This window comes from Oncorhynchus nerka, linkage group LG21 (assembly GCF_034236695.1).
Source record: "Oncorhynchus nerka isolate Pitt River linkage group LG21, Oner_Uvic_2.0, whole genome shotgun sequence".
NCBI classification, from domain to species: domain Eukaryota; kingdom Metazoa; phylum Chordata; class Actinopteri; order Salmoniformes; family Salmonidae; genus Oncorhynchus; species Oncorhynchus nerka.
In genome coordinates this window covers 12,744,910-12,889,088 of record NC_088416.1, presented here as the reverse complement: position 1 = coordinate 12,889,088, position 144,179 = coordinate 12,744,910, and the positions used below count along the sequence as shown (strand labels likewise).

At 42.4% G+C, this 144,179-nt stretch overlaps 1 pseudogene; it reads right to left on the bottom strand.

The window, feature by feature from the left end:
* Nucleotides 1–25,630: 25,630 nt before the first annotated feature.
* LOC115103938 (spectrin beta chain, non-erythrocytic 1-like) lies at nt 25,631–141,282 on the bottom strand (annotated as a pseudogene).
* Between the last annotated feature and the right edge of the window lie 2,897 nt (nt 141,283–144,179).

The window sequence follows — 144,179 nt, the reverse complement described above, 5'->3', positions numbered from 1 at the left end:
ATCATGCGTCTCTCCTCTCTCCAACTCCTGCAGTTCCCACACTCTGCCCCAGACTGAGTCATACAGTATGTACATGCACAAGCGCGCACACATACTTGCGCACATGAATCCATGCACATGCACACAACTGTGTTTTCATAACACAGACTGCTCTATGAGGGGTGTGGTTGTGGTAGTTGTTGTTGTGTGTGTGTGTATCTTTCTGAGTAGGCATTTTCCCTCAACAACTTTAAGCCCACTCTTTTCTCAGTCAAAGTATTGCTAAGAAGTGACTTAATTTGATGTCCTGATCAAAATGTAAGGAGCTAATTTATCGTCAAGCCAGTCATGACGAGCATCTTAACATCTTTTCTCATGTAATTGAGTATACCAGAGTCAGGTTTCTGTGACGGATTAAAGTAATGTAATGTCAGCCTGGTCTCATAGACTTAACGTAGTAAAAGCAAATCCGGGACACTTAAAATAGTATGATTTGTTAGGTATGGTTACATAAGACAAAACGAAAGTAGGGTGGTTGGTCGGGGTTGAGGGTTAGGCGTATAACTCAAAGTTTGTGAGTTCAAATCTCATCAAGGACAACTTCAGCATTTTAGCAACTTTTCAACTACCTATTACTTTTTTTGCAATTTACATGTTCGCTAACACATCCCCAACCTTAACCCTTTTAGCTAACCCTTCCCCTAACCTAAACCTAAACCTAACTCCTAAACTTAACCCTAACCCTTCGCCTAGCTAACCTTAATCAGTTAGCTAACGTTATCCACCTAGCTAGAATTCGTAATATATCATACGTTTTGCGAATTGTAATTCGTTACATATTATATGGGCAATGGACATCCACAAATGATTACATACAATACAGAACATATCATACTATATGGAGAGCTCCGGATTTACATACAGAATAATCCGAAATGCTCTGAGACCAGGTTGGTAATATAGCCACAACAGCATTTGCTTCTCACAGAGGGTAACCCACCGAGGTAAAGTAGGTTTTGTTTCAGACATTCAACAGACCAGACATTCAACTGAAATTCGTCGTTAACCTATTTAAATGTTGACAACAATTTCCATTCCTCTCTGATTACTACAAAGGATCTTTCACGAGCCAATTTTTTCTGATAGGGGCCGGGCATTTTTTTTTAAATAAGTGAAAGTGCAATCGCTATAAGGGCACTTAAGGCAGTGATTACGCTGCAGTTCTGTTGAGGGTCTGGTTTGAATTTGAATAATTTGAAATTTACTTTGATGTTTCTGACCAATCCATGAAAAGGTTATTGCTGATAAGAGATTTAAATGTAATTTTATAGGACTTGATTATTTCTATAAAATCAACAACTAACTTTTTATACAAATCAAAGGTTGTAAATGTAGGCCAGGCTTTTTGTTTATCAATTTTATTTTATTTGAGGTTTTTGTAGTTAAAAGATTAATAAAAAATACAAATAAAATGGAATTAACCACATCACTAACCACATTTCCATCTACAGTTTTTATGCAAGTAAAGACATAACGTATAAAACAGCTGTGATGGAAACAGGAAGTTTAGGTACAATTTTATAAATGCTGACAGATCTCCGCCACGGCACAACCCAAGGAGGGACGTCAACCCAGACAGGAAGATCACGTCTGTGACTCAACCAACTCAAGTGATGTACCCCTCCTAGGGACGGCATGGAAGAGCACCAGTAAGCCAGTGACTTAGCCCCCCCTTGGGTTGTGCCGTGGCGGCGATCTTTGTGGGCTATACTCAGCCTTGTCTCAGGATGGTAAGTTGGTCGAAGATATCCCTCTAGTGGTGGGGGGGCTGTGCTTTGGCAAAGTGGGTAGGGTTATATCCTTCCTGTTTGGCCCTGTCCGGGGGTGTCATCGGATGGGGCCACAGTGTCTCCTGACCCCTCCTGTCTCAGCCTCCAGTATTTATGCTGCAGTAGTTTATGTGTCGGGGGGCTAGGGTCAGTATTTTATATCTGGAGTACTTCCCCTGTCCTATCCGGTGTCCTGTGTGAATTTAAGTATGCTCTCTCTAATTCTCTCTTTCTCTCTTTCTTTCTCTCTCTCAGAGGACCTGAGCCCTAGGATCATGCCTCAGGACTACCTGGCATGATGACTCCTTGCTGTCCCCAGTCCACCTGGCCGTGCTGCTGCTCCAGTTTCAACTGTTCTGCCTGTGATTATTATTATTTGACCATGCTGGTCATTTATGAACATTTGAACATCTTGGCCATGTTCTATTATAATCTCCACCCGGCACAGCCAGAAGAGGACTGGCCACCCCACATAGCCTGGTTCCTCTCTAGGTTTCTTCCTAGGTTTGGGCCTTTCTAGGGAGTTTTTCCTAGCCACCGTGCTTCTACACCTGCATTGCTTGCTGTTTGGGGTTTTAGGCTGGGTTTCTGTACAGCACTTTCAGATATCAGCTGATGTAAGAAGGGCTATATAAATACATTAGATTTGATTTGATTAATAGGGTTTGAGGCAGAGAATCCCAGTGGAAAGAGGGGAACCGGCCAGGCAGAAACAGCAAGGGCGGTTCGTTGCTCCAGTGCCTTTCCATTCACCTTCACATTCCTGGGCCAGACTACACTCAATCATAGGACCTACTGAAGAGATGAGTCTTCAATAAAGACTTAAAGGTTGAGACCAAGTCTGCGTCTCTCAAATGGGTAGGCAGGCCATTCCTGCCTCCAGCTGTTTGCTTAGAAATTCTAGGGAGAGTTAGGAGGCCTGCGTCTTGTGACCGTAGCGAACGTGTAGGTATGGACGGCAGGACCAAATCGGAAAGATAGGTAGGAGCAAGTCAATGTAATGCTTTGTAGCTTAGTAGTAAAACCTTAATCAGTCCTTGCCTTAACAGGAAGCCAGTGTAGAGACACTAGCTCTGGAATAATATGATCACATTTTGGGGTTCTAGTCAAGATGTGTTTAGCACTAACTGAAATTTATTTAGTGCCTTATCCGGGTAGCTGGAAAGTAGAGCATTGCAGTAGTCTAACCTAGAAGTGTCAAAAGCATGGATTAATTGTTCTGCGTCATTTTTGGACAGAAAGCTTCTGATTTTTGCAATGTTACGTAGATGGAAAAAAGCTGTCCTTGAAACAGTCTTGATATGTTCGCCAAAAGAGAGATCAGTGTCCAGAGTAACGGCAAGGTCCTTTACAGTTTTATTTGAGACGACTGTACAACCATCAAGATTAATTGTTAGATTCAACAGAAGATCTCTTTGTTTCTTGGGACCTAGAACAAGCATCTCTGTTTTGTCCGAGTTTAAAAGTAGAACATTTGCAGCCATCCACTTCCTTATGTCTGAAACACAGGCTTCCAGCGAGGCCAATTTTGGGGCTTCACCACGTTTCATTGAAATGTACAGCTGTGTGTCATCCGCAAAGCAGTGAAAGTTAACATTATGTTTTCGATTGACATCACCAAGAGGTAAAATATATAGTGAAAACAATAGTGGTCCTAAAACGGAACCTTGAGGAACACCAACATTTACAGTTGATTTGTCAGAGGACAAACCATCCACAGAGACAAACCGATATCTTTCCGACAGAAAATATTTAAACCAGGCCAGAACTTGTCCATGTAGACCAATTTGGGTTTCCAATATCTCCAAAAGAATGTGGTGATCGATGGTATCAAAAGCATGGTATCAAAAGCAAGATCTAGGAGCACGAGGACAGATGCAGAGCCTCGGTCTGACGCCATTAAAAGGTCATTTACCACCTACACAAGTGCAGTCTCAGTGCTATGATGGGGTCTAAAACCAAAGCAGGAAGTACCAGTGACTTGTTCAATACGGAAGTGGTCAGATGACGCAGATGCTAAGCTAAAGGACTGTTTTGCTAGCACAGACTGGAATAGGTTCCGGGATGCAACCGATGGCATGGAGGAGTATACCACATCAGTTGCCGGCTCATCAGTAGGTGCATTAATGACGTTGTCCCCCACAGTGACCGTACATGCCCCAACCAGAAACCATGGATTACAGACAACATCCTCACTGAGCTAAAAGGTAGAGCTGCCACTTTCCAGGAGCGGGACTCTAACCCGGATGCTTAAAATAAATCCTGCTATGTCCTCGGACAAACCATAAAACAGGCAAAGTGTAAATACAGGACTAAGATTGAATCCTACTACACTGGCTCCGATGCTTGTCGGATGTGGCAGGGTTTGCAAACTACTACGGACAAAGGGAAGCCCAGCAGCGAGCTGCCCAATGACAACCAGACAAGCTAAATTACTTCTATGCACGCTTCGAGGCAAGCAACACTGAAGCATGCATGAGAGCACCAGCTGTTCAGGACGACTGTGTGATCATGCTCGCCATAGTCAAAGTCCTTTAAACAGGTCAACATTCACAAGGCTACAGGGCCAGACGGATTACCAGGACTTGTACTCCGAGCATGAGCTGACCAACAGGCAAGTGTCTCCACTGACATTTTCAACCTCTCCTTGGCCCGAGTCTGTAATACCAACATGTTTCAAGCAGACCACCATAGTCCCTGTGATCAAGAATACTAAGGTAACCTGCCTAAATTACTACAGACCCATAGCACTCACATCTGTAGCCATGAAGGGCTTTGAAAGGCTGGTCATGGCTCACATCAACACCATCAATCCCATAAACCTTACACCCACCCAAATTTGCATACCGCCCATACAGATCTACAGATTACACAATCTCTATTGCACTCAACACTGCCCATTCCCATGTGGACAAAAGGAACACCTACGCGAGTATGCTGTTCATTAACTAAACCTCAGCGTTCAACACCATAGTGCCCTCGAAGCCCATCACTAAGCTAAGGACCTTGGGACTAAACACCTCACTCTGAAATTGGACTTCCTGACGGGCCGCCCCCAGGTGGTAAGGGTAGGCAACATCACATCTGCCACCCTGATCCTGAACACGGGGGCCCCCAGGGGTATGTGCTTAGTCCCCTCCTGTAATCGCTGTTCACCCATGACTGCGTGGCCAAGCACGACTCTAACACCATCATTAAGTTTGCCGACGACACAACGGTGGTCGGTCTGATCACCGACAATGATGAGACAACCTGTAGGGAGGAGGTCAGAGACCTGTAAGTGTGGTGCCAGTACAACAACCTCTCCCTCAACGTGATCAAATGAGATGATCGTGGACTACGGGAAAAGGAGGGATGAGCATGATTCCTCCATTCTCATCGACGGGCTGTAGTTGTGCAGGTTGAGACCGTTAAGTTCCTTGGTGTCCACATCACCAACAAACTATCATGGTCCAAAATTGAAGAGGGAATGACAACCCCTATTCCCCCTCAGGAGACTAAAAATATTTGGCATGGGTCCTCAGATCCTCAAAAAGTTCTACAGCTGAACCATTGAGGGCATCACTGCCTGTTATAGCAACTGCTTGGCCTCCGACTGCAAGGCGCTACAGAGGCTAGTGCGCACGGCCCAGCTTGGGGCCAAACTTTCTGCCATCCAGGACCAGGCAGTGTCAGAGGAAGGCCCTAAACATTGTCAAAGACTCCAGCCACCATAGTCATAGACTGTTCTCTCTGCTACCGCACGGCAAGCGGTACTGGAGCGCCAAATTTAGGTCCAAAAGGCTTCTGAACAGCTTCTACCACCAAGCCATAAGACTGCTGAACAAACCTACATGTACATATTACCTCAATTAACCTGTGACCCCGCGCATTGAATCAGTGGTATATAGCCTTATTATTGTTATTTTTGCTCTTATTTTTTATAAATTTTTATTTAATTAGGGATGATGCAAATTTTTGCAGCTTTTTGTAAAAAATCGCGCAACATTTCAACGTCCTGCTACTCATGCCAGGAATATAGTATATGCATATGATAAGTATGTGTATAGAAAACACTCTGAAGTCTCTAAAACTGGTTAAATCGTGTCTGTGGCTATAACAGAACGTGTTTAGGAGTAAAAATCCCAGGGAAAACTGTTCACCAAAAACACAAAAAAAATATTCATCCGCCAGTCAATGTATTGTCGACAGAAAATAAATGAGGTTCCCATTACAATGCCTACAGCTTCCACACGATGTCACCAGTACTGGCATTTCATGGCTGCCTTATCCTTGGTGAGATGACGTATAGGCACCTCCTGTCTTGGGGCGCACCGCAGGATGTTATGAAAGTGAAAACATGGACGATGATTTCAAGACTTGCTGCTATCGAATACAGATAGCCCCGTGATCAATTTGATAGATTATTAACGTTTATTAATACCTAAAGTTGGTTTAGAAAAGTAGTTTGAAGTGATTTGTAAAAGTTTATAGGCAACTTTTGTAATTTTAAAAAGTGACGTGGCGTCTTGTAAAGGGGAATTTTCCTCGATCAAACCGGCCTTCATAAAATGACATTTTGGCTATACAATGACGGATTTAATCGGGAAAAAGACCCAATTGTGATGTTTATGGGATATATAGGAGTGTCAACAAAGAAGCTCATCAAAGGTAATGAATGTTTTATATTTTATTTCTGCGTTTTGTGTAGCGCCGGCTACCGCAAAATCTGTTGTTTAGGTGTCGTTCAGGTATTTTGGGGGGGTGCATGCTATCAGATAATAGCTTCTCATGCTTTCGCCGAAAAGCATTTTACAAATCTGACATGTTGGCTAGATTCACAACGAGTGTAGCTTTAATTTAGTATCTTGCATGTGTGTTTTAATGAAAGTTTGAGTTTTATCGAAAACTATAGGTGGCGCTCTAAAATTTCCGCTGATTTGGTTCCTGCACAGGAACACCCATCCATAAGAAGTTCCTCTTAAGGCTGCATCCCTTGTTCTCAATTTCCGCCTGAAGACATACCCTAATCTAACTGCCTATAGCTCAGCCCCAGAGGCAAGGATATGCATATTCTTGGTATCATTTGAATGGAAACATTCTGAAGTTTGTGGAAAAGTTAATTGAATGTAGGAGAATATAACACAGTAGATCTGGTGGAAGAAAAGAGAAAGAAAGAGCATACGTTTTCTGTTTTTTATTGTTGTAGCATCATCTTTCACATGTACTAGAATAGCCACACAGTCAGATAGAATGCTCGTGTGGTGTGTAAAGTTTCAGACTGATAACTTCAGGAATGGGTGAGCTACATGACATTAACCTGTTGCTTCTACTCGGAACGCTTGCGTCCCAACTAGAGCTCTGGAAATGCAAATGCGCTACGCTAAATGCTAATAGTATTAGTTAAAACTCAAAAGTTCATTAAAATACACATGCAGTGTATCGAATTAAAGCTACACTCGTTGTGAATCCAGGCAACAAGTCAGATTTTTAAAATGCTTTTCGGCGAAAGCATGAGAAGCTATTATCTGATAGCATGCAACACCCCAAAAGACCCACAGGGGACGTAAACAAAATAATTAGCATTTCGGCGTTACACAAACCGCACAATAAAATAGAAAACATTCATTACCTTTCACCATCTTCTTTGTTGGCACTCCTAGATGTCCCATAAACACTATTTGGGTCTTTATTTCGATTAAATCGGTCCATATAAAGCCTAGATATCGTTATATGTAGACTGTGTGATAAACGAAAAAAACATTGTTTCAAAACGTAACGTCATTTTTTAAAATTCAAAAAGTCGAAGATAAACTTTCACAAAACACTTCGAAATACGTTTGTAATGCAACTTTAGGTATTAGTAAACGTTAATAAGCGATAAAATTCATCAGGAGGCGATGTAAAGATCATTAGCTGTCCGTCTGGAAAAATGTCCGGCTAGAAACTCAACGAAAATATCCGGTCCTAGACCGGAGGAGATACGGTGTCCTGTATGTGTTTGACCAAGAAAAAACTCGAAGGGAAATGACAAGACTCTAGACACCGTGTGGAAGCTGTAGGTACTGCAACCTCAGTCAATTAATTGTGGTTCACGTTTATCAATGGGTTCAAGTAGCGCATGGATATATTTTCCCATTTTCAGTGATCAGTTTTTCCTGTGCTTTTCGATGTAAATGCCGTTCTGGTAAAGCCACAGCAGTGATTTAACCAGTTTTTTAAACGTCTGAGTGTTTTCTATCCACACAGACTAAGCAAATGCATATACTATATTTCTGGCATGAGTAGCAGGGCGCTGAAATGTTGCACGATTTTTAACAGAATGTTCAAAAAAGTAGAGGGTCGACTTAAGAGGTTAAGCATGAAGTCACCCAGGTGTCCCACACAAGTTGCCCAAATGTACCCAAGTGACCGAATTGGTGAAATGACCTATAACTATATACAACAGTGCAAATAACTATACACAACATATCAAAAAGCAATTCTAACACACAAAAAAATATATAAAAATGTTTTAAAAAATATAAGAAAACAAATATTTTTTTAAACAGTAGACCCTTTGGAAGTCCTCTACACAATATTTTGCTGCCTGTGCCATGTCCCATAACAGTTTCTTTCTGATGTAAAGCAGAGGCAAACTGAACAAGTGGTGCAGGTCATGCAACACAGAACACAACAACGCCTCCATGCTGTGCCCTTTTGGCCCTGAGGCACAGTCATGCCTGCAGTAATGAACTGTGGCATATGAACACCACTGGAGGCAGGAGTAGAGGGGGCAGAGGTAGAGCGGGCAGCTTGGCACCGGGGGCTCCCAGTCGAAGTCGCTATCACTGTGAAAGAAAACATGTAAAAAAATATTTGTATTGTATGAGCCTTTTATCATCACATAAAATAAACAGATATGTATTGTATAGAGCAGAGGGAACAGTCACTAAGGTGAAGTGCTGTTCCATTCAACTCCGGCCATTGTTGTGGGCCTGCCCTCCCCCGAAAAGCACCCAATGGCTATTTCATATGGAAATGGTGAGGAGTAGCAGGCGCAGTGGCCATGTGTGTGTTTGCTGTTCTACTCCATTCCATTTGAATAAAAAAATGGAAAATATATATATCCAACATGGAATATATATATATATATACACACATACATATGTACACACACACACCAAAACAAAACAACAAACACACACCCAAACAAGCCACACATTTCATCACACATTTCATTGCAAATTGCAAATTAATTTTTTTTGCAAAATAATGTAAATATATTTATATTTCATAAAACGGCATTAGGACGTCCTGTCCTTGCAGAAACAACAAAAAATCTATCTCAGTTTCCCGATCAATCTCTTCTATAATCTGGTGCAAATCTGTATACTTAGACTTGCACTTCGCTTTTCCTGATTTATTCGCCATGATGTCTTCAATGAAATCGTTGAAAATACTACTTTCCAAAATACTGCTGTGCGTAACAAGCGTCACTGCAACTCCTCTGATAGTCAAGGCGAGAATGGAGTGCGTTACGCGTGCGTTTACAAACAAAGAATGGTGGTCCAACCCATAACCATCACATACTGGCGTTTACCTCAGCTCATTGGCTATCTACCCAGCTATATTTCAAGAAGATCAGTGGTCATTGGGCAGAAAAACAGTCAATCAACGAAGCTTCGCTAAAATAATTGGTGCGCAATGAAGTCATTGCTCGTTGTCTTCAAAGCAGTTCACTTCGGTCAATACTCCCCGCAAAAAAAACAATAATGTTTGGCTGTGTTGCAAACATCCAGAGGAATGCACTGAAACCAACCATGACTAGATAAACTATTGTCTACTGTGTGTAATTATGTTGAATGCTCCGTAAAAAATTGATAGAGATGGAATTCACGGCACAAACGGTTTACAAAATGTTTCGATTTAGGCTATAAAAATGGATTTTATCAAAGAAAACAGCACTTCATTTGATCACTGGAACCCTCAGGAAGAGAAATAAGAGAAAGACATCAGAATGTAAGTCATCATTTTACCTTCAGATGTGAATGTGTAAAAACTGTCATGGCGGAAAATGTTTTTGTTGTTGATTGCTCTTCTCAAACAAAAGCATGGTATTTGTTCTCTGTAATAGCTATTTTAAATCGGAAAACGTAGTTTAATTACCAAGATTCTAATCTTTTGAAGGATGTAAGACACTTGCATTTTCAAGAATGTTTAATGTTACGACGTTGTATTTTTAGTTGTCACTCTGAAATGTCCCCTGATGTTGATCCCTGTACGGGGATCGCAGCCATAAGAGGTCAATGCAGGCAAACATAAATCAGTTTGACCAAATATATACAGTATATATTTTTTGTCACATGTGCAACTAGAGGATTTTCTTTTTTTAAACTCTAGACCACCTTTACTCCACACACACAGAGATGCATACAAAGCTCTCTCCCGCCCTCCATTTGGCAAATCCGACCATATTTCTATCCTTCTGATTCCGGCTTACAAGCAAAAACCAAAGCAGGAAGTACCAGTGACTCGCTCAATACGAAAGTGGTCAGATGGCGTGGATGCTACGCTACAGAACTGTTTTGCTAGCACAGACAGGAATATGTTCCGGGATTCATCAAATGGCATTGAGGAGTATACCACCTCAGTCATCAGCTTCATCAATAAGTGCATCGACGACGTCATCCCCACAGTGACCGTTCGTACATATCCCAACCAGAAGCCATGGATTACAGGCAACATCGGCATCGAGCTAAAGGTTATAGCTGTCGCTTTTAAGGAGCAGGACACTAATCCGGACGCCTTTAAGAAATCCCTGTTACGGATACAAGTATCCTGTGTGTGTATCCTGTGTGTGTGTTTCTTTTCTCTCCTTCTCCCCTCAAAGGTGAAAATCATCATTCCCCAATCAGTCACCAATCATCAATCAGAAGACACACCTCCTGCTGTTTCCTACCCAATCACCGTTCCTTTCCCTTTGTTTAAAAACCCTGTCAGTTGTTTGTTGTGGAGCACAATCTCTCTTTAAATGCCATGTCTGTAGGTCTCTCTGTTTCACTCTCTCTTTATGTATTGACCTCTCTTTTGTTTGAGCACCTCCATATCACTTTGTCCTCACCTGTGAGTATTGTTTTTGGTTATGGTGTTTGTTTGCTGGTGGGAAAAGGGGGAAACAAGACAAGTCGCCCATGGGCATACACTACCCGTAGGTATACTTAGTTAAATACACTAGTTAGAACTGGGCGGACCACCCACTGTATGTTTTGGTTAGTTAGTTAGCTGTTGTTGAAATAGGCTAGTCTAGCTTAGGGGTGTTTTTGAATACTTATTATTTCTTTCCTTGGGTCCAGCTCAGCCCCTTTTCCTGCTCCCCCCATTACCGTGTGTTTTCCAATAAACCCCGAGTTTGACGGTAGATTTCAGTTGTTGTGGTTATTTCGTTCTCACTTTTACTTTTTCACTATTATAATTTGCATGAGTTATGTTATGGGTCTCGTTACCATCTCCCCTAGACTGTCGGGCCAAAGGGGATTCGTAACAATCCCGCTATGCCCTCAGACGAACCATCAAACAAGCAAAGCGTAAATACAGGATTAAGATTGAATCCTACTACACCGGCTCTGACGCTCATCAGATGTGGCAGGGCTTGAAAACTATTACGGACTACAAAGGGAAACCCAGATGCGAGCTGCCCAGTGACGCAAGCCTACCAGATGAGCTAAATGCCTTACATGCTCGCTTCGAGGTAAGCAACACTGAAGCATGCACTAGAGCACCAGCTGTTCTGGATGACAGTGTGACAACGCTCTCGGTAGCCGATGTGAGCAAGACCTTTAAAAAGGTCAACATTCACAAAACCGCGGGGAAGATGGATTACCAGGACGTGTACTCAAAGCATGCACGGACCAACTGGCAAGTGTCTTCACTGACATTTTCAACCTCTCCCTGACTGAGTCTGTTTTACCTACAGGTTTCAAGCAGACCACCATAGTCCCTGTGCCCAAGGAAGCAAAGGTAACTTGCTTCCTTGATCCTGGACTTCCTGACGGGCTGTCCCCAGGTGGTAAGGCAACAACACGTTTGCCATGCTGATCCTCAACACTGGTTCCCCTCAGGGGTGTGTACTTAGTCCCCTCCTGTACTCCCTGTTCACCCATGACTGCCTGGCCAAGTACGACTCCAACACCATCATTAAGTTTGCTGACGACACAACAGTGGTAGTACACCTGATCAACGACAACGATGCCTATAGGGCAGAGGTCAGAGAACTGGCAGTGTTGTGCCAGTACAACAACCTCTCCCTCAATGTGAGCAAGACAAAGGAGCTGATCGTGGACTACAGGAAAAGGCTGGCCGAACAGGCCCCTATTAACATCAATGGGGCTGTAGTGGAGCGGGTCGAGAGTTTCAAGTTCCTTGGTGTCCACATCACCAACAACCAGTCATGGTCCAAACACACCAAGACAGTCGTGAAGAGGGCATGACAAAACATTTTCCCCCTCAAGAGACTGAAAATATTTGGCATGGGTCCCCAGATCCTCAAAAAGTTCTACAGATGCACCTGAGAGAATCCTGACCAGTTCCATCACCGCCTGGTATGGCAACTGCTTGGCATCTGAACGTAAGGCGCTACAGAGGGTAGTGTGTATGACCCAGTACATCACTTGAGCCAAGCTTCCTGCAATCCAGGACCTATATAATTGAAACTCTGGGGGTGGTATTTCATTTTTGGATAAAAAACGTTCTTGTTTTAAACGGGATATTTTGTCACGACAAGATGCTCGACTATGCATATAATTGACAGCTTTGGATAGAAAACACTCTAACGTTTCCAAAACTGCAAAGATATTGTCTGTGAGTATAACAGAACTGATGTTACAGGCGAAACCCAGATAAAAATCCAATCAGGAAGTGCCCCATATTTTGAAAGCGCTGCATGCCAATGACTCCTTATATGGCTGTGAATGGGCTACGAATGAGCTTACGCTTTCTACGTATTCCCCAAGGTGTCTACAGCACTGTGACGTATTTTTACGCATTTATGTTGAAGAAAAGCCGTAAGGGACCACAATGAGCAAGTGGTCACATGATGGCTCCCGCAGAAAATCTTGCGTAAAGTACAGAGGTAGCCATTATTCCAATCACTTCTAATGAGAAACCCATTGTCCCGGTGGATATATTATCGAATAGATATGTGAAAAACACCTTGAGGATTGATTCTAAACAACGTTTGCTATGTTTCTGTCGATATTATGGAGCTAATTTGGAAAAAAGTTCGGCGTTGTAGTGACCGCATTTTCCGGTCGATTTCTCAGCCAAACGTGAAGAACATTTGCTATCTAACCGGGAGTCTCGTGAGTGAAAACATCCAAAGTTCTTCAAAGGTAAATTATTTCATTTGATTGCTTTTCTTATTTTTGTGAAAATGTTGCCTGCTGCTAGCAGGGCATAATGCTATGCTAGGCTATGATAAACTTACACAATTGCTTGTCTAGCGTTGGCTGTAAAGCATATTTTGAAAATCTGAGATGACAGTGTGATTAATAAAAGGCTAAGCTGTGTCTCAATATATTTCATTTGTGATTTTCATGAATAGGTATATTTTCCAGGGATATTTATGTCCACTGCGTTATGCTAATTAGTTTCAGGCGATGATTACGCTCCCGGATCCGGGATGGGTAGTATCAAGAGGATAATAGGCGGTGTCAGAGGAAAGCCCATAAAATTGTCAGTAGTCTCCAGTCACCCAAGTCAGACTGTTTTCTCTACTACCACACGGCAAGCAGTACCTAGGACCAAAAAGCTCTTTAACAGATTCTACACCCAAGCCATAAGACTGCTGAACCATTAATCAAATGGCCACCGGAGTATTACATTGACAAACCCCCCCATTTGTTTTGTACACTGCTGTTACTCGCTGTTTTTTTTATTTTTATTATTATTATTTTTTTTACATTTATTTAACCAGGTAGGCTGGGTTGAGAACAAGTTCTCATTTGCAACTGCGACCTGGCCAAGATAAAGCGTAGCAATTCGACACATACAACAACACAGAGTTACACATGTAAGAAACAAAACATACAGTCAATAATACAGTAGAACAAAAGAAAACAAAAAGTCTATATACAGTGAGTGCAAATGAGGTAAGTTAAGGAAATAAATAGGCCATGATGGCGAAGTAATTACAATATAGCAATTAAACACTGGAATGGTAGATCGGCAGAAGTTGAATGTGCGGGATGAGGTAGGTAGATAGATGGGGTGTTTACAGATGGGCTATATACAGGTGCAGTGATGAGGGAGATGTGAGTCTCCAGCTTCAGAGATTTTTGCAATTTGTTCCAGTCATGGGCAGCAGAGAACTAGAAGGAAAGACGACCAAAGAAGGAATTGGCTTTGGGGGTGACCAGTGAGATATACAGTGCCTTGCGAAAGTATTCGGCCCCCTTGAACTTTGCAACCTTTTGCCACATTTCAGGCTTCAAAAATAAAGATATAAAACTGTATTTATTTGTGAAGAATCAACAACAAGTGGGACACAATCATGAAGTGGAACGACATTTATTGGATATTTCAAACTTTTTTAACAAATCAAAAACTGAAAAATTGGGCATGCAAAATTATTCAGCCCCTTTACTTTCAGTGCAGCAAACTCTCTCCAGAAGTTCAGTGAGGATCTCTGAATGATCCAATGTTGACCTAAATGACTAATGATGATAAATACAATCCACCTGTGTGTAATCAAGTCTCCGTATAAATGCACCTGCACTGTGATAGTCTCAGAGGTCCGTTAAAAGCGCAGAGAGCATCATGAAGAACAAGGAACACACCAGGCAGGTCCGAGATACTGTTGTGAAGAAATTTAAAGCCGGATTTGGATACAAAAAGATTTCCCAAGCTTTAAACATCCCAAGGAGCACTGTGCAAGCGATAATATTGAAATTGAAGGAGTATCAGACCACTGCAAATCTACCAAGACCTGGCCGTCCCTCTAAACTTTCAGCTCATACAAGGAGAAGACTGATCAGAGATGCAGCCAAGAGGCCCATGATCACTCTGGATGAACTGCAGAGATCTACAACTGAGGTGGGAGACTCTGTCCATAGGACAACAATCAGTCGTATATTGCACAAATCTGGCCTTTATGGAAGAGTGGCAAGAAGAAAGCCATTTCTTAAAGATATCCATAAAAAGTGTCGTTTAAAGTTTGCCACAAGCCACCTGGGAGACACACCAAACATGTGGAAGAAGGTGCTCTGGTCAGATGAAACCAAAATTGAACTTTTTGGCAACAATGCAAAACGTTATGTTTGGCGTAAAAAGCAACACAGCTCATCACCCTGAACACACCATCCCCACTGTCAAACATGGTGGTGGCAGCATCATGGTTTGGGCCTGCTTTTCTTCAGCAGGGACAGGGAATATGGTTAAAATTGATGGGAAGATGGATGGAGCCAAATACAGGACCATTCTGGAAGAAAACCTGATGGAGTCTGCAAAAGACCTGAGACTGGGACGGAGATTTGTCTTCCAACAAGACAATGATCCAAAACATAAAGCAAAATCTACAATGGAATGGTTCAAAAATAAACATATCCAGGTGTTAGAATGGCCAAGTCAAAGTCCAGACCTGAATCCAATCGAGAATCTGTGGAAAGAACTGAAAACTGCTGTTCACAAATGCTCTCCATCCAACCTCACTGAGCTCGAGCTGTTTTGCAAGGAGGAATGGGAAAAAATTTCAGTCTCTCGATGTGCAAAACTGATAGAGACATACCCCAAGCGACTTACAGCTGTAATCGCAGCAAAAGGTGGCGCTACAAAGTATTAACTTAAGGGGGCTGAATAATTTTGCGCGCCCAATTTTTCAGTTTGAAAAAAGTTTGAAATATCCAATAAATGTCGTTCCACTTCATGATTGTGTCCCACTTGTTGTTGATTCTTCACAAAAAAATACAGTTTTATATCTTTATGTTTGAAGCCTGAAATGTGGCAAAAGGTCGCAAAGTTCAAGGGGGCCGAATACTTTCGCAAGGCACTGTACCTGCTGGAGCATGTGCTACGAGTGGGTGCTGCTATGGTGACCAGTGAGCTGTGATAAGGCGGGGCTTTACCTAGCAGAGACTTGTAGATAACCTGTAGCCAGTGGGTTTGGCGACGAGTATGAAGCGAGGGCCAACCAACGAGAGTGTACAGGTCGCAATGGTGGGTAGTGTATGGGGCTTTGGTGACAAAACGGATGGCACTGTGATAGACTGCATCCAGTTTTTTGAGTAGAGTGTTGGATGCTATTTTATAGATGACATCACCGAAGTCGAGGATCGGTAGGATGGTCAGTTTTACGAGGGTATGTTTGGCAGCATGAGTGAAGGATGCTTTGTTGTGATATAGGAAGCCAAATCTAGATTTAATTTTGGATTGGAGATGCTTAATGTGAGTCTGGAAGGAGAGTTTACAGTCTAACCAGACACCCAGGTATTTGTAGTTGTCCACGTATTCTAAGTCAGAGCCGTCCAGAGTAGTGATGTTGGAGTTGGAGGCCACGGAAGGAGAGTTGTATGGCATTGAAGCTCGTCTGGAGGTTAGTTAACACAGTGTCCAAGGAGGGGCCAGAAGTATACAGAATGGTATTGTCTGCGTAGAGGTGGATCAGAGAATCACCAGGAGCAAGAGCAACATCATTGATGTATACAGAAAAGAGAGTCGGCCCGAGAATTGAACCCTGTGGCACACCCATAGAGACTGTCAGAGGTCCGGACAACAGGCCCTCCGATTTGACACACTGAACTCTATCAGAGAAGTAGTTGAACCAGGCGAGAAACCAAGGCTGTCGAGTCTGCCAATAAGAATGTTGTGATTGACAGAGTCGAAAGCCTTGGCCAGGTCGATGAATACGGCTGCACAGTAATGTCTCTTATCGATGGCGGTTATGATGTCATTTAGAACCTTGAGCGTGGCTGGGGTGCACCCATGACCAGCTCTGAAACCAGATTGCATAGCGGAGGAGGTATGGTGGGATTTGAAATGGTCAGTAATCTGTTTGTTAACTTGGCTTTTGAAGACCTTAGAAAGACAGGGTAGGGTAGATATTCTGTAGCAGTTTGGGTCTAGAGTGTCACCCCCTTTGAAGAGGGGGATGACCGCGGCAGCTTTCCAATCTTTGGGAATCTCAGACGATGCGAAAGAGAGGTTGAACAGGCTAGTAATAGGAGTTGCAACAATTTCGGCAGATAATTTTAGAAAGAGAGGGTCCAGATTGTCTAGCCTGGCTGATTTGTAGGGGTCCAGATTTTGCAGCTCTTTCAGAACATCAGCTATCTGGATTTGGGTAAAAGGGAAATGGTGGGGGCTTTGGCGGGTTGCTGTGGAGGGTGCCGGGCAGTTGACCGGGGCAGGAGTAGCCATGTAGAAAGCATGGCCAGCCGTAGAGAAATGCTTATTGAAATTCTCAATTATAGTGGATTTATCGGTGGTGACAGTGTTTCCTAGCCTCAGTGCAGTGGGCAGCTGGGAGGAGGTGCTCTTATTCTCCATGGACTTTACAGTGTCCCAGAACTTTTTTGAGTTAGTACTACAGGATGCAAATTTCTGTTTGAAAAAGTTTGCCTTAGCTTTTCTAACTGCCTGTGTATGTATATTTTTTCCTAACTTCCCTGAAAAGTTGCATATCACGGGGGCTATTCGATGCTAATGCAGAATGCCATAGGATTTTTTTGTGCCGGTCAAAGTGCAGACAGGTCTGGAGTGAACCAAGGACTATATCTATTCCTAGTTCTACATTTGAGAGGGGCATGCTTATTTAAGATGGTGAGGAATGCACTTTTAAAGAATAGCCAGGCATCCTCTACTGACAGGATGAGGTCAATGTCATTCCAGGATACCCCGGCCAGGTCGATTAGAAACGCCTGCTCGCAGAAGTGTTTCAGGGAGCATTTGACAGTGATGAGGGGTGGTCGTTTGGTCGCAGACCCATTACGGATGCAGGCAATGAGGCAGTGATCGCTGAGATCTTGATTGAAAACAGCAGAGGTGTATTTGGAGGGCGAATTAGTTAGGATGACATCTATGAGGGTGCCCGTGTTTACTGATTTTGGGGTTGTACCTGGTAGGTTCATTGATTTGTGTGAGATTGAGGGCATCGAGCTTAGTTTGTAGGATGGCCGGGGTGTTAAGCATGTCCCAGTTTAGGTCACCTAGTAGCACGAGCTCAGAAGATAGATGGGGGGCAATCAATTCACATATGGTATCGAGGGCACAGCTGGGGGCAGAGGGAAGTCTATAGCAAGCGGCAACAGTGACTTGTTTCTGTAAAGGTGAATTTTTAGAAATAGAAGCTCAAATTGTTTGGGTACAGACTTAGTTAGCCTGCAGAGTTCTGTATTACTATCTTTGTAGTAGATTGCATCACCACCCCCTTTGGCAATTCTATTTTGGCCGAAAACGTTATAGTTAGCAATGGAGATTTCAGGGTTTTTGATGGTTTTCCTAAGCCAGGATTCAGACACGGCTAAGATATCTGGGTTGGCAGAGTGTGCTAAAGCAGTGAGTAAAACAAACTTAGGGAGTAGGCTTCTAATGTTAACATGCATGAAACCAAGGCTTTTACGTTTACAGAAGTCAACAAATGAGAGCACCTGTGGGGTGGGAGTGGAGCTAGGCACTGCAGGACCTGGATTAATCTCCACATCACCAGAGGAACAGAGGAGAAGTAGGATAAGGGTACGGCTAAAGACTATACGAACTGGCCGTCTAGCACGTTCAGAACAGAGAGTAAAAGGAGCAGGTTTCTGGGCAAGATAGCATAGATTCAAGGCATAGTGTACAGACAAAGGTAAGGTAGGATGTGAGTACATTGGAGGTAAACCTAGGCATTGAGTAATGAAGAGAGAGATATAGTCTCGAGATGTTTAAACCAGGTGATGTCATCGCATATGTAGGAGGTGGAACAACATGGTTGGTTAAGGCATATTGGAGCAGGGCTAGAGGCTCTACAGTGAAATAAGACAGTAATCACTAACCAGGACAGTAATGGACAAGGCATATTGATATTAGAGAGAGGCATGCGTAGCCAGGTGAACATATGGGTCATATAACATATGAGTGGTTGGGCTGGCTGGGGACACGGCGATTCAGACAGTTAGTAGGCTAACAAGCTAACAGTTAGTAGGCTGGGGCTAAACAAGCTAGCATCTAGTAGACCGGGGCAAGCTAGCAGTTAGCAGGCCGGGTTAGCAAGCAAGCAGTTAGCATGGGTTAGCAGTTACAGACTGGGCAGGTAAGGTAGCAGTTAGCAGGCCGGCAGCTAGCAGTTAGTAGACCGGGGCAAGCTAGCAGTTAGCAGGCCGTGTTAGCAAGCAGTTAGCAGGGGCTGGCAGTTAGCAGACCGGGTTAGCAAGCAAGCAGTTAGCAAGGGCTAGAAGTTAGCAGACCGGGCCCGGCAAGCTAGCAGTTAGCTGACCGGGTTAGCAAGCAAGCAGATAGCAGGGGCTAGAAAGTTAGCCTTTGGGGGACGTCGCGATGGGGGTAAGTCTGTTTTTGCCTCTTTGTGCGCTGACGTCGATAGACCAGTCATGGAATTAGTAGGGTTCCAAGTAGCTCTACGTAGCTAGCAGGCCTAGCTGGTTAGCAGAATGGGCCTTCAGCGGGCATCGCGCCTGAGGGGCCTGTTGGAGTCCTCGGCCAGATTATGTCGGTATTCCAGTCGTAGGGGATCTGTGGGGTTCCATGCCCGTACCGGCTGTAGAAGGGGTCCGGGTATTGTAACCCAGGAGTATACTTTGGTGGTAGCACAGGAGCCCTGGCCGGCCTAGCTTCAAGCTAATTGGTGCTTCCTCTGGGATGGAAACGCTAGCCAGGAGTCGTCATCCGGGATTGCGGTTAGCTAGTTGTGAAGATCCAGATGAAAATGTTCAGTTTGCGGTAGGAATCCGGGGATAAAAATAACAGGTCCGTTATGCTCTGGTTAGAGTCACGTTGTTCGAACTGACGAGAGCTTTCCGAGCTGAAGGTTAGCTGATGACCGCTGGCAATGGTTTGCTGACTGATAGCTGGTAGTTAGCTGGCTAGCTTCAGTTGAGGCATTCTGGATCCGAAGTAAATATAAATACTTTAGGGAAAAAAAGCAGATCCACGCCACATTGGGTGAGGCGGGTTGCAGGGGAGTATTTAGATGTTGAGGTTTAGCAAAATATTTTAAAGGATATGCGACGAAAAAGATGTACAACGATATATACAATGGAAACGACAGGACAAAGACGTCTGACTGCTACGCCATCTTGGAAATGTTTAGATATACATTTTTATTATCTATGCATAGTCACTTCACCTGGCTACATGTACAAATTACCTCTAACCTGTCTCAGTACCAGTATATAGTCCCTGCATGTAGCCTCGTTATTGTTATCTTATTGTGTTACTTTTTATTATTTTTTACTTTAGTTTATTTGGTAAATATTTTCTTAACTCTTTCACAGTAAGGTCCACACTTGTTGTATTCAGTGCATGTGACAAATAAAGTTTGATTTAATTTGATTAGATTATATTGGCCATATACCACATGCCCTCGGGTCTTATTGCTTAAATAAACATATTTTCATGCAGTGAATTAGACCATTTTAATATGATTCAGTCGTATGATTCAGATTATAAAACCTGTTCTAAAAGTTTCATTTTCTACTGGATGTGAAATCAAAGGACATTTAGAAAAAAACTATAAAATAATATATGTCTTCACCATAGAAGGTATTACAGCTAAATCAACAGAAAGAAGGGGAAAATACATCAGGCAGTCATGGCTCATAAGGTCTCTTTCAAGTGAAAATGGGATCTTTGGTTACGGAGATGAGAATCTACACGCGACATCAAAGCTACAGACTTCTGAGAAAATCTTAAATATTTGTTTTTAAAGTATTATACAGCTAGGGGGGCCAGTGACAATAAGGTCTATGCTCAGATTTACAGTATACAGAGTTTAGTCCTGGAGTTTCAAAGGAGAATCTCCACTGCTTTTTAGACCAATATTTGTGTTTATCTGTGTCCAGGAAACCAGCAGATATTGCTATGAGCAAGATGTAAGACTTCGCTCACACACGGTTACACACAGTATCTGCACATGTGCACGGGTTCTCTTTACACTTTTACAATGTGGTGGCCACACGGGCAGTGGTGGAAAAAGTACTCAAGATAACTTAATAGAAAATGACTGAAGTAAAATATAAATCAATAAAATAGTAAAATACAGATACCCTAAAAAAAAACAACTTAAAGATGCACTCCCGAACTTTTGTATAATTTCAGCCAGTAGTTTTGAAAGTGGTGTTCACCAGCCAAAACTGGTCCCCGTTTTCTGTGTACTATGTCATCCAATTGTGTACTACATCATCCATTTCGTGATATGTTACGAATTTTGCAATTTGTATAATATCATATGAATTTTCCAATACGTATGACATATCATATGAATTTTGCAATTAGTGTGATATGTTACAAATCCAATGTGTGAGAATTTGTTGTGCTTAAGATCCCGGAGTGTTTCTTTTAAGTATTTTTTACTTAAGTCATTTAGACCACGGGATAAAAACAGCAGAGAAGTTGAGTTTCGCGCTTTAACGCTCCTCCTAGTTGTTGTGGAAATTGACCAACTATACTGTTTACCTACTGCAGCTACGTCATATAGCTGACTCTACCTTTAAATGTGCTTGACACTTAAATAGTCAGGAACTAACTATCTAAATGACTTAAATGTCTTATTTGTGATTCCTATCGCTTTCCTATCGCTGTGTGAGGCCTGTTGTTGTTTGTCATTAATGTATTTGTGGAGTGCAATATCAGCAACACGTGGGATAATAACCCATTATTAGTGTCTCTGGCAACTACATACCTGCCATAGGTGGATAAGTTAAGTCTTGTCTTTGGTCATTGATTGAGTGTTTTTCTCTTAGATGTTAAGTCCCTTATTTGGGAGACTTTGAGAGTTTCTGGACCGGTTCCGACTGACATTTTGGCGCTCTGTGAATGTTGTAGGGTGCAGTGCCTTATAGTGCCAAAGAAGCCCCATGCCTCTGCTCTCCACTCTCACTCTCTCAGCGGAAATGACTTGAAGTGTCAGGTTTCAGACAAAGATTTGCATAGGGTGTGATGTGTCAAAGGAACTATTTCCCATGCCTGTGAAACTCACAGCTGTCCTGGGTACTACGGGAGAGTCCATCAGATGCATGCAGCAATAGTAGTTTAATCTCGCTGTGATATTCTCCGCCGAATTTAGAGCTCTCAACATGAAAAAATACAAAATAATTTTATAGAATTGGAACAACAGTCCTGCAAAAAAAAATGATTGCAGAGTGCATCAAATATGATTTAGACCTTGTTTATGGAAAAGTGTTTATTTCTGTATTTCAAGGTTGCAACTTGCTGAACATTGTCCACAGTGCTCCTATCAACTAGTTTAAACAGTACTGCACATTTTTTTACTTAGAGTGCATCAAACATGATTTAGAGCTAATTTATTGAAAAGTGGTTATTTCTGCATTTCAATGTTGCAACTTGCTGAAAATTGTCCACAGTGTTCATATCATCTCGAATATGCAGAACATTTTTTTTTTTACATCCAGAGTGCATCAAACATGATTTAGACCTTGTTTATTGGAAAAGTGGTTATTTCTGCATTTCAACATGCTGAAAATTGTCCACAGTGCTCCAATCATCTTGTTTAAACAGTACTGCAAAAAAAATTGCTGACAGAGTGCATCAAACATGATTTAGAGCTTGTTTATGGAAAAGTGGTTATTTCTGCATTTCAACGTTGCAACTTGCTGAAATTGTCCACAGTGTTCCAATCATCTTATTTAAACAGTACTGCAAAAAAATTGCTTACATAGTGCATCAAACATGATTTAGACCGTGTTTATGGAAAAGTGTTTATTTCAACACTGCATCTTGCTAAAAATTGCCCACAGTCTATATAGTTTAAACATTACTTCAAAAGTTAACTTACAGAGTGCATCAAACATGATTTAGACCATGTTTAATGGAAAAGTGTTTATTTCTCTGTATTTCAACGTTGCAACTTGCTGAAAATTGTCCAGTGTTCCTTTCATATCTTGTTTAAACAGTACTGCAAAAAATAAATGCTTAGCGAGTGCTTCAAACGTGATTTAGACTTTGTTGATGGAAAAGTGTTTAGGTCTGTATTTCAACTTTGCAACTTACTAAAAATTGTCCACAGTGTTCCTATCAACTTGTTTAAACAGTCTTCCAAAGAAATAGCTTACAGAGTGCATCAAACATGATTTAGACCTTTTTTATGGAAAACTATTTATTTCTGTATTTCAAGGTTGCAATTTGCTGAAAAAATGTCCACAGTGTTCCTATCATCTAGTTTAAACAGTACTGTTTACTAAAATGTTAAAATGTTTACTTACAGAGTACATTAAACATGATTTAGACCTTGTTGGGGGTTGCATCATGTTATGGGTATGCTTGTCTTTGGCAAGGACTATTCCGTTTATTTGTATCCTAAAAAAATTCCAGAGAGCTATGCTCAGGCAAGTTGCTTACGAGAGTAGTTACAGTTTTGACTTAAATCGTCTTGAAAATACAGTTGAAGTTTACATACACTTAGGTTGGAGTCATTAAAACTCGTTTTTCAACCACTCCACAAATGTCTTGTTAACAAATTATAGTTTTGGCAAGTCAGTTAGGACATGTACTTTGTAATTGTTCCAACAATTGTTTACAGACAGATTATTTAACTTATAACTCACTGTATCACAATTCCAGTGGGTCAGAAGTTTACACTAAGTTGACTGTGCCTTTAAACAGCTTGGAAAAGTCCAGAAAATTATGTCATGGCTTTAGTAGCTTTTGATAAGCGAATTGACATCATTTGAGTCAATTGGGGTGTACCTGTGGATGTATTTCAAGGCCTACCTTCAAACTCAGTGCCTCTTTGCTTGACATCATGGGGAAATCTTAAGAAATCAGCCAAGACCTCAGACAAAAAATTGTAGTCTGGTCTGGTTCATCCTTGGGAGCAATTTCCAAACGCCTGAAGGTACCACGTTGTACAAACAATAGTACGCAAATATAAACACCATGGGACCAAGCAGCCGTCAGGAGGGAGACGCGTTCCGTCTCCTAGAGATGAACATACTTTGGTGCAAAAAGTGCAAATCAATCCCAGAACAACAGCAAAGGACCTTGTGAAGATGCTGGAGGAAACAGGTACAAAAGTATCTATATCCACAGTAAAACGAGTCCTATATCGACATAATCTGAAAGGCCGCTCAGCAAGGAAGAAGCCACTGCTCCAAAACAGCCATAAAAAAGCCAGAGTACGGTTTTCAACTGCACATGGGGACAAAGATGGTACTTTTTGGAGAAATATCTTCTGGTCTGATGAAACAAAAATAGAACTGTTTGGCCATAATGACCATTGTTATGTTTGGAGGAAAAAGGGGGATGCTTGCAAGCCGAAGAACACCATCCCAAACGTGAAGCACGTGGGTGGCAGCATCATGTTGTGGGGGTGCTTTGCTGCAGGAGGGACTGGTGGACTTCACAAAATAGATTGCAATCATGAGGGAGGAAAATTGTGGATATATTGAAGCAACATCTCAAGACATCAGTCAGGAAGTTAAAGCTTGGTCACAAATGGATCTTCCAAAGGGACAATGACCCAAAGCATACTTCCAAAGTATGGGAAGCTACCCAAAACTTTGACCCAAGTTAAACAATTTAAAGGCAATGCTACCAAATACTAATTGAGTGTACTTCTGATGATATAAATAAAGTTGAAATAAATCTCTACTATTATTCTGACATTTCACATTCTTAAAATAAAGTGATCCTAATTTTTACTCTGATTAAATGTCAGGAATTATGAAAAACTGAGTTAAAATGTATTTGGCTAAGGTGTATGTAAACTTCCGACTTCAACTGTACATGGCAAGACTTGAAATTGACTGTCTAGTAATGATCAACAACCAACTTGACAGAGTTTGACATTTTCAAAAGTAATAATTGGGAACTATTGTACAATCCAGGTGTGCAAAGTTCTTAGAGACTTACCCAGAAATACTCACAGCTTTAGTCTCTGCCAAAGGTGATTCTAACATGTATTGAATCAGAGAGCTGAATACTATACAACAACTATATTTCAGTTATTTAATTTGCATTAACATAAAACATATTTTTTTAATACTTATCTAATCCAGATATAATAGTATTTTATTTTCCATAATAAAAATAAAATGTTAGAATTTTTCTTCCACTTTGACATTAACAGAGTACTTTGTGTAGACTTTGACAAAATGACAATTGCATCCACTTGAATCCCACTTTGTAAGACAACAAAATGTGGAAAAGGTCAAAGGGTAACGATGACTTTCTGAAGGCCCTGTATGACAGAAGATAAGCTGCATGTAGCTAATTATAGACAAGTTGACGAACAACTAGCCTATCAAAATGTTGGAAATTATAAGAAACAAAGGCCTAGTGGCGGTAAAAAAAAATATCCTGCACCCCGTCAAAACATTTTCCCAGCATCTCTACAGTGCATTTTCTGTGTTTGTGGGTTAGGGTGCGGTGTGGGCCTCAGATTTTCACATATAGTAGGGCAGTTGCAGATGGGTTATTAGGAATTTTGGGCTGTTGTGCGTTAACAAAAATATGACCAGCACATCACAATAAGGTGCTCTGTACTGAAGTTATAGACTAGGGCATTTGAACTTTGAATGTGTATTTACAGTTACATTGATTGCACAGAGTAGACTTAAAGTACTCATTAGATTACAGCAAGGTTCAACATTTTCAAGCAGACGAGCTCCACTTTTCCAAAACCATAGGTAGCAAACAAACTATAATGTTTAATAGCATTTTAATGACATCGCACATATTTGAGAGAGAGAGAGAGAGAAGTCTACAGGTGCAGTTTCATACATCAGAAATCCAGGTCAATATTCCATATATGCCCAAAGACCCAGGCATTGCAAAGCATTTCATTCCTATTACATAATTTCTGATTGTGTTTTTTTCTCTCAATACAATAGATACAGTGACAAAGAAATGCACACTATGTATCAAATAACAGGATAACATAGCAAAAATTATAATGTGCAGTGCTAGAGCCAACAAGCAAGCAACCTTTTTTTGCAGTAAATGCTGAATTTCCACATTTCAATTTAACATCAATGCTTTAAAGTGTTTGTTATACATACTGATTTTATAATCTGTAGCCAACTAGTATTATTTGGAAACATATATTATGATGCAACTCAAGAGGGACAAAAGTAAACAAAGGAAAAAAATTACTGGTTTATGATATATATAAAACATTACACCATGAGGGAAGAATTTAAAGATATTCATCTTGTTTCAATTAAAGGTGTATTATTAGGCTTATCTTGACCAAAAAAGAAATGCGCTTATTCATAATGCTGGCTAGCTATGCCCTTGTGGAGCCTGATATTTTCTCGAGGTTGTTTGTTTTCAAGTAAGAATCATAGTAAATTATGTTGAAAAGTTTCGTTAAATTCTTTATTCAATATGTGTATGTCCAGTCAGTAATGTATGTCCAGTTTTGAAGTAATGTTGTCTCCCTTTTCAGCAGAAAAAAAATGTAGGCCTGCCTCTTGAAGACACCCTCACAAAATTGAGGAAATGTTTAAACACTCAGACCCATTATGACAAAAAGCACAAAAACACATTTTTACAAGTAAATAATTAAGGTTAAAAAATTAAATGGTCCTCATGATATTACCAAATCTATTTCACGATGGAACCTGCCAGATACACCTTGACACTAACAAAGTTCAAATGTTTCATTTACATTTGTATTTCATGTCTCATCAACCGTTTTACCCAATTCCAGGAACATTAAACACAGCATGTGGTGTAGTTGAGCAGGAATATCATTGTGGCTGGACAGACAAAAATGAAAAAGAAGTAAAGAAAAAACAATGCTGCACTAATAAAAAACAGAATGTCTTCATTGCTGAGAAACTTTATAGTTTTTTCTTGCCAAAGAGGCTGAATCGCTTCTCCTTGTCCTTTTCTTTGTCTTTCTCCCGCTTGCCCGGGCTGGATTCGGTGGTGAGGGTGACAGTGGCGGGCAGGGTCTGGGCTCGGCTCGACGCCGGAGTGCTCTGGTTGCTGGGCGTAATCGATACCTTGTCAGGTGTCCCCGCGTTCAGAATGGCCTGGATCCATGTGCTCATCTCCTCCTGTAAGGGGTCATTGAAAGGTCAGTTTCCTAAGCACTTTTTTAAGCTAATGTTGTGCTTTCTCTGTCTCAAAAAGAGAATGGCAATTGTAAAGATCTATGTTTATAAGTGAATGAAATTTGCCAAAGAAGTACTTTGGCAAAGAAGTACTGAGTCTGGGTCGTCATGACATATAAAGTGCCACATTAGCTAGGGAATTTTGGGGAAACTCACCCTAGAAGAATAGGTGCATGCAAGGTAGTGGAGGCCAGTTTAACAACTAGCCCAATAATTAGGTTGGGTAGTCAAGAACAGGGCCTCTATACAAAAGTTGTTGTTCATTTGTTTTACAGTATACCCACTGTTTTGTTTTGGCCTACCGAAACAATATTTAACAGGATTACACAAAATGTTAAACAAAGGAAGCCGACTTACCTCTTCTTTGGCTTGGAAGAGATACTCATTTCCATCAGCAACTCTGAGAAAAAAAAGAAAAAAATTGGGGGGGGGAACTTAATAAACATATATACACTGCTCAAAAAAATAAAGGGAACAATAAAATAACACATCCTAGATCTGAATGAATGAAATAATCTTAATAAATACTTTTCTCTTTACATAGTTGAATGTGCTGACAACAAAATCACACAAAAATGATCAATGGAAATCAAATTTATCAACCCATGGAGGTCTGGATTTGGAGTCACACTCAAAATTAAAGTGGAAAACCACACTACAGGCTGATCCAACTTTGATGTAATGTCCTTAAAACAAGTCAAAATTAGGCTCAGTAGTGTGTGTGGCCTCCACGTGCCTGTATGACCTCCCTACAACGCCCGGGCATGCTCCTGATGAGGTGGCGGATGGTCTCCTGAGGGATCTCCTCCCAGACCTGGACTAAAGCATCTGCCAACTCCTGGACAGTCTGTGGTGCAACGTGGCGTTGGTGGATGGAGCGAGACATGATGTCCCAGATGTGCTCAATTGGATTCAGGTCTGGGGAACGGGCGGTCCATAGCATCAATGCCTTCCTCTTGCAGGAACTGCTGACACACTCCAGCCACATGAGGTCTAGCATTGTCTTGCATTAGGAGGAACCCAGGGCCAACCGCACCAGCATATGGTCTCACAGGGGGTCTGAGGATCTCATCTCGGTACCTAATGGCAGTCAGGCTACCTCTGGCGAGCACATGGAGGGCTGTGCGGCCCCCCAAAGAAATGCCACCCCACACCATGACTGACCCACCGCCAAACCGGTCATGCTGGAGGATGTTGCAGGCAGCAGAACGTTCTCCACGGTGTCTCCAGACTATGTCACATGTGCTCAGTGTGAACCTGCTTTCATCTATAAAGAGCACAGGGCGCCAGTGGCGAATTTGCCAATCTTGTTGTTCTCTGGCAAATGCCAAACGTCCTGCACGGTGTTGGGCTGTAAGCACAACCCCCACCTGTGGAAGTTGGGCCCTCATACCACCCTCATGGAGTCTGTTTCTGACCGTTTGAGCAGACACATGCACATTTGTGGCCTGTTGGAGGTCATTTTGCAGGGCTCTGGCAGTGCTACTCCTGCTCCTCCTTGCACAAAGGTGGAGGTAGTGGTCTTGCTGCTGGGTTGTTGCCCTCCTACGGCCTCCTCCACGTCTCCTGATGTACTGGCCTGTCTCCTGGTAGCGCCTCCATGCTCTGGACACTACGCTGACAGACACAGCAAACCTTCTTGCCACAGCTCCTATTGATGTGCCATCCTGGATGAGTTGCACTACCTGAGCTACTTGTGTGGGTTGTAGACTCCGTCTCATGCTACCACTAGAGTGAAAGCACCGCCAGCATTCAAAAGTAACCAAAACATCAGCCAGGAAGCATAGGAACTGAGAAGTGGTCTGTGGTCACCACCTGCAGAACCACTCCTTTATTGGGGGTGTCTTGCCAATTGCCTATAATTTCCACCTGTTGTCTATTCCATTTGCACAACAGCATGTGAAATGTATTGTCAATCAGTGTTGCTTCCTAAGTGGACAGTTTGATTTCACAGAAGTGTGATTGACTTGGAGTTACATTGTGTTGTTTAAGTGTTCCCTTTATTTTTTTGAGCAGTGTATTTCAGATTCAAAAGAGATTCGGATAGCAACATTTGCAAAAAAAAAACATTCTGAAATGGCAGTCATTAAACTGAACTGGTTCTAACAAAATGAATTAGAACATTAAGAAATCCGATTTAGACTGAAGCAGATAGCGTAAAGAAGTGCAACTGAGAGGATCCACTTCTGGGGTGATTCCATGAGAAGAAACATGAACACCACTCAAATTTTTTACCTGAGTTTGAAGACATGCTTCTTTTTTTTGTAGTCCATGGCCACATCACACACAGCCCCCATTAGACTGATTGGAATCGCATTATGGTAGGGGATGCCTTGACCAGCAGCCTTGTTGTCTTTGTAGAAGCCCATTTCCTGATTGTTGATAACGCAGTACACGTTATGCCATGATCTGAAAAAGAGAGCTTTGTGAGCCTGGGAAAAAAGTCATTGTGAGCCTGGGATGTATTGTACAACACAAGTTACCTTCCTTAAAATAATCTATTTACATAAAAATAAACGGTATAATTAAATGACTTCTTCCAAACAATGCTATTTGGATTCTCTCTTTTGATCCAGTTCACCATACCTGCTTGAGGCCTTCTTGTTGTGTCCCTCCCATTCATGCTTGCGATGCAGGAAGCCCTCCAGCTGAGCCACAGGCGTATCGTGGTTCTGGGTCAGCAACGTGGAGGACAGGCTGCCCTTGCCCCGCCGGTCGGCTGTGGGTGAGGGAATGGGGCTCGGGTCCTTTGAGTTCTGCTCCGTCACTCCATTCATGATCTCAACTCTATCCAAGCCGTTCTGTGTGTGTGTGTGAGAGCGAGAGAGCGAGAGAGAGAGAGAGAGTGAGAGAGAGAGCCCAATCATTTCCCCAATCATGCCTTAAAACTAGAGTATGCAACGCTAATAGGCTCTTCTGGTTTCTGAATTGTATTTGGACAAAGAATGTTGTGATTGAGTCAACCAGGTATGCGCCCAGGTAGGACGCCAGGTAGCGCCCCTGGAGGTGGGGGGGGGTACTGTTACACCTTGGTCTGTTTCACATGTCTCTGTTCTTGTCTCCACCCCCCCTCCAGGTGTTGCCCATCTTCCCCATTATCCCCAGTGTACTTATACCTGTGTTTGTATGTTGCCAGTTTGTTTTGTTTGTCAAGCCTACCAGTGTTTTTCCTCTTGCTCCTGTCTTTTTCTAGTTCCTGTTTGCTAGTTTCCCCGGTTTTGACCATTCTGCCTGCCCTGACCCTGACTGCCATTCTGTACCTTGTCACACCACCCTGGATTACTGACCTCTGCCTGCCCTTGACCTGTAGTTTTGCTTGCCCCATGTACTAGTAATAAACATTTGTTACTTTGACACTGTCTGCATCTGGGTCTTCTCCTGAAATGTAATAAAATGCCTGGGTTACATGCATGGAAGTGTATTTGAGTTTTAAAATACATACCAAGTGTATTTCCTAATACATTCCAATAATCAACTACTTGTCTTAAAAATAACATTTAAAATTCTAAATATTTACTTTGGAATGTCTTTAAAAGTAATTAAATTACCCTAGATAGTATTTGAACCCTGGTCTGCACTGTATCACCATACCAATGATGTATATTTGTATTTATTATGGATCCCCATTATCTCTTCCTGGGGTCCAGCAAAATGAAGGCAGTTATACAATTTTAAAAACATTACAATACATTCACAGATTTCTCAACACACTGTCTGCCCTCAGGCCCCTACTCCACCACTACCACATATCTGCAATACCAAATTGATGTGCACGTGTGTGTATAGTGTGTATGTTATCATGTGTATGCATGTGTCTCTGTACATGTTTGTGTTGCTTCACAGTCCCCGCAGTTCCATAAGGTGTATTTTGATCTGTTTCTTAAATCAAATTCTACTGCTTGCATCAGTTACTTGATGTGGAATAGAGTTCCATGTAGTCATGGCTCTATGTAGTACTGTGCACCTCCCATAGTCTGTTCTGGACTTGGGCACTGTGAAGAGACCTCTTGTGGCATGCCTTGTGGGGTATGCATGGGTGTCCGAGCTGTGCGCCAGTAGTTCAAAACAGACAGCTCGGTGCATTCAACATGTCAATACCTCTTATAAATACAAGTAATGATGAAGTCAATCCCTCTTCCGCTTTGAGCCAGGAGAGATTGACAAGCAATCTCTGCTGCCCTGTTTTGAGCTAATTTCTAAGTCCCGGATATGTGGTACCTGACCACACGGCTGAACAGTAGTCCAGGTGCGACAAAACTAGGGCCAGTAGGATCTGCCTTGTTGATAGTGCTGTTAAGAAGGTTGAGCAGCAACGCTTTACTATGGACAGACTTCTCCCCATTTTAGCTACTGTTGTATCAATATGTTTTGACAATGACAGTTTACAATCCAAGGTTACTCCAAGCAGTTTAGTCAACTCAACTTTCCACATTTAGTCAACTCAAATTTCCACATTATTTATTACAAGCTTTGGTTGAGGTTTAGGGTTTAGTGAATGATTTGTCCCAAATACAATGCTTTTAGTTTTAGAAATATGTGACAGGCATGCACAAGCAGGAATTGCTGCTTCATTGTTCTACATATACTTGGGTCTTAGTTTGTCGTTAGTAGTGATTGAAGAAGTACTGGAATGACAGTGTAGCGCAGGACAAAATGCAGATTAACCTACATAAGAGGTGGCCTTGACACCAGTGGGGTCATGCACCAACATTAATTATTATTATATTTTGAAGAGGCATGGATGGGCCTTCACACCAAAATAATTTAATTTATATTTCATACATTAATATTCATATATTCAATATTCATTCATATTCTTTAATGCAATTATGTTTTCTGGGAAACGCCTCAGATGCAAACAATGCACCTTAGGTGAGATTTAACAATGTAATGCTCTGAGAAGTAAGGCCCTAGTCTATTGACTCTAAAAGTTGGCATATTTTTGGTGGTAAACTTTGGAGCAGTGTCTTACCTGTGGAGAATCCTGGTCTGAGGGCAGTCCGTTCTGCAGTCCGTTCTCTACTCCACTGTGGAGAATATAAAGTAGAAAGGGATAATCAGGAAGCGAGTCAATGAAGATGAGTAAGTGTCCATGAGCTACCTAACAACTTGCCTGTGGTGATTTTCATCGCTAACTTAATTTACTTGAAAGAGTCACAATTGTTTGATGAGTGCACATGTTGGTTCTTTGCCCTAGCACTACAAAGATTATTCAAATAAATCTAATCTTAATGATGAGTTGATTATTTCAATCAACTGTGTGGTGCTAGGGCAAAAACCTAAACGTTAACCCCCTGGGGTCCCCATGACAGAGTTTGGGAAACACTGAAATACGTCAAAGGAAGCACTTTGTTATTCTACGATTGGAATGAGTCTGGGAGTGGAATGAGTCTGGGTCTTTGAGATAAGTAGCATACTACATTAGCTATGATGGCTTTGGGAAACACACCCTTGTCTGTTTCTTTTACCAACACCGCTACTAGGGCGGTGGCAGTTACAACATTTCGTCAGCCAGTGATTGTCAAGGAAATAACTGGTCTCACGGTAATTGACCATTCATCTCCTGGGTTTCACATATTGTCTACAAGCTAACAATGCAGACCTTCAGAACATCTACATTTTAAAAAGTATAATAAATCCATGTAATATAGCCTACACCTTCACAATAAATCCATGATTTATTGTAGACAGGTCTAAAGAAGCTTGATACGAAGAAAATGTAGTCTATTTCAGAAGAACATACTCTGATATGTCCTTATGTTAGGTCCTGATCTGGCTATGCCAAATGGCTGTGGGCTACACTAGTTCATTTAACAGACAAGATTTGTTTAGAATTCTGTGACATTATTGTATATTATTTTATAGTATGAAGAACACAATTGAACAAAGCTGAATAAAATTGAAATATTATTTCCAAACGATTTGAGGGAGTGCGCACATTTGACTATTCTGTATTGAGCGATTAGCAAAGAAATAGGTACTCCTATATGCTTCATTTAGAGTTATTAATGGAACTTTAGTTGTTCTAGAAACGTTGGGGCTATATGTTTTGATGTTTAATACATTGTAAGGCTGCATGATGCGACTCCAATGATGATTTGAAAACAGTAGCATGAGCTCTGCTTTGTTTTTTTTGTTGCACAGGCTGTAAACACTTCATTAGTCTTTCATTCACAATTTGACAAGCACTTGATAATGCCTCAATTTCACTGTGGCATCCCATTCGTGGCTGTAATGCACTCTAAAAAAATCCATGTCTTTTGTGGCCAGTGGCCGGAGTGCCGCGTTGTGCCCTTCTCCCTGAGTGCCGCGTTGTGCCCTTCTCCCTGAGTGCCGCGTTGTGCCCTTCTCCCTGAGTGCCGCGTTGTGCCCTTCTCCCTGAGTGCCGCGTTGTGCCCTTCTCCCTGAGTGCCGCATTGTGCCCTTCTCCCTGAGTGCCGCATTGTGCCCTTCTCCCTGAGTGCCGCATTGTGCCCTTCTCCCTGAGTGCCGCATTGTGCCCTTCTCCCTGAGTGCCGCATTGTGCCCTTCTCCTGAGTGCCGCATTGTGCCCTTCTCCCTGAGTGCCGCATTGTGCCCTTCTCCCTGAGTGCCGCATTGTGCCCTTCTCCCTGAGTGCCGCATTGTGCCCTTCTCCCTGAGTGCCGCATTGTGCCCTTCTCCCTGAGTGCCGCATTGTGCCCTTCTCCCTGAGTGCCGCATTGTGCCCTTCTCCCTGAGTGCCGCATTGTGCCCTTCTCCCTGAGTGCCGCATTGTGCCCTTCTCCCTGAGTGCCGCATTGTGCCCTTCTCCCTGAGTGCCGCTTCTCCCTGAGTGCCGCATTGTGCCCTTCTCCCTGAGTGCCGCATTGTGCCCTTCTCCCTGAGTGCCGCATTGTGCCCTTCTCCCTGAGTGCCGCATTGTGCCCTTCTCCCTGAGTGCCGCATTGTGCCCTTCTCCCTGAGTGCCGCATTGTGCCCTTCTCCCTGAGTGCCGCATTGTGCCCTTCTCCCTGAGTGCCGCATTGTGCCCTTCTCCCTGAGTGCCGCATTGTGCCCTTCTCCCTGAGTGCCGCATTGTGCCCTTCTCCCTGAGTGCCGCATTGTGCCCTTCTCCCTGAGTGCCGCATTGTGCCCTTCTCCCTGAGTGCCGCATTGTGCCCTTCTCCCTGAGTGCCGCATTGTGCCCTTCTCCCTGAGTGCCGCATTGTGCCCTTCTCCCTGAGTGCCGCATTGTGCCCTTCTCCCTGAGTGCCGCATTGTGCCCTTCTCCCTGAGTGCCGCATTGTGCCCTTCTCCCTGAGTGCCGCATTGTGCCCTTCTCCCTGAGTGCCGCATTGTGCCCTTCTCCCTGAGTGCCGCATTGTGCCCTTCTCCCTGAGTGCCGCATTGTGCCCTTCTCCCCCATTGTGCCCTTCTCCTGAGTGCCGCATTGTGCCCTTCTCCCTGAGTGCCGCATTGTGCCCTTCTCCCTGAGTGCCGCATTGTGCCCTTCTCCCTGAGTGCCGCATTGTGCCCTTCTCCCTGAGTGCTGCGTTGTGCCCATCTCCCGGAGTGCTGCGCGCTCCTAAACACCTATCACTCACATGGCTCTCCATCACATGATCAGGTCTTTCTCAGGTCTTTCTCACAAGTGAAGACAGACACATTGGGGACGCATCCTAATCCAATTCTGAGGTGCATAATTTAAGATATTGGAAGAACTGTCCACATTTACTTTCCATTAGCCAACAAGATGAGTAGGCCTAACGAGCAGCAAAAGCACTAGCCTTTGTCAATCTACTATCCGCATAGTACAAATGTCGACATATTCTATTCTGTGCGAGAAATAAATATTCCAAACATAGTCTGGGACAGTTGTGGGATGCAATAGATTGCAAATTAAAACAACCACTAGCATCAAAACATTATTTTACGCAATTTGGCTGACGCAACAGATCAGAACATTTAGCTTAAAATGTTAATAAACTATTAGGCTATTTCTTCACATTATAAGCACAGCAATGTACACATGGCAGTAGGCTATAAGCGCGAATGTTCCATTAGCGGGAAAACACCATAATAAAAAAAACATGATTAAAATGGTGCATTTTTATGGTGAAATTATCTACCCCAAACTTGAAACTCACACGCTGTTTATGCATGCCAGTTAGGCTGTTAACGCCTTGTAAAGCAGATTAACGTGTTTAATTTTAAAGAAGTTATTTGGCCACTTTAATTGTGATACTAACCTTATCAAAACATATAGGCATATGGGCTAGGCTACATAAGGTGTGTGACTACGATTAGAAAAAAAATGCAGTTTCTTATGCTGGGCATGATTCACAAGTGATAATATATCATTCACAAGTGACAGGCTAATATTGTCACCCATCAGACTATTCTTAATTGAATCTTATCTTTACATATACAGTTGAAGTCGGAAGTTTACATACACTTAGGTTGGAGACATTTAAACTTGTTTTTCAATCACTCCACAAAATTTGTGTTAAGTATAGTTTTGGAAAGTCGGTTAGGACATCTACTTTGCGCAGGACACAAGTAATTTTTCCAACAATTGTTTACAGACAGATTATTTCACTTATAATTCACTGTATCACAATTCCACGGGGTCAGAAGTTTACATACACTAAGATGACTGTGCCTTTAAACAACTCGGAAAATTACAGAAAATTATGTCATGGCTTTAGAAGCTTCCGTCAGGCTAATTGACATAATTTGAGTCAATTGTCAATTCAAATCTTGGGCCGACTCTCTTCTCTGTATACATCAATGATCTTGCTCTTGCTGCTGGTGATTCTCTGATCCACCTCTACGCAGCTGACACCATTCTGTATACCTCTGGCCCTTCTTTGGACACTGTGCTAACTAACCTCCAGACGAGCTTCAATGCCATACAACTCTCCTTCCGTGGCCTCCAACTGCTCTTAAATGCTAGTAAAACTAAATGCATGCTCTTCAACCGATCACTGCCAGCACCTGCCCGCCCATCCAGCATCACTACTCTGGACGGTTCTGACCTAGAATATGTGGACAACAACAAATACCTAGGTGTCTGATTAGACTGTAAACTCTCTTTCCAGAGCCACATTAAGCATCTCCAATACAAAATTAAATCTAGAATCGGCTTCCTATTTCGCAACAAAGCATCCTTCACTCATGCTGCCAAACATACCCTCGTAAAACTGACTATCCTACCGATCCTCGACTTCGGCGATGTCATTTTCAAAATAGCCTCCAACACTCTACTCAACAAATTAGATGCAGTCTATCACAGTGCCATCCATTTTGTCACCAAAGCCCCATATACTACCCACCACTGCGACATGTATGCTCTCGTTGGCTGGCCCTCGCTTCATACTCGTCGCCAAACCCACTGGCTCCAGGTCATCTACAAGTCTTTGCTAGGTAAAGCTCCGCCTTATCTCAATTCACTGGTCACCATAGCAGCACCCACCCGCTCCAGCAGGTATATTTCACTGGTCACCCCCAAAGCCAATTCTTCCTTTGGCCGCCTTTCCTTCCAGTTCTGCTGCCAATGACTGGAACAAACTGCAAACATCACTGAAGCTGGAGACTCATATCTCCCTCAATAACTTCAAGCACCAGCTGTCAGAGCAGCTCACAGATCATTTCACCTGTACATAGCCCAGCTATAATTATATAGGACACCATCCAACTACTCATCCCCATACTGTATTTATTTATTTAGCTCCTTTGCACCCCAGTATCTCTATCTCTTGCACATTCATCTTCTGCACATCTACCACTCCAGTGTTTTAATTGCTATATTGTAATTACCTCGCCACTATGGCCTATTTTATTGCCCTTACCTCCCTTATCTTACCTCATTTGCACACACTGTATATATACACTTCTTTTTTTCCCTACTGTATTATTGACTGTATGTTTGTTTATTCCATGTGTAACTCTGTGTTGTTGTATATGTCGAACTGCTTTGCTTTATCTTGGCCATGTCGCAGTTGTAAATTAGAACTTTTCTCAACTAGCCTACCTGGTTAAATAAAGGTGAAATAAAAATATAACAAATTGGAGATGTACCTGTGGATGTATTTCCAGGCCTACCTTCAAACTCAGTGCCTCTTTGCTTTACATCATGTGAAAATCAAAAGAAATCAGCCATGACCCCAGATGAAAAAATTGTAGACCTCAACAAGTCTGGTTCATCCTTGGGAGCAATTTCCAAATGCCTGAAGGTACCACGTTCATCTGTACAAACAATAGTATGCAAGTATAAACACCATGGGACCACACAGCCATCATACCGCTCAGGAGGAGACGCGTTCTGCCTCCTAGAGATGAACGTACTTGGGTGCGAAATGTACAAATCAACAGCAAAGGACCTTGTGAAGATGCTGGAAGAAACAGGTACAAAAGTATCTATAGAGTACGGTTTGCAACTGCACATGGGGACAAAGATTGTACTTTTTGGAGAAATGTTCTTCTGGTCTGATGTAACAAAAATAGAACAGTTTGATCATAATGACCATCGTTATGTTTGAAGGGAAAAGAGGGAGGCTTGCAATCCGAATAACACCATCCTAACCGTGAAGCACGGGGGTGGCAGCATCATGTTGTGGGGGTGCTTTGCTACAGGAGGGACTGGTGCACTTCACAAAATAGATGGCATCATGACGGAGGAAAATGATGTGGATATATTGAAGCAACAATCAGTCAGGAAATTAAAGCTTGGTCGCAAATGTGTCTTCCAAATAGACAATGACCCCAAGCATACTTCCAAAGTTGTGGCAAAATAGGGTTGTCCCGCTAGCGGGCTTCCGGTGAAATTGGAGGGCGCGCAATTCAATTAAATAATCATAAGAATTATGGATATTAAACATTTAGGTACATACCAGTATCTTATATCGGTTAAAAGCTTAAGTTCTTGTAATCTAACTGTACTGTCAGATTTACAATAGGCTTTACAGCGAAAGCATGCCATGTGATTGTTTGAGGATGGCGCCCCACATCAACATATTGTTCCACCGGCACAGGCTTCATAAAATCACAAATAGCGATTAAATATGAAATCTTCCTCTGATTTGCAATCCAAATGGTCCCAGCTACAAAATGTAGTGTCGTTTTGTTAGATAAAATCCTTCTTTATATCCCAAAAAGTCTGTTTAGTTGGCACCATCGATTTGAGTAATCCACTCGTTCAACAAGCAGAGAAAGGAATCCAAAAATCTACCGCTAAACTTTGTTAAAACAAGTCAAAATACATTCTCAGGTACCTTAAAATGTAATTAAACTATAATATTTCATACGGAAAGAAGTATGTTCAATAGGAAAACGATATTAGCAGATGCGCGTCCTCTTCGTCGCGCATGCACAGACTGATTTCCAACTCTGAGTCCCAGTACTAAAACTCGTACTTCTTCCTTGTTTGGGAAGAAACAAGCCTGAAACCTTGAACAAAGACTGTTGACATCTAGTGGAAGCCATAGTAATTGCAATCTGGGAGCTGAATTTGGATATGCCCATATACTTTCCATTGTAAGAGCATGAGCTCTCTAAAAAATCATCATAATAATCTGGTTGGTTTTTCTTTGGATTTTCTCCTCCCATATTTATTGTGTTATAGTCTCATACATTATTATAACATTTCTACAAAATTCAAAGTGTTTTATATCCACTGGTACCAATTATATGCATATCCTGGCTTCTGGGCCTGAGTAACAGGCAGTTTACTTTGTGCACGTCAGTCAGACAGGAAGTGGAGAAAAATAGACCCTAGCCTGAAATAGTGTTAAGGACAACAAAATCAAGGTATTGGAGTGGCCATCACAAAGCCCTGACCTCAATCCTTTTGAGAATTTGTGGGCAGAACTGAAAAAGCGTGTGAGAGCAAGGAGGCCTACAAACAATTTAAAGGCAATGCTACCAAATACTAATTGAGTGTATGTAAACTGACCCACTGGGAATGTGATGAAATAACTAAAAGCTGAATTCTCTCTTCTATTATTCTGACATTTCACATTCTTAAAATAAAGTGGTGATCCTAACTGACCTAAGACAGGGAATTTCTACTAGGATTAAATGTCAGGAATTGTGAAAAACTGAGTTTAAATGTATTTGGCTAAGGTGTATGTAAACTTCCGACTTCAACTGTACTAAATAATATATGTGCGATTTTTATTTAATATAGAAATTACCATTATCATGCACCTGTCTCGAAACAGAGGCAGTGGGAAAAAATACAAGTCATCTATGCACTTAAATAACGAACGGAGGACGCTTTTCCCTTTGTTCATTTTCGTGCCAGCCAGGTAAGCTATACTCCTGTTGTAAAGATAAACAATAAACAAGATAAGTAACAGCCCGCTACACTTACCTCTGCCGTGGTGAGTCCTGCGCCGGTAAAGGCTCCGGCGAAGGGGGTTTTCGCATTCTCTCTTCTTCCTCTTGCTGTCTTCTCACTTCCAATAACTCCAACTGGAAGAACAAGACACAACGGAACCTCAGTCTCATTTTACCACCTTCATCTGAGTAAATTTGGCAATGCCACCTTCAAAAAGTGATGGGTCACACTTCAATTTTAAAGTTGGCTATTTACCTGGGACTTAAAGACGTGAAAAATGGTAGCAAATTTAATTACCTAATGATTACATTGTAGTTTCTTTGGGATTCATTGGAACATGCAAAACATTGTACCAATTATTACCAATTATGTTGAATTCTTTGAACTTATATTATATTACTACTATCAAATTTTTCATGAAATATTGGGTAAATACTGTAATGACATGCAGTTAACACTAGGTGTCAATGTTAGTATGTGAACTTAAATAATTGACTAGCACAAGATAGCTGTTCACTAAAGAATGTTTTATGAACATTACAAATGCCCACTGGAATAGAACTGAAAAAGTAACTGTCTATGAGTAAGACTAATGTCTAAGAATCATTTTATCATAAACATTCATGACATGTCACAGAAAAATTGCAAACTGTCAAAACACTCACCGTAGTCAACCTCTCCAGTGCTGAGAAGCGCTCCTCCCAAGTAGCGGCCGACTTCTCAAAAGCCTCGTGCCTCTTGATCAGTTTCTCCACTTCGTCCACGCTCTGCCCCAACTCCGGGCCAAACAGGTATGGTTCCTGTCCCAGCAGCCACGCCTCTGCCACCCCTGCATCCCTCCCAAACTGGTGAACTTCCAAAACTAGACCATGCAGAGCAAAGTGAAGAAAGTCAACAGGGAAAACATCTGCTTCATCTAACCACGTTTTTATAGACCTAGTCACTGGTGCTTTTTGCTTTCATTTTTGCTTGTAAGCAGGAATCAGGAGGACAGCATTATGGTCAGATTTGCCAAATGGAGGGCGAGGGAGAACTTTGTAAACGTGTGTGGAGTAAACGTGGTCTAGAATTTTTCCCCCTCTGGTTGCACATTTAACATGCTGATAGAAATGAGGTAAAACTGATTTAAGTTTCCCCACATTAAATTCCCCGGCCACTAGGTATTTTATACATAGATTCCATGCAATGATGTGTATAAACCCTGGATTGGTTTTGCTACGTAATGGCGAATGTGAGGCTTTGAAGCCAATTCTAGGACAAAATTACATGTATTTAAGTATGTCTTTGTTATGGGGACAGTAACATTAGTACTCTACACCAAAAATGTTTTTAAGTCATATATTTATATATATATATATATTAATTTTTTTCATGTTCAGTTCAGAAAATATATTTTTTAAGTAAGCATAAGGTGTCTGTAATAGAATACACTTGTCCAAATACAAATTTTGATTTATATAGCTTCAAAAATATTTTTTGAAATGGAGGGAGGAAGAGTACCAAAATGGCTGCTTGGTGGCTTCAAAACAGTGCCCTGTCAGTCATCTAGGGTTAATACATATAATTAATTGCATGTCATAATACATTGACAAATTACATTGAAACAACGTTCATTGAATCAGTTTGGTGCCCAATAGGGCGGGATATGCCCAACTAGTGACAAGATTCCATCCAATAGCATGTGGGAAAGTATGAACAAAAATCCTTACTCAGTCTTAACCACTCCCGTCGGTCCTCCCACTTGTCAATCATGTCTTTCCTCTTGTCCATTAGCTGTAGTAATTTATCTTTGATCTAAACAGAGGACAGAGCAGCAAATTATTATATTTTAACATTGGGTATCATCACATACAAACAATGCAATACACTAAAACCTGAAGAGGCTACGATGCAGTATGGTCATTCCACAAAATTAGTGTCTTTGCTTTGATATTTTAAGAAATGGTGCCCTTTAATAAATCTGATTTTTATATCAATAAAGACATGCTAAAGTGCGAAGATTCAAAAACTTTGACGTCCCTCATTGCACCCTCTGTGACTTCCAGGAACCCACTTCACTCCAACATTTCTCCAGGTTTTCACCATCATTGTAAATCCCCAGTTATTTGTGTTATTGACAAAGCCATTTCTGAAGATGATTATTTATTTAATATGATTAGTGATTCCTTTTAAAGGTAAAAAAACAACAACAACCTGTCCCTCATTTGAAGGTCAACCCTGTTATGTGAACTGAACTCTCGTTTTAATATGGCGAAACTATTCCTTAAAAAAATACAAATCAAAAGAAACATTGAACATCTAAATCATACTGTAAAAAGCAGGTGAGATGGATCTACTCTTTTTGGGCATTTTCTGGTGTTTTGTGGTGGGAATCTGAGTGGGTCGACCATAACATGTCAACCATGTTAAATATTTTTTATGAAACTTGCATTCAATTGCACCTCCCTGTTGCATATAACAAGCTTCGATTTCCCCCGTCACAAGGGATTTATCGCTGATTTAAGACGAAATAGTCAACCCTGTTCTGGTCAACACTGTTACTTTATTTGGCAGTTAATAGACACTTACTGTTGTAGTTTTTTTCATTTAACCTCTTGAGATGTAAAAATATGTTTTTTTAAATTAAGTTGAACATGTACTCTTTATGACAAAATGTTAAAATTAGGTGAAATCAAACATTTATTTTCACCAAGTTACACATCTCAAAAGGCACCAAAGTGGTGAAACGACCCAGTAACATAGGGCTGTCAAATTAAATTACCCAAATGGACCATTTAATTGAGAAAGAGCAGTGGTCCTCAAATGGCTCATGGGCTGCCCTGCAGTAGCATAGCATTGGTTTGGCAATGGAACGTACCTCCTCTGATGCATAGTGCTTTCTGGCTAGCAGAGACTTGCCCAACTCAATGCAGGCGGTGAAGCTGTCATTGCGGGCGTCGATCTCAGCCTTGATACCCTGGTGGTTGTTCATCAACAACTCCACAGAGGACACGTCCCTGTGCAGAGAAAGAAAAATATGCATGCACGCAGACAGGCGCGCACACACACAGACAGGCACACACAGACAGGCGCACGCACACACACACACACACACACACACACACACACACACAGGAGCATACACACACATCAGGATATCCGTATACAAACCTAAGATTGGAATATGAATTTCAGTTTACCTCCTGAATTGACTGAATTGAAATGGAACTGACCCCCACCTAGCTAAGTACAATAATAATTTACCTTGGATTCTCCTGGGCTTCGATGAGACGGATGACGTCCTCCATCCACAGCATGAGATCGCGCACCATGCTGAAGAAGTGAAATTTGTCGCCCGTGTCCAGGAGGTGGCCTCTGCGGACATCGCAGGACTCCAGCAGGGTATTCCAGGCCTCCAGCACCTCGCTCTCCCTCCGCTGGATGTCGTCTGCCTTGTCGCCGGCGTAGGCTGACTGGAGGCGGACGGCATCCTCCTGCAGCTGCCTCACCTGAAGGTCCAAACACATGTCGCTTTAATGCATTTTATTCTACAATTATACTACCTTTTGCTGCCTGGTATTTACATGAAATGACAGGCTATATGTAATTAACAGGTTAATAATTACTAGTGATGTGCACCGATATGGAAAATCTATATTGATATTGGTAAAAAAAAAAAAAAAACGATACCATAGCGGTTTTATGAATAACATTGTGTGATTGTTTCATTTTCTGTTCATTTCCATGGCTTTGTGAAGCTCAGACAACTGCTTTCTTATTGCCTATTGGGATTGCCATCTGGGGGCCAGTTTGAATACAATGGGAAGCCAGTTGGTGACCCATCAGCAGGCAGTTAAGTACAGCGCATTCTGAAAGCATTCAGACTAGAGGTCGACCGATTATGATTTTTCAACGCTGATACCGATACCGATTATTGGAGGACCAAAGAAGCCGATACCGATTAATCGTCCGATTTATTTAAAAAAATGTATTTGTAATAATGACAATTACAACAATACTGAATGAACACATATTTTAACTTAATATAATACATCAATAAAATCTATTTATCCTCAAGTAAATAATGAAACATGTTCAATTTGGTTTAAATAATGCAAAAACAAAGTATTGAAGAAGAAAGTAAAAGTGCAATATGTGCTATGTAAGAAAGCTAACGTTTCAGTTCCTTGCTCAGAACATGAGAACATATGAAAGCTGGTGGTTCCTTTTATTAACATGAGTCTTCAATATTCCCAGGTAAGAAGTTTTAGGTTGTAGTTATTTATTGTAGGAATTATAGAACTATTTCCCTCTATACCATTTGTATTTCATTAACCTTTGACTATTGGATGTTCTTATAGGCACTTTAGTATTGCCAGTGTAACAGTATAGCTTCCATCCCTCTCCTCGCACCTCTCTGGGCTGGTATATATAAATATAAATATATATTTATATATATATATATAAATATATACCAGCAACACATCGAAGCAGCGTTACCCATGCACAGCAAGGGAAACAACCACCCCAAGGCTCAGAGCGAGTGAAGTTTGAAACGCTATTAGCGAGCACTAACTAGCTAGCCATTTCACTTCGGTTACACAAGCCTCATCTCGGGAGTTGATAGGCTTGAAGTCATAAACAGCGCAATGCTTGACGCACAACGAAGAGCTGCTGGCAAAACGCTCGAAAGTGCTGTTTGAATGAATGTTTACGCGCCTGCTTCTGCCTACCACCGCTCAGTCATATACTTAGATACTTGTATGCTCAGTCAGATTATAGGTTATAGGACACGCTAGATAATATCTAGTAATATCATCAACCATGTGTTGATGATATGATTGATTATGATTGATTGTTTTTTATAAGATAAGTTTAATGCTAGCTAGCAACTTACCTTGGCCTTACTGCATTCGCGTAACAGGCAGTCTCCACAACGAGAGAGAGGCAGGTCGTTATTGCAACCTAGTTACTAGTTAACTGTAAGGTTGCAAGATTGGATCCCCCGAGCTGACAAGGTGAAAATATGTCATTCTGCCCCTGAACGAGGCAGTTAACCCACTGACTAACTGACTTGCCTAGTTAAAAAAAAGGTATAAAAAAATTAATATATATTTTTTTTTATTTAAAAAATCTACAAATTGGCGGTGCCCAAAAATACCGATTTTCGATTGTAATGAAAACTTGAAATCGGCCCTAATTAATCGGTCATTCCGATTAATCGGCCAACCTCTAATTCAGACCCCTTGACTTTTTCCAAATTTCGTTACAGCCTTATTCTAAAATGGATTCAATACATTTACCTCATCAATCTACACACAATACCTGATAATGACAAAGCAAAAACAGGTTTCTAGAAATGCTTGCAAATTTATTAAAAACAAAAAGCAGAAACACTTTATTTACATAAGTATTCAGACCCTTTTCTATGAGACTCAAAATTGAGCTCAGGTGCACCCTGTTTCCATTGATCATCCTTGAAATGTTTCTATAACTTGATTGGAATCTACCTGTGGTAAATTCAATTGATGGGACATGATTTGGAAAGGCACACAACTGTCTTTATAAGGTCCCACAGTTGACAGTGCATGTCAGAGCAAAAACCAAGCCATGAGATCAAACAAATTTTTCTTAGAGCTCCAAGACAGGATTGTCTCGAGGCACAGATCTGGGGAAGGGTACCAAAACATGTCTGTAGCATTGAACACAGTGGCCTCCATTATTCTTAAATGGAAAAGTTTATAACCACCAAGACTCTTCCTAGAGCTGGCCGCCCGGCCAAACTGAGCAATCGGGGGAGAAGAGCCTTGGTCAGGGAGGTGACCAAGAACTCGATGGTCACTCTGACAGAGCTCCAGAGTTCCTCTATGGAGATAGGAGAGATTCCAGAAGGACAACCATCTCACGCCTTTATGGTAGAGTGGCCAGACGGAAGTCACTCCTCAGTAAAAGGAACATGACAGCCCGTTTGGAGTTTGCCAAAAGGCACCTAAAGACTCCCAGAACATGAGAAACAATATTCTCTGATCTGATGAAAATAAGATTGAACTCTTTTGCCTGAATGCCAAGTGTCACGTCTGGAGGAAACCTGGCACCATCCCTACAGTGAAGCATGGTGGTGGCAGCATCATGCTGTGGGGATGTTTTTCAGTGGCAGGGACTGGGAGACTAGTCAGGATCAAGGGAACGCTGAACGGAGCAAAGTACAGAGATATCCTTGATGAAAACCTGTTCCAGAGAGTTCAGACTGGGCGAAGGTTCACCTTCCAACAGGACAATAACCCTAAGCACACAACTAAGACAACGCAGGAGTGACTTCGGGACACGTCTCTAAATGTCCTTTGAGTGGTCCAGCCAGAGCCCGGACTTGAACCTGAACATCTCTGGAGAGACCTGAAAATAGCTGTGCAGTAATGCTCCCCATCCAACCTGACAGCTTGAGAGGATTTGCAGAGAAGAATTGGAGAAACCCCCTAAATACAGGTGTGCCTAGCCTGCAGCGTCATACCCAAGAAGACTCGAGGCTGTAATCGCTGCCAAAGATACTTCAACAAAGGACTGAGTCAAGGGTCTGAATTCTTATATAAACGTCATATTTCTATTTTCTAAAACCCTGTTTTTGCTTTGTCATTATGGGGCATTGTGTGTAGACTGATGAGGGGAAAAAACTACTTAATCCATTTTAGAATAAGGCTGAAACGTAACAAATGTGGAAAAAGCCAAGGGGTCTGAATACTTTCCAAATGCACTGTATGCTAAGTTGAGAGCCTGTGAGAGGGTTTTGTGTCTGCAAGAACAGTCATGTTTCCTCTTTTGCATAATAGTGTAGGTTATCAATATCAATATTACATTGAATGATCGATATTGGTGCCCACCACTAATAATAACATGAGATTTCATTTTCCGCAGTGCAGTGATCTGGTGAAGTGAGCTACAGGGAGATATTATCTACCTGTGTTCCCAGGGCCTGGATGTCGTGCTCGAAGGTGGTGTGCATCCGCTGCAATGTCTCCACCGTGTTCTGGTCACGTCCCACCTCCTCGGGAAGCTTCTTGTGTTTGTCCTGGATGCGGCCCAGGATCTCCTTGGCGTCGTGGTAGAACTTGTGTAGCTCGTAAGAGGCGGCCAGGATCTGTGTGCGCGTGTCGATGAGCTCCAGCAGGTCAGCCCAGGCCTCGTTGAGGCCGTCCTTCCACTCAGCCACCGTGGCGGCATCTGCGTGGCCCGCATTAATCAGCTCGTCGGACAGGCGGTTGACGGCATCCACACGCTCCTGGCCGATGTTGCCTGTGTCACGGGAAAACTCCCGGAAGCGCTCCTGGAGCATCTGTGGATGGATAGATAAGAGAATGAGGACCTTTAACACAAATATACATTGTACTTCCCTGTCTTACCTACTAAAAGGTAATGGTGGTATCAAATGGGCAGTACTGAAATCAGTCTATGGCCGTGTTACAGACTGTTTGCAAAGCAGTCACACACAAAGCACACAACACCTTGATAAGTGTCAACCATATCAATATGATACCCAACTGCAATGCAGCATTCAATTATTGGTACTTTAATACAATCATACATTGTGCAATGTGCTGCTTTGCAGATGGTCTGGAATACAGACTGTGTTTTCCTCCCTGACAGCACCAGGAGTGAAAGGGTAGGGTTTGAAGTCAGGTGACGTAGCTTACAGTGACATGCTCGTAGTCTTGTCCCAGCTCGTGAGATCCGGCCACCACCTCCCGCTCGGCAATCCACTGCTCCAAGTCGTCGACCTCGCGGTTGAGCTGGAACAGGCGGAACCTCTCATCCAGTTTGCCCCGCCTCTCCTCAGACAGGTCCTTCATGCCGGCATAGAGCTTGTCCACCTGAGACTGACGCATTCCTATCCTCTCACTGCCCACACAAACAGAAATCAAGACTTCAATGATCAGTGGATGGGTTTAACAAGAGTAATCTTTTTTGTTTTTGCAAAAAAACATATTCTTCATGTTCATGTTCCAGCCCAATACTAACACCCCTGATCAAACTAATAAACTAGTCATGGTCTGCAATCAAGGCTTTCGTTTCGTGAAATCAGGTCTGTTAGGTTTCAGATGAAACAAAAATATGCATACACACCACACTCTGGTCTACTGAATACTCCACTCATAGAAATACTTTTTCTAGATCGGACATTCATATTCAAGTCAACGTTCCTTGACGGGTGGCAATAATAAGTGACATTCTACTTCAATGGCTTCACTCTGGGCTCTCTCACTGACCTCTCTGTATGTCCTGCAGCTGTCAGGCCTCTGCTGGTCTTGGAGAGCTGATGGACTGTCTCAGCGTAGTCCTCCACCGATTGTTCCACAATCTGGTGCTTCTTCAGCATGGCTACAGAGCTCTGCTCATCCTAAGAGGGAAATACACTTGTTTTTAGCGCTTTGGGAATTCTAAGTTAGTAGCAACATTATCAATACACACACACACACACACACACACACACACACACACACAAAAAAAATATATATTTGTACAGCACCAAAACACTGTCAATAACACCCTAGTACCTTGGCTTTGTCCTCAGACATCATGTACAACTCCTGCTCGCTCATCCAGGCCTCTGCCTCGGCGGCATCAAAGTAGTACTTCTGGGCGTTGTGGGACTGCTCCAGTCGGGCGTGACGCTTCTCTGTCTCCTCAATCATCAGACCCCACAGCAGTTGCAGGTCGGCCAGGTGCTGGCGGATGGCCTCCACGGCAAGGCTGTCCTCCATCAGCAGGCTCTCGCTCCGCTCGAAAATGTCATCGAAGCGGGGCTGGTGTCCCTGGATCTCCTTCTGCAAGGTCTGAGAAGGGGACACAATACTTTTATTGCACATTTCCATGGAAATTAATTTTGTAATGTCAGCAATACATTAAAATACTAGATACACAAAACCAAGAGCACAATACAGTAGATACACTTCAAGTAAATAAGTAAGCTATGCCTGAACGGCTCAAAGGGCAGGAGCCCTATTTCTGTACTGTACACCCCTGGAGAAGAGACCAATCTATCTACCCTATATCTCAATTAAAACTCAATAAGACAGTGATACTCTTTGTTATGTAGGATATCATTCAATATATTTGCTTAAATATCTTGGTAGGAATAGGATTCATGCCGCCAAAAAACTGAGCACCGTCACATAATGTGACGTAAATCGAGCGCGCTCAAACTTCCCATCATTCTGATTACGGTAGTAATTTTGTCACCCTCATCATGGCAAAGACACGGAGAAATGCATATGATGCAGCTTTCAAGTTGAAGGCGATAAATCTGGCTGTTGGAAAAGGAAATAGAGCTGCTGCATGGGAGCTTGGCCTTAATGAGTCGATGATAAGACGTTGGAAACAGCAGCGTGAGGAACTGACTCAGTGCAGAAAGACAACAAAAGCTTTCAGAGGGAAGAAAAGCAGATGGCCCAAAGTATTTGCAGCCACTCGACATCAGTGTAAATCGTGCATTTAAGGTGGCGCTCCTTGTTCAGTGAGAGGCTTGGATGACAAGTGGGGAGAAATCCTTCACTAAAACGGGCCGCAGGCGAAGAGCATCTTATGGTCAAGTCTGCCAGTGGGTCCTGACAGCGTGGAGCATTGTCAAAAAATCCACTATCATCAACGGGTTTCGAAAGGTTGGATTGCTGCGTGTTGAAGGGGCAGCATGAGCTCAGCGGGGTATTTGCCTCCGGGTGAAAGTGACGAGAGCGACAATGAAAATGATCCAACATCAGATGAAGCAATTCTGAGGCTATTCAACTCCGACACCGAAGGAGATGACTTCAGTGGTTTCAGTGCACAGGAGGAGGAGGAGGAAGATAGTGACCAATGACTTTCTTGGTAGGCTACTGTTTTAATTTTTGTTACAAGCCGTGTTTCGTTAAAGCCTATTTATTTTTGTTACAAGCCGTGTTTCATTTAAAGGCTGTGTAAAGTTCATTTGTTTCAATGTACCGGTAGGCACCTACGGCTTATAGACATGTGCGGCTTATTTATGTACAAAATACATATTTTTTAATAATTCAGTGGGTGCGGTTTATATTCAGGTGCGCTTAATAGTCCAGCAATTACGGTAAATCCTGTCTGCTAAATTAACTAGTGTAGCCCACAGCCATATGGCATAGCCATATCAGGGCCTAACATAAGGACAACAGAGTATGCTATTCTGTTCTTCTGAAATATACTACATTTTCTTTACATCATGTTTCTTTAGACATGTCTAAAATACATAATGGATTTATATTAAATTGATTTATTAGACGTTTTAAAATGTAGATGTTCCAAAGGTCTGCATCAGTGGCTTGTAGGTTATGCCTGGAAGCCAGGAGATGCTAAACGTGTTTATGCTAATTACCAGGCAATTACCAGTGAGAACAGCAGTTATTTGCTTGACAATCACTGACTGACAAAATTTCATGAACAACACAGCCCTAAACACGGACACTAACAATTATAATTTTGCTTATAAATAAGTGCATAAACGTATTCACAACAATAGAATGGTGCTTATTTTGGGCCTAAGTGTGACTTCCTTGTAAAGTGACGTTGTCACGATCGTCGTAATAACATTCAGACCAAAGCGCAGCGTGATATGGGTTCCACATATTTATTAAAGAACAAACTAAATGTGAGGTCAATGAAGTGCTCACAGGCAACTACACATAAACAAGATCCCACCAAAACACAGTGGGGAAATGGCTGCCTAAATATTATCCCCAATCAGAGACAACAATAAACAGCTGCCTCTGATTGCGAACCATACCAGGCCAACATAGAAATGAACAACCTAGATTACCCATCCTAGTGACACCCCAACCTAACCAAAATAGAGAATTTAAAAAAGCTATGGTCAGGGCGTGACAGACATGTTCAGTACATGAGAAAAATACACATACCTGATTTTTCTTGATAAGCAGTTGAACGGTCTGTAGGTTGTGACCATGCTCTGTGGAGATTGCAATTGGCATCCTCTCTTTGACCCAAAGCTAAAATGGACAAGCCAAATAGATTATTAAGTGCATTGAATGAAAATACCAGAACAAATAAAGCCTCAGTGGAACATGTGCATGCACACGCACACACAAACGCTTGTTTTACTATCCTTGTGGAGACCAAACAATTGATTCCCATTCAAAATCCTATTTTCCCTAACCTAACTTAAAATAAATGCCTTAAACTAGATGCCCTACATACTGGTCTTGACGAGAACAAAGACAAATGTTGAGGGAGATTCCCTTCTGTACCGTTCAACCAATCCAGTAAATGTGGAGGAGTTAAGATGGAGTGTCGCCTTGTTAACGTCCCAAAGTTGCGTCACAGGCTCTCTTTACATTTCCCCTGAAAACCAAAAGGTCTCCACTTGTCTGAATTTTCCTTGTTTTACTATCGGGAAACCAAAAAAACCCACAAACAAACAAACACACACAGTACACCCCCAGGAAGCAGCTCAATCAACTATCAACTCACTATCTCATCCTCCACGTCGCGGTTGAACTGGTGGATCTCACGGGAGGCCACCAGGAAGTTCTTTCTCTTCCTCAGCGGGTCGAGCAGCTCTTTGAACTTGTGCTCCACCATCTGTCTCTGGCAATCCACCTCCTCTGTGACATTCCCTTCCTGGCTGAGGACCAGTGCCTGGCTCTGCAGCTCCACCACCTCCCTCTGACGGACCTCCACCTGGCTCTCCAATATCTAGGGGCCACCAGGGAGAGGGAGGAGAACATTTTGAACACTATGTTTCCCCTAGATGATTTTCCTGGCGGGGCCCAGGCCACTAAGTCAACATCCATGGTTTCTTATCCAAGATTTTCAGATCAGACCAATTGATGCCATACTAATTATTATTAGTATTAATATGTTGCATTATTATTTTATTAACGCCAACATGATTTATCAATTTGATTACAACGACGCATGCTCCACCATGTACAGTACCTGCTGCTTTTTGAGCAGGATATTGACGCTGGTCAGGTCTTTGCCATAGTCATCAGATTGAATCTGTCCCTCCAGGCCACCCAGCCACTTGTCCAAGTCAGCACAACTCTGCGTGAACAGCTCAGTCTTGTTGGCGTCAAACAGGCACTGGGCTTTGGTCTGGGTGGTAGACTCCAACACTTCCCACATCTTCTGGAGGGCTGAGAGCTTCTCCTTGACCACCGACTCTGTCTCAGGCTTCTCTAACACCAGCTGCATCCCATCCTGGAGAGGAAAGACTTAGAATCACCTTTATTTCCCAAGTACTTTTACAAGTACCAGGAATTTGACCTAGTGATGTGGTGCTGCCATGCCTTACGGTAACAAAATACACAGTATAAAATAGAAAAGGTCAAGTTCATGGATAATCTTTGTGTTTCTACAGTTGTTGAAACACATTTTATGGTCGTGAAACACATTTAGTGCGGTGGGCAGGTACAGTCAGTTAGTTGTGGTGGGGTAACCCCATGAGTTTTGGAGTGGGTATAATATGGCAGTTAGTGAGTATAGGGTAGTCATAATCAGTTGGGGAGCTATAGTGGGTACATACACTCAATATACAGTTTATTAGGTACACCCATCTAGTACCGAGTTGGATCCCCCTTTGCCTCCTGAACAGCCTGAATTCTTCAGGGCATTCAATAAGGTGTCGGAAACATTCCACAGGGATGTTGGGTCCATGCTGACATCACGCAGTTGCTGCAGATTGGACGGCGGTACATTCATGCTGCGAACAGCCCGTTCCGTCTCATCCCAAAGGTACTCTATTGGGTTGGGGTCTGGGGACTGCGCAGGCCACTCAAGCGAACTGAACTCGCTGTTATATTCCAAGCGATGTTCTTCCACTCCTCAATTGTACAGTGTTGGTCATCTCGTGCCCACTGGAGCCACTTAGCCTTGTTTTTAGCTGATAGGAGTGGAACCCGGTGTGGTCGTCTGCTGCAGTAGCCCATCCGTGACAAGGATCAACGAGTTGTGAGTTCCCGAGATGCCGTTCTGCACACCACTGTTGTACTGCGTCGTTATTTGTCTGTTTGTGCCCCAACTGTTAGCTTGCACGATTCTGGCCATTCTCCTTTGACCTCTCTCATTAACAAGCTATTTTTGCTATACAAGCTATCCATTTTCGTGAATGGGGTGGTGTACCTAATAAGAAGTGAGTTGAATATTTTACATAAAGTAATGCTAAAGGAAATTGTGACAGTAAGTGTGGGGTTCTTGATGTGGCATCTATGGTTCTTCAGAATTCTAAAAGGTTCTAGAAATGTAATGAAGCCTGCAGATGTGTCCCTTTCATAGCACACAGAAAATTGGCCAGTGTTTATTTTTCAGTGTAACATTTTTAGTGTTGACACTGTAAAGAGTTAAATTAACACTCAGTGGTGTAAAATAACCCCACTGTTGGTGTTAATAACCAGAGTTGAAAAAACCCACAGTTATCATTATCATATTTCCCAGCATGCTCTACTGCAGGTCGATTTTTAAAAATTGTTTGTTTCAATATCAATTTTTTTGCATGTACATTGATTAATTAATCGTATGCTACTCAGAAATAAATAACATACATTTTTTAAACTATTAAAATCTGTTACTTGGACTTATTGTACCTGTTACTGAAATTTTTGTTCAATTCTAGATGTTTAAGGTAGTCTCATACCTTAGTCTTCCCAACCTTGGAAGTCATTCTGAATGCAGGTTGCGGGTGAATAAAAATTCAAAATGTTGGATATCCCCACTCCAATAGGAGTTACACATCACTTTGCAAGCCAGCATAATGTGGCTTGCAGGTCTGATGTGGCCTGTAAACTATGAGTTTCAGGCCGCTGTATAAGGCTAAAACTAGGCCCTCAAAAGAAGGACTTATGAAATATGTATTTTATTCTTAAAATAATGTAATTTTAATGACAACATATACTTAAGACTACTTAAAAGTCTAGATAACTGATCACGCTAATGTCATGTAATTGGAGGCACTTGTTATTAACTTGTGTTCATTCATCTAATACCCAATGCAAAATCATCAAGACAGAGTGAATCTTATTTTGGTTTTGCTAACCTTCTCAATTTTGTCCAGCCACTCCTTGTTGGACTGCAGCTCGGCCATGAAGGCCTGATGCTTGAGCCATTTGCTGTGGAGGTTCCTGGCCTCGTCGTACGACATGTCCTGGGCCGTGAGCATCTTCTCATTGATCCACAGGGACAGCTGCACACACACACACACACACACAGAGGTAGGTAGGTCATTGTATTTGACTGCGTTAGACTGTGAAAGCAGTCTGTCACTATACTTACATGCACTGTTTTATATTTAATACATAGCGTGTCAATGTATGCATTCATAGTATCGGGACTTATACCAATGTTAGACTGTATGAACGATTTCTCACGTCCAGATTAAGCATATTCCTGGAATAATAAGCACTTTCAATGGAGAATCTCTATTGAAAGTGCTTTTTAGTTCAGGAGTAGGCTTAATCTGGGTCCGGGAAAGACATGTTGGGCAGCAGACCTCCTGGGAATCCTGTAGGAACTTCTGAAGGTCCCGGTTATCCTTCAGCCTCATCAGTAGCTCCAGAGCAGCCTTGCGGTTCTTCTTATGTCTGTGCAAATGTTGGGTAAACAGATTTGATCATGGATAATAGATCCCATGTTTATTGTGACTACCACAAACAAGCTCCCGTGTTGTGTGTACCATATACAGTATATCACAAAAGTGAGTCCACCCCTCACATTTTTGTAAATATTTGAGTATATATTTTCATGTGACAACACTGAAGAAATGACACTTTGCTACAATGTAAAGTAGTGAGTGTACAGCTTGTATAACAGTGTAAATTTGCTGCCCCCTCAAAATAACAACACACAGCCATTAATGTCTAAACCGCTGGCAACAAAAGTGAGTACAAACCTAAGTGAAAATGTCCAAATTGGGCCCAATTAGCCATTTTCCCTCCCCGGTGTCATGTGACTCATGAGTGTTACAAGGTCTCAGGTGTGAATGGGGAGCAGATGTGTTAAATTTGGTGTCATCGCTCTCACAATCCCTCATACTGACTGGTCACTAGAAGTTCAACATGGAACCTCATGGCAAAGAACTCTGAGGATCTGAAAAAAAGTATTGTTGCTCTACATAAAGATGGCCTGGGCTATAAGAAGATTGCCAAGACCCTGAAACTGAGCTGCAGCACGGGTGCCAAGACCATACAGCGGTTTAAACTGGACAGGTTCCACTCAGCACAGGCCTCGCCATGGTAGACCAAAGAAGTTGAGTGCACGTGCTCAGCGTCACATCCAGAGGTTGTCTTTGGGAAATAGACGTATGAGTGCTGCCAGCATTGCTGCAGAGGTTGAAGGGGTGGGGGGGTCAGCCTGTCAGTGCTCAGACCATACGCCGTACACTGCATCAAATTGGTCTGCATGGCTGTCGTCCCAGAAGGAAGCCTCTTCTAAAGATGATGCACAAGAAAGCCTGCAAACTGTTTTTTGAAGACAAGCAGACTAAGGACATGGATTACTGGAACAATGTCCTGTGGTCTGATGAGACCAAGATAAACTTATTTGGTGCAGATGGTGTCAAGCGTGTGTGGCGGCAACCAGGTGAGGAGTACAAAGGATCAGCAGAGCATGATCCCCTCCCTTCGGAGACTGGGCCGCAGGGCAGTATTCCAACATGATAACAACCCCAAACACACCTCCAAGATGACCACTGCCTTGCTAAAGAAGCTGAGGGTAAAGGTGATGGACTGGCCAAGCATGTCTCCAGACCTAAACCCTATTGAGCATCTGTGGGGCATCCTCAAACGGAAGGTGGAGGAGTGAAAGGTCTAACATCCACCAGCTCTGTGATGTCGTCATGGAGGAGTGGAAGAGGACTCCAGTGGGAACCTGTGAAGCTCAGGTGAACTCCATGCCCAAGAGGGTTAAGGCAGTGATGGAAAATGATGGTGGCCACACAAAATATTGACACTTTGGGCCCAATTTGGACATTTTCACATAGGGGTGTACTCACTTTTGTTTCCAGCGGTTTAGACATTAATGGCTGTGTTATTTTGAGTTATTTTGAGGGGACAGCAAATTTACACTGTTATACAAGCTGTACACTCACTACTTTACATTGTAGCAATCTGTCATTTCTTCAGTGTTGTCACATGAAAAATATTATTTACAAAAATGTGAGGGGTGTACTCACTTTTGTGATATACTGTATACAGTTGAAGTCGTAAGTTTACATACACCTTAGTCAAATAGATTTAAACTCAGTTTTTCACAATTCCTGACATTTAATCCTAGTAAAAATTCCCGGTCTTAGTTCAGTTAGGATCACCACTTTATTTTAAGAATATGAAATGTCAGAATAATAGTGGAGATTGATTTACTTAAGGTTTTATTTATTTCATCACATTCCCAGTGGGTCATAAGTTTACATACACTCCATTAATATTTGGTAGCATTGCCTTTAAATTGTTTAACTTGGGTAAAACATTTTGGGTAGCCTTCCACAAGCTTTCCACAATAAGTTGGGTGAATTTTAGCCCATTCCTCCTGACAGGGCTGGTTTAACTGAGTCAAGTTTGTAGGCCTCCTTGCTCACACACGCTTTTTCAGTTCCGCCCACACATTTTCTATAGGATTGAGGTCAGGGCTTTGTGATGGCCACCAATGCATTGCCTTTGTTGTCCTTAAGCCATTTTGCCACAACTTTGGAAGTATGCTTGGGGTCATTGTCTATTTGGAAGACCCATTTGCGATGAAGCTTTAACTTCCTGTCTGATGTCTTGAGATGCTGCTTCAATATATCAAGATAATGTTCCTTCCTATTTTGTTAAGTGCACCAGTCCCTCCTGCAGCAAAGCACCCACACAACCTATCCCTCAACGTAACCAAGACTACGGAGATGATTGTGGACTACAGGGAAAGGAGGACCGAGCATGCCCCCATTCTCATCGACGGGGCTGTAGAGGAGCAGGTTGAGAGCTTCAAGTTCCTTGGTGTCCACATCAACAACAAACTAGAAAGGTCCAAACACACCAAGACAGTCGTGAAGAGGGCATGACGAAGCCTATTCCCCCTCAGGAAACTAAAAAGATTTGGCATGGGTCCTGAGATCCTCAAAAGGTTCTACAGCTGCAACATCAAGAGCATCCTGACTGGTTGCATCACTGCCCGGTACGACAATTGCTCTGCCTCTGACCTCAAGGAGGGTAGTGCGTACGGCCCAGTACATCACTGGGGCTAAACTGCCTGCCATCCAGGACCTCTACACCAGGCAGTGTCAGAGGAAGGCCCTAAAAATGGTCAAAGACCCCAGCCACCCCAGTCATAGACTGTTCTCTCTACTACCACATGGCAAGCGGTACCGGAGTGCCAAGTCTAGGTCCTAAATGCTTCTCAACAGTTTTTACCCCCAAGCCATAAGACTCCTGAACAGGTAATCAAAAGGCTACCCGGACTATTTGCATTGTGTGCCCCCCCAACCCCTCTCTTTATGCTGCTGCTACACTCTGTTTATCATATATGCATAGTCACTTTAACTATACATTCATGTACATACTACCTCAATTGGGCCTACCAACCAGTCCTCCCGCACATTGGCTAACCGGGCTATCTGCATTGTGTCCCCACCTGACAACCCCTCTTTTACGCTACTGTTACTCTCTGTTCATCATATATGCATAGTCACTTTAACCCCATCTACATGTACATACTACCTCAATCAGCCTGACTAACCGGTGTCTGTATGTAGCCTCACTACTGTATATAGCCTGTCTTTTTACTGTTGTTTTATTTCTTTACCTACCCATTGTTCACCTAATACCTTTTTTGCACTGTTGGTTAGAGCCTGTAAGTAAGCATTTCACTGTAAGGTCTACACCTGTTGTATTTGGCGCACGTAACAAATAAACTTTGATTTGATGCTGCCACCTATGTGCTTCACGGTTGGGATGGTGTTCTTCGGCTTGCAAGCATCCCCCTTTTGCCTCCAAACATAACGATGGTCATTATGGCCAAAAAGTTATATTTTAGTTTCTTCAGACCAGAGAATATTTCTCCAAAATGTAGGATCTTTGTCCCCATGTGCAGTTGCAAACTGTAGTCTGGCTTTTTTATGGCGGTTTTGGAGCAGTGGCTTCTTCCTTGCTGAGCGGCCTTTCAGGTTGTCGATATAGGACTCGTTTTACTGTGGATATAGATACTTTTGTACCTGTTTCCTCCGGCATCTTCACAAGGTCCTTTGCTGTTGTTCTGGGATTGATTTGCACTTTTCGCACCACAGTACACTCATCTCTAGGAGACAGAACGCATCTCCTTCCTGAGCGGTATGATGGCTGTGTGGTCCCATGGTGTTTATACTTGTGTACTATTGTTTGTACAGATGAACGTGGTACCTTCAGGCATTTGGAAATTGCTCCCAAGGATGAACCAGACTTGTGGAGGTCTACAATTCTTTGTCTAAGGTCTCTGATTTCTTTAGATTTTTTGATGATGTCAAGCAAAGAGACACTGAGTTTGAAGGTAGGCCTTGAAATACATCCACAGGTACAACTCAAATTATGCCAATTAGCCTATCAGAAGCTTCTGAAGCCATGACATCATTTTTTAAAAATTTTCCAAGCTGTTTAAAGGCACAGTCAACTTAGTGTATGTAAACTTCTGACCCACTGGAATTATGATACGGTGAATTATAAGTGAAATAATCTGTCTAAACAATTGTTGAAAAATTACTTGTGTCATGCACAAAGTAGATGTCCTAACCAACATTCCAAAACTATAGTTTGTTAACACGAAATTTATGGAGTGGTTGAGATGATTGTAGTCCACAATCATCTCCCTAGTCTTGGTTACGTTGAGGGATAGGTTGTGTGGGTGCTTTGCTGCAGGAGGGACTGGTGCACTTCACAAAATAGATGGCTTCATGAGGAAGATGGCTTCATCAAAATAGATGGCTTCATCACGATACACAATACCAAGTAAATGCAAAGATCAATATCAAGCGTTGTACTGGCATTTGTGGTAGCTGTAAACCTAATGACTGGGTGGTCATATGTCTAACCATTGGTTTTATTCTGGGTAGTCTTTTTTTGCAGTAAAGCTGTGCAGGTAGCCTACTGGTTAAGCGTTTTGAGCCAGTAACTGAAAGGTTGCTGGTTTGAATCCCCAAGGTGGAAAAATCTGCTGCTCTGCCCTTGAGCAAGACAATTAACCCGGGCGCTGATGATGTCGATTAAGGCAGCCCCCCGCACCTCTCTGATTCAGAGTGGTTGGGTTAAATACGGAAAACACATTTTAGAGGAATGCATTCAGTTATGCAACCGACTAGGTATCCCATTTCCAGGAGATCGCTTTATCATATTAATGTGGTTCCTGGGGCATTAAATACTCCAACAGGTGTGAGATCTAATCTGCGCAGCAGAGTAACCGCAAAAAAATGACGACCTGTCCACCAGTGTCATTTGTAACTATATAGCAGAAGAGGCTTCTAACCTGTCGTCAATAGACGCCGCTCTCTCCTGGATGCGGTCGGCGTTGATGTTGCCATCAGTCGCCAGCCGCCTCCCAGCCTCCACCACGCCGTTTATCTTCTCTTCGTTGGCGTCCATGGTGGTCATGAAGTCCTCCTGCTGCTTGATGGCTCCTTCGGCCCCCTCAAGCGTAGTGGCCATCTCTGTATGGGCCAGCATGTATTCCTAAGATTAGGGTTATAAAAAGAGTGAGTCAGTCACAGGGTTTTCTAATAATCCCCACTGAGACTGGATATCCAGGTTGGGGTCAATTCCATTTCAAATCAGTTAGGGAGTACACTGAAATTCTTGAATTGACTGAACTGAAACAGAATATAGAACCCAACCCTGCTGGTATTCAATCTAAAGTACATTGGACGCTTTCTGAAATGTACTTTTTTGATTTGCAAAGCAGCATGTCCTAGGTAGAGGGAGTGGATTATAGTTGGGCACAAAAAAAATGACACATTGTTACCACATCCCTGCCTAGTAAATATTAGGTAATAACAGCTAAAAGAGGACTTTAAAATAAACTGTTACCAAAAATCTAATTTTGAATGAGTGTAATCAGTGAAATGAAATAGTGAAACGGAACCATTCACTTTGGATTCCTTGGCTAATATTTTTCCACTCTTGGAATAGAATTGAAACTCAATTGAATCGAACAATCAAGTACCCTGGTTTAAGGGGTATTGACCAATCAACGTACCTGGTTGTTGAGGAAGGCCTCGGCCTGCGTGGTGTCCCTGAGAAACAGTTGGTAGGCGTGGGACTGGGACAGCAGGTTCTGCCGGTTTTCCCACATCTTGTGCAGCTCATTCCAGCCCGTGTCCAAGGCCTGTAGCCGCTGCCTCAGGAACATGTACTGGGCATCGGTCTGGCCCTGGGTCACCATCTCGCCCATGTCGCGCATCTTCTGGTAGTCCTCCTCGTAGTTGCGGATCTCGTTCTTGATGCCCTCGTGCTGCGCTAGCAGCTTCTCTGCCTCGGCCAGCGTGTTGGGCGTCTCCTCAGAGGCGACGGCAGTCTGTGTGCGCGACAGCCACGACTGGAAGTCATCCAGCTCGCGCAGGAACTGCTGCAGCTTGCTGGCCTCACCAAGGGACTCCTCGCGATTACGCAGTGTGGCCTTCATCTCCTCCCACACGGCAGTGATCTCGGCCAGGCGGCCCTTGATGGCTTTGGCCTGGTCCGGGTGCTCGCCGGCCAGCCGCTCTGCCTCGCCGCGCAGGTCGCCCAGCTTGTCCTCGATGGCAGCCAGGTCACGCTCCATGCCAGTGAGTTTACGCTGCAGCGCCATGACACCCGTCAGGTCGTTGCCCAGCTCCTGGGTGGACTCGATGACCTTCGTCTTCTCGCGGATCCATGACTTGGTTTCGTTGCAGTCCAGGTGGTAGTTCTGCACACCCAGCGCCGAGATTAGAGACTCCTTCTTCTGGTCTGCCAGATAGCGGAACTGGCTCCATCTGAGGAACAAATTAATAAATAGAAATATGGTAATTTAGCAGACACTTTAATCCAGTTGACGGACAGTGGCACATATTTCAATATTTGTGGCCCGTACGGGAATCAAACCAACCATAACCCTGCCAGACCAAGGATCAAATTGACTGAACTGGCCAATTAATTTGATGATAACCAATAATGTCCAGCTCAATTGAAAGGATAAAGTCATATCCAACACACAATAACACAATTTTGAGTCAATAGGTATTATTAATTCACCATGAGAAAAGTAAAGGTCAGGCATAGTTCAAATCACATAACTGCTTAACTACATTATAATAACCTAATCATCTTTTGGTTTCTTCATTTGGCATCAGGTACAATGCCTTGTAAAAGTGTTTTTCCTATTTTGTAGCATTACAACCTGTAATTTAAATTTATTTTTATTTGGATTTAATGCAATGGACAAAATAGTCCAAATCGGTGAAGTGAAATGAAAACAATTACTTGTTTCAAAAAAAAAAATGTAAAAGTGGTGCATGTATATGTATTCACCTCCTTTGCTATGAAGCCCCTAAATAAGATCTGGCGCAACCAATTACCTTCAGAAGTCACATAATTAGATAAAGTCCACCTGTGTGCAATCTAAGTGTCACATGATCTGTCACATGATCTCAATATACATGCACACCTGTTCTGAAAGGCCACAGAGTCTGCAACACCACTAAGAAAGGGGCACCACCAAGCAAGTGGCACCATGAAGACCAAGGAGCTCTCCAAACAGGTCAGGGACTGTCACGATCGTTGGAAGCACACTCGGACCAACGTGTAGCGTGATCTGGGTTCCACATCTTTTATTAGAAATAAGTGAACCACACAACAAAACAATAAAGACTAAACGAAACGTGACGACAATGGAGTGCTAACATGCAACTACACAAACAATATCCCACAAAACACAGGTGGAAAAAAGCTACCTAAGTATGATCCCCAATTAGACACAACAATTACCAGCTGCCTCTATTTGGGAATCATACAAAATCACCAACATAGAAAAACAAAACTAGAACCCCACATAGAAATAATAAACTAGACTAACCCCCCTGACCTACTCTACCATAGAAAATAAGGGCTCTCCACGGTCAGGACGTGATAGGGACAAAGTTGTGGGTAAGTACAGATCAGGGTTGGGTTGTAAAAAATATCTGAAACTTTGAACATCCCATGGAGCACCATTAAATCTATTATTAAAAAATTGAAAGAATATGGCACCACAACAAACCTGCCAAGAGCGTGCCGCCCACCAAAACTCACAGACCAGGCAAGGAGGGCATTAATCAGAGGCAACAGAGACCAAAGATAACCCAGAAAGAACTGCAAAGCTCTACAGCGGAGATTGGAGTATCTGTCCATAGGACCACTTTAAGCCATACATTCCACAGAGCTGGGCTTTACGGAAGAGTGGCCAGAAAAAAAGCCATTGCTTAAAGAAAGAAAAACAAGGCAAACACATGCCTTTTGGTGTTCACCATAAGGCATGTGGGAGACTCCCTAAACATATGGAAGAAGGAACTCTGGCAGATGAGACTAAAATGTAGGTTTTTGGCCATCAAGGAAAACACTATGTCTGGCGCAAACCCAACACCTCTCATCCCGAGAACACCATCCACATGGTGGTGGCAGCATCATGCTGTGGGGATGTTTTTCATCGGCAGGGACTGGGAAACTGGTCAGAATTGAAGGAATGATGGATGGCTAGAATTACAGGGAAATTCTTGAGGGAAACATGTTTCAGTCTTCCAGAGATTTGAGACTGGGACGGAGGTTCACCTTCCAGCAGGACAATGGCCCTAAGCATACTGCTAAAGCAACACTCGAGTGGTTTAAGGGGAAAAATGGAAATGTCAAAGCCCAGACCTCAATCCAATTGAGAATCTGTGGTATGACTTAAAATTGCTGTACATCAGCGGAACCCAACCAATTTGAATGTGCCGGAGCAGTTTTTCTTTCAAGGATGGGCAAAAATCGCAGTGTATAATATACAATTTTATAGCACTGATTCTTTACTTTTATCCAATGTATAAAATAAAAAAATTCAAATTTTGCTACATAAGACCGATTTGAGCCATTCAGTCACAAATATGCACCCAAGCCAAATTGAAATGTTATCAGAAAGATGTTGGGTTGTTTTCATAGATTCATATTTCCTTACAACCGGTCAAACTGACGTCATTTAAACATTTTGCACAGAAAATATTTTACATTATTTTATAGTTATTGTATTTTCTCCCCTGTCCCTAAACGTCTTTTCACCATGATAGAAGCAGAGATCACTCAGAAAAGTTTTCACAACTACATTGAAGCATTCATTCCATTGATTTATGACATTCTGGTGAGCAAGGGTTTATCTAGTCTTCTAGGGCAACATATGATGACAGAAGAGAAGCTGCATGTATCTAATTCTAAGTTGACAAACAAATAGCCTACCAAAATGTTTGAAATTATAAGTAGAAACATATCTAAATGTTCTATATTAGTGGGTTAGGGTCAGGTGTGTGACTCAGAGTTTCACTTTATCACATATAGTCGGGCTACTGCGGATGGGATATTAGCAATTGCGGCAGGGTGAGGGTGAACAAACAGCTGATCCGCGTTCCACTGAGGGACATATCAGCTACAGATGTAGGATCTTAATTTGAGCCAGAAAAATTAATCCATGCTTTTGTCACTTCTAGGTTAGACTACTGCAATGTTCTATTTTCCGGCTACCCGGATAAAGCACTAAATAAACTTCAGTTAGTGCTAAATACGGCTGCTAGAATCCTGACTAGAACCAAAAAATTTGATCATATTACTCCAGTGCTAGCCTCTCTACACTGGCTTCCTGTCAAAGCAAGGGCTGATTTCAAGGTTTTACTGCTAACCTACAAAGCATTACATGGGCTTGCTCCTACCTATCTCTCTGATTTGGTCCTGCCGTACATACCTACACGTACGCTACGGTCACAAGACGCAGGCCTCCTAATTGTCCCTAGAATTTCTAAGCAAACAGCTGGAGGCAGGGCTTTCTCCTATAGAGCTCAATTTTTATGGAACGGTCTGCCTACCCATGTCAGAGACGCAAACTCAGCCTCAACCTTTAAGTCTTTACTGAAGACTCATCTCTTCAGTGGGTCATATGATTGAGTGTAGTCTGGCCCAGGAGTGGGAAGGTGAACGGAAAGGCTCTGGAGCAACGAACCGCCCTTGCTGTCTCTGCCTGGCCGGTTCCCCTCTTTCCACTGGGATTCTCTGCCTCTAACCCTATTACAGGGGCTGAGTCACTGGCTTACTGGGGCTCTCTCATGCCGTCCCTGGAGGGGGTGCGTCACCTGAGTGGGTTGATTCACTGTTGTGGTCATCCTGTCTGGGTTGGCGCACCCCCCTTGGGTTGTGCCGTGGCGGAGATCTTTGTGGGCTATACTCAGCCTTGTCTCAGGATGGTAAGTTGGTGGTTGAAGATATCCCTCTAGTGGTGTGGGGGCTGTGCTTTGGCAAAGTGGGTGGGGTTATATCCTTCCTGTTTGTCCCTGTCCGGGGGTGTCCTCGGATGGGGCCACAGTGTCTCCTGACCCCTCCTGTCTCAGCCTCCAGTATTTATGCTGCAGTAGTTTATGTGTCGGGGCTGGGGTCAGTTTGTTATATCTGGAGTACTTCTCCTGTCCTATTCGGTGTCCTGTGTGAATCTAAGTGTGCGTTCTCTAATTCTCTCCTTCTCTCTTTCTTTCTCTCTCTCGGAGGACCTGAGCCCTAGGACCATGCCCCAGGACTACCTGACATGATGACTCCTTGCTGTCCCCAGTCCACCTGGCCATGCTGCTGCTCCAGTTTCAACTTCCACCTGACTGTGCTGCTGCTCCAGTTTCAACTGTTCTGCCTTATTATTATTCGACCATGCTGGTCATTTATGAACATTTGAACATCTTGGCCATGTTCTGTTATAATCTCCACCCGACACAGCCAGAAGAGGACTGGCCACCCCACATAGCCTGGTTCCTCTCTAGGTTTCTTCCTAGGTTTTGGCCTTTCTAGGGAGTTTTTCCTAGCCACCGTGCTTCTACACCTGCATTGCTTGCTGTTTGGGGTTTTAGGCTGGGTTTCTGTACAGCACTTTGAGATATCAGCTGATGTACGAAGGGCTATATAAATAAATTCGATTTGATTTGATTTGAGTTTGCTACAGCAAGAAAAAATTCCTACAGCAACAGTAAATGTGGATTATAATTACTGGACATTTTTGTAGGGGTTTATACATTTTTAATTAGGGCAAATCAAGTCTGAACATTTTAAGTGGAAGTTAAACTTTAGAAGCCTTGATTTTTGATGAGCCCAATGGGCCGGCACGATGAGCCAAGGAAACGGCCGGCTGTGACACAGCCTGGGATCGAACCTGAGGCTGTAGTGGCGCAGTGCCTTAGACCGCTGCACCACTCGGGAGGCCCCCTTGAAGCTATGTTAAACCTCAAATACACTACAAGTTTGCATTTCCTGCAAAAACAGGATGATCAAATTAAGCTACGGCATCTGTATGACAGGAGATAGTGTGACGTCTGTCTGTGAATGGCTCAACTTGCCTGTTGTTGAGCTTATCTTGCTGGGCTTTGATGTTCTTCTCACTGGGGTGTCCATTGTGCATCAGCTGCCTGGCGATCTGGTTCACAACAGCGACGCGTGATGCCTGGTTGTTCATCTCAGGCTCCAGGCTCTCGAACCTGGGAAAGAGAGAGCATGCCATGTCCAATCAGTTCCACTTCAAAACAAACCATTTTCTCTTCAAAACTAATGTTAAGATAGCATACGGACATTGATGTCTGGGCCACATTCAGGCAAATGTTGTGGAAAGCTGCAGATAGAACTGTCATGAATAGAGCTGACATGATTCCTTATCCTACCTACAGCACCCAATGTCACAGGAAGGATTATCAAGGACAACAACCACCCGAGCCACTGCCTGTTCACCTCACTTACCATCCAGAAGGCGAGGTCAGTACAGTTGCATTAAAACTGGAACAAAGAAACTGAAAAACAGCTTCTATCTCAAGGCCGTCAGACTGTTAAATAGCCATCACTAGCACAGAGAGGTTGCTGCCTACATACACAGACTTGAAATCATTGGCCACTTTAATAAATGGAACACGAGTCACTTTTAATAATGTCACTTTAATAATGTTTACATATCTTGCATTACTCATCTCATACCTATATACTGTATTCTATACTATCTACTGTATCTTAGTCTATGCTGCTCTGACATTGCTCGTCCATATATTTATATATTCTTAATTCCATTCCTTTACTTAGATGTATGTGTATTAGGTATTTGTGACATTTTTAGATATTATTTGTTAGATCAGAACTAGAAGCACGAGCATTTCGCTACACCTGCAATAACATCTGCTAAACACGTGTATGTGACCAATAACATTGGATTTGATTAGATACATATCAGAGGCATGTTTGTTCCACATACCATGTTTTTATCTGAACGTTCCACAAAGTTTTACCCGGATGAATCCACCTCAGACGTATTCCCCTGTTTGGGGATTAATCTCATTTTCTCCTTGTATTATCTGCCTTGTTCTGTCTGTTTCAAATATCTATTTCATCATTTTCTATTTAAAAGGTGAACTTCAGTTTCTCGGAAGGAACCTAACAAATAGGGCACCTAACGCCCAGTAGGAGGAGCTGTTGCATTATAACTCATTTATCATTTGTATATTTAGTTTTTCCTCAATCACATAAAACAGTGTTTTGGAACTGTGGTCAAACGTACCTACAGCAGAACATCAGTGATCAAATGCTCAAATACAGTTACAGATCTTCTGATCATTTTCTTTTCTTTCTACTTGGATTGCATCTCTTAAGACACCCTTTTGCTAAACCTGAAATACAACTGCCATCATTGAATGCAAAATTCCGTGACGTGTTTTGTTCACATAAGAGAATTTTGCAAATCTGCCCATTGTTTCCAGAAATCAGTAAATACTAGTGCACAAAATTGTAATCAGTGTAAATTCACGTAAAATATAGCAGAGGATGGGGACCCCAGGGCACGTGCCCTGTATACCCATTCGGTAATCCAGCACTGATTGTATACTTCCATTACAGAGTGACCCTTTCCATTCGTTTCAGCAGTTCCTCCACTGTATTCACCTGTCCTTTTTTCTCTTTGGGATTATTTTTCTGCTTGGTGATGGAAAGTCTACAAACCTATCAGTAGAACAGACTATGTATAGAATACATGGAATTGGACTATGATTTTATTTTAATTTTATTTCACCTTTATTTAACCAGGTAGGCAAGTTGAGAACAAGTTCTCATTTACAACTGCGACCTGGCCAAGATAAAGCAAAGCAGTTCGACACATACAACAACACAGAGTTACACATGGAATAAACAAACATACAGTCAATAATACAGTAGAAAAAGTCTATATACAGTGTATGCAAATGAGGTAGGATAAGGGAGGTAAGGCAAACAATAGGCCATAGTGGCAAAGTAATTACAATATAGCAATTAAACTTGGAATGGTAGATGTGCAGAAGATGAATGAGCAAGTAGAGATACCGGGGTGCAAAGGAGCAAAATAAATACAGTATGGGGATGAGGTAGTTGGATGGGCTATTTACAGATGGGCTATGTACAGGTGCAGTGATCCGTGAGCTGCCCTGACAGCTGGTGCTTAAAGCTAGTGAGGGAGATATGAGTCTCCAGCTTCAGTGATTTTTGCAGTTTGTTCCAGTCATTGGCAGCAGAGAACTGGAAGGAAAGGCGGCCAAAGGAAGAATTGGCTTTGGGGGTGACTAGTGAGATGCTACGGGTGGGTGCTGCTATGGCGACCAGGGCGCAGAGATAAGGCGGGGCTTTACCTAGAAACGACTTGTAGATGACCTGGCGCCAGTGGGTTTGGCGACGAGTATGAAGTGAGGACCAGCCAACGAGAGCGTACAGGTCGCAGTGGTGAGTATGTATATGGGGCTTTGGTGACAAAACGGATGGCACTGTGATAGACTGCATACAATTTGTTGAGTAGAGTGTTGGAGGCTATTTTGTAAATTACATCGAAGTTGAGGATTGGTAGGATGGTCAGTTTTACGAGGGTATGTTTGGCAGCATGAGTGAAGGATGCTTTGTTGCGAAATAGGAAGCCGATTCTAGATTTAATTCGGATTGGAGATGTTTATTGTGGGTCTGAAAGGAGAGTTTACAGTCTAACCAGACACCTAGGTATTTGTAGTTGTCCACATATTCTAGGTCAGAAACGTCCAGAGTAGTGATGCTAGTCGGGCGGGAGGGTGCGGTTAGCAATCGATTGAAGAGCATGCACTTAGTTTTACTAGCATTTAAGAGCAGTTGGAGGCCACGGAAGGAGAGTTGTATGGCATTGAAGCTCGTCTGGAGGTTAATTAACACATTGTCCAAAGAAGGGCCAGAGGTATACAGAATGGTGTCATCTCAGTAGAGGTGGATCAGAGAATCACCCGCAGCAAGAGCAACATCATTGATGTACACAGAGAAGAGAGTCGGCCCGAGAATTGAACCCTGTGGCACCCCCATAGAGACTGGCAGAGGTCCGGACAACAGGCCCTCCGATTTGACACACTAAATTCTATCAGATAAGTAGTTGGTGAACCAGGCGATGCAATCTTTTGAGAAACCAAGGCTGAATGTGCTGATTGACAGAGTCGAAAGCCTTGGCCAGTTTGATGAATACAGCTGCACAGTAATGTCTCTTATCGATGGTGGTTATGATATCCTTTAGGACCTTGAGCGTGGCTGAGGTGCACCCATGACCAGCTCTGAAACCAGATTGCATAGCGGAGAAGGTACGGTGGGGATTCGAAATGGTCGGTAATCTGTTTGTTAACTTGGCTTTCGAAGACCTTATAAAGGCAGGGTAGGATAGATATATGTCTGTAGCAGTTTGGGTCTGGAGTGTCTCCCCCAGCATTCCAATCTTTGGGAATCTCAGACGATACGAAAGAGAGGTTGAACAGGCTAGTAATAGGGGTGTCACACATATAAAGCAAGTGTTATTTATATTTACAATTACCTTCTTCAAATGGATGACTCATTTACTTATCAATAGCTGTTATCAATAGCTCTTACCAAGTTGTAAATTACATTGCATGGAGAATGGTGTTATTTTTATAGGAAAAAAATTCAGTAGATGCTTTTTCCACTTGGAACAAATAGGTTAGCTAGACCTTATTAATTGCTTCCTTATGTGTAAAGGTGGTGGAATGATTAGGAGATTAGGAAATGATGTCAAGGTCAGAATACGGCATATGTGTAGACTCACCTCTGCCACACTAACTTATCCAAAATAAATAGCAGATGAATAGCACGCTATTCTCATTCTTAAGTTCAAGGTCAGAATACACATTTAGAGAAAAGTGCATTAAAAAAGGAATTACGTTCCATTTTCACACACTTAACTTGGGTCGGAATCGGGCCTTTAATGTTTTGCAAATGGCCAGAGTTACGTTTCTTCTGTTACAGTGTTTTGAAAATCGACAACATTGTTCCCAAAGAAATGCTTGCATGTGTGTTATTTCACATCTTCAAATAGTAAAAATAAAGAAAAATGACATTTGACTGAAACTGTATGTCAAGTATTTGAGTGGCACACTAGGCTAAATCAGGCCTAAAAGGTGGAGGCGCTAGGGGTCGACTATGACTTCAGCATGCATTTATATATTTATGGATTCTCTCACCTGTGCTGTATGACCTCTAGGTCTTCCAGCTTCTCTGGGATCTCCATACTGTTGAGCCACTGCTCCTTCTCATCGATCCACATCTCGCAGGCGTCCGCCTCGCTGAACATCTTGTAGAGGGCCAGGGCGTCCTGCAGTGCCTGCTTTCTAAACCGGGTCAGCTCGGCCACCTCCTTGTAACGCTCCTCTATGCCTGCCAAACGGCCCTTGACCTGTTCCGACTGGACCTGCACCTCAGGCAAGGCACCCGCCTGCTCATGGAGCGCATCTATCACCGGCCGATAGCTGGCCACCTCGGCGGCGGCATCCTTGTGTTTGCGCACCAGGGCCTGTGTGGAGAACTCGTCATGGCCCACCTCGCCACTGGACACGATGCGCAGGGCATCCAGGGTCCAGGCGTCGGCGTCATCTGCATCCACCTGGAACTGGTGCAGGGCATACGCTTCCTCCAGATGGGCCTTCCTCCCGGCCGCCAGCTCCTCCAACGCTGCCCACAGCGCCCGCAGGTTGGTGATGCGTTCACGGATCTTGGCAGCGCCGAAGTGGCCGCCGTCGGCCATGGCCTGGCCCTCAGTAATGGTGTGCTGCAGGTGACCTGCACGGCCACTCATCTCGTTCTCCAGGGTGCGGTGCTGGCTCAGCAGGCGCACAGTGCCCGTCAGGTCCTTGCCGCTCTCGTCCGACGACAGGATCTGCTCCTTCTCACGGATCCAGCCCTCCTCCTCGGCCATCTCCCAGAAGAACTTCCAGAGGCGGTGGGACTCCTCCAGGCGGGCCCGTCGCTCGGCAGCCAGCTGGGTCAGTTCCTGATAGCAGAACTCCATGTGTGCCACGCGGTCGCGTATTACCTGAGGGTCACAGGGCTTGTAAACTGTAGAGGAGACAGAACAGAGGCCCAGTTAGCATCTTGCAGGACCCACAGATTTACATGGTACTGTATTGACATTGTACTGTATATGTTATGACCATTCCGTTGCCTATTCCTTTAATTTTAATTTTTCCATTTGCTTGTATAGATCTTGCAAAATGTATGCTATACAACTGAACCGAAAAATTGTGTGTTGACATATATTATCATCATCAGTTAATAATACAATTAGAATAATAGCAGTCGGAATGTTTAGGTCATTCTCACCATCGCCATCGATGGCAAACTTCTGAGCATTGTTGTTGACAGCTTTGACTCGGTCGGCCTGGATGCCGATGTCAGCCTCCACCAGGGCATGTTTCTGCAAGAGATCCTCCACTCCGAGCAGATGCTTCCCATAGTCCTGGGACAGTAGCATCATCTGTGTGGTAGAGACATAAAGGCATGACATACTACAGGCAGGCATGTGTGTTAGCAACATACAGGCACCTTCAATTACACTGGCCTTAGTTCGTCAGTTGCCAATATGAATCATTTACTTTTTGTGCACTTTGAAACGCAATATGAGTATTTATTTCAAGGTGAGGAGAGGAAACTTTTTGAAACTTTTATAATTTAGATTAAATGTAAAAATCAATCCAAATCAACCACTACTGTAAGGTTTTGTATTTTTTTTTCTTAGTCAACCTTGTTCAAGAAAACAACGAAACAGAACACGTCTTTCATTTTTGTTAATTGATTTCACCTGGTCTCATCAGCTCCTTATTTAGATCAGTTCATTCTGTTTGTGCCTTTGTGAGGTATTGCTTGTTTTGACTCTACTAAGCCTTTTCCTAGCTAATTTGTGAGAACCAGTTATAGCCTTCAGTCCTAGTTTTGATTCACCTGCCTGTTTGCCTACCTGTGTATAACCATTGCCTGCCTGTGTATGACCATTGCCTGCCTGTGTATGACCATTGCCTGCCTGTGTATGACAATTGCCTGCCTGTGTATGACCATTGCCTGCCTGTGACCACGTTTACTGCTTTCTGTGAAGGTGAAATAAACACCTGCCGCGCTCTGCGTGTGAATCCACACCTTTTTCTCCCTGAGTATTCATTACAACTACCATCAACTCCCTTGTGACTCCTGTAAACCGAAGAGGATTCGATAGGTGGAAGCGATAAGCGAGAATTCCACCCAGCCAATCAGAAAGGCAAGATGATGCAGTGCTTACAGTGCCAACCCAATCCTCTTGTATCTACAGGAGTGCCTAGGACGAGGTTCAGGTGTGCAGATTTGGAATTATTCAGCATTGATACTGGTTAAAATTATTATTTAGAAGAGGGATGGGACATTAGGGTAATATTATTTGACACCCCCTACCGGAAATTAATACATTGTTTGACTTGAAATTACCTGTTTCCAATACATTGTTCACGTGTTAGTGAATTTTTTATTTATTTAACCTTTATTTAACTAGGCAAGTCAGTTAAGAACAAATTCTTATTTACAATGACGGCCTACCAAAAGTCCTCCTGCGTGGGCGGGGTCTAGGATTAAAAATACAAAAATTACAAATATAGGACAAAACACAAGGGACAACATGACATTACATAAAGAGAGGCCTAAGACAACAACATAGCAAGGCAGCAACACATGGCAACACAGCATGGTAGCAACATTTTATACCTTTATTTAACTAGGCAAGTCAGTTAAGAACAAATTCTTATTTTCATTGACAGCCTAGGAACAGTGGGTTAACTGCCTGTTCAGGGGCAGAACGACAGATTTGTACCTTGTCAGCTCGGGGGTTTGAACTTGCAACCTCCCGGTTGACTAGTCCAACACTCTAACCACTAGGCTACCCTGCCGCCCATGACAACAACATGGTAGCAGCACAAAACATAGTTTCAAACATTATTGGGCACAGACAACAGCCGAAAGGGCAAGAAGGTAGTGACAACAATACATCACGCAAACATGCCACAACTATCAGTAGTGTCCATGATTGAGTCTTTGAATGAAGAGGTTGAAGAGTAAGAGTGAAAGCAGGGTAGATGAGGTAGAATGCATTTTGAATAATTCAATTTGTGTTACAATAAAAAATTAAATGTGCAATTATACATTTGGTCTTTCCAACACATATACATTTTCAGAAGGGTCCTCTCTCCCTCTCTTACCTTCATCTCATCCATCCAGTCCATGATGTAAAGCATCTCCTGGAAGACCCTCTGCAGACCCAAGTTCATCTCCAGGCGCTGGCGCCTCGACTTCAGAAGCTCCAGCAGGTACTCCCACAGCCGGATCACATTGTCCTTGCGTGCTGCGATTCGTTTGATGTCGTGGTATTTCTCTGCCTCCAGCTCCTTAGCGACGGACACCACGGCCTGCACACGCTCCTCGTAAGCTGTAATATCAGTCTCGATGGCCTCGTGCTTCTTGGTGGCCGCGTCCACCGCTGGAAGGTCGAAGCCAAAGTTGTCCTGCGAGATAGAAGTGATGGGAATGGAATAGATTAAAATACAATAAAATACAGTATATCCTAACAGTATTATATCGTATGGTTGGCAACATACTGGCATACAAGGAAGAAATACTCTCTATTTCTGTGAAGTTATCGTCTTTACAATTTGACAATGACATATAAAATACTATGCTTCCTTTAAAGGGGCAATCCGCAGTTGCTATTTTTGGATTTATACATTGATGTACCCATTGATTCTTGAAGAATATGACTTAGAAATGCCTCATGAGGGGGCTCTCGAGTGGTGCAGTGGTCTGCGTCACTACAGATCTGGGTTCGATACTGGGCTGTGTCGCAGCCGGCCGCGACTGCGAGACTCATGAGGTGGCGCACAATTGGCCCAGAGTCGTTGGGTTATGGGGAGGGTTTGGCCAGCTGGGATTTCCTTGTCTTATCACGCTCTACCAACTCCTGTGGCGGCCCAGGCGCATGCACAATGTCTCCTCCGACACATTGGTGCAGCTGGCTTCCGGGTTAAGCAAGCATTGTGTCAAGAAGCAGTGCGGCTTGGCGGGGTCTTGTTTCGGGGAGGACACACAGCTCTCAACCTTCACCTCTCCCGAGTCCGTATGGGAGATGCAGCGATGGGACAAGAGTGTAACTACCAATTGGATATCACAAAAAGGGGGAGAGAAAAAAACTATAAACAAAACAATTTTATGCCTCGTGACATTATTTCAACTGTCACACCCCATCAGAACCCCAAATATAAGCTTGTTTTGCTCCAATGTTTGTAAACATTGTAAATGTAAACAAACACTGTATAGCCTCACTAGGGGGCAGTATTTTCATTTTTGGAAAAATAACGTTCCCAAAGTAAATGGGATATTTTGTCAGGACAAGATGCTAGAATATGCATATAATTGACAGCTTAGGATAGAAAACACTCTAAAGTTTCCAAAACTGTAAAAATATTGTCTGTGAGTATAACAGAACTGATATTGCAGGCGAAAGCCTGAGAAAAATCCAATCCGGAAGTGACTCATGTTTTAAATGCTATGCGTTCCGATGCGTCCCTACTGAGCAGTGAATGGGCTATCAACCAGATTACTTTTCTACTATTCCTCAAGGTGTCTACAGCATTGTGACGTAGTTTCACGCCTTTATGTTGAAGAATAAGCTTAAGCGGCTACATTGCGCAAGTGGTCACCTGATGGCTCTCAGAGTGATTCTTGCGTAAAATGCAGAGGGAGTCATTTTTCCTCTAGCCCCTACTGAAAAACCAATTGTTCCGGTGGATATATTATCGAATAGATATTTGAAAAATAACTTGAGGATTGATTATAAACAACGTTTGCCATGTTTCTGTCAATATTATGGAGCTAATTTGGAATAATTTCGGCGTTGTCGTGACCGCAATTTACGGTCGATTTCTCAGCCAAACGTGAAGAACAAACGGAGCTATTTCGCCTACAAAAATAATATTTTTGGAAAAAAGGAACATTTGCTATCTAACTGGGCGTCTCGTGAGTGAAAACATCCGAAGCTCATCAAAGGTAAACTATTTAATTTGATTGCTTTTCTGGTTTTCGTGACCAATTTACCTGCTGCTAGCTGGACATAATGCTATGCTAGGCTATCGATAAACTTACACAAATGCTTGTCTTGCTTTGGCTGTGAAGCATATTTTGAAAATCTGAGATGACAGGGTGATTAACAAAAGACTAAGCTGTGTTTCAATATATTTCACTTGTGATTTTCATGAATAGGAATATTTTCTAGTAATATTTATGTCCGTTGCGTTATGCTAATTAGTGTCAGATGATGACAACGATCCCGTTCACGGGATGAGAGTTACAACAAGTTAAGGATCCACCCCTTTTTTTTAAAATTTTCACCTAAAATGACATACCCAAATCTAACTGCCTGTAGCTCAGTCCCTAAAGCAAGGATATGCATATTCTTGGTACCATTTGAAAGTTTGTGGAAATGTGAAAGGAATGTAGGAGAATTTAACACAATAGATCTGGTTAAAGATAAAAAACAACCGTTATTTTGTAAAAAAAATTGTACCATCTTTGAAATGCAAGAGAAAGGCCATAATGTATTATTCCAGCCCAGGTGCAATTTAGATGTTGGCCAGTAGATGGCAGCAGTGTATTTGCAAAGTTTTAGACTGATCCAATGAACCATTGCATTTATGTTCAAAATGTTGTATCAAGACTGCCCAAATGTGCCTAATTTATTTATTAATAACGTTTCATGTTCAAAATTGTGCACTCTCCTCAAATAATAGTATGGTATTATTTTACTGTAATAGCTACTGTAAATTGGACAGTGCAGTTAGATTAACAAGAATGTAAGCTTTCTGCCAATATCAGATATGTCTATGTCCTGAGAAATGTTCTTGTTACTTACAACCTCATGCTAATCGCATTAGCCTACATTAGCTCAACCGTCCCGTGGAAGGGACACCACCAATCCCGAAGAAGATTTATTAACGATAATTTGTGATATCATGGATGGTCAAGCCTCACATCCAATAGCTCTGTCTATGATTTTGAGAGTGGTTACATTTTCCCGGCCCATCCCTCAGGTTATTGCCAAAACAGAGGCGGGGTGTCCGCTTTGTTATTGTTTCAACTGCAGATTGGCCCTGATTTCAGTTTGACAAAAGTAGGAAAGCAAATGAGATGTACCCTTTACATCTGCAGCACTTAATCTTAATGTGCACAGAGATGCTGCCATACCAGTGTATTACACTGAATCTGTGTGTCCACCAAGTGGTGCAAAACTGTGAGAAAACAATGGCCGAGACATTTGTATTGACAATGATGTGGTAAAGTACTGTATTTTGTGTAAATAGGAGGTAAAGTGTCACAATTGCTTTTTATAATTATTCTTTGTATGAGTGTGTGTGTGTGTGTGTGTGTGTGTGTGTGTGTGTGTGTGTCTATGGCTGTGCGACAAGCCGTTGGATTTCACTTAGCCAGTTGTCCCTCATGGCTACTTTGAGTGTTTGTGTGAGTATGTGCATACATATGCATGTGTGTTCTTCTATTTGTGCGCACGTGTTTGTTTTTACCTGTGAGACGAGGCGCTGGTTCTCACTCAGCCAGGTCTCCCTCATGGCAGCCTTGCGGTCAAAGCGGCGAGCCAGCTGCTCCAGTTTCTCCTGTCGAATCAGCTCTGTCCTCAGAGACAGCTCCCGCTCATGCTCCGCCTTCTCCAGTCTCTCCCAGGTCTACCATAGACAAAGTTAAACACACAATATTAACTCAGGTGTGTCATATGGACAAGACAGACCAACATGAACATCGGACGTTATTTTTCTGTTCATTTGTAGACTATTCTACATGTTGAATTGCCACCATTTTCCACCAGTCTGTCTTGTACCTTACACATACACACTATGCCAATGGTGGATTAAACTCTTTCATAATCTCACAGTTTTATGTTCGGATGCAAAATGTATGAGTTGGCTGAATAACTCCCGTTGTAATAATTATACCATAGTAAAACGCCTACTTACTAATAATAATACTACCACACACCAAAGAAAGACTACCAAACACCCTGACACAGACAAACAGGGGAGAGAGATAATGAAACATCAAGTTTTTCACTAAGACAAAACATTGGTCAAGGCTTAGGGTAACTTTGACCCTAGACCCTTTATCTTGAGTCAGTTTAGCATTTTCTCCACTAATGGTAAAGGTTAGGATTGGGGGAAGGGAAACTGATCCTTAATCTGTACCTAGGGAAACGTCACCCTAAAGCGTTCGTCAGAGACTACAGGCATCACCTTGTTAATGTCAGAGATGAGTTTGCCCTCCCTGGGCATGTAGACTTTCTGATTGTTAGCCCTCATCTTGCTCTGGATGGTAAACAGAAGCACCTCCAGGTTGCCTTCTCAGTAAACCTGATCGATAAAAAGGTAAGTTTTTACAATGTATAAAAGGGCTAATGTCTAAACACATCGTATTACTTCCAAGTTTGCAGGGTCGCACTTATTTCAAAGCGTTTTTGGAATGCAACATATCACGTCTTATTTCTGCATCGTTACATACTAAACATGCATACCGTATCGCTTCAATTCATGGACATAGCAGAACTAACATTTTGAAGGACATTCCACTACAAGCAGGAGAGAGCGTGCACCCAGAATGTTGTGCCATTCATTAACATTAGGACTTGACATTTTTGCTTTAGGTAGTGACATGAGTTTTTCATAAAAATATTGGTTCAGAGGTTTGGAACAAAGAATTTGTGATGTTCTGGGAATGTCACAGGAACAGTAACCAAAAAAGGGGTCAAGGAATGGCAAGGTAACTGGACAATGTTATACCTTGAGTAAATATTGTAGACATTTACAAATATTCTTAAGATGGTCTTAAAGCTGAAGATTGCCCATCTTGTCAGATCTCCATAAGTGCATAGGGGTTGCATTGGGGTATAGGGGATCCTTTGGGATTGGGTGCTGGCGGGGGTTACTCACTTAGGGGGTTTCTCAACCGTGCGATATGTGTTGAAGGCTTGAAGCTGCTGCTGCACCCCATTTAAAGAGTTGGCAAACTTGCGATTGTTGAGGATGATGATGGTCTGCTCGATCCACTCCAGCAGGTCTGAGGCCAGAGACTCGTACTTCTCAATCATCTTCTCTGTCTCAATGGCATTGTCCAGTACCTAGCAGAACAAAGAGTATTTGTTTTCTTTCTTTTAGTTTGGCCTTCCTGAAGTGCCAGATTGACAGTTTGCACTTTTGGTACTATTCAATTGGTTTCATTATGACCTCAATCAAGTACAGCTTGAAAGTTTTTATACTATTTGAATCCAAATCTGCAAAGCTCTTACTCTGCCCCGAACAACTGAGGCAACTTGTTGACAACAACCCAACAAACAAGCATGGAATTTGAGATAATAAATTGAGAATAAACGCTGAGTCACCTTCCCAATACGTTTCCCCTCGACTTTCAGGGCCTTCATTTTGGAGAAGTAGTGGTAGTATGTCACCACGTATGTGATGACAGACTTCTCATCGGGGTGGTCCACACTGATATCTGTGAAGCAAAAATTACATTTCTGATTGGTTAATACAATTTGTAAGTTATAGTGACAATGATTTGGAACATTACAAAAATATTAAAAGAAGATCTCCTTTTGTATTTCATTATTTTGTATGACAGGGCAGTGGGAAGGTAAAGCAGGTGGAAAGTGGCAGACATGGCTCAAATCCCCATCGCCAGGGGGTATATGTAGTCTGGAGTATGCAGCACTATCATTGGACCAGAATCTGGCCCCTAGAGTATTTTAAACATTCCCGTTAAGATTTTTTACAATTTTATTATGTTTATTTGGATAACAAAAACATAAGTAACAGTACAGTCGTAGCCAAATGTTTTGCGAACGACACAAATATTAATTTCCACAAAGTTTGCTGCCTCAGTGTCTTTAGATATTTTTGTCAGATGTTACTATGGAATACTGAAGTATAATTACAAGCATTTCATAAGTGTCAAAGGCTTTTATTGACAATTACATGAAGTTGATGCAAAGAGTCAATATTTGGTCTTTTTCAAGACCTCTGCAATCTGCCCTGGCATGCTGTCAATTAACTTCTGGGCCACATCAAAGGCAGCAGATTCTTGGCAGCAGATGGCAGCAGATTCTTGCATAATCAATGCTTGGAGTTTGTCAGAATTTGTGGGGTTTTGTTTGTCCACCCGCCTCTTGAGGATTGACCACAAGTTCTCAATGCGATTAAGGTCTGGGGAGTTTCCTGGCCATGGACTCAAAATATTGATGTTTTGTTCCCCAAGCCACTTACTTATCAATTTTTCCTTATGGCAAGGTACTCCATCATACTGGAAAAGGCATTATTCATCACCAAACTGTTCCTGGATGTTTGGGAGAAGTTGCTCTCAGAGGATGTGTTGGTACTATTATTTATTCATGGCTGTGTTCTTAGGCAAAATTGTCAGTGAGCCCACTCCCTTGGCTGAGAAGCACCCACAAATGAATGGTCTCAAGATGCTTTACTGTTGGAATGACACAGGACTGATGGTAGCGCTCACCTTGTCTTCTCCGGACAAGCTTTTTTCCGGATGCCCCAAATAATCAGAAATGGGATTCAGAGAAAATTACTTTACCCCAGTCCTCAGCAGTCCAATCCCTGTACCTTTTGCAGAATATGAGTCTGTCCCTGATCTTTTCCTGGAGAGAAGTGGCTTCTTTGCTGCCCTTCTTGACACCAGGCCATCCTCCAAAAGTCTTCGCCTCACTGTGCGTGCAGATGCACTCACACCTGCCTGCTGCCATACCTGAGCAAGTTCTGTACTGGTGGTGCCCCGACCCCTCAACTGAATCAACTTTAGGAGACGTCCTGGCGCTTGCTGGACTTTCTTGGGTGCCCTGAAGCCTTCTTCACAACAATTGAACCGCTCTCCTTGAAGTTCTTGTTGATCCGATAAGTGGTTGATTTAGGTGCAATCTTACTGGCAGCAATTTTCTTGCCTGTGAAGCCCTTTTTGTGCAAAGCAATGATGATGGCACGAGTTTCCTTGAAGGTAACCATGGTTGACAAAGGAAGAACAATGATTCCAAGCACCACCCTCCTTTTGAAGCTTCCAGTCTGTTATTCAAACTCAAATCAGCATGACAGAGTGATCTCCAGCCTTGTCCTCGTCAACATTCACACCTGTGTTAACGAGAGAATCACTGACATGTTGTCAGCTGGTCCTTTTGTGGCATGGTTGAAATGCAGTGGAAATGTTTTTGGGGGGATTCAGTTCATTTGCATGGCAAAGAGGGACTTTGCAATTCATCTGATCACTCTTCATAACATTCTGGAGTATATGCAAATTGCCATCATACAAACTGAGACAGCAGACTTTGTGAAAATTAATATTTGTGTCATTCTCAAAACTTTTGGCCACGACTGTACACTGAGAAATTATGCGTTGCACCAGATTTAGCTATTTTCTATATGCACTCCTCTACTACATAGAAGAGCATAGTTCAGAACTCACCCTCTGGGTCCAGGAGCTTGGTAAGCCCCAGATGCTGCTCAGCCAAATTGAAGGCATTCTGCAGGTTGTGGTGGGCATTAGACTTTTTCAGCTTGTCAAAGTCAATCAGGTCTGGCCTTTACACGAGACAAAGCATCATACAACAGCACCAGTCTCACAGTATACCACCAAATAATCACAGGGTAAATACCCAGATGTAATTTACCTGTTGAAATGTTAGTTATCTTCCAATATCTCAAAGATTCAAAACAATTATACCAACTGACGTACAGTAATGCATCAATAAATCCCAAAGACACCAAAAAGTAGTTATTTGAACATTACTCTATTGTAAATAAGAAAATAAATCATCATAAATGAGGGGGGCTGGAGGTGGGATAAAATATATATATATATATTGGGTCATTACAGACTGTGACATAAATCAAAGGATATTGGTCTGAATTACATGAGAAAAATGATCTGAAATATGTTAGGAGCGTTGTAAAATGTGACCCACAAGGACATGAAGGTATTGATCAAACAGACTCTTGTTACCTGTGCTTATGGATGAGGGCATTGAATGCCATGCCGTCTCGCCAACTGGTGCTGAAGTTGTGAATGTTCACGTTTGGATAGCTGTAAAGAACAAAACAGAGAACAACAGATATGACTGTGTGTTCAATGTTCAAATTCATTCCCTAAGCAATTTCTACATAATTCAAGATGTGGATCTTCGTCTGGAATTTCTTTACTGACTTGGTCTGAAAGTAAATGAAAAAGTCACAATGGTGTTGCTGTCTAAATAAATGTATATCTTAAGGAGGATTGTTTAAGTCAAGCGGTGGAACTGAGAGTGGTTAATGTAGATGACCCAAGTCTAAGTACTTCAAATCTCGAAGAAACGTGTCTGAAAGCAAGGTGACAGTCAATCACTCACCCAGCCGTCTTCATCTGGCACCAGAGGAGCAGGGCATCCTTGGCTGATCTCTTCTCCTTGTTGTCTCCATCAGTCTCAACGCGAATGTCCTGGATCTGTCACACAGACAATGATACATCAGCACCTGTGAATAGTCTCAAATCAAAAAATGTAATTTTATTTGGCACATGCGCTGACAATAAGAGTTGTAGACTTTACTGTCAAATGCCTATTTACGAGCCCTTTCCCAACAATGCATTTAAAAAGGTAAGAAAATGTGATTAAAAAAATAAATAATAGCAATACATTAAAATAACAATTACACGGCTATATACAAGGAGTACTGGTACCGAGTCAATGTGCTGGGGATACAAGGTAGTTGAGGGGATTGAGTTAATATGTAAATGTGGGTAGGGGTAAAAGTGACGAGGCGATCAGGGTAGATAATAAACAGAGCAGTGGTAGCGTGTGGGAAGAGTGGGAAACAGTGTGAGTGTATGTAGTGTGTATGTGTATGTTGAGAGTGTCAGTGTAGTATGTGTGAGTGTGTGTGTGGGTAGAGTCCAGTGAATGTGCATAGAGCCAGTGCAAGAGAGTCAGTGCAACAAACAAAAAAAGGGAGTCAATGCAAATAGTCCGGGTAGCCATTTGATTAACTGATCAGCAGTCTGATGGCTTGGGGATAGAAGCTGTTCAGGAGCCTTTTTGGTCCCAGACATGGCACTCCGGTACCACTTCCCGGAGAGAACAGTCTATGACTTGGATGACTGGAGTCTTTGACTTCCTCTGACACTGCCTGGTATAGTGGTCCTGGGCTTTACGCACTACCCACTGTAGCGCCTTGCGGTCTGATGCCAAGCAGTTGCCATACCAAGTGGTGTGCTCTCATACATTGCCTACATATCTTATTCGTGTCATAACATAATCTTTATGTAAATAATTGACTGTGTAATATGTGTGCTGAGGACAAGTTAGTATTAGATCACTGTTATAAAGGATGAGGCCTTACAGTAAATAAGCATTTGACACTCTGTTGGAATGAAATCAGCATACTGGCCAACTCTCCTCATGGAGAGCAACTGGGTTTGTTGCTCACATACCAATAATAACATACCTGATTCAGATAACCGAGACCCTGCTGTACACAGGGGGTCTCCAGGATAATAATAGAACACTGGGTAAGTGAGAGTTCAAACCAGACAAATTGATGCATAAAAAAACACAGCAATTCAATGGTTTTCAACGGGAGCAGTGCTTTGGGGGAGGCCCTCGGGTTTAGTTGCGCTGTCCGTTATATATGTTGCAAAGACTTATCCATCACCCAATTGAAAACCTAGAACAGCATTTCTAGCAAATAATTTCTCCCCACCAGACATACGTTTCATGCGTTTTGGTTTGAAGACTCTCTTACCTGGAACCTGAGAATGATGGTCCAGATGAGGCCCAGGGTGAGGCGGTGGTTGCCGTCAACGATGTCATGTGAGCCCATGTTTTCCAGGTGGACCCTCTGCTCCTTGAGGAACTGCAGGGCCTTGTCCACATTCTCCAGGCAGTGGATACGCATCCGTCCCCTGGTGGGCTTGGGCTGGGGAGACAGGACAGGACACCGAACACGTCAGCTACAAGAGATTTACACGTTTTTATTGACATTTTTAGTCATTTATCAGACACTCTTATCCAGAGCAACTTACAATCAGTTGAGAGTGGCTGTAGGTTAAAAAAATAAGTTGGTGACACTTTATTTCTTGTTATAAGCATGTACAGTATGAGCCCTTACACTGTCTAATTATAAGGCTTCCCCAAAATATTATAGGATCATACATGCCCATGGCATCATAATGCATTATACTTGTTGGCCTAAAGTTAAAGGGATAGTTCACCCATATTACAGAAAATTACACATTGCTTTCCAGTCTATGGACAAGGTATGACAGCCAGCCATACTTTGGTTTAGTTTTCCTGTCACCGTTTTAGCATTTGTGGCATAAATCCCATACAAGTCATGGTACCGACATTAGCATTTCTCGCACATCAAGTCCAAATCATCCGAAAGTATCTGAAATTGATTGTGAGGATAATATCGGTCCCATGACTTGAATGGGACTTGTGCCACAAATTCTAACACGTTAGCATGTGGAAACAGTGCCAGTGAAACTAAACCAAAGCATGGATTGCTGTCATACACTTTTTTACATTTTACAGACGCTCTTATCCAGAGCGACTTCATACTTTAAAATATTTTTTTCACACTGGTCCCTCAGGAATCTAACCCACCACCCTGGCGCTGCAAGCAGCATGCTCTATCAACCAGCTCTACCAACATAGTTACACAGAACTTGTCCATACCTTTTCCATAGACTGCTTACAGGGTAAGGAAACCAATGTCATTTAGTAATTTGGGTGAACTATCCTTTTAAGTTTGAAATTATATTGCCATGCCATTAGAAAGCGTGTTCATACTGATATGTAGTTCTGTTTTTGTTTGTACATTACATGACCAAATGTATGTGGACACCTGCTCGTCGAACATCTCATTCCAAAATCATTGGCATTAATATGGAGTTGGTCCCCACTTTGCTGCTATAACAGCCTCCACTCTTCTGGGAAGGCTTTCCACTAGATGTTGGAACATTGCTCCGGGGACTTGCTTCCATTCAGCCACAAGAGTATTAGTGAGGTCGGGCACTGATGTTGGGCGATTAGGCCTGGCTCATTGAAGTCATGACTCTGTGCAGACCAGTCAAGTTCTTCCACACTGATCTCAACAAACCATTTCTGTATGGATCTCGCTTTGTGCACGGGTGCATTGTCATGCTGAAACATGAAAGGGCCTTCCCCAAACTGTTGCCACAAAGTTGGAAGCACAGAATCGTATAGAATGTCATTGTATGATGTAGCGTTAAGATTTCCCTTCAGTGGAACTAAGGGGCCTTGCCTGAACCATGAAAAACACTTTACATTTGGCACTATGCATTGGAGCAGATAGCTTTCTCCTGGCATCCACAAAATCCAGATTAGTCCGTCGGGCTGCCAGATGGTGAAGGGTGATTCATCACTCCAGAGAAAGAGTTTCCACTGCGCCAGAGTCCAATGTCGGTGAGCTTTACACCACTTCAGCTGATGCTTGGCATTGCGCATGGTGATCTTAGGCTTGTGTGCGGCTGCTCGGCCATGGAAACCCATTTCTATAAGCTTCCGACAAACAGTTAATGTGCTGACATTGCTTTCAGAGGCAGTTTGGTACTCGTTAGTGAGTTTTGCAATGGAAGACAGACGATTTTTACACCCTATGCACTCGCCAGTCCCGTTCTATGAGCTTGTGTGGCCTATCACTTCTCGGCTGAGCCGTTGTTGCTCCTAGACATTTGCACTTCACAATAACAAGCACTTACAGTTGACCGGGGCAGCTGTGGCAGGGCAGAAATTTGATAAACTGACTTGTTGGAAAGGTGGCATCAAATGACGGTGCCACGTTGAAAGTCACTGAGCTCTTCAGTTAGGCCATTTTACTACCAATGTTGTCTATGGAGACAACATATTTATATTTTATACACCTGTTAGCAACGGGTGTGGCTGAAATAGCCAAATCGTTTCATTTGAAGGGGTGTCCACATACACTATAGAGTATATCCAAAAGTATCACACTTTTACAATTGCCTGGTAGTCTACATGAAATCAAAAGTGCAATCATGGTTGCAAATTCAACCTGACCAAAAAAAAAGTCCTAAAAGCTATTTCAAGCTCACCTCAAATACATTCAAGTTTAAGTATATGACGTGGGTTTTATATACACAACATGGCACTTCTTCACCCTCCTAAAAGCAGAGGATGCAGCTGACCATTTTAATCTGATGAAAGTGAATGAGTAACCTGGCAATAAAGCAGCCCTCTGCCCTCTGATGTGTGTGGAGACTTTACTCTGAGGTGTGGTTTTGGAGGAGCAGAAGAGGGGGGGACTAGGCCTTTGTGCAGGCGGGGGGGGGGGGGGGGGGGGGGGGGGTCAACCCTATTCAATCAAAACCGCTATCTGGGTATAACATTTAAAAAATTGGAAGCAGGCACGTTTGGATTGAAGTACTCAGCAAAACGGAGTCAATAGTGTAAAACAAAAACATAACTGCTTACTTCATTTAAAATACAGCACTGTACATGCCTAGTTTTTCCACTGTGTTGAAAGAAGAAAATGTATCCCCGAAAACAGATGATGGTTTGGATTGAAGAATTAAAAAATGTACTTACTGTATCTTAACACCATTTGATTGACACCCAAGTCAGTCAGCACAATACACTGCTGACCTCTAAGGCGTGTGTGTGTGTGTGTGTCTGTATCTCTGTGTGTGTGTACATGTTCGCCTGAGCGTGCTGTGTGGTGGCGCAGCTCTTTGAGATGCAGATTTATACTCTGTAGGAGCCGGGAGTGCAGCGCCAGCTGAGTAACAATGACATAAGCACTTTTCTACCAGACCATGAGATCATGTAAAGGAAGCCTCATTCCTACAGTCTCTACAGGTTCACTTTCCTTAATCATTGCTGAAAGATGACGCACAAAATGTGGGGAGACCATGGCTTGCATTTTATATGCAATGCAGGTACGTGCACACACAGCTGGGTATTCTACATTTTAGCAGACGTTCTTATCCAGAGCAACTAGGGATACGTGTCGTGCTCAAGGGCACATGAACAGATTGTTCACCTAGTTGGCTCAGGGATTCGAACCAGTGACCTTTCATTTACAGGTCCAATGCTCTTAACCGCTGGTAAGCACATTCTGTATGTATAGATTCTTGAACTAAGTCATAAAAAAAGTGCTAGGTAGTGACAAAAAAGATTTTCAGTGCTTATGAGAGGTGACGTACTGGTGAAAAACATAGGTGGGTAAACTCCGATAGCTGTAAATAAAAAAAGGTCTGTAAATGACATTTAGGTGTATTTATCCTCCACTACACCACTACTTCTCAGTGCTTATTAATACATGACTTGAGTACGATCTATTTACTGGTTTCCATGATACCTGAAGAGACACATAACAGGGTCAGAAGAACACTGGTATGCAAGTCGAATCATCCTCCTATGTGTTGCACAATATCCTGGTAACCTAATATGGTACCAGACCTGGGTTCAAATAGTATTTACAATCTTTCAAATACCTGGAGTTTGAACAATTCCAAATACTATTTGGTGCCATGCCTCTACCTGGCAAATAGCTGTTACCTGCTGTGCCTAAACTCAAATCGAGTTACACATTGACCAGGAAAGTGACTAATTAAACCCGACACAAGGCATGCCCAGAGGAAGTAATTCATGTCTTGTAGTCCTTTATCACAATAGGAAGTGCAAAAATAGGAGTTGGGGATTACAACAGCCAAGTACCGTAATACAATACAATACAAAAGGGAAAGCCCTTTGAGTTTTGAGCATCAACTGCTGTTCGTAATTGCACACATGGATTACCCCAATAGCCACATGGCATAAAGCCCACAAAGTCAACTCTGGACCTCAAAGCCAGTTCCACTGTCACACCCTGATCTGTTTTACATGTCCTTGTTATTGTCTCCACCCCCTCCAGGTGTCGCTTGTTATCCCCAGTGTATTTATCCCAGTGTTTCCTGTCTCTCTGTGCCAGTTTGTCTTGTATGTTCCAAGTCAACCAGCCTTTTTCCCCGTACTCCTGCCTTTGCTATTCTCCTTTTTCTAGTCCTCCCTGTTTTGACCCTTGCCTGTTCTGGACTCTGTACCCGCCTGCCTGACCATTATGCCTGCCTTAATCTTGAGCCTGTCTGCCACTCTGTACCTCCTGGACTCTGGTTTTGACCTTTTGCCTGTCCACGACCATTCTCTTGCCCTACTCCCTTTTTGGATTATTAAACATCGTAAACTCCAACCATCTGCATCTGGGTCTCGTGTCATGATATCCACTACATTTTTTTTCATTGTTCAGGGACTGGGACTGATTTAGACCAGGGACTGATTTAGACCAGGGAACACAAGGTGTGTACAATAAATTCAGGTAGAACAGAAAACCAGCAGGCTCCGGACCTCATAGGGTAAGAGTTGCGTACCCCTGCAATAGAGTATCCTTGGTAGATTACATTATGGGTTGTGCCTTGTTGGGTATTTTCTAATAGAGTGAGATATCTTATCGGGCGCCTTGTACACGATAACACGTCTGGACAGCGGACCCCCTTAATGATATATGGCTCTGACCGTGTGGACATCTTTTCCCGACATCAGCAACAACAAACAATCCCAGACAGCCCACCTGCTTCAATAACTGCACTTTAGTAATATACACTGAATGTTCAAAGCAGACCGACCAGGTGAATTCAGATGAACGCTATGATCCCTTATTGATGTCACTCGTTAAATCCAACTTAATTCAGTGTAGATGAAGGGGAGGAGACAGGTAAAAGAAATAATTTTTAAGTACTGAGACATGAATGGCGTATGTGAGCCATTCAGATGTTGAATGGGAAAGACAAAATATTTAAGTGCCTTTGAACAGTCTATGGGAGTAGGTGCATCAGTTTGAGTGTGATAAGAACTGCAACACTGCTTGTTTTTTTTCACAATGAACTGTTTAGTGTGTATCAAGAATGGTCCAACACCCATAGGACATCCAGCCCCCCACCAGGATGCCCAGCACCAGAACATTACAGGCATTTCCGGCAGATAGCGGGTTGACTGGCATGTCGGACCCCATGAACACTGGGTACTGCGGGTCGCTACAGTACTGTATGTATCATGGGTCTTTCCACCAATGTAACTTAGTTCCAAAAAACTTTGGTTTTCACCATGTTTTAACATTCTATCATAAAGAGCACGTTCAACTTCATAAACACGTTTTCCCATGTCAAGAGTTTAAATGAAGAAAAAAAAAATCTCATTGTGACAGGAGGAATGGAAGCTTGTGGTGTGCAACAGGGAGTGGTAATTGAATGCAAACTTCACAAAAAAATTGAATTGTTAAAACCTTTCCAGCCTGTCTATCTATGGGAAACAGGGTTGACGTGTCATGCTCAACCCGCTCAGTTTTCCACCACAAAACACCAGAAAATTGTGAAAGAGTAGAACCAACTGACAAGCTTTTACACTGATTTGACTATTAGATGTTCAATGTTTCTTTAGGAAAATAAACGAATAAAAAATATCACCTCATTAAAATGAGTGTTCAGTTCACGTAGCAGAGCTGACCTTAAAATGAGGGACAGATGTAAATGAATCAGTAATCACAAAAAATAAATCATCTTCAGAAATGACAAACTTAGGCATTACAATGATGGTGAAACTTGGAGAAATCTTCCTAGAATTACACAGGGTTGACGGAGGGACATGTCAAAATGCTGAATTTTGGCACTATAGTATGTCTTTATTCATATTAATTGAAGTATTCAGTTCTCCGTGTGGTCTTTAATAAAAGGGCACTTCATTTAATATAACACACTTTTAAAATGCAATATAGATGCAAAACTGCTACTTAAAATATCAAATGGATGCAAAAGGCACCGTTTTCATGGAACGCCCCTCAAGTATCTCAGAGTAGAAGTTCTGATCTAGGATCAGGTCCTCCCTGCCCATGTAATCTTATTCATTGTGATCTAAAAGACTAAACTGATCCATATAAGCCCAGGTAGCACGGTACTCACCAGTCTCTCCCCAGACAGCACCTCCAGCAGTTTGATGAGCATGCGTCCATCACTCAGGTCCCTGTACAGGTCGGTGATGCGGCAGGACACCCGGGAGAGGTGAGAGTTCACCCATTTGGTGAAGGTCTTCTTCTGCACCGCTTCGCGCTCATCTGGAGAGAAAAGAAGACCGGGAATAAAATTAAGAAGGAAGAAATAAAGAGAAGCTATGTCAAAGTGATATGTCATTAAATTAATTGGGATATGAAACAAGTGAATTCCTGATGACGGATAAGCAGAGTTGGGGTAAAAAAAAAAAAAAACATTTTAGCAGAGAGACTTACAGGAGCAGTTAGGGTTAAGTGCGTTGCTCAAGGGCACATCGGCAGATTTTTTACATAGTCGGCTCAGGGTTTTGAACCAGTGACCTTGTGGTTACTGGCCCAACACTCTTACCTGCTAGGCTATCTGCTGCCCTATGTTTGCCAAATTAGCAGTGTTGGGGAGTAGTGAACTACATGTAGTTCAACTAGTAATTAAACTACATTTTGCCGTAGCTTGGTGGTAGATTAAATTAAAATCTTGGTAGTGTAGTTAATTGCTTTTTGACCATGTAGCCGTGTAGCTAACTACTGGAACAACACACTACTTTTTGGCAAAAAGAGAAGAAAATATGGATGGAATACACAGTATTTTATCATTTGTGGAGCATCAGACGTTCCTAAATATCACTCGAAATATCGTTTTTGTCTTTAAGAGTGATCTGTTTTGCAATTTGCAATCTATGACATTTAAGATATAGATATTATAATTTTCCCAATATAGCTTTGATGTAGTGAACTACTTTGTCAAAGTAGCTTTAGTTAAGGCTATGGAAGATAATAATGCTGGAACAAGACATTGAAGTATAGTTAACAGCTCACACTGTCCCTATACAGCCTGGTCTTTTCATTTCAAATCTGAAATACTAATACTTGAAATACTTCAAGTCTGAAATAATAATAGAGTAGTGATCTAACTAATCAACTACTGTAATCATCCCCTGATTAATTGAATAAGGTGTTTTAGTGCTGGGCTAAAGCATATTTAAAATGTGTACTCCCTGGGTCCCCAAGACTAGATTGAAAATGTCAATAAGATTGTAAGACTGCCATTCAGATGTAACACGTTTTACGTAAACAAAATCAATACTGTGTTGCTAAGTATTGTGGCAAATGATGGAACCCATGTGTTGTTATATATAGTAACAGTAATGATACTCATTGTATAATATGAGAGGTTTTGGTCATTGTGGGTGATTGGCCCACTTTTTCACATTCAACTCATCATCCTTTCATGATCCAGATATTAAAACAACTAGACTGGATTGGGACTGGTGGCCTTGCCTCTTCAGACCTATTGCAGAATGTCTTACGGCTTCCTCTCCTGGTCTCTCCATCTCCACTGAGATGAAGGAAATGGACAGGTGAACGCAAATGCTTGATAGGCAGTCGACCATATTGTTTGCCATCTGTTCTGGGTTCTCAGGACAGTGTGCATGAAAGTGAGGAGACAAGGGGAGAAAGCCACTGCAGACTAATGAGATATATCCATAGCATTAAAATGTTTTCAAAAAAAGTGAAAGTGGGAATCCTGTTTATGTTCGGGGCCCTTGACAGGGACAATGCCCCACCCTCTGGCTCAGAGTTCATATCCATGAACACAAGGCGGGTTTATTTATAATCCTCCCCAATTTTCCTGTTATTGCATTCCTTATCCCTGAAAAGACGTAAGCATGTGATTTGATTGTTTGTTTGCCACATGACGGAATGAGAGCGATGACCTTGCCGCATGCAGGGCTGGCTGCACCTTGCAATGAACTCCAAGGCCCTCTTGACTTTTTTGTTGGGAGTGATTTATTTGACACGTTTGACGATCTTGCCGAAAGAATAACAATTGTAGAAGGTTGAACCTATTCCCCCCCCATTCCTGCAACACAAAACATTATATCAACATATGAAATAAAAGGTATCCTTTCACTATAAACACTATTGATTTGGAATCGACCGCTCAGTTAATACTGAACCCTGACCACAATTGTACTGTGTATGACTTCACTAACTAGACTCAGAGCCAACCTCCTGCCTGCTGCCTTACCCCTCGGGGGTACAACCAGCTATCATCACAGGCGCTGCTGAGGAGAGGACGGCTCATAATAATGGCTGGAAAGGAGTGAATGGAATGGCATAAACACATGGAAACCATTTCATAAAATTCCACTTATTCTGCTCCAGCCATTACCACAAGCCCATCCTCCCCAATTAAGGTGCCACCAACCTCCTATGCATCCAAACCCATTTCTGTGGCATTAGTGCAACATGGTAACATCACCACAAGTGTTACATAGAGGTACATGCTAGTGGGGATTTTTTAAGGAGTCTTCTGTGAGACAGGAGGACAAGACAGAGCTGGACAGAAGAACAGTGTTCCTCTCCTCCACCACTGCCCTAGCTCAACTCCGGGGAGGGCTAGCTAGAGGAATGTTGCACTAGCATCTGGTCTTATCTTTAGGTAAACACACAGCTCCCGTACTATTAACACAGGTTGAAGAGTAAAGTTTGAGCTGTTTAACAACTAAAAAAAGCGATGCCAATAAAGACGATTTCAGGTCGTTCATTAAAACAAGGCTACGTCAGGACGTTTGTCATTTTTCAAGACCTTGGGCTGATGGGGAAATGATAGCAGTATCTCGAAGGGCCAAGTAGGGGGATATGGTTAAGAGAAATACATCATTGATTATGTGAAATGACAACCATGTTTTTTAAATGATTCCAATGTCATCTCAATGCCATTTTTAGCAGATGATCGCTTTAGGACCTTGATGCAATAGAGGAAGTTCAATTCAATCAATACTACTAATATTTTTTTGGGGGGGGGTTAAGTGCCACCAATTGAGATTCTTAGTTTGTGCTATAAAATGTCTGTTGGTATAAAGAGGTTTTAGTATCAATCGTTATAGTAAGTAGCTAGGTTTCCATCCAAATGGTGACAGATTTGAATGTGACAAAACTATTGGTAGAGTTGGAATCTGCAGATTTTCTTTATGCAGATTTTCTCACCAGTGTGTGTGTTTCGGTTAAAAATCAGTGCGTGATGATTTAAAGTTCAATGTGATTCCAACTCTACCAATAGTTTTGTCACAAAATAGCAGTGATGTAAAGTACTTCAGTAAACATAATTTAATGTACTATTTAAGTAGTTTTTTGGTATCTTTACTTTATTTTACTATCTATATTTTTGATAACTTTTACTTCACTACATTCCAAAAGAAAATTATGTATTTTTTACTCCATACATTTCCCCTGACAACCACAAGTACTCGTTACATTTAGAATGGCTACCAGAACAGGAAAATGGTCAAATTCAGGCACTTACTGCATCAAGAGAACATCCCTGGTCATCCCTATCGCCTCTTAAAGAAGTTACAGGTCTGTGAGAGCCAGAAATCTTGCTTGTTTGTAGGTGACCAAATACTTATTTTCCACCATAATTTGCAAATAAATTCATTAAAAAATCTGATTTTCTGGAATTTTTTCTCTAATTTTGTCTGTCATAGTTGAAGTGTACCTATAATGAAAATTACAGGCCTTTTTAAGTGGGAGAACTTGCACAATTGGTGGCTGACTAAATACTTTTTTGCCCCACTGTATATCACTGTATCATCTGCATACATTTGAACTTCAGACCCAGTACAGACAGAAGGCAGATCATTAATGTACAGGCTGAACAGGAGGGGCCCCAGTATTGACCCTTGGGGCACGCCCACATCATAGCTAAGAGTGGGCGACAGCTCATTGCACCGAGTTCTGCCTTCAAGGTATGATTTCATCCATCTCAAGGCATCAGGGGAAAAGTTGAACTTGGATAATTTTATGATGAGAATCTCATGGTTAACAGTATCAAAAGCCTTCCTTAGGTCCAGAAACACAGCCCCAACAACACCCCCTTTGTCCATCTTGGACTTCACATTTTCCAGAAGAAAGCAGTTGGCCGTTTTTGTGGAGTGTTTCGCTCTGAAGCCAAACTGCATGGAGTGTAATGTGAATGTTGAGGTGGGCAATCAGTTGTTCTGCTACACACTTTTCAATAACCTTTGACACCACAGGTAGTATACTAATGGGCCTGTAGTTACTCACGTCAGCAGGGTCGCCTGATTTAAAGAGGGCCATTATTATGGCCGACTTCCATACCCTTGGAAACACCCCGAGACCAATAGATGTGTTGGTGACCTTAGTAATTGGACCAATGAGTGACTCTTTGTAGTTTTTAAGAAAGGTAGAGTCCAGCCCAAACACATCTTTGGCTTTAGAGTTATTTAGTGAGCTAATCACCTTGTTCACCTTTGACTCAGAAACCTCCCTTATGATGAAGACAGGTTGAGCATCATTTACTAGCACTGAGCCCAAGAAACCAGTGGAGGGGTTCTGTGTCAGTACACTGACAGAGTCAATAAAGTAGGAATTGAAGGCTATTGCCATTTCGACTGCATCCTGGGTTAGATTGTTATTCACCATGATTTCTAGTATTTTTGCAGTGTTACTATGGTCTTTCTCTGTTAACGTTTTTAGATTCTCCCAGATCAGTTTAGAATTTCCATTTGCTTCAGCAATTTTATTAACAAAAAAAGTTTGCCTTGGCCTGTTCGATTTCCTTTCATCGCCTTATGCTCGTCATGCTCTAATTTGGATCTTAGAGGCTATTTTTAGAGCATAATCTCGTTCTTTCATCAATTTCCAGATTTCTCCATTTAGCCAAGGAAGAGTGCTCTTTTGGCCAGGTTTTGATTTGATTTTCTTTAGGAAACCATTTATTGTAGTCTGGATTGTGGATAGAAAAACTTGACTATCAGCTTCCACGTCTGTATAGGACAAGAGATCATTCCAGTTAATTCCCTTATTTGCGTTTTCAAAATAGCTTAATTCACTCTTAGGTATTCTTAGTTGATCCGGCTTTCTAACAGTAGAGAGGTTAAACCTGCTCTTAGACAGCTTTCTGGCTATAAGTGTCAGATTATGATCAGATAGCCCAGTAACCATATTGAATGATTTAGTCACTCTCTCTGGTTTATTACTGAACACCAAATCAATCTGTGTTTTAGAGCAACAAGTCACCCTGGTTGGCCCTTTAAATTGCTGTGTAAGGTCAAAGGTATTAGTGATCGTTTGAGGGTTTTCCTACAAAACTTGTCTTCATAATTCATGTTAAAATCTCCCATTAAGATTACCTCTTTCCCAAAGTCACATTCCCTAAGCATGTTATTAAACTGATCAAAAAACACACTTTTGGTGGAAGGTGGCCTATGCATTCCAATAAGGGTAAAATACATTTGGGGAGACAGTGACAGGCCAATACATTCTAGTTCATTATCACATGACCACTCAATTTGTTTACACCGGATATGTTCATTAAATCATCACACACCCTCCTCTTCCTTCAATCCTGTCTCTCCTGAAAACATTGTAGCCAATCACAATCAAAGCAGCATATGGAGAGTTTTTATGGAGCCGTGTCTCTGAGAGGCAGAGGAAGTCAAGGTTGGAGTCTGAGTCGATGTTGAATTTGATCACTTTTTGGAATTGCACTACGAATGTTCAAGTGCCCCCCTAGTAGTCCCTTGGGCTTAACTCGTGGGTCCCAGATGACACATTGAAAAAAAGGTTCATTTTCTGTGTTTTCTGACGGGTGGGTTTAGGCCATTTTGTTTTGTTTTGATTATGGGCAGTTAGGTAGCGCAATTAACAATCCCTCCCGCCTGCACTGGATGCGGGGAACTAATTAAAACAGCTTGGGTACCAGAAGCAGAGTCAGGGATCGCATATTGCGACTTGGGTATGTTTGAAGAGTCAAAATCTATCCTGGAGCCGGGTGAGCCGAGAGAAACCATGGGACCATAGCACTCACCCACTTCCACAGAGGCAACGATCAGCTCCATAAAACCTCTCCATATGCTGCTTTGATTGTGCCTGGCTACAATGTTTTCACGAGGCCATCCACCGCTTTCCACTCCGGTGAGCATCGCTGGCTCTGTGATGTTGGGCCCAGGATTGAGTTGCACATCCCCGGAGAGCAGGAGGGTAGTTTAACAGTTTCCGATAAATGTTGGACTTGTGTTTGTTACGCCTAAGCGGTTCAGTGGAATAGGGAGCGAGGTAGACTTGGCCATTATTCAGAACATTATGGTACACTGTGTACTGTCCGCTCCAGTGGAACGGTGAACCAATGTGTTTGGTGTTGGTATTCTCCGGCAGTAGATTTGTGTCATCCCAGCAAGGACGCACTGAGATTATCAGTAGAGCAGCTACATAACTGACAATCATGGCAGAGTACTGAAGATAAAACACACAATTGCGCTTTAACTCTTTGCATGAGTTGCTTAGCTGGGGTCGGCGTACACCTGATGGTTTAGATAAATTTACAGCATTCGAATGAGAAGCCACACCACCCTGTCTTCCATCCGCCATCTCGTTACATGTACTTTACTAGCATGACAAGGTTGGATGGCAACCTTTTTAGTGTCACTAAAAAACATGCAAACGGTAATTGCATTGGAAGGTACATATTTTGTACATCGTACTTAATGCTATTTGACGCTGTTCTAATCCACATTTCATCTATATGAGCGCATGGAATACACTTTGTTTCACTTTGCATCGGTGCGGTGTCAGTTTCTGTGTCTTAAGTAAAAATTGTCCACAAATATTGAATTGTAAAAGTCTGTTATATTAATTGAAGTGCCCTTTAATATGCACCACATGGAAAATTCCATAAATCCGATTTTTATATGAATAAAGACTTGCTATTAGTGATTCATTTTATGCAGGAAAAAAACCTGTCCCTCTTTTAAGGTCAACTGAGGGAAATGTTTATCATTTTATACAGGAGTAATTAAAGGCCTTAGTGCACTAATTTGGTGGGAATTTATTTTACTTAATTTTGTAAATATATTTTTTATATTCATTATCTCTTTATTGTTATTTATCAGGGGGTGCCAGCACCCCTACTTCCCGCAGCTATGCAAATGGAACCTAATTTGTGGAATAACCCATATATTCAAGTATATCCACTTATTTATCAGAGGCTATTCATGAATTTCTTACTATTGCACTGATTAATAGGGTCCTGTAGTCCTAATCGTGTTGGATATCACTCTCTTCCAGAGAAAACCATCCCAAATTGTGACCTTGACTTGACCCACAGCTCTATTGTCTTTGGAGTTCAGGAACAAAGAAGCAAATCTAACCAGCTGGGATATGAGCAGTCTGGTCATCATGACTGACACAGAATAGAAACTATTGATTTATTGATGCATCGTGTATCTCTATCCTGGGGGTTAACTCTCCGGTTCCCAAAAGCTAATCTCATTTTATCTCAACAGGGATGCGCATTCATTCAAATTACAGTTTGGTTTCTTTTCTCTCTATTTTTTCCTCTTTCCAGGTTTCGGCAGGAAAAGGAGATCTTGATTAGGGCACTACTCCGGAATTGCAGAGTTCAAGGCACTTTGGATCACTACCCCACCCTTAGCTGGAAGGAAATACTGAACGTGGTGAAAGATTTGAATGATTGGCAGAGACTGAAAACAATCATTCAGAGGGACAACAATAACAACAGCCATTTTGTTTAGGTCTAGATATACATATTATATGATATAGCATTCATTGGCAAACTAACAAATGAACAGACTAGAAATCAGTATCCAAGGATGAAAAACAAAGGTGAAAGACTGGACATCTTAGTGAAGCAGTTCAAAGGTTGCTTCCTTCTTCCCTCACTGTTGAATCAACATCCTGTGGTGTGTGGCGGGCCAGAAGATTGAAATTCTTCCTGTGTGTAAGGGCTGGATGAGGTCACACTGCCATGTTTAGGGGTGACTAACCACAGGACAAATGCGTTGTCAAATCCACATCCAACTTTGGTTGATATTTGATTGCGTTGCCATACAGGAAGTCAACTTCATGCAAAACCTGAAATGCTATTGTTGATTGTTGTTTGAAAACTAGATCAAAATTATACAAAAACTGTGTGTGTTAATGATGTTTTGCCCACCAGCAATGTTGATGTAATAATATTATGCTGACAAAACAAGGAAACATAAATACCAGGTACCGTACTTGACAAGATGTCTCCATGTCATAAAGTGGATAAAGTCCCTCCATTGATAGAAGGGTAAAACAGATCATCGGTCAGATAAGTCATGGTGTTATGGCAGATGGACTGTTTGTTCTTTAATAAGGCCTCAGATTATCACACAGGCAACTACCAACAGCTATATACTTCAAATCAATGACTCAACATCAACATTTCCCCGGCAGTCAATGCCTGGCAAGAGGGAAAACAAAGCACTAAACAGAACATGGCTTTGTGTCCATTTACACAGTTAAAACATTCACTACATTTCGGTATCACACACACATATGTCTTTGAATTATCTGATATGTTTTATCATTACTTACTTTACAGTAAAGATGTGGTTGAAAACCTCAAGATCATTCTTACTATTCTCAAAAGTCATGATAGCACTATATTTTACAGTACAGTTTCCACTGGTATTTACCTGGTATTAACTAGGACGATGGCCGCAATTCAATCCAATCACGCTTCGTCGACAATGCACCTTTAAAGGTAATTTCCGATTTAGCCGACATATGCAGCGTTTACTGTGAATGCGTCGCAAAAGCAGGGAACATTGCCTTTAAAAGCTGCATTATTGACCAAGCACAATTAGATTTAATCCCAGCCTATGCAAATATTATTCTCTGGTACTTACTTATCAGAATTCAACAACTGAGGGCATAACAGAAGTTAACATTCAATGCTATATTTCGGGGGTATCCTGCAAATGGGGAGTCAAGGTCAAATAGTCGGTCAGTGTAGCTAAATCGAGTAAATCAAACTTGTTAAGGCCATAACTGCACTCTTTTTCAACAGGCTCTCTCAAGTTTGCCCCCTTCCCCAACCAACCCATTCAAAGACTTATTTCTGTTGCCTTCTTTTTTTGTCTCTCCATAAAATATTTTCTTGCCAGCAGAACAGACGTTCATTTAGAGACTGACTGTGGTGGAAACCGGGTTGCCAGGGGCCTGTTTGCCGACAAAGGTATTACTTCAGCACTCAAGTCTGTGTGGTGGTAGTCCAGGTCATTGGTGTGGAGAAATAGCTACAGTCTGGTACAAAAGCGACTGGAGTGCATCTACTAACTATTTTTACACTATTGTTCCGACCCAAACAATATAACGTTAGATCGGATATTGTCTTTTCACAAGGTCCTTTCCAGCACGGCTTTAGCAACTATGGTAGATATGTAACCAAGCCAGCGCAAGCTTGTCAAAGCAAATTATTGACCTAAAAACCCCACTTCAAGGACTCAGATTAAGCCTACTCTTGGATAAGAAAGGAGCAATGGAAAATCTCCATTAAAAGTGCTTTTAAGTACAGGAGTACAACCAGCCTTAAATGTATTAGATAAAACTGAACAATTCGTGAGACCTGACAACGCACTTTCAATTTCCTTTCGTTTGATACAGCCACGGGAACACAAAATGATTTGCTAAATGTTTTTCACAGTTCATGTCTGTTTGGAAAAGGTCACTGGCACAATGACACCACGTAGCTATGCTGAAAATATAACACATTTATGAACTAATGAACCAGAGAGCTCTGCCTAATATCAGGTCATGCGATAGACCAGAGTCCTGTCTAGGGGATGTACTTGTACATCAAGCTGTCTCACGCTACAGAAACAGGAGAACTGTTCTATGACCAATTCTGGGTGGAACAAGGCTACTACTTTACTCTGGCTAAAATCAAGGGTCACAGGGATTCAACCAATGGTAATCTTACTCCCCTTACAGTATGTCTGAAATCTTCAGTTGAACGTTACTGTTCCTAGATCCTTTGAGACCCTATCAACATTTGTTATTTATTGAACCTTTATTTAACTAGGCAAGTCAGTTAAGAACAAATTCTTATTTACAATGACAAGCTACCCCGGTCAAACTCTCCCCTAACCCGGTCAACTCTGTGCCAATTGTGTGCCGCCCTATGGGACACCCGATCACGGCCGGTTGTGATACAGCCCAGGATTGAACCAGGGTCTGTAGTGACGCCTCTAGCACTGCGATGCAGTGCATTACGCCACTCGGGACCCTGTTACAGTTCTACAATTTCCATTATCAGCACACCAGGTCAATCCATACATTTTGCCATATCTTCACTCAATTAAAAAAAATATGATGAAGCATAACAATTTCAAGCTAGCAGTACATGACACAAGAATAGCAATCAATAACGTTGACTCTGTGATGTTTTATCAATTCAGTCATCCCATGACTTAGTAAAGCCAATAGACCAGAGGATGAAAGTTCAAGTCTATCTCTCGGTCTTCCTTTTCATTCTGGCTGCTTTACAACATTGGACAAGGTGTCAGCAGTCAGTAAAATCTACACAAAGCTACATATTAACAAACGGCACACATTCATCCAGTCGTATCCACGTAGCTGTTGTGGCCAGTTTATACCATTCAAGGGAGCAAAACTGGACAAATTCTGACCATTGCTGTAGATTTGATGTTCTATTAATGAAAAGGGGACTTATATATATATATAAAATGTATAGAAGAGAGACATTCAACAACACAATAGTGCATTCAGACAATTATTCATAGAGAGGCTGAGTTAATGACTGATATTTTCATGTGGCAAAGACCACATTCTCTTTGGGATGAGAGAAACCCCGACAAAGATGTCAACAAAGACAGGACTATTAAAAAAAAGTTTGTATGATGATGGTAACATTGGCATGCTCATTTCTCATTTTTTTCTATTGCAGTCTAACCTGGGGTTCATCGTAATGAAAATATGAAAATGAATGTAAAAAATGTATTTAGAAAACAAAACAAGTAATTTTTATAGTAAATATACTAAACAAGAGTAAACAATATCACACAATGACATACTGTATAACTAATAGTAATATATGCCATTTTTGTAAAAAAAGATACTTATACTAACTGTGTAAAAACATATTGTTAAGCGCTATCATTTCCTAGAATTTGGCTCCTTGAAAGTGTATTTTCATGGGAGGGCTGGACAAAAACAACCACTCCCACTCCCGCCTTCCCTGTCCCCTCTCATGCTATTGTTGTCCTGACTACCCGCTAGGAACTAGCATGCATGCCGTTTAGATAGCATTGTGGATTGTGTGTTTGTAGACAGAGGGCCTTTTTCGAAAACAGCTATTTAGTATTTTATTGTCAACACTAAATTAATATCCCCCCAAAAAAGACAGCCTTATAATCCAGTCTGAAATTCATCCTTTTGCCAGATCATAGTGCTGCCATACTAAACGTGACATATCCACCACTAACAGTTACCGTTTCCTTTAGGATTAAGACACCCAATTGGTTTTATTTTCTGAGAAGTCAAAGAACAATAATGAAATATAATGCTCTTCATCCACATACCATTACCCTGATAAAGAACTGCCAAATTCAACACAGACGATCCAGAATTCTCCCTCTAGACTCCACCATCGATATGCTGACAGAGAATATAGCATAGCAACACCTATAAAGAAAAGGCGCCTGCAGCCTCCAGCATTCACTTACCTTGAAGCTGTTTAAAGCGCCCTTCTAACATGTAGTTGAAAGCCACCTGAGCGGGGAAACCAGAGTCCGGCTCTGTGAATTGTATATCTTTCCCACCCAACTCCCAGTCCATTTCCATAGTTCCAAACTAAAACTGGGACCCGCTGAAAGAAAATTTCCCCTCAGAAAAAACAAGCACAGCAAGGCGAAAAACGTAGGGAAGTTAAGGGATCCAGTGGGCTATTTTAGCCTCCTACCACCACCACCCTTGCTACACCACAAGCCCCAAAAAAGAATCCAGTAAAAGTAACAAAAGGAAGGAATGTTCAAGGACACTACTCTTCCCAGAGCAGCCACTGAAGGAACCGGAGTGGAGAAGCTGGATCTGTGTCAGATAGGGGTCACAACATGCTTCTTCTTCTCTCTTGATTAGTTCTGTCTTCCCTCTCAACCCATTCAAAAGCAGCCTCCGCCCCACCCCCTCTCACGCCCCTCTCCCTCTAGGTTGTGAAGCTGCTCACCCATTCAGGAGTGCACACTTTTGAGTGGTATTGCCCCCCCCCCACCAAAAAAAAATCACTGTACCTCATCCTCAACTGGCAGACAGTTAAGAAAGGTGTCCAATAAAAAGAGAGAATGAAAGGGGTTTTCCTCCCACACAGCACACCTTTCATAAGTCTGGAGGGAAAAGTGGAGGAGGGGGATGGGTTTAGAGAGGGAAGAGGAACAGGAGTTTGTAATTCCGTCACTGGCTAGCCACGGCCTGGGAGCTCAGTGATGATGTCACCGCCTCATGTCCATGCAGTGGGGAGAAAGAGGGAGGACGTTGGGCCGTACTAAGCCCTGAAGAGAGGAGGGGGTAGAGGGAAGCTAGCCAGGATACAAGCCTGCCAATTCCCAGCATTGTTGTTCAGACAGTGACAGAGGAAAAATCTGGCCATTCCAGAAATGTATAAATGCTGGTTTGAAATAATGTGAGCGACCAATGTCAAAAAGTGACCATACAAACATCCTGTTTCAGAGGTGAACTGAAAGCCTCCCCCTCTTTCATCCTAATGGATGAATAGTCCACATATTGGCCAATGAATGGTTGCTTCCCAAACAAAGGAGGAGCACAATCAACCAGTTTCCACTAGGCAGAACATCACAAAGCGAAAAGGATTCTGATTACAAATCAAACATAAATAGCCAAGGTACCGCAGCGAACACTGCCAGGGAAAGGACAGACATAGATTTCTCTCTAAGCAGAGACACTTTCTATAACAGTTATTATTTCATATTCTGAGCTAGTCATTAAAAAAGTATGGTCACACAAACAAACAAATTGTAAAGTCCAGATAATCCTAGTAAATACAACCAAATGTAATCCATACAAGACTCTGACAAAATGTTTTCCATAATTATTCCCCTTTGGATTTAGCCACGGACTCAACCATGTTGCCTTATATGCATGGCAGTCTCAGGAGTTCTCTGCCACAGAGTATTTTTGCTACATACAGTAGCAGCACCGTCAACAATATCCCATTTGTCCCCCTGTTCATGAGAAAGCCTTGTGGCGAAGGAGGAGGCCACAGTTATTAAGCTACCTTATATCTATTCCTCGTGATGTTATGAATTCATGCTCATCTCAATACCACGAGTCTTGCAGTCATTTGTTTTCCAGCAACTGTGCGAAAAGACAAATCAAAATCATTACGACAATGGACACAGGGAATGAGAAAAGGCCAGAAGGGACACCGTCTGTCTGTCTTTCTGCTGTCTGCCTCTCTGACTGTCTGTCCGTCCAACCTTAGGGATCTGCATCTATGTACAGTAGTTCATGTGCTTGGGCTGTTTGATTGAGGAACACATGCTAATAATGACACTAGAATTCCCGTAATATAAATTATATTATTATGTGTTAAATAATATTATATTTGTTGTATCACAACAAAGCATAAGGGAGGGGTAAAAAAATTATATGAACAAATATACACTGGGTAAAAACACATGAAGAATATACTTTCCTAGTTGTACAGAGCAAAAAAAAGTTATGAACTGTAAATGGCAAACACATGACACATTAAAACTTATGGGCAGGTGGGACGGTAGCGTCCCACCTGGCCAACATCCGGTGAACTTGCAGGCGCCAAAGTCTCAAGTCTTAGCACTCAAGTCCCAAGTCAAAACAGGTAAGTCCGAGTCAAGTCTCAAGTCAAGATCGACAAGTCTCAAGTCAAGTCTCAAGACCTAAACAGTCCTAAACAAGTCAAAATGTTCACCAAATGTAAAACCATTTCATATTTTTAACAAGAGTAAGAGTTAGTATATTACATTTACGCAAATCATGAACGCTTTTAAAAATATATTTATTACTTTCCAAATCAACTTTATATTTCCATGGAAATGAGGAAGACCCCCCCCATAGCAATCGACTATCAAGGATCGCAATCGGGCGATGTAGGCTTGTACACAATCGCCTAACCTTAACACACCCTCTCTGTGTGTGGTTACAGTAGGCTAACGTGTGTCAATGGTTTTAGGAATAGCAGTAACATCAGGCAGGATTTAGGCTACCGACTGCCTAGCCAGTTGTACCTCAATCTTGGGTGCAATGATCACGTTCCCGCACTGACTCACTGTGTGGAGGCTCACTGATTTAACGTTACGTTAGCCTACATGCTACACTAGCAAAGTTATAAACTATATAGCTGTCGGCTATATTAACCACGACTTACCGTTCTTTGTGCAACTTCAAATGTCAAACAAAGTTGGAAGTTATTGCGCCTCCGTCTGTAATTTTCTTCCCGCATGTTTTGCAAGTTGCAATCCATTTTTTTGTTGATACAGCGTTGTCTTTATATCCGAAAATAATAATTTGGGGTATCATCTTTCCAAGGGCTCCGTCTGAATTCACCCGCCGACATTCCTCTGCGCTGCCATGCGCAACTTTTTCTCATCTGGTACAATTAGATTGGCTGCTGTCTGATTCACTTTGCACACTTTTTTTAATAGCATCATTTTTTATATTTGGGCTTGGAGAGGGTATCAAGTCAGTTCGAGTTAAAAGGCTCATGTCCAAGTTAAGTCACGAGTCATTGGTGTTAAAGTCAAAGTCGAGTTGCAAGTCACCTCTGCTCCCTAATTTACATAACCTCTTTATACAAGCCTCTTCACCGAGACCTGTAATGCTCGGTTTTAAGTCAGATTCTTAGATAAGAAAAATACATACATCCTTCTACATGACTCACCTCATAGGAATTACTATGAAACAGATAAAGGAAATAGGGTGGTGACATAGGGGTGTGGGTTTCTGGGTGGGTTTCTGTGATGGTCAACCTCTGCGATAATCAGACAAATTGAAAATACCAAAATATTGGAGAGTGAAATGTCTTTAAAATGTCAAATTGAGTTGTTCATAACAATTACACAGTCTTCCATTCCATTTCCTTGTGACAAGGTTAATGTATATATGCTTTTATTTTAGTTGGATGTGAAACAATAGCCTTTGCTGAGCTTATGAAGTAGCTTCTTCTCAAACGTTTCACATGATGCTACAAAGAATGAATGAGGTCAGAACAATTCATGGAGAATGGCCAAGCCCACAGATTTGCAGTAAGTGGAAAACGCATGCACCAAAATAAACCTTGCTTTTCTGACTTACCTTGAAATAGGACACCTGCATACAGAACTCCAATCTTAATTTGATCACTCTGTGGTCGCAGAGAAGCAGGGACAAATTAAGATAGCGTTTGTGTGTGAAGAGTTCAGTAGTGGCCAAAAGTTTTGAATGACATATATTAATTTCCACAAAGTTTGCAGCTTCAGTGTCTTTAGATATTTTTGTCAGATGTTACTATGGAATGCTGAAGTATAATTACAAGCATTTCATAAGTGTCAAAGGCTTTTATTGACAATTACATGAAGTTGATGCAAAGAGTCAATATTTGCAGTGTTGACAATCCACCCTGGCATGCTGTCAATTAACTTCTGGGCCACATCCTGACTGATGGCAGTCCATTCTTGCATAATCAATGCTTGGAGCTTGTCAGAATGTGGGGTTTTGTTTGTCCACCTGCCTCTTGAGGATTGACCACAAGTTCTCAATGGGATTAAGGTCTGGGGGGTTTCCTGGCCATGGACTCAAAATATCGATGTTTTGTTCCCCGAGCCACTTACCTATCACTTTTGCCTTATGGCAAGGTGCTCCATAATGCTGGAAAAGGTATTGTTCTGGATGGTTGGGAGAAGTTGCTCTCGGAGGATGTGTTGGTAACATGGCTGTGTTCTTAGGCAAAATTGTGAGTGAGCCCACTCCCTTGGCTGAGAAGCAACCCCACACATGAATGATCTCAGGATGCTTTACTGTTGGCATGACACAGGACTGATGGTAGCGCTCACCTTGTCTTCTCCGGACAAGCTTTTTTCCAGATGCGCTTGCTGGACTTTCTTGGGCGCCCGGAAGCCTTCTTCACAACAATTGAACCGCTCTCCTTGAAGTTCTTGATGATCCGATAGATGGTTGATTTAGGTGCAATCTTACTGGCAGCAATATCCTTGCCTGTGAAGCCCTTTTTCTGCAAAGCAATGATGATGGCACATGTTTCCTTGCAGGTAACCATGATTGACAGAGGAAGAACAATTATTCCACGCACCACCCTCCTTTTGAAGCTTCCAGTCTGTTATTCGAACTCAATCAGCATGACAGTACTCTCCAGCCCTGTCCTCGTCAACACACCTGTGTTAATGAGAGAATCACTGACATGATGTAAGCTAGTCCTTTTGTGGCAGGGCTGAAATGCAGTGGAAATGTTCTTGGGGATTCAGTTCATTTGCATGGCAAAGAGGGACTTTGCAATTGATTGCAATTCATCTGATAACTCTTCATAACATTCTGGAGTATATGCAAATTGCCATGATACAAACTGAGGCAGCAGACTTTGTGAAAATGAATATGTGTCTTTCTCAAAACTTTTGGCCACGACTGTCGATGTTGCTTTCGCAACAGCTAATGGGGATCTTACAATTTTTTCTGAATGTTTAAACACTAACAGTGGTCCTTGAAGTACTATCTCTGAAACCATTAACACTTGGAGCCAATGCATTTACCAAGGGTGCCAAACTGAATGCACATTCTCTGCTTTACACTCAGTTTGTAATTTAATAACACACTTCTAGCAAAACTGTAAACATTGGTCTCTACATTGTTACACTATTTTACCAATTGCCTTTCCACATTGACACGTGGAAACACTTTCAGATAATTAGTTCACTTACAAGTCAGAGCTTGAGCACTATAAATAGACCACAGGTAAACATTTGGTTTGGACAACAATGGAGACCAATATTGGACAAAGAGTAAGAGGGGTGAGAACTAGAGGAGGACGAGGAGGTGAAGAAGTAAGAGGAGGAGGAGGAGAAGGAAGAGTTGAAGTAGGATGGGGGAGAAGGAGAGGACGGGGAAGAGGAGTCAGGAACATTATAGCTGATGAAAGCAGAGCGACCGTTGTTGACCATGTTGTCAACCATGGGATGAGCATGAGGGATGCCATGGGATGAGCATGAGGGAGGCTGGGCAATGGGTTAAACCAAATCTGAGCCGCTATACTGTTGCAGGTATCATCTGGGTATTTCAAAATGAGAACCGGTAAATAACTAAGTGCTGTTGTCTTACTGCTACAGTAATATGTACTGTACTTTCATAATGAGAAGGATCACTAAAACCATTCAAATGTTTTTACAGAACTGCAAGAAAACCAGTATCTGGTTGAAGAGGTTGACTATTCACCCCAGAGCAGGAGCCCCACATTGTAAATAGGGTCATTTCAAATAACTGCATCAGACTCAGAGGACTGCAGGACCACATAATGGCAGATAACACCATATTCCAAAACGTCAGCGTGAGTCTCTTTACACCATCTTATCATTGGTACTAGATCTGGAAGTGTATGGTCCTACGTCATATTGACTGATCCCTGCCTTTTCGTACTGTGCTACATTGTTTTGTCTTCTTTCAGAGAGTCATGGAGCTAGAAGCAGATGCAGTGCATCATGAGCAAATATATGTGGATGAAGCAGGTTTCAGCCTTGCAAAAACAAGGGGCCGTGGCAGAAATATCATCAGACACCGTGTCATCATCAACGTCTTGGGACAACGTGGTGGCAACATAACAATGTGTGCGGCTATTAAATTACAATAAATTATGTATATGAACAGCATGACGTGAAATGGAACTGTTGAATGGCATGCAATGCCTAAACGTATTTTCTGTGCGGCCTTCTCTGCATGATCAATCATCAACGTTCAGTGTGTGTATATGTGTGTGAGCTGTTGTAGCGTACCGTAGGCCTATTTACTTACACAAAGTCGCCATAAATTTGCTGCGAGCGACGCGTTCTCCAACCATTCCATTGCAAACAGCAAGTAGGTCTACATGCTATACAGATCAGCGTTAAAAAAAGATGGCCATAGTCTATCCTCCCCAAGAACGTATGACAACTGAAGAGAGGATATGCCGAGAAAGAATGGTAAATTAGCCGAAATGCAAAAATACAAAATATGCAGGTGCGACATATCAACTCTCTGGATCCATTCATACATTAGACCAGTCATCACAACACTAGCACCCTACCATATTTAGGCCTACTCAAGTCCCCAATAGAAAACATCTCTTAAACTACATGGCTTCTATAAATTGAATTGCCTACTATATGCGCAGCCTACAAGCGACCTCTCGACGTAGTTACGATAGACAACGTCCAATCTCAATCTCCCTCTCACATTCAAATCTCCACTAATATGTGGCACTGGCAGAGGCTCAAATATAAACTGTTCCTAATCACAAAACGGCTGATACACTTTGACCACAAAAGCACTTGAGGAAATAAACATTTACAAAAAAAAATCACAATGTTACGTTAATAAAAGCGGGCGCACGTTTGGCTACTGGTCAGATTCGCAGACAATTTACCCACTGCGCTATTCATTGTGCCGAATCTCCACTAGCCTAGGCCTGTTTGTTTAGCTGAGAATCTGATGTTCCCTGTGACAGTCACCACAATAAGGGTCTTATCATGAAGTATAAACAGCCACAGCCTTCCCAAATTCCCCCGATAGCAGGTGTAAGGTGTAAAGAAATGCTATTTCTTATGCAGGTGACCAGCATACTGCTATTACATTGCTATTGCATTGTTATAACTGAGACAACACATAGCAACGTATTTTCACAGTAAAGCCTGTTGGGTCCCCTACAGGATAGCTCCCACATTACACACTAACTGCCAAACCAGCGCACACACATAATCTCCTTTTAGCCGAACATTGTGTGACCAAGAACAGACAGGCCCGAAGAGGATTCTACGATGACGGACAGACAACTGAGCCAATGGCGGAAGACTACAGACTACACCCCAGCCTGAACCAATCCAAAGATCCGATCTTCTAGAATCAACCTACTTTCTATTCCACATATAAGGACTGTGCTGAATGTTAACGGTCTCTTTTCCTGCTGTTCTGTGCGAGCTAACGGGAGAGCCGTAATTACGCGGTACCAGATATCTTCACTCTGAATAAACTGTCGCTTGTCATACAATTTACCACTTTGTCTGAGTCGATCCTTGACCGGCTCACCCTTCTACATATCTAATTACTAACAAAGGGGAGAGGAAAGAGTCAACAAGCTGTCTGACAACTTTCAGTCAAAGGTAGGCTAAAAACGAATGTAATTTTCAATAGACCTCATGATATTTTACCAGTCGGCCAGTGCTTCATAGGCCTAGGCTACCTTAAAACTAAGATACAACAAAACAGTGTTGTGACTTTGACAAGATTTTAAATGGATTAAATTGCAACAAATACAAAAACAAAACTTTAGATGAATGTGTATATTTCTCCATTTACAGTGCCAGCTGTTCCTGTGCTTTTAAGCACTTCTGGTTGGAACAGACATTTCTCGGGATAGAAAATTGGTAAAATCTCTGGAAAATATTAAACCTTACTTACTACTACATATTTGTAAGATGAGCATTGTACTGTATCTCTCTCTCATGGCCATGCGGCTGGGTTGTGAAGAAATAAAAAATTGCCACCCCACGTCAGTACGTGAAGGAAAAGGTGATGTCTTTGCAATTCAGCTACACCTGTGAGAGGTCATAGCCAGCATTCTTTAATCTGGTGATCCACCTGAAGGAATTAAAATAATACAACTCAATCTGGCAACCCTGAAACGAATGAGATGACCTGCCATTCATTGTCAGGGGGCCTGATCCTGAACCAGATGGTACACATTAAAGTGGCAATATGTAACGTTTTGGGCGACCTGACCAAATTGACATAGAAATGTGAATTATAGATTGATCATTCTACTTGAAAACAAGTATAAGAAGCGGTAGATCGGTTCTATGTCCACTAGTTCTATGCGTTCTGTTCTTAAGTTTTGTTTTTGCATCTTTTACTTTCGGTTTTGTACACCAGCTTCAAACAGCTGAAACAACAATATTTTTGGTTATGGAAAATATAATTTACAGTGGTTTAGAAGGCATAATGACTCTACACTGTACTAGCTTATTTTGTCACATAAACTGAAATCAGGTGAACTATTAGAGTTTTAGCAACCAGGAAACGTTGCAGCGATTTCTGCATATTGCAACTTTACAGAGTATTTTGCCTGCTCGTGTGGGCGTCTGTGTGTGTGTGGTGTGTGTGTGTGTGTGTGGGGGGGGGGGGGGGGGGGGGGGTTACAGAGTTACCAAGCCACTGGGAATGTAATGATGTAATTATGTTACTGTTTGAGTCATATGGGGCGAGATGATTTTCAGATGCAATAGTAACACCATTACTGTAAACATCAAGCGGGCCCTCTTCAATCAAATGTTTTGAATTCATTTTCCGTTGACTTCATTCTCATTTTCATTTTACAAAGCAGAACAAAGTTTAATAGCAGAATGACCCGTTTTCGATTCAACCCAAGGCGCCTGGTTACTAGTAGGTAGGTGTTCATGTAGCCATTGAAGACACTCTTGACTGCAGCAAGTGGAGGTGGGGGAGAGGCGTATGCTCCGCTGGGCAGGAATGCAGGAAAACACAGTCATGTGAGAAGCAGGATGCTCATCGGAATGCAGAGGGCTTTGTGGTCTCCGGCCAGAAAGCAGAGAAACCAAGGAACACTTTCTCATTTCTATTTTTTATCATTTTTTCTCTCTTGTCAAAACACTTTGCTTAATTGCTGGGTTTGCTTCTGGTTCTGTGCAGGCACTTACCTATTGAAACTCTCTCTGTTCCAGTAAGCATCGGTGACTTTGCCATGGGGATTTTGTACATAATTTCTCATTTAAAACAGCTCAATGGTAGAAAGTCACAACTATTCTTCTATTACCGCCAACAATAATTGCTTACAAATGTGCACCAAATGATCACCTCTTATTTTCTGAGTTGAATTTCTCAACACACATTGAGCTATATACAAATTAACGATGTGGTTGCCGAGCAGTTTCAAAGAGGTTTCTTCCATATCTTCCTGTATCCGTCTGCAAACATCTACTTTGAGCGTTTGCTTTGCCTGCCTGGAGTGCCAGGTGGGTGGAGTTTGCACTTTTGGGATCATTTGTATTGGTTTCATTGCATCAGGCAAGCACAGCTACAGTATTTTGAATGGTATTTGAACTGAAGTCCAGGCGTACATCATCATACAACCATTGCTATTCTATGAGGTTAAGTAAATGCAATGCCAGCAACAGGGGTTATCCTGACACTCTCTCTCCTCTCCTCTCTGCCTCACTCACCTGCCAGGGCCCTGATGCGCGAGCGCTCGAACAGGCGTGCAGAGCTGTTCTCATTATCCCACTCGTCATCCCAGCGGTTGTTGACCGTGTCGCTGCTACTGTACTGCTGCGTGATCTCCATGTGTTCATATTCCGCGGCTACTGTCGTCATCCTGACCTTTCACCTCTGACCTTTTCACCGATTACACTTCTTCATCAGTGGCTTCTGATGAAGCCCTGCAATCACAGAAACAGAGAGAGACATGTTCACATACACGCCACACTCAGTTAGGACACCAGGGCTGTATTAGGTGTAGGATGAAGTTGCCCCGAGATGCTGATCTTCGGTCAGTTTAGCATATTCCCCTGTAATGGTTTGTGGTTAGGGTTGTGGGAGGGGAAGCTGATTCTAGTTCTGTACCTGGGGTGGACTTCTCCCAGCAGTGGAATTACATATTGTAGATGGCGTTCCAAGTCGTCTATGTGCTGTTATGCTGTGCATCTCAAAATATTGCTGTATCATATTAATGTGGTTGTGAGATCTGATCATCTGTGCAGCACGACTACAGAAAAGATGCCCTGGAATGCAACAATTGTATAAGGGCAGAACTATGGGGATATTTTGAGTAAGATTTCAGCCTGATTTTTCACACTATACTCTCGGTTAGTTTCCTAAACATGGTTCATAGGTAAACAAATGGAGCAATAGGACACAATGTCTATCTCTTGGTTTAATCACATTTTCCAAATATGTCAAGGATTTAAACACAATTACAGATTTGTGAAGTGAGAAAATTGTGAAAAGTGAGAAATTTAATGACAATGACACATTTTGTCATGATAGAAATGACATTATAGTGAAATGGAGACAACAGTGTTACAAATGTAAGTTGTGTTACCCCACTCAAAGTGAATTAGCCAGCAATGTGTTGCTGATGCCTAAGGACAAAACTTATCAAGACACACAGTGCCATCTTTTGGTAAAACCCGAGACTCACTTCTACCAGAATGTTTTCTATCAAATATACCACATTCAATCAGGGTAGCCCTTTCCTGCAGTCAATGACCAAAAGCACCCTCTTTGGCATCATGGGTGGAAAGTTATTCATATTTTTCACATTTTATAAAGATTAATAAATTAATAATTAATAAAGATAATACAAATTAAACAACGAAAAGTCTGTGTTTCTATGTCAAACCGTTTTGTTATATTTCAGTCTCTGTGACATATATAAAGTTGATGGTAGCATTAGATTCAAAATGTTATATTTCCATTTTTAAATATAGCTACCCTGAAAGTCCTGAGCTCTTTATTTAAAATAAATGTATTGACAAAAGATGGTATCATGTTAGTCATCATTAATAGTGACAAGGAGAGGAACTGCTGTTTGACAAAGCGAGATATTGGTATATCAAACTCCCCAAAAACTTTACTCTTCCACAGGTATTTTCCCACTCCTAGATTTGCAGTCCTCTATTGTTGAGAGTGTGCTTCCCTTGGAATTCTCTCAACCTGCTTCACCTGGAACGCTTTTCCATCAGTCTTGAAGGAGTTCCCACATATTCTGAGCACTTGTTGGTTTTTCTTCACTCAGCGGTCTAACTCATCCCAAACCATCTCAATTGGGTTGAGGTCAGGTGATTGTGGAGGCCAGGTCATCTGATGCAGCACCCCATCACTCTACTTTTTGGTCAAATAGCCCTTACTCAGCCTGGATGTGTGTTGGGTCATTGTCCTGTTGAAAAACAAAATGATAGTCCCACTAAGCGCAAACCAGATGGGATGGAGTATCACTGCAGAATGCTGTGGTAGCCATGCTGGTTAAGTGTGCCTTGAATTCTAAATAAATCACTGACAGCGTCACCAGAAAAGCACCCCTACACCATCATACCTCCTCCAACATGCTTCACGGTGGGAACTACACATGTGGAGATCATCCGTTTACCTAATCTGCATCTCACGAAGACACGGCGGTTGGAACCAAAAATCTCACATTTGGACTCAGACCAAAGGACAGATTTCCACCATTCAAATGTTCATTGCTCGTGTTTCTTGGCCCAAGCAAGTCTCTTCTTTTTATTGGTGTCCTTTAGTAGTGGCTTTATTTGCAGCAATTCGACCATGAAGGCCTGATTCATGCAGTCTCCTCTGAACAGTTGTCTGTTATTTGACCTCTGTGAAGCATTTATTTGGGCTACAATCTGAGGTGCAGTTAACTCAAATGAACTTATCCTCTGCAGCAAAGCTAACTCTGGGTCTTCCTTTCCTATGACGGTCCTCATGGGAACCAGTTTCATCATAGCGCTTGATGGTTTTTGCGACTGTACTTGAAGAAACTTTAAAAGTTCTTGACATTTTCCGGATTGACTGACCTTCATGTTTTAAAGTAATGATGGACTGTCATTTCTCTTTGCTTATTTGAGCTGTTCTTGCCTTAATATGGACTTGGTCTTTTACCAAATAGAACTATCTTCTGAATACCACCCCTACCTTGTCACAACATAACTGATTGGCTCAAACGCATTAAGGAAAGAAATTGCACAAATTAACTTTTAACAAGGCACACCTGTTAATTGAAATCCATTCCAGGTGACTACCTCATGAAGGTGGTTGAGAGAATGCCAAGAGCGTGCAAAGCTGTCATCAAGGCAAGGGTGGCTACTTTGAAGAATATAAAACATATTTTGATTTGTTTAACACTTTTTTGGTTACTACACGATTCCATTTGTGTTATTTCATGGTTGTGATGTCTTCACTATCATTCTACAATGTAGAAAATAGTAAAAAATAAAGAAACTCTCAAATGAGTAGGTGTATCCAAACTTTTGACTGCTAGTGTATTTAATAAATAAACTAATAATAATCCCATCTGAAGCTTTTGAAAATAGGCCTCATACCCTAGAATAAAGAATGATAAAGAATAAAAGAAAGAGAGACGGAGGGCATCATTATTATCATCACCATCACAATCATCACAGCTCCTACAGTTGATTTGATGGAAGCAGCAGTGTACATACCAGTATGTACTTTGTTTCCCTAACCAGAGGCCTACACAGTGACTACGGCTGACATTTACCCACTTCGCCACTTAGCAGATAGGGCTAAGTGCTTACATTCAGCAGAAACTGCAATCCTCTTCCTGTAAACATTAGTAGTTGTCTATAGATTGCCTCAGCCGTTTCCTCCTCGTCTGATACGTTGTGTATCCCCTGTATTCCTCCCCTGACTAGGGATGAGTCCCAAATGTCCCACCCTTTTGCATATTTAGTGCCCTAATGGCCCTGGTCAAAAGTAATGCACAATAAAGGGAATAGAGGGCTGTTTGTGACGCACCTAGGACGCAGGTTGACATTTATTGTCATGAGTCTTGTCCTGGAGGCAGAACTGAGTGATTTCCGCTAGATAGGCCAGCTGCAAAGTCAAAATTGGCTATATTGTAACTATTCATGAAAACTAAAATTAGCTTTTTGGTCTTCATTCAAGGTTAAAGTTAGGCATTAGCAGTGTGGTTAAGATTAGATTTAAAATCAGATTTTATGACTTTGTGGATGTACCAGCTAGTGATGACTCTGTTTCATGACAAAAAATGATAACCTGCACCTAGGACTGCCAAAGACTATTCAACTCAGCCAATTTCATTAGCTGGATAACAACACAGCTCATGTCTATATTTGACCAGTTATCTAAACATTACAATTCTCAAGTTCTCAGTCTTTGTTTTGTAAAAAATTATTCAAATAATTTAAAAGATGTAGTCCGGGATCTTAAGCACTTACAAATTCGTAGCATATTGTACAAATTGGAATTCGCAACATATACATTTTTTTAAATGCGGGACATAACATATATGAGGTAGATGAGGTACTGTAGAAGACATAGATGAGGTAGAACACAATTGTGGACAATCTTCAGGGACCCGGTTTGGCACATTGATCACTACATTCAAAACTACTGGCTAAAATTATGCAAATCACTTTAAGGCAATCATTGATAATACTTCTGCTCAACTGCACTGTATTGATCTTTTAGGTCTTCTTTAATAAAACATTTCCATCCATATTCTTAATTTTCTTTTGTGCTTTTACCCAATTTTCTCCAATTGGTACTTACAGTCTTGTCCCGTCGCTGCAACTATTGTACGGACTCCGGAGAAGAGAAGGTCGAGAGCCATGCGCCCTCCGAAACATGACCCTGCCAAGCCGCACTGCTTCTTGACACATTGCTCGCTTAACCCGGTAGCCAGCCACACCAATGTGTCAGAGGAAACACCGTGCAACTGAAGTCAGCTTGCAGGCGCCTGGCCTGCCATCACTAGAGCGCGATGAGACAAGGACATCCTGTGCCAATTGTGCGCCGCCTCATGGGTTTCCCAGTCATGGCCGGCTGTAACACAGCCTGGGATCTAACCCGGGTCTGTAGTGCGCCCCTCGGGTGGCCCCATCCATATTCTTAATACAAAATACATTTTCTGTTTCAATTGAATGATTTAAGGGGAGATAGATTTTGTTCATCATAGGAAGTCCTAGGATTCAGCGAAAGGTTCATTAGCAATTACGTATTAGTGGTCTTAACATTTACTGTATGTAAGAGGAGATATCAGCCCTCAAGGAAATAGAGGAGATATGGGTTGGTATGGAGCTCTACAAATGGCATTTGTTTAAATCAAATGCAGAACTGATGCATTGTTCATTTTAAGATACAGGTATACTTTTTGCTGGGTGAGTTTAGGTCAAAGGTAATTCTTCAGGTCAGGTCAGGCCAGACTGTATGGGGTTAGCTAGTAGATTAATCTGTTCATTCCTTGTAAGAAATCCCTTAAGAATTCTAATTATGTGGTTAAAATTGTATTATTTGTAGTGTGGTCTTATGCCAAATACTGAATGGGTTTCTTAAATTCCTTGGTGTGTGTACGGATGTTTCCTGCAAGTCATCATGTACTCCTTGCCCTCAATATAGCGTAAAATTCGCTATAAACCTTTCCATCTGCTAATTTCAGAAAGGAATAACATGAAACTACCCACTCGGCAAAAACTGGTTGAACCAACGTTGTTTCCACATAGTTTTAAAAAATGATCAAAGTGATGCTGTTGAATCAACGTGGAAAACTGATTGGATTTGCAAAAAGTCATCAACGTGAGGGAATTCGTTTTTTTTTTTTTGATTTCACGTTAAATTCACATTAGTTGACAACTCAACCAAATGTAAATCAAAATAATCCCCAAGCCAACTAAGTGAAAGTATTTCAAAGTATTTCTGCCATGTTGTTAATCGCACAAAGTCAAAGAACTACAAATCCCATATAGCCTATTCCACCTCGCACTGCAACACTGCCTGGCTGTGGGCTGTGCACACGTGAAGAACTGAGTGAAAGATCCATTTTCAAGATTCATTTTTTTACCACGGTTAGTAAGGAACTAAACCATAATTGCTCCTGTTAGTCACACTGGATAAGAGCATCTGCTAAATTACTAAACTATAAATGTAAGGATATTTCACTCACAGCCATAATTTCACCAACTAGGGAACTGAGATCCACATTGATCAGAGATGGTGCAATCATAGAATATCAACCCAAAAATGTTTTTTTCTATTTATTTTTACAGATAGTGAGGCTAACGTTCATTCATTTTCATAATGTTTACTTCACAGAATGGGAGCAGGCTACAAAAGATACATGCCAGTTACATGGCACCTCCATTGATGGGATACATCCTATTTACATACCCCATATCCACAGTATTTGGAATGTATATTCAAAATCTGAATGTCCCACCTGCCTCCTCCCCTAAGAAAAAGTATCATGATATTCACACACTATTCAGATGGCATGTAAATCCAGTAAATAAAAATCCGGAATACTCCAATGATATGTTACGTATTAATTTGTGGATGTCCATCATCCATTCCATATGATATTTTATGAATGGCAATTCGTACAATATGTTACTAATTGCAATTTTTACAATATGTTACGAATTTGCTAAAGTTATAGGTTCACGAATTTCAATTTGTTGCGGCTAACGTTAGCTAGGCTAGGGGTTAGGGGTTAGGGGTTACGGTTAGGGTTAATCCTATCCTTTTTTGCTCATGCAAAAAATCAGATATCTCTACCTTAAACAGAAGGATTTTGGTGGCGATTTTTTTAAATGATGCTAATTAGATTTCTGCAGGGGCACTGACATCGACTGTAGGGGATTAAAGGGTTTTAAGGTTAGGGTAAGCTAACATGCGAAGTAGTTGCAAAGAAGCTAAAAAAGTAGTTGAAAAGTTGCTAATTAGCTAACATGCTAAAGTTGTCCTTGATTAGATTTGAACATGCAACCTTTGGGTTGCTAGACGTTCACATTATATACGCCTACTCATCCATCTCGACCAACCACCCTACCTTTGGTTTTGCCTTAAGTAACCTTCTGTCTTATGTAAACATTCCAAACTATTTGAGTGTCCCGGATTTACATTTACTATGTTACGTCTAGTCTATGAAACTAGACTGCATCCACCCCCTCACTCTGAGCAATAGCAGAAATTGCAACAGCTTGGATACTAGCTTGGCAAATCACCATGGAGTGCTATACACCCAGCAACCTTTGTGCTATCTAACAGTTTGCTGTTGTGTGGCCCGGTTCAGTCTGAAGCTATCGTTTACCATCTACTCTTCACAATGTCCGTCATGTAAAGCTGTCTGGACAAGAGGGGAATGAAGGCCATACTTTCCTGATATAGCAACCGTCTGGCATCACTCACCATGACAGTGCTGCGTGTTTCTAAACTAGTGTTAACTAGTTGCTCCTACCCTCTACTTTTTTGAACATTTTGTTAAAAATCGCGCAACATTTCAGCGCCCTGCTACTCATGCCAGGAATATAGTACGTTCATATGGTTAGAATGTGTGTATAGGAAACCCTCGGACGTTTTTAAAACTGGTTAAATCACGACTGTGGCTATTACATAACGTGCGTTACATCGGAAAGCGCAGGAAAACCTGATCACAGAAAATGGAAATAAATATCATTGCGCCACTTCCAGCAATTGTTAACAGTGAGCCGAATTAGATAAGACCGAGCATTCAACTCCCACAGCATCCCCATGCAGTCGAGTATCTTGTGAATTTAATCCTCTTTGATTCTTGGTTGAACCGAAAGAGGGGCACGACGTACCTCCGGTCTCCGCCCAGATCATTCCGGAAGAGCTCTCTCCTGAAATGTTTTCCAAGACGACAGCTAATGATATGTACATCGCCTACGGATGATTTTTATCGCTTATTAACGTTTACTAATACCTAAAGTAGCATTACAAACGTATTTCGAAGTGTTTTGTGAAAGTTTATCGTCTACTTTTTGAATTTTAAAAATGACGTTACGTTGTGAAATCGCTGTTTTTTCGTTTATCACACAGTCTACATATAACGATATCTTGGCTTTATATGGCCCGATTTAATCGAAATAAAGACCCAATAGTGTTTATGGGACATCTAGGAGTGCCAACAAAGAAGATGGTGAAAGGTAATGACTGTTTTCTATTTTATTGTGCGGTTTGTGTAACGCCGAAATGCTAATTATTTTGTTTACGTCCCCTGCTGTGCTTTTCTGTTGTAGTGTATTGGTGCATGCTATCAGATAATAGCTTCTCATGCTGTCGCCGAAAAGCATTTAAAAATCTGACTTGTTGCCTGGATTCACAACGAGTGTAGCTTTAATTTGATACCCTGCATGTGTATTTTAATGAACTTTTGAGTTTTAACTAATACTATTAGCATTTAGCGTAGCGCATTTGCATTTCCAGAGCTCTAGTTGGGACGCAAGCGTCCCAGGTAGAGGTAAGAGGTTAAGCTGAGGGTATGCATGTGTAATGATGGGGCGGTCGGAAGCAGGTGAAACGTTTTAATAAAACAACGACACTAACATAAGGCAGTACGCCGATACACAAGAACAATACCAGCTGGTGAGCGAACATGGGAGAGTGACATATAAAGGGGAGGAAATGATGAAGTGATGGAGTCCAGGTGTGAAATGATGAAGGTAATGGAGTCCAGATGTGAATCCTAATGATCATAATGATGATAATGATTCTAAGTACACAAACAGCAGAGTGAGACTAGTAGTCACAGTGTTACTATTGTCATTCTTTGTGCATCATATGCCCATCATTACAACCATATATCCCAGTGTAGGTCTAGATCAAGGCAACAACACTTAACTAATGGAAATACTGTATACTGTTAAGTCTCTTACACCAAGGCAATGTGAGACTACAGTATATACATTAAAACTGGGACTGAAACATCATGATGACATACAGTAACAGCAATGTCTGCATCGCCCTCCATGTACTGTATCTCTGCCACTGGAGGGCGATGCTAGAGGACGGCTTTATGGGCCTTGCAGGGTGTAGCTGAAGTGACCTTCTAAAAGATCAAGGCCGACACTGGACTTTTGGAAGCCCTCTAAATCGCAGGGTCAGGGAATAGCCACAGCAGAGTCCAGAGGTGGGACCAAGTCAATGTTTTACAAGTCACAAGTAAATCTCAAGTCTTAGCACTCAAGTCAAGTTCCAGGTCAAAACAGGCAAGTCCGAGTCAAGTCTCAAGTCACGACCGACAAGTCTCAAATCAAGTCTCAAGTCCTAAACAAGTCAAAATGTTCTCTTCACCAAATGTCACCAAATGTAAAACCATTTCATATTTTTAACAAGAGTAATAGTTAGTATATTACATTTATGCAAATCAACTTTATATTTCCATGGAAATACATGGGTAGCCATGAGGAAGACCCCCCCCATAGCAATCGACTATCAAGGATCGCTATGGGGCGCAATCGGGCGATGTAGGCTTGTACAGAATCGCCCAACCTTAACACACACCCTCTTTGCGTGTGGTTACAGTAGCCTAACGTGTGTCAATGGTTTTAGGAACAGCAGTAACATCAGGCAGGATTTAGGTTACCGACTGCCTAGCCAGTTGTACCTCAATCTTGGGTGCAATGATCACGTTCCCGCACTGACTCACTGTGTGGAGGCTCACTGATTTAACGTTACGTTAGCCTACATGCTACACTAGCAAAGTTATAAACTATATAGCTGTAGGCTAACGTATATTAGCCACGACTTACCGTTCTTTGTGCAACTTCAAATGTCGAACAAAGTTGGAAGTTATTGCGCCTCCGTCTGTAATTTTCTTCCCGCATGTTTTGCAAGGTGCAATCTGTTTTTTGTTGATACAGCGTAGTCTTTATATCCGAAAATAATAATTTTGGGTATCATCTTTCCAAGGGCTCCGTCTGAATTCACCCGCCGACGTTCCTCTGCACTGCCACGCGCAACTTTTTCTCAGCTGGCACAATTTGATTGGCTGATGTCTGATTCAAACTGTAATCTGAAGAGTTGATGCGCTGCACACTTTTTTTAATAGCATCATTTTTTAAATTTTGGCTTGGGGAGGGTATCAAGTCAGTTCGAGTTAAAAGGCTCAAGTCCAAGTTAAGTCACAAGTCATTGGTGTTAAAGTCAAAGTCGAGTTACTCGACTCGTCCAAGTCATGCTTCCTTCAGCCCCCTTAGCTGACCGTATCTCTTCAAATATTATTATATTTACAGTCAATGGCATACTATGCTAATCACTTTCTCAATTTAGCTTGTTGACGTATACCATGTCCAGAAAACACATATTTGAAAAATGGTACAAATTGCAGAAATGTTTTATTTTCATATGAGTTTCATGAATGTTAGTAAAGTACGATCCATTCTTAAAAGGGTGATTTTTAAAAATAAATGGAACTCATCTGCAGAGTTTCTGCACAGTTACTACTGGCACATGCACCTCTAAATAATACACCAACATTAATCACATCTAGTAATTTCACCAATTGATAGTCATATATACAAGGAAAGGATCAGGACACAGTCTATACCAGGGGTGGACAAACTTTTTGGCTTTAGGGCCACATTGGTAAAAGGTAAAAAATTCTATTTGCGGGACAGAAAAAGGGCAGTTATTTGAAAATATATAGGTCCATTATAATTTCTACATACTCTCTATCTAGTTTTAGAAGTTCAAGTGTGGCCTGGAGTCCCAAAATAATAATTCCCCCACCTCCAAAAACCTCACTCAAATCTCCCATGGGCCAGACTGAATGGGTTTGCGGGCCTGTGGGCCATATTTGCTACAACTTGATTAGAGTCCACCTGTGGTAAATTCAATTGATTGGACATGATTTAGAAAGACACACAATTGTCTATATAAGGTCCCACCGTTGACAGTGCATGTCAGAGCAAATATCAAGCCATGAGGTCGAAGGAATTGTCCGTAAAGCTCCTAGACAGGATTGTGTCGAGGCACAGATCTGGGGAAGGGTACCAAAATATTTCTGCAGCATTAAAGGACCCCAAGAACACAGTGGCCTCCATCATTCTTAAATGGAAAAAGTTTGGAATCACAAAGACTCTTCCTAGAGCTGGCCACCTGGCCAAACAGAGCAACCGGGGGAGAAGGGACTTGCTCCGGGGAGGTTACCAAGAACCCGATGGTCACTCGGACAGAGCTCCAGAGAGCCTTTGTGGAGATGGCAGAACCTTTGAGAAGGACAAACATCTCTACAGCACTCCACCAATCAGGCCATTATGGTAGAGTGGCCAGACGGAAGCCACTCCTCAGTAAAAGGCACATAACAGCCTGCTTGGAGTTCGTCAAAAGGCACCTAAAGGACTCGCAGACCATGAGAAACAATATTCTCTGGTCTGATGAAACCAAGATTGAACTCTTTGGCCTGAATGCCAAGCGTCATGTCTGGAGGAAACCAAGCACCGCTCATCCCCTGACCAATACCATCCCTACGGTGAAGCATTGTGGTTTTTTAGCGGCAGGGACTGGGAGACAAGTCAGGATCCAGGGGAAAGATGAACGGAGCAAAGTACAAAGATGTCCTGAGCACTCTGGAGCAGGTTCTCAGACTGGGGCAAAGGTTCACCTTTCAACAGGACAACGACCCTAAGCACACAGCCAAGACATTTACATTTAAGTCATTTAATGCAGGGGTGGCTTTGGGACAAGTTTCTGAATGTCCTTGAGTGGCTCAGCCAGAGCCCAGACTTGAACTTGATCAAACATCTCTGGAGAGACCTGAAAATAGCTGTGCAGTAATGCTCCACATCCAACCTTACAGAGCTTGAGAGGATCTGCAGAGAAGAATGTGAGAAACTCCCCAAATACAGGTGTAGCTTTATACCCAAGAAGACTTGAAGCTGTAATCGCTGCCAAAGGTGCTTCTTGGCTATAACTTAACAAAATGTGGAAAAAGTGAAGGTGTCTGAATACTTTTTGAATGCACTGTATCTCACTAACGAAAACATTTAATGGGTTGTGCTTTATTTTATTGTTGACTTGTTATTAATATTTACATACAAATAAACTGTTAAAATGGTAATCATCTAATAATGGCCAAATTATTACTTTTCAGTTTATGTGATGTAAATACTAGCTGAAATTCAACTGCCACATAAAGTATTAGCCACAAAGGTAAATTTCCCATTATATGAAAAGAAAAACAAAGATCAAACATTTACTTTAAAAAGAAAACACTCCTGGGTGTAACCAATGATATCTTTATCAGCCACTGGAAAGAAACAAGATTTACCATGCCTATAAGAGTAGAGAACCACTGGGATCAGATAGTGGTGTGGGAAGAGACCAGGGAGGGAGCATCATCACCTCCTTCCTCTGAGTTGTATTATTGGCCAGAGGAGGTAATAGCCACATTCCAGAGAGAGGTCTAAGGCTAGGGCCAGAAACAAATGGCTGATAACGTTGGTTTGTTATCAATACTTTGATTAGGTGATAAGGATACATTGTCACAAATTACATACAAATTATATAATCTGGTCCCAAACTGGATTGTGGTTCCAAACTACAGTCGTGGCAAAAAGTTTTGAGTATGACAAATATTAATTTTCACAAAGTCTGCTGCCTCAGTTTGTATGATGGCAATTTGCAGAATGTTATGAAGAGTGATCAGATGAATTGCAATTAATTGCAAAGTCCGTCTTTGCCACGCAAATGAACTGAATCCCCCCAAAAAATTCCACTGCATTTCAGCCCTGCCACAAAAGGACCAGCTGACATCATGTCAGTGATTCTCTCGTTAACACAGGTGTGAGTGTTGACGAGGACAAGGATGGAGATCACTCTGTCATGCTGATTGAGTTCGATAAACAGACTGGAAGCTTCAAAAGGAGTCATTGTTCTTCCTCTGTCAACCATGGTTACCTGCAAGGAAATGCATGCTGTCATCATTGCTTTGCACAAAAAGGGCTTCACAGGCAAGGATATTGCTGCCAGTAAGATTGCACCTAAATCAACCATTTATCGGATCATCAAGAACTTCAAGGAGAGCGGTTCAATTGTTGTGAAGGCGGCTTCAGGGCGCCCAAGAAAGTCCAGCAAGCGCCAGGTCTGTCTCCTAAAGTTGATTCAGCTGCGGGATCTGGGGGCACCACCAGAACAGAGCTTGCTCAGGAATGGCAGCAGGCAGGTGTGAGTGCATCTGCACGCACAGTGAGGCAAAGACTTTTGGAGGATGGCCTGGCGTCAAGAAGGGCAGCAAAGAAGCCACTTCTCTCCAGGAAAAACATCAAGAACAGACTGATATTCTGCAGAAGGTACAGGGATTGGACTGCTGAGGACTGGAGTAAAGTAATTTTCTCTGATGAATCCTCTTTCCGATTGTTTGGGGCATCCGGAAAAAAGCTTGTCCGGAGAAGACAAGGTGAGCGCTACCATCAGTCCTGTGTCATGCCAACAGTAAAGCATCCTGAGACCATTCATGTGTGGGTTTGCTTCTCAGCCAAGGGAGTGGGCTCACTCACATTTTTGCTTAAGAACACAGCCATGAATAAAGAATGGTACCAACACATCCTCCGAGAGCAAATTCTCCCAACCATCCAGAACAATGCCTTTTCCAGCATGATGGAGCACCTTGCCATAAGGCAAAAGTGATCAGTAAGTGGCTCGGGGAACAAAACCTATTCTGGGTCCATGGCCAGGAAACTCCCCAGACCTTAATCCCATTGAGAATTTGTGGTCAATCCTCAAGAGGTGGGTGGACAAACAAAAATCCACAAATTCTGACAAACTCCAAGCATTGATTATGCAAGAATGGGCTGCCATCAGTCAGGATGTGGCCCAGAAGTTAATTGACAGAGGTTAATTGCAGAGGTCTTGAAAAAGAAGGGTCAACACTGCAAATATTGACTCTTTGCATCAATGTCATGTAATTGTCAATAAAAGCCTTTGACACTTATGAAATGCTTGTAATTATACTTCAGTATTCGATAGTAACATCTGACAAAAAATATCTAAAGACACTGAAGTAGTTAACTTTGTGGAAATTAATATTTGTGGAAATTAATATTTGTGTCATTCTCAAAACTTTTGGCCACGACTGTAGATTTGATCAACTCTGTGGCCTTGTGGTTAGAGCAGCATTTCCCAAACTCGGTCCTCGTGACCCAAAGGGGTGCACGTTTTGTTTTTTTGCCCTAACACTACACAGCTGATACAAATGATCAAAGCTTGATGATTAGTTGATTATTTGAATCAACTGTAGTGCTAGGGGAAGGAAAAAAGTGCACCCTTTTTTGGGGTCCTGAGGACTGAATTTAGGAAACCCTGGGTTAGATGGTCCGCATCAACATTGTTTGGGGGTTCAATCCCTGGTCGAGTCATACCAAAGACTAAACATGGGACCTAATGCCTTTCTGCTTGGCACTCAGCATTAGAGGGATGGTTTGTGATTTTGGCAATGAGGTGTATGTATCTGCGTGCAGTTGGATGGAAGTTGCTAACTAGCATTTGCTCAATTGCTAACTAGCATTAGTACGATGACTCGAAAAGTCTACAGGAACAGCTAGCAAACTATCTCTAACTTCTTTCATACTGGACGCAGATACATAAAAACAGTATCCACAAGTTCATCCGACTCTGGAGAAGAAGATCAAATCTTATGTGTGTGAACTATCCCTTTAAGGAGATGGATTGGGGCTAAGGCCCTGCGACAGACTAGCATCCTGTCCAGCAGTTGTACTTGTACATCAAGCTGCAGAAACAGGAGGTAGGCTGCTGCCCCTATGGGCCGTCCTGGCTCAGACAAGGCTTACTTACTTAATAAGCTGGAAAGTGAGGATACCACGCATTTCATCAAACCTTTGTGTGTCTTCCTCCAAATATTCTTGTTTGCATGTCTTCATGAAAATCTTCCAACGAATATCTAAGGGACTTGAACAAATACATGAAAAACGAGTTAAGTATCTATCTATCCGTTAGAACAACCTCATTTAAAGTTCTGACCTACATTTAAAAAAAAATCTAACTAGCCGGCAGTCGTTTCCGTTGTCCGTCAACCCCCATAGAAAAACAATATGGTAAATATGTATTTGGAGGGTAGACCATTTCAATCTGAACGCGGCCCATGACAACTTTATGCAACAGGTGGAATTAAGCGTCTACGTTCTATAAGAGACTACCTGTTTGTAGGGCTATATATGTTTATGTAACCAGCCCCAGATCCTCACGAGCATGCCTGTTTGTCTGACGTCTTCCCAAGAAAAACAGATTAATAACTTGTGATCCAAACATTCCCGCTAACAAGGCTGTGTGTATGTATCATGTTTTTAAACAACTGAAAAGCGGTTTGACCTGGGGCAGATACCTCACTACGGGGATAGAAGACACGCTTGAGTCAAGCCTGAAAAAAAAGCCATAAACTGGCAATTCCCAATCCCACTGGTTTCTCCTGTAGACATAAATACATACACTACCGTTCAAAGGTTTGGGGTCACTTAGAAATGTCCTTGTTTTTGAAAGAAATGCACATTTTTTTGTCCATTAAAATAACCCCAAATTGATCAGAAATACAGTGTAAACATTGTTAATGTTGTAAATGACTATTTTAGCTGGAAACGGCAGATTTTTTTATGGAATATCTACATAGGCCCATTATCAGCAACCATCACTCCTGTGTTCCAATGGCACATTGTGTTAGCTAATCCAAGTTCATCATTTTAAAAGGCTAATTGATCATTTAAAAAAAACTTTTGCAATTATGTTAGCACAGCTGAAAACTGCTGTCTGCTTAAAGAAGCAATAAACCTGGCCTTCTTTAGACTAGTTGAGTTTCTGGAGCATCAGCATTTGCGGATTCGATTACAGGCTCAAAATGGCCAGAAACAAAATACCTTTCTTCTGAAACTCGTCAGTCTATTCTTGTTCTGAGAAATGAAGGCTATTCCATGCGAGAAATTGCCAAGAAACTGAAGATCTCATACAAAGCTATGTACTACTCCCTTCACAGAACAGTGCGAACTGGCTCTAACCAGAATAGAAAGAGGAGAGAGGCCCCGGTGCACAACTGAGCAAGAGGACTAGTACATTAGTGTCTAGTTTGAGAAACAGACGCCTCACAAGTCCTCAACTGTCCTCCTCTGTCCAGTTTCTGTGTTCTTTTGCCAATCTTAATCTTTTATTTTTATTGGCCAGTCTGAGATATGTATTTTTCTTTGCAACTCTGCCTAGAAGGTCAATTAAACTTTTAAAATTATAAAATTGGATTAGCTAACACAATGTGCCATTGGAGCACAGGAGTGATGGTTGCTGATAATGGGCCTCTGTACACCTATGTAGATATTCCATTAAAAAATCTACCAACTGTTTCCAGCAGCCGGTACTTTGTATGTGGTTGTGGTACTTTGTGCTGCCTCACTTGTTCTTCGGGCATTTGTTTTTGTGATGCAATTGCGTTCTGTTACAATGATTGCCTCAGTAAAGCGCTTTGTCCCAGCTACACCCACCGTTGACATTAATGGACAAAAAAAGCTTTTCTTTCAAAAACAAGGACATTTCTAAGTGACCCCAAAAGTTTGAACGGTAGTGTACATCAATTCACTTTCTAAAAACCTGTTTTCGCTTTGTCATTATGAGCTATTGTGTGTTGATAACAAAATAATGTGGTCTGAATACTTTCCGAATGCGCTGGATCTCCTCTGAATTTCACTAGCATACTTTCAAAACACTGCTCTGAAGGTCTGGTTGTCATTATACTCTCTCACTCTTATCAGATACTTACAAATCTAGGCCTCATACCCCATTTCTGCCAACTTAAAGCCCCTATGACTACTACTTACCCATTGCTCTTGCTGTCCCTCTTTTGCCATAGTACAATTGTGTGTGTGTGTGTGTGTGTGTGTGTGTGTGTGTGTGAGGCACTTCAAGGAATCAGGGATTATCTATTCAGCACATTAATCATATGCTAAATGGGGCACACCATTTCAAGAAGTAGATCAAATTAATATCTGCAGTGGCTGGTATTGAAATTGTTTGAGAGAGTAAAGGGAGCCAAGATGGATGCTGTCCTTCAGCTGTGTTAGCAGCTACAAGCCACATGACATGGAAACTGCACCAGTGGAACTCCAGGTCACGATTTCCTGCTTTGGTGGACCAAGAGACATGGAAAATGGGGGAACACAAATGATATGAGGTTCATGACATGGGAAATGCATCCTCTTAGAATTAGCTCATCTTTTCCAGAAACTCTTGAACAACGTTCCCCTCCAGGCAAAAGTGATAGACCATGGGTAGCTCTGGTCCAGGGCGCTAGTGCTTTAAGGATGTGCACTAACACTGTTGGACAAGAGCTAGACCACAGACAACAAACAAAGGACGGCATAATGTCATCACAGCTGTAGCACAAATGAAAGCACAAAAAGACACAATTTCCAAGAGACTAGCCCAGCTGCAAAACTCAATTTTGAATAACATGACAATCCATTGCAAATGAGCTAAAGTTGAACGAGAGTTAGACACATCATTAACTATTTGGTTCTGTACGAGCACTGCTACCAAATGACATTGATTGATTATATTATAACCTTATGTATATTAATCATACAGCCAACATTTAAGACAGTTTCTTACTGCAGGGTCAGTCAGTGAAATCTTGGTGTGCAGCCCAGCTGTGCACCCTTGGGCAGGACACTGGTTCTAAGCCAGCTGTGCAAACGGCTAATGTGTCAAAACAGTAAATGATCTGAATAAAATACAACTGGGAGCCTGCATCAGAAATGCAAGAAAAGCTTGCCGCTGTGTAACTCATCACCAAAAACAATACGTAGTACTAATGCTTTTAAGGTGCTATAGGCCCCAACCGAGGTTAGGAAGGACAAAACATCAACCCAACACAGTCTTTGCTGTGCTTCTACCTCACAGGACAGATATTGAATTAGGGCACTTAGGGAGAAATCATGGAAACAAATGTGTATCAAGTATCCAGGGGAGGAGAATTGGGAAAGAGTAAAACTATTATAGGCTACTGCTGCTGCGCATGGTTCTCGCCCACTCCCAAGGGGTCTTTGTCATTTCCGCTAGTTCTGTTTGGGCTTAGATAAGAGAGTACAGTATGCTATCAGCTATTTGGCTTCAGTTATGCCAAACATACCCCAGTCCAAACATTGGCGTATGTAATGTTCTATTTTCCTTGATCTACTGTTGTTTCCTAAATACTCATAGTATCACTAAATGGATGAAAAGATGGTACTGAATAACACAATGAAAAATGACTAAACTATTACTACCAATTTCAAAGGGGGTGACACTCTAGACCCAAACTGTCACAGACCTATATCCATCCTGCCCTGTCTTTCTAAAGTCTTCGAAAGCCAAGTTAACAAACAGATCACTGACCATTTCGAATCCCACCGTACCTTCTCCGCTGTGCAATCCAGTTTCCAAGCTGATCACAGGTGCACCTCAGCCACGCTCAAGGTACTAAACGATATCATAACCGCCATCGATAAAAGACAGTACTGTGCAGCCGCCTTCATCGACCTGGCCAAGGCTTTCGACTCTGTCAATCACCACATTCTTATCGACAGACTCAACAGCCTTGGTTTCTCAAATGACTGCCTCACCTGGTTCACCAACTACTTCTCTGATAGAGTTCAGTGTGTACAATCGGAGAGCCTGTTGTCCGGACCTCTGGCAGTCTCTATGGGGGTACCACAGGGTTAAATTCTCGGGCCGTCTATTTTCTCTGTATATATCAATGATGTTGCTCTTGCTGCAGGTGATTCCCTGATCCACCACTACGCAGACGACACCATTCTGTTTACATCTGGCCCTTATTTGGACATTGTTAACTAACCTCCAAACAAGCTTCAGTGCCATACAACAATCCTTCTGTGGCCTCCAACTGCTCTTAAAACGCTAGTAAGACCAAATGCATGCTTTTCAACCGTTCGCTGCCCGCACCCGCCCGCCTGACTAGCATCACTACTCTGAACGGTTCTGACCTAGAATATGTGGACAACTACAAATACCTAGGTGTCTGGTTAGACTGTAAACTCTCCTTCCAGACTCACATTAAACATATCCAATCCAAATGTAAATCTAGAATCGGCTTCCTATTTCGCAACAAAGCATCCTTCACTCATGTTGCCAAACATACCCTCGTAAAACTGACCATCCTACTGGTCCTCAACTTCGGCGATGTCATTTACAAAATAGCCTCCAACACTACTCAACAAATTTGATGCAGGCTATCACAGTGCCATCCGTTTTGTCACCAAAGCCCCTTATACCATCCACCACTGCGACCTGTATGCAGTAGTCGGCTGGCCCTCGCTACATATTCGTAGCCAGACCCACTGGCTCCAGGTCATCTATAAGTCTATGCTAGGTAAAGCTCCGCCTTATCTCAGTTCACTGGTCACAATAACAACACCCACCCATAGCACACGTTCCAGCAGGTATATCTCACTGGTCTTCCCCATAGCCAACACCTGCTTTGGCCGCCTTTCCTTCCAGTTCTCTGCTGCAAATGACTGGAACTAATTGCAAAAAAATCGCTCAAGCTGGAGACTAATATTTCCCTCACTAACTTTAAACATCAGCTAACCGATCGCTGCAGCTGTACATCTGTAAATAGCCCATCCAATCTACCTACCTCATCCCCATATTGTTTTTATTTACTTTTCTGTTCTTTTGCACCCCAGTATTTCTACTTGCACATCATCATCTGCTCATCTATCACTCCAGTGTTAATTTGCCAAACTGTAATTACTTCGCTACTATGGCCTATTTATTGCCTTACCTCCTCACGTCATTTGCACACACTGTACATAGACTTTCTTTTTTTTCTATTGTGTTATTGACTGTACGCTTGTTTATTCCATGTGTGTTGTGTTGTTTGTGTCGCACTGCTTTGTTTTATCTTGGCCAGGTCACAGTTGTAAATGAGAACTTGTTCTCAACCATCTTACCTGATTAAATTAAGGTGAACTAAATAAAATAAAAAATCAATTACATCAGCTTAAATGGCCTAGTATTTTAGACACAAAAAGGGCACTGGGGAGGCTGCAAGACTAATGGCTCAGTCTCTAGGCATTCTCAGACTTTGGTCCCTATAACAAGAGTGTAAATTCCTTTTAGCCTAAAAGACACAGCTGTGGAAACTTGCTTGCAATGGTGGTCCTACTGAAGGGGAGATGGCCCAAGCATGTCCAAGTTGGCTGACCACTCCCAAAACAATGTACATACCATCACCCAAACCATTTTTTTCACATTTTAGTCAACACTCATATCCAGAGCGACTTACAGGAGCAATTATGCTCAAGGGCACTTCAGACGATTTTTCACCTAGTCAGCACAGAGATTCAAACCAGCGATCTTTCGGTTACTGGCCCAATGCTCTTAACTGCTAGGCTACCAGCCACATGCGCACACACGCATGATAACATGCACACACACGCATGATAACATGCACACACACACACACAGCGAGGCTGTGTGGTCCTCACCTGTAACCCCAGTGGTCACAGCTGTTCCCCACCCTTCCACCCCCCTCTTTTACTGACCATCACCTGCCCTGATAGAAAACAGGATGCCACCCTCTCCACCACCTTTTTCACTATACCACATGCTGTTGTGTCAATTTCAAATACCAGCCCCAAACACACCAGGTATCAGTTTATGTGATGACATTCATTGTCTTTTTAATAGAAGATTTTAAAAGCAGTTTGGAGTTAAAAGGTCCCATGGATAAAATGGCTGGTTGCTTACAGTGGAAGGGGCATACAGTATCTGTGCAGTTTGAGCATGACTGTTTTATCAGTCATTTCACTGGATGAGCAGATAATGTAAGAAGAGTTTAGGGAAAATGGGGCCTGAAGGTGAGAGAAATTCAATTCAAGGCAGAATTCTGAAAATAATCTCTCCTTAACACAACTGATTTATTTATTGTGAAACCATCAGGGCACATAAATAACTGTTCCACTGCTCCCTGAACAGATGATACTCATTGAAAGGGCTACCTTGATTTTAGCCCGGCACTTGCGGGGCGCAGGCACAAGACGCACTGGGCTGAGCAGACCCACGGGAGACACAGTGCGTAGGGCTGGTGCCATATAACACGGATCGAGGAGACGCACTGGAGACCAGATGCCCTGAGCCGGCTTCATCCCTCCTGGCTTGATGCCCATTCTAGCCCGGCCAATACAAGGAGCTGCGATGTAGCGCACTGGGCTATGTATCTGGGCTATGTATGCGCACTGGGGACACCGTGGGCTTCACCGCATTACACGGTGCCTGCCCGGTCACTCTCTCTCCACGGTAAGCACAGGAAGTTAGCTCAGGTCTCCTACTTGACTTTGCCAATCTCCCCATGTGCCCCCCCCCCTCCCCCCAAGAAATGTTTGGGGCTGCTTCTCGGGCTTCCTTGCTAGCCGTGTTCCCTCGTACCACTGGTTCACCTCTCCTGGCTGCCTCCACCTGTTCCCATGGGAGGCGATCCCTTCCAGCCAGAACGTGGTACGTGTTCAGCATATTATTAAATATAACTGAACACTAAATACAAAGTAACAAAAGGCACAACCGAAACAGCGCCGTCAGGTGCAAAACACACTAAACAGAAAATAACTACCCACAACTCAAGGGCGAAAACAGGCTGCCTAAGTATGGTTCTCAATCAGAGACAACGATTGACAGCTGCCTCTGATTGGGAACCATACCAGGCCAAACACCTAGAAATACAAACATAGAATGCCCACCCCAACTCACGCCCTGACCAACCTAAAATAGAGACATAAAAAGAGGAACTAAGGTCAGGACGTGACATGGTGTAACTGCACAGAGACTCAAATTGAGAAAAACATAGACAAAAACAACAACCTAAAGATACTGGAAAATGCATGTATATCGGTTGTGGATATGCCAGGATATCATCATTTTGTAACTTTCAGTTCTTGAACACATAATTTGGAAACCAAATATGATGTAATATTTGGTCTGTGCATTTGTGCATATGTGTGATATTAGACAGATGGATATGTGTTTGAGTGCTTGTGTCTTTCTGCATTCACACACTGAAGTTTTTCCCCATTGCAAAGGGACCCCGCCCTTTCAGACAAGGCTGAGAGGGGCTGGCAGACACTAGGTCTGCATACAGCAAATGGTCTTAAGAAAAGAGCCTGATCCATCAAGCAAAACCTAATAGCAAAATGCACCAGAGTGCCAAACTTTAATGCCACTATGCCATAGAAAGCCTGATCAAAAACTATTCCGTAGAACCATTAAAACCCCAAATAACTTGAAACAAACATGTCACTCAAGCCTTGTGGTTTAGAAAAAGTATTGATTCAGTAATATCAAGTCCCATATAATACCCACAGTGTAACTAAATTGCAGGTCTTAGAGTTATTAAAAATCCTTTAAATCCTATAACACCTTTAACTGTGCATGTGTTCCTTTGTTTTTCGCAATGGATATTTCACAACTTCAGTTCCCACTGTGGCTGGCATAACTTTTTGTAGGTAGGATAGATAGGCCTACCAGGTAAACTTAACGTGCCACCACTGGAACGAGGAAGTTACTGGTTGCTTGAAAAATAGATGCTTGCAGTAACTTCGGCCTACAGCTTCACTACCATAGAGCCGAGTATTTGGCTCAGCAGAATCACTTTGTTTAACTGACTCATCTCCCTCATTGCTCGCATTTTAAAATGTTGTTGGAGTCCTTCTGTGACTAGGACATTGAGGACTCGACTCGACCAGGTCGCATTAGTGCTGCAACGCTGGACTGGTTTGATGTTGAAGCCCGCATGTAGCACCAACTGCAAAGATTTAGTCCACCAAATAAAAACTATATTGGAGACACAAACAACATGTTGATGAGATACATGTAAAGTATTTGGTCACTAGCACATACTAAAGAAAACCATGTAGGTGATGCTTCACGTCCTCCAAGTTATGTTTTGAGGAGGAGCCGAACACTTGCGTATTGCTAGTTACTATATCAACATCGCATCAAGCAATGACAGATTTTAGCTGCCAATGTAACATTAGCCAACAGCGGCCATTTCAACTACCGATACACTTCACCTAAAATGAGTAATGTTGTCTATATCAATAACCCAAAATTATCAATCGTTAACAACTACGCACCACGTAAAACAAGGACCATAAAATAGTGGAATTTCTGTTATTGTGCACAACCTAACTCACACATCCTGTTAATGCCACAGTTAGCCAGTCTAACTGTACAGAATAAACAAACCAGCTAATCCTTGCCCTCGCAGCATCACCATGAGCTACCTTTCGCGCAGCGCCACAGATCCGCACGACCACGCCTGTTTGCGTCCATTCTACTGTACCGTTATTCCACCCATAATGAAAGTCACAGAACACCATGCAAATTGATATCAGACAATATACAAATGAAATATTATCCAAATTGCGCATAATGTATAAGATAGGCCTTTAAATAAAGGCATTTCTGATATGAGCAGTAGGCCTACAACATCAACATGTCTAATGAATTTAATAGCAAAGGCCTATAAAAAAAAAACAAAGACCGACAAAACATAGTTTCAATCGTATGTCTATATACACGTGATTCACGATTTCATATTTGCTTAATTTCACAATTTTCCATCACCTCACAGTAAATTTAGGTAACCTATTTGCTTTGTAGCCAATCGGTGGAACGGAGATTGTCTAACCTCGGCCCTAATTACATTATAACTGGCAATATGATGAGAAACTCGTCTGTTTGAAACAACACATTTTTTGACTTACCAATCAAATAATAAGGAACGAACTTCACCGCCTTCAGAGTCCGCAACGGGCAAACGAGAGGCTGGGCAACAAGAGCTGGGAATGACTGGGAGAATCCGCACTGCCGCTTCCAGTCCACCAAAAACTGTAATGCTGCACTGATTTTCGAAGGGGCGGGGATTATAGAGACTGAAGTAAACCTATCAGAGGCTACACTAAATAAAACAATTGGAATATTTGTTATAGATTATATTAAAAACATAAATGAAATATTACATAGTCTAGCCTACATCAACATACAGTTTAAATCGGAAGTTTACATAGTTGTATTTATTTATTTTTATTTCACCTTTATTTAACCAGGTAGGCAAGTTGAGAACAAGTTCTCATTTACAATCGCGACCTGGCCAAGATAAAGCAAAGCAGTTCGACACATACAATGACACAGAGTTACACGTGGAGTAAAACAAACATACAGTCATTAATACAGTATAAACAAGTCTATATACGATGTGAGCAAATGAGGTGAGATAAGGGAGGTAAAGGCAAAAAAAAAGGCCATGGTGGCAAAGTAAATAAAATAGAGCAAAATAAATAAATAAATAAATCAAATAAATACAGTAGGGAAAGAGGTAGTTGTTTGGTTAAATTATAGGTGGGCTATGTACAGGTGCAGTAATCTGTGAGCTGCTCTGACAGTTGGTGCTTAAAGCTAGTGAGGGAGATAAGTGTTTCCAGTTTGAAATGTTTGTAGTTCGTTCCAGTCATTGGCAGCAGAGAACTGGAAGGAGAGGCGGCCAAAGAAATAATTGGTTTTGGGGGTGACCAGAGAGATATACCTGCTGTAGCGCGTGCTACAGGTGGGTGATGCTATGGTGGGGGGACTTTACCTAGCAGGGTCTTATAGATGACCTGTGGGTTTGGCGACAAGTATGAAGCGTACAGGTCGCAATGGTGGGTAGTATATGGGGCTTTGGTGACAAAACAGATTGCACTGTGATAGACTGCATCCAATTTGTTGAGTAGGGTATTGGAGGCTATTTTGTAAATGACATCGCCGAAGTCGAGGATTGGTAGGATGGTCAGTTTTACAAGGGTATGTTTGGCAGCATGAGTGAAGGATGCTTTGTTGCGAAATAGGAAGCCAATTCTAGATTTAACTTTGGATTGGAGATGTTTGATGTGGGTCTGGAAGGAGCGTTTACAGTATAACCAGACACCTAGGTATTTGTAGTTGTCCACATATTCTAAGTCAGAGCCGTCCAGAGTAGTGATGTTGGACAGGCGGGCAGGTAGCGATTGGTTGAAGAGCATGCATTTAGTTTTACTTGTATTTAAGAGCAATTGGAGGCCACGGAAGGAGAGTTGTATGGCATTGAAGCTTGCCTGGAGGGTTGTTAACACAGTGTCCAAAGAAGGGCCAGAAGTATACAGAATGGTGTCGTCTGCGTAGAGGTGGATCAGAGACTCACCAGCAGCAAGAGCGACATCATTGATGTATACAGAGAAGAGAGTCGGTCCAAGAATTGAACCCTGTGGCACCCCCATAGAGACTGCCAGAGGTCCGGACAGCAGACCCTCCGATTTGACACACTGAACTCTATCAGAGAAGTAGTTGGTGAACCAGGCGAGGCAATCATTTGAGAAACCAAGGCTGTAGAGTCTGCCGATGTGGTGATTGACAGAGTCGAAAGCCCTGGCCAGATCAATGAATACGGCTGCACAGTAATGTTTCTTATCGATGGCGGCTAAGATATCGTTTAGGACCTTGCGCGTTGCTGAGGTGCACCCATAACCAGCTCTGAAACCAGATTGCATAGCAGAGAAGGTATGGTGAGATTCAAAATGGTCGGTAATCGGTTTGTGGACTTGGCTTTCGAAGACCTTAGAAAGGCAGGGTAGGATAGATATAAGTCTGTAGCAGTTTGGGTCAAGAGTGTCCCCCCCCCTTTGAAGAGGGGGATGACCGCAGCTGCTTTCCAATCTTTGGGAATCTCAGACGACACGAAAGAGAGGTTGAACAGGCTAGTAATAGGGGTGGCAACAATTTCGGCAGATAATTTTAGAAAGGGTCCAGATTGTCTAGCCCGGCTGATTTGTAGGGGTCCAGATTTTGCAGCTCTTTCAGAACATCAGCTGACTGGATTTGGGAGAAGGAGAAATGGGCAAGGCTTGGGCGAGTTGCTGTGGGGGGTGCAGTGCTGTTGACCGGGGTAATAGTAGCCAGGTGGAAAGCATGGCCAGCCGTAGAAAAATGCTTATTGAAATTCTCAATTATGGTGGATTTGTCAGTGGTGACAGTGTTTCCTATCTTCAGTGCAGTGGGCAGCTGGGAGGAGGTGTTCTTATTCTCCATGGACTTTACATTGTCCCATAACATTGAGTTAGTGTTGCAGGAAGCAAATTTCTGCTTGAAAAAGCTAGCCTTGGCTTTTCTAACTGCCTGTGTATAATGGTTTCTATCTTCCCTGAACAGCTGCATATCACGGGGGCTGTTCGATGCTAATGCAGAACGCCATAGGATGTTTTTGTGTTGGTTAAGGGCAGTCAGGTCTGGGGAGAACCAAGGGCTATATCTGTTCCTGGTTCTAAATTTCTTGAATGGGGCATGCTTATTTAAGATGGTTAGGAAGGGATTGTAAAAAAAACAAAAAACAGGCATCCTCTACTGACGGGATGAGATCAATATCCTTCCAGGATACCCCGACCAGGTTGATTAGAAAGGCCTGCTCGCTGAAGTGTTTCAGGGAGCGTTTGACAGTGATGAGTGGAGGTCGTTTGACCGCTGACACATTACGGATGCAGGCAATGATCGCTGAGATCTTGGTTGAAGACAGCAGAGGTGTATTTAGAGGGCAAGTTGGTTAGGATGATATCAATGAGAGTGCCTGTGTTTAAGGCTTTGGGGACGTACCTGGTAGGTTCATTGATAATTTGTGTGAGATTGAGGGCATCAAGCTTAGATTGTAGGATGGCTGGGGTGTTAAAAGCATGTTCCAGTTTAGGTCGCCTAGCAGCACGAGCTCTGAAGATAGACGGGGGGCAATCAGTTCACATATGGTGTCCAGAGCACAGCTGGGGGCAGAGGGTGGTCTATAGCAGGCGGCAACGGTGAGAGACTTGTTTTTAGAGAGGTGGATTTTTAAAAGTAGAAGTTCAAATTGTTTGGCTACAGACCTGGATAGTAGGACAGAACTCTGCAGGCTATCTTTGCAGTAGATTGCAACACTGCAGTTCTATCTTGTCTAAAAATGTTGTAGTTTGGGATGAAAATGTCAGAATATTTGGTGGTCTTCCTAAGCCAGGATTCAGACACAGCTAGAAAATCCGGGTTGGCAGAGTGTGTTAACCTGTTGCCTCTACTTGGGACGCTTGCGTCCCAACTAGAGCTCTGGAAATGCAAATGCGCTACGCTAAATGCTAATAGTATTAGTTAAAACTCAAAAGTTCATTAAAATACACATGCAGGGTATCAAATTAAAGCTACACTCGTTGTGAATCCAGGCAACAAGTCCGATTTTTAAAATGCTTTTCGGCGACAGCATGAGAAGCTATTATCTGATAGCATGCACCAATACACTACAACAGAAAAGCACAGCAGGGGACGTAAACAAAATAATTAGCATTTCGGCTTTACACAAACCGCACAATAAAATAGAAAACAGTCATTACCTTTCACCATCTTCTTTGTTGGCACTCCTAGATGTCCCATAAACACTATTGGGTCTTTATTTCGATTAAATCGGGCCATATAAAGCCAAGATATCGTTATATGTAGACTGTGTGATAAACGAAAAAAACAGCGATTTCACAACGTAACGTCATTTTTTAAAATTCAAAAAGTAGACGATAAACTTTCACAAAACACTTCGAAATACGTTTGTAATGCTACTTTAGGTATTAGTAAACGTTAATAAGCGATAAAAATCATCCGTAGGCGATGTAAATATCATTAGCTGTCGTCTTGGAAAAAATTTCAGGAGAGAGCTCTTCCGGAATGATCTGGGCGGAGACCGGAGGTAAGCGGTGCCCCTCTTTCGGTTCAACCAAGAATCAAAGATGATTAAATTCACAAGACTCTCGACAACACGGGGATGCTGTCGGAGTTGAATGCTCGGTCTTATCTAATTCGGCTCACTGTTAACAATTGCTGGAAGTGGCGCAAGGATATTTATTTCCATTTTCTGTGATCAGGTTTTCCTGCGCTTTCCGATGTAACGCACGTTATGTAATAGCCACAGTCGTGATTTAACCAGTTTTAAAAACGTCCGAGGGTTTCCTATCCACACATTCTAACCATATGAACGTACTATATTCCTGGCATGAGTAGCAGGGCGCTGAAATGTTGCGCGATTTTTAACAAAATGTTCAAAAAAGTAGAGGGTCGACTGAAGAGGTTAAAGCAGTGAATAGAACAAACTTAGGGATGAGGCTTCTAATGTTAACATGCATGAAACCAAGGCCATTACAGGTGCAGAAGTCATCAAAAGAGAGCGCCTGGGGAATAGGAGTGGAGCTAGGCACTGCAGGGCCTGGATTCACCTCTACATCGCCAGAGCAACAGAGGAGGAGTAGGATAAGGGTACGGCTAAAAGCAATAAGAATTGGTCGTCTAGAACGTCTGGAACAGAGAGTAAAAGGAGGTTTCTGGGGGCGATAAAATAGCTTCAAGGTATAATGTACAGATAAAGGTATGGTAGGATGTGAATACAGTAGAGGTAAACCTAGGTATTGAGTGATGATGAGAGAGATATTGTCTCTAGAAACATCATTGAAACCAGGAGATGTCATTGCATGTGTGGGTGGTGGACCTAATAGGTTGGATAAGGTATAGTGAGCAGGACTAGAGGCTCTACAGTGAAATAAGCCAATAAACACTAACCAGAACAGCAATGGACAAGGCATATTGACATTAAGGAGAGGCATGCTTAGTCGAGGGATCAAAAGGGTCCAGTGAGTAGTGAGGTTGGTTGGGGTCACGGCGATTTAGACAGCTAGCCGGACCATCGGTAGCAAGCTAGTATAGGATGGAGGTCTGTTATTAGCCACCTTGTGTGTTTCCGTCGGTAGGATTAGTGGGGTTCCGTATGGTAGAGGGGATGAATACAATTCACACAAAAAAAAAAATATATAGTTATAGAGGCCCAAGAAAAAAATAAAATAAAATTAATTGTCCGATAGCTGTCTTATCGGCTGCTATCTGAATAGACCTAACGGTTAGCGGACCGCAGATGGGCGTACAGGTAACGTTGCGACGGAGTAGCCAGCCGGATAACTCCCTCGGGTAGATAACGTCGGTAGTCCAGTTGTGAAGGCCCGGTGGGGCTCCGCGTTGGCAGCAAAACGGGTCAGGATAGGTGATTGTAGCCCAGGAGTGATTGATGGAACTCTTCAGCTGGCTAGCTCCGGAATAATTGATGTTTGCTCCGGAATCGACGAAAGTCGGATAGCAGCTAGTTAGCTGCAAGATCCAGGTATAAATGTCCAGAGTTAGCGGTTGAAATCCAGGGACATGGAGAGAAATAGGTCCGGTATGTTCCAGTCCGAGCCGCGCCGAACAAAACTGGCGATAGATTAGAGCTAAACCGTGGTCCAGATGAGAAAAAGGTGTTTATCCCCCTCAAGTCAATGTCTCCACGCCTTCAGAGCCTTGACGACAACCAACAGCTCCTGGTCCCCCACGTCATAGTTTCGCTCCGCCGGACTAAGCTTCCTCGAGAAAAAGGCACAGGGGCGGAGCTTTGGTGGCGTACCCGAGCACTGAGAGAGCACGGCTCCTATCCCAGCCTCGGACGCGTCCACCTCTGGATGGGCCAGCATGGGAGCAGAGGTAAACAGAGCCCTCAGGTGACCAAAAGCCCTGTCCGCCACTGCAAACGCACCAGTCCCCCCTTCAGCAGTGAGGTAAAGGGAGCCGCTACCTGACCAAAACCCCGGATAAACCTCCGGTAGTAATTGGCAAACCCTAGAAACCGCTGCACCTCCTTTACCGTGGTGGGAGTCGGCCAATTAGGCACAGCTGAAATGCGGTCACTCTCCATCTCCACCCCTGAAGTGGAAATGCGGTACCCTAGGAAGGAGACGGACTGTTGGAAGAACAGGCATTTCTCAGCTTTGACGTACAGGTCATGCTCCAACAGACGACCAAGCACCCTGCGCACCAGGGACACATGCTTGGTACTTGTAGCGGAGTATATCAGAATGTCATCCATATACACCTTGCCCGTGCAGGTCCCTGAAAATCTTGTCTATAAAGGCATGGAAGACTGATGGAGCATTCATCAACCTGTACGGCATGACGAGGTACTCATAATGCCCTAAGTTAGTACTGAAAGCAGTATTCCACTCGTCTCCCTCCCAGACACGCACCAGGTTGTACGTGCTCGTGAGATCTAGTTTGGTGAAGAAGCACGCCCCGTGCATTGACTCAATCGCTGTGGCTATGAGAGGTAGCGGGTAACTGTACCTCACAGTGATCTGTTTAGACCTCGATAGTCAATACACAGGCGCAGACCTCCCTTCTTCACAAAAAAGAAACTCGAGGAGGCGGGTGAAGTGGAGGACCGAATGTAGCCCAGACGCAGAGATTCGGAGACATAAGTTTCCATAGCCACCGTCTAAGCCTGTGACAGGGGATACACGTGACTCCTGGGAAGTGCGGCGTCTACCAGGAGATTTATCGCACAATCCCACTGTCAATGGGGTGGTAATTGAGTCGCCTTCTTTTTGGAGAAGGCGAGAGCCAAATCGGCATATTCAGTGGGGGATGCGCACAGTGGAAACCTGGTCTGGACTCTCCACCGTAGTAGCACCAACGGAAACCCCTAAACATCTACCCGAGCACTCTCGCGACCACCCCGTGAGAGCCCTCTGTTGCCACGAGACAGTGGGCTCATGACAGGCTAACCAGGGTAGGCCTAGCACCACGGGAAACGCAGGAGAGTCCAATAAAGAGACCGATTATCTCCTTGTGATCCCCCTGCGTCACCATGCCCAGGGGAGCGGTGGCCTCCCTAATCCGGACCCTAATGGTCGACTGTCTAAGGCGTGAACGGGGAAGGGCACAGCCATGGGAACAATCGGGATCTCTAAACTATAGGCAAACGATTTGTCTATAAAATTCCGAACCGCGCCTGACTCGACGAGTGCCTTATGCTGGGAATGCGGAGAAAGTTCAGGAAAAGTGACATACATGTGTGGAACAGAGGGCTCTGAGTGAGAATGGTGCCGGCTCACCTGGGGTGACACCAGAGTGCCCTGCCTACTGTCTCGATCCCCAGAGGAACCAACCCGGCACCGACCAGCAGTGTGACCTCTGCGGCCACAGATGGTGCACGAGACGGAAACTCCTCCGGTCTCCCTGCGCACAGCACCTCCCAGTCTCCATGGGCATCGGAGCGGTGGTGCTGGGGGATGGAACCGACAGACCCCGCTCTGGACGTCCGCGGGTAGCCAGCAGGTTATCCAACCGAATAGACAGGTCCACCAGCTGGTCGAAGGTGAGGGTGGTGTCCCTGCAGGCCAACTCCCGACGGACGTCCTCGCGCAAACTGCCAGGGTCCGAAAGTCCATGGCAAAAATGAAAAGTGGATCGACTAGAAATCAGTGACGCCGACCACCGAACACAACCCGAACAAGGAGAGTAAACGACTTCGGTGGAAGCCGTGACAGGCCAGGTCGCAGTTGTAAATGAGAACGTGTCCTTAACTGGCCTACCTGGTTAAATAAATAAATATAAAATAGTTGTTCTACTTGTGCTCTTTCCACAGATAGCTCTGTCTTGCTGATAACATCTGATCTGATGCGACTCCATATGCGATTTGACTCCTGTATTACTGATTGTATTCAATAAAACGTTGTTAGGGTTGTGTCAATTCAAATCTGGTATCAGAACAAGTATGACACGGAGTCACCGATTGTATACTATGTACTTTTTATTAGCTAAGCAATAAGTGGTAAATGCAATTTTCTTATATACGGGTTCGCTGTAATACCACGCAGGGCAGAACAGAGAACTGACTTGTTCCTGACAAAGTTATTATAATATACTCTGACAGAAGTAGTTCCCGCTTCTGAGCTGGCCTGTCAGAGTAGAGACTGGGTGTGGTTTAAACTCACTCAGCCTATCGTTGATTGTTGGCGCAGGAGCTGGTCCCAGCCCCTAGGCGCTTCAGCGGTCAGGCGTTGTTGCTGTGTAGAATATCTATGCGCTCATACTCTCAATACAGTTATCACACACACCTGGCTTCTGTTATCTAACAAAAGACTGTTTTCTACACTACGTTCTGCATGTGTCCCCCGCAACTCATTGCACAGTTCCTGTTTTTATGTTATTCTGTATTTTTCCACCACGAGAAAGGCCCATGGCCCTGAAACTGTTGACACCCTAGATTAGCTGCAATTCACACTATGCTACACAATGTCTCAAGTCAACTATGTTGCACAACACATACACCCACACAAGCCAACAGCAGATAATATTCAATCACATATGATATGGTAACGGGCTATAGTGCATAACACAGAACCTCACAACGTCCAATGTCAAATATAAATAATTTCGGATTCTATACTTGATAGATGGTAGTTCCCAATCAGACAATTACTATAACAAAAATGTTTTCCTCAGTGCAATGTTTGGTGAATGCAAGGTGTTTTTGGTCCTCAGTCCTCTTATGTGTACTAATTCAGCTTTAAATGACCATCATCGAATCCATCCTCACCTCCTTCATTACTGCAACGGATTGTCCAGTCTTCTGAGAGGGTCATTGGCTGCCACCTGCCCTCCATCGCGGGTCCTGTATGACTCCAGGGCGAAGAACCATGCAAGAAAGATCATCGACGACCCCTTCCACACTCTCTTCCAAAGATTCCCCTCTAGCAAACGGTTCAGGTTAATCACAACCAAAATCTCATGCCTCCTGAACACTTTCTTCCCCCATGACATGGCCCTCTCCAACCATCCACCTGGTCCTCTTATCCATGGACTTTGCACTCTACATTATTCATTTACAGACTATGCACCCTGCACTAATCATCCCAAAACTGCACATTGCTCTTTGCACATCTCTTATATCCATAATTTAGCTTTTTTTTTTTTTTACATTTGTCATTTAGCAGATGCTCTTATCCAGAGCGACTTATAGGAGCCATTAGGGTAAAGTGCCTTGCTCAAGTGCTCAACAGATTTTTCACATTTGGCTCGGTTACTGGTAGGGTTGCCAACTTTCTCACTGCCAGATAAGGGACAAAAGGTTGCGTGCCAGTGCACGGTGCCACGGGGGTATGGTGTTGTGTGAAAGAATATACAGTGTATATTCTTATTCAATTGGAAAAGCAAGACATTTGCATATTCCATTTCGCCTATAGCTTTACTAAAACTGTATCGTTATGTAAACGTATGTGAATAAACCTCAAAATAAATGATCAATAAATGAAGTCATTACATGACAAGTCACAGTTCCCAGATATTTGAAGTTCATTTTTGATCAGCTCTGTGCTACATCGTTTTCTTGAGTCTGACCATTTAATGGTCATCAGGCATTTGAGTCTGGCACACTGAGGACAAATGAGACAATCCTGAACATGTTGATCAAGTTGGCTTTCCCTAGGTTTTGGAAAACTGCCACCTACTTCTCACTGGTGGATTTTGTGGTATCCTGTCTGGCTCTCTGTATTTCCTCCTGGCACAACACTCTTTATAGAGTAGGTCCATACTGACTGTCTCTGTCATTTCGAGGGCAACCAAGCACCTGCTCCAGGTCAGTGAAGGAGAGCTCCTCATAGAGGCCGATCAGTTTCACCATTACATTTTCTGGTGAGAAATCAAACCACTTGTCAATGTATGTAATGACAGTGTCATAGAACTTCAAAGTCCTGTTGCCCATTGGACCTTTGTGCTGACAATTGTTTGTCCATCAGCTGCTTGGTCTGGTATCAGAAGAAAAAAAAACTGTCCTGTTTCAGCTGAAGCATCTTTAATGTTGAACTTTTGGACTTCCTCGTAAACATCTGTGATGCAGAGCGTTGTTTCCTCCAGCTTTTTTACCAGTTGGTCAAAAACACACCCACTTTGTGGAAAAAGCACATAAACCTCAGCAGCTTCTGTTTTTTCTTCATACTCAAAAATACTAGAGCTGACTGTCTGCTTTTCATTATGCTGGCTAACAAGTATTAAGCTAGCAAAGTTTAGCAAGTAAATTCCACTCAACGCAAGGTATATATTAAGCTGCTGGGTCGTTCGGCCCTTACTCTTCAACCCGGCTGGCTAACTAAACAAACGACTCCGCAGTGTATTGCAAACCGAAGGCTCATAATAGCCAATCACAACACTGTTTACAGGCCAATGGCAGGAATTTGTTAGTTCGTCCATCACTACAATAAAAGTGACCAATCTTAGGTTTCTAGACACGCAACCGCTATCTGACTGAAATCCAAACCCAAAAGGTTCTAAGACTTTGAGAGAGCAATTTAAGAAATTGAGATCGAAAACATGACAAGTGACTATCGCTGGTGGACAATTGAATGTGTTAAAATGTTGTTTTTACACGTTTGAATCACATTTCTATGCTTACAGTTCTATATGTACTATTTAAGACATGTTTGATCTGTGACAATTATGTTCTGCTTGCTCAAAGTCACACATTTAATTTGCGCTCTTGACCGGCCTGTGCAATTGTGGGACTGGTCCTCTGCTCGCTCAACAATTTCCTCTCTCTTTCGACTCAGTGTTTGCTCACGCAATGAAGTTTCATCTTGCTCCAGCGCGCCATCTAGAGCTTGTTTGACTTTTGGATCGGATTTGAGACCCTATAAGCGAGCAGCAAGAAGAATTTCCCCTCCCTACCTTCAGGCAATGCTATAACCCAACCTGAGCAATCGGTTCTGCCACCTGTGGTCTCTTGGCCCTATTTTATTATTTTATGAACGAACACTCGCACTTGACTTTTTTCCGCCATATTAGCTCAGACTTTTCTGATAGTAAGTACATTTTTCCTCAATAAAGTAGCTATGACTGTGATATGTGGTTGTTTCACCAAGCTATCTTAAGATTAATGCATTAACTGTCGCTAAATGACCAAAATGTAAATAAGTGGACGCACTTGGCATTCTGCAACTTTGAGAAAAACAACTTAATTGTGCCTATTGTTCACACACATATCTGCCCTCTCATTGGCTAGAATGGTCCCACCTGATCGTGTCTCCTCCCGCCTGCCTTGAAGACATGCACAGTATTTATTGTTTGAGCGTCAATATAGTAGATCATCTTTGCTATCAATAGCTAACAACAGGGAAGAAATTCGAGGCAGAGAGAGAAAGCGAGATGGCCACAAAACATTTTTTGATCGGGGTAGGCCCACTCTGGTTTGCTTATTGCCCCCGCCCGAGGAGGAGGTGCCCCAGAGCTGACCAGAAAACAAACTAAAACTAAACTGAATTTCAAACAAAAATCTAAAAACGAAAATAAATAAAAACTAATATAAAATTACAAAACTGTAACAACCTTGGTAGTATATTGTAGTATTTACTGTAGTGTTTTTGCAGACTTTACTGCAGGTATTCACTGTAATATACTATAATGTTTGTTTCTGCGGACATGACTATTATACTTTAGTATTCACTGTAGTGTTTTTGCGGTATTTACTGTATTATACTATATTATTCAATGGCACAGCCTGTTCTGGTTGAGATGTTTCCACTCATCTAACAGTAACTGGCATAGTCGGGTAGTTGTGTCATTTTAGCTAACCCTAGTCTGCAGGTGTAAAATATACAACAGTCATGGCCTCAAAAACACTACAGTAAATACTACAGTATACTAGTCATGTCTGTAAAAACACTACAGTAAAT